The following is a 144179-nucleotide window of genomic DNA, read 5'->3' on the forward strand; positions in this document are numbered from 1 at the left end:
ACACTGGGAGCAGATGGACAGTGGGTGCAGATGGACACTGGGAGCAGATGGACACTGGGAGCAGATGGAGGGTGGGAGCAGATGGACGGTGGGAGCAGATGGACACTTGGAGCAGATGGATACTGGGAGCAGATGGAGGCTGGGAGCAGATGAACACTGGGAGGTGTACGGTGGGAGCAGAGGGTCACTGGGAGCAGATGGACGGTGGGTGCAGATGGACACTGGGAGCAGATGGACACTGGGAGCAGATGGACAGTGGGAGCAGATGGACAGTGGGAACAGATGGACGGTGGGAGCTGGTGGACTCTGGGTGCAGGTGGTAGATGGGTGCAGTTGGTGGACGGTGGGTGCAGGTGGTGGATGGTGGGTGCAGGTGGTCGGCGGATGCAGGTGGTGGACGGCGGGTGCAGATGAACGGCGGGCTTAGGTGGTGGATGGCGAATGCAGGTGATGCACGGCTGGTGCAGGTGGACTGCGGATGCCGTGAGTGGACGGTGGGTGCAGGTGGATGGCGGATGCAGGTGGACGGCGGATGCAGTTGGTGGACGGCGGGAGCAGATGGTGGACGGCGGGAGCAGGTGGTGGACGGCGGGTGCAGGTGGTTGGCGGATCCAGTTGGTGGACGGCGGGCGCAGGTGCACGGCGGGTGCAGCTGGTTGACGGCGGGTGCAGGTGGACGGCGGATGCAGGTGGACGGTGGATGCAGGTGGACGGTGGATGCAGGCGGTGGACGGTGGGAGCAGGTGGTGGACGGCGGGTGCAGGTGGTCGGCGGATCCAGTTGGTGGACGGCGGGCGCAGGTGCATGGCGGGTGCAGGTGGACGGTGGATGCAGGTGGATGGTGGATGCAGGTGGACGGTGGATGCAGTAGGACGGTGGATGCAGGTGGTGTACGATTGCAGGATGTGGACGGGTGCAGGAGGTGGACGGTTGCAGGTGGATGGTGGGTGCAGGTGGACTGTGGCTGCAGGTGGACGGCGGGTGTAGGCAGTGGACGGCGGGTGCAGGAGGTGGACGGGTGCAGGAGGTTGACGGGTGCTGGTGGATGGTGGGTGCAGGTGGACGGCGGGTGCAGGTGGTGGACAGGTAAGCAAAGATGTATCAGTCTTGTAGGCCATGGTACAGAACTTCCAGTTCCAACAGGGCAGAAGGGGCCGGGCCAGCAACCTTCCATCAGACTCGGTTTGACCTGGGGTTATGAATTTTAATTAGTTCCTCTGAATGCCATGGAAGCAAAATACATTGGATGCTGGAAACGTAAAATTACAGCAGAAAATGCTGGAAACCTCAGCCTGTCCGGAGAGAAATGAGTCCAAACTTTTGAGTCTAATATGACTCTTCCATCGGAGCTGGGAACTTCGGAACAGCTCTGAAGGATGTTCATACAGATGCAAAATGTTGGGCGCAATACTCCGGAAAGGTTTCTAAGTGTTGTAGCGAGTGGGAACTGCTGTGAGCTTCCCGGCGCTCGGCCCAGCGAGCCGGCAATGTTACTCAAAGTTAATTGGTCCACTTAACGAGGCCTCATGGGCCTCTCGCCGCAAATGAAGGCTCGCCTGCCGATTTACCGGCAACGGGCTCGTCAGCCCCCCCGCTAACAAGGTCGAGCAGCACTTAAGCTGCACTTGCCCAGCCAGCCCCAGTCAGCTCACAACAGTGGTGTCGAGAAGACCGGCCACAAGATTCGGCGATGCGGACCTGGGGAGACTCCTAGACGCGGTGGAGGCCTGGAGATGTCCTGTTCCCCCAAGGGTCCTGGAGGGTAAGCCAGTGCTGCCTGGGATGAGGTGGCGGTAGTTGCAAGCTCTGGGAGTGTGACCAGGAGGACTGGCCTCCAGTGCCCAAAAAAGGTCCACGGCCTACTTCGGGCAGCACAGGTATCTAGACACCAATGTCACCCCCCCCTCCCCCACACGACACCTTTCCTCCCCCACGCAAGTATCCACCCTCCCCAAATTCTCCATGCAGCCCCCAACCCTCCCTTCGCACCCCAGCCACTGTGAACCACACGTGTGGCTAATGGTGGCCTCCCTGTGTCTCCTCAGGATAAGCTCTCCCACAACCATCTGGAGAGGGCTCAGACTGGCAGAGGCGTGCCAGACTCTACTGCCTCCATCGTCTGGCCGCCCACCCGAGCAGCAGCACGACTAGGGAAAGTTCTGTTGGGTACAAAATCCCTGTTCAATATCCGTAAGGAGAGGGTGTTAGATTGACAAATGGTGGTGGCTCCTTCTCCGGGTCCCTCCATTGCTCCATTGACCCCCCCCCCGACCCCCACCCGGAACACCCTGCCCACACAGTCCCGGCAGCAGCGGGCTCCCCTCACTGGACCCCAGACATCGACTCATAACGTCATCTGGACCCCTCCCCGTGGCACCCAACTACCCTCCGGCCATGGACATGACCCAGGAGTTGTGTCCCATCCCCTGGGTGTTCGGATGTTGGCTGCTGCATGTGTCCAGGCATCACTGTCTGATTGGGAGGCTTGACAATGACTCCCACATGCCACATGGCCCACCCATCCACGAGAATCCCCTTGGGTTGTGTGAAGTGCTCACTTAACCGTAATTGCCAATTCCCTATTAGCAATAGCCTTCAGCCACACGGCCATAGGCCTCAGCAATCGTTGGGGGTTATGGGTGGCCGATATGACAGACAGGCAGGGAAAATGATTGCGTCCGGAACGGACACACATGGTCCAGGGGTTGCCATGGTGGTGCCGCGCGTGGTTGCCCCCCGGTTGCCCCCTCTAGTACCTCCCCCACTCCACACTCCCATGGCGGCCCACCCCTGAGAAGGGCCCCCCACCCCCAACCGAGCAATGTCTGTGAGTAAAGATGGCTACTCACCTCCCCACCACACAGAAGCCCTTCCGCCAGGTTCACATTTGTAAAAAGGAGTACTAATCGGCGCCAGCATGACCGCTTGCTGGGGAGGCGGCTGAATGACAGGGGGACTGTTGGATAAGGGGTGGCTCCTGTTAATTGTACGGAAATAGCACTCAAGTTGAGATACTTGGTTTATCAACAAGCTGCGGCGGGATCCCAATTGCACCGACGGGAGCGAGTCAGTTACATTGCAGACTGTTTGGCACCTGGTGCAGATCTCATTTTCGGCCTCTCCCGGCTTTTTGCTCGAGCGAGAGCGCAACAAGGCCAGAGAATTGGGTCCGTTCGCTCTGTATCTCTCTCTCCAGTTTCTCACAGACCTGCCACATTTTCTTTCCCAGTATATCCTGTTTTTATTTACCCCTGAACATCATGCAGATTATACATTAACAATTGCAGGTTCGATTCCGGCTTGGGTCACTGTCTGTGCGGAGTCTGCACATCCTCCCCCTGTGTGCGTGGGTTTCCTCCGGGTGCTCCGGTTTCCTCCCACAGTCCAAAGATGTGCGGGTTAGGTGGATTGGTCACGATAAATTGCCCTTAGTGTCCAAAATTGCCCTTAGTGTTGGGTGGGGTTACTGGGTTATGGGGATAGGGTGGAGGTGCTGAACTTGGGTAGGGTGCTCTTTCCAAGAGCCGGTGCAGACTCGATGGGGCGAATGGCCTCCTTCTGCACTGTAAATTCTATGATATGATAAATGGTGTGTGACAGCCGATGCTCGCATTCCGTTGTCATCCCTTGGAGACGAGAGTGGGACATTGCTCCTTTCCCAGCAATTGCGGATGTTAAACTTTAAGGCGTTGAGCAACTTGTTTCTAACTTTCCTTTCTGTTGTCATTGCAGCAATCGAGCAAGAAAAGAAGGACGTGGGAGAAAAAGCCTCCTGAGACAGGCAGCGGACAAGGCATCATTGCCCCAGTACCTTCCACAATGCCGACCATTCTCTTTTATATAAGCCTGACACATCAATAATCACAACATTGCGCTTTGAGGGGAGGGGCATTGCCCCACTGACCCCCCCTCAATATTCAAGGCACCCTCTTGCTTCTATTTGGTGATTTTATTTCTTCTGTTTGCTTCAGACACAGCTTCGTGCGTAGTAATGGGAGGAAGGTGGAGCGGGGAGGTCTACTGGTATGGGGGTGAGGGTGGGGGTTTGCTGAATAATTGAGCGATGAACCATGGCTGGGTTTATACCATGTAATGATGATGCATTTGGCAATTGTTTTTGTCCTCCTATTAAAGAAAAACTCCAAAAATGAAATAAAATATACATTTGAAATAAAATGGCCCTGTATCTTTTCTTGTTACCAGTTTGCGTGCCCATGCCAGGGTAGAGTCACATTAACAATTGCATTCAATTCTGCCCACTGAATGGTTGAGTGCAGCATCTAGTGCACTACTGAGGGAGTGCTGCACTGTCAGGGGTGCCATTTACCCAGGTGAAAGATTAAACAGAGGCCGTGCTTTGAGTCTTGGGTTGATATGAAAGGGGCGGGATTCTCAGAAAATGGGGCTATGTCCCCACACCGGTGGGGAAACCGGCAACGACTCTGGCGTCAACGGCCCCCCAAGGTGAGGAATTCTCCACTTACCTCAACTTTCTCGGGGGCTAGGTTGTCGCCGCAGCCGGTGGCGCCGCCTCATTCGATGGCAAACGGTCGCCGTGTGCTTGCACATGCGCGGAACGGCCGGCGTGATCTCGCGCATGCGTGGACCAGCCAGTGTATTTCCGCACATGCGCGGGGGTTCTCCTCTTCGCACCGGTGTCCGGGCAACATTGGAGCCCGACAGGGGCCCGGCGCGGAGGAAAGAAGTGCCCCCATGGAACAAGCTCGCCCGCAGATCGGTGGGCTCCGATCGCGGGCCAGGCCACCGTGGGGCACCCCTCCGGGGTCGGATCCCCCCGTTCCCCCCCCCCCCCCCCGAGGACCACCCCCACATACTCACCTGCCAGGTCCCGCAGTGTGGGACCTGAGTAACCAACGCGGCGGGACTGGCCAAAAATGGACGGCCGCTTGGCCCATCGGGACCTGGAGAATCGCTGAGGGGGGGCCGCTGTCAATGGCCCCCGACCAGCGTGGCATGAATCCCTCCCCCGCCCGAAAAACGATGGCAGAGCATAGGGCAGCCGGCGTCGGGGTGGCGGGGTGGGATTCGCGCCTCCCCGCAGGGATTCTCCTGCTTGGCACAGAGTCGGAGAATCCCGGCCATGGTACATTTCAAAGGACGGGAGTTCCGCAGTGTCCTGGCCAATATTGGAAAACATCGCCAAAAGATTCTGAGGAGATTGTGAGTTCTGATGGAAGATCAGAATTCCCCACATGTTCTGATTTTGTATCACTAAAACGTTATCTGGTCACTGTCTGGGTGAGGGGGCTCGCTATGCGCAAAGTGGCTGCCTTGTTTCCTACATTATAACAATCTATATTGTCACAAGTGGAGGGGAGGGGGGGGGGGGTGGGGGGAGTGCTCAATCTGCACATGACTGATTGCATGGACATGGGGAGGGCGGGGGTGCCTATCAGCAACCATCCCCCCTGCCCTTGCTGCCGATCTCAATGCTCTACCTGACCCTACAACCGCCATCCTATGGGACCCTCGCATCAGCATTTTGGCTTCATTTAGGACATTTCATGATCCTGAGACAGTGACAGGGGAGTGATCATGTTCGGGCAGCAGCCACGGACTCCTCTGTGGTGCTACCAATTGCAAGAGCTGCTGGCATCTGCTTAGCTGGCAGATCTCGGCGAGCATGTAGAAAGTGAGACTCTCGCTGGGGACAGAGGATTCTGCCCCATGTTTGAAGTCAATGACCCCTCCGGACCTCATTCTCTCCCCAGATGCTGTCTGACCTGCTGGGAATTTCCAATATTTTCTGATTTCCTTTTAGATTTGCAACAGTATTTTGCATCCCTTTTATTGGTTGCTAGCTGGCTGAGTAGGGCGACTGATTGGGAGATAGAAAGGGGGAGGCTACAGGACAAGATTACAGCCAATCAGATATGACTTTCTCACATCATTGCTTATGCATGAACCCAGAAGAGTTCAAAGATAAGTTGACTGTTAACTAAGGGCGTTAGTTGCAGGGTTTTTTATTTCATCTTGGACTAGAGAAGTAATCTGACCAAATAAACTGCCAAAACGTATCTTTGAACTCATCCACATACATGCTCATATACCAGATGACAGATATCTGCAAATTCAGATGTGGTAGACGACCTGGCTGGCATCTTCATTTAATGGGAAGAATTCTGGAAAAATCCAGGAGCATTTAAAGTCACTAATCTATGTTATGCAAAGAGTAGAAGGTCGGAAGTCACAAGGTGGAATATCATCGCAGTGTTTGGGCGGTGAATTGAGAAAATTCATCAGTGAACTGTTGCCGACCACTTCCCATACAGAGACTTTCTGAAGACCTTGTTTAGAGTCCACCTTTTCAATCTATCCGGGGGAAACTATTTTGTGGAGCAAGACAACTCAACAAAATAGTGTGACATCGGAATGTTTCAGTGATCGAGTAAGTTTAAAGAGATTTCACTCCGTTTGCAGCCAAATGAGAGAAAAATGTCATTATCTGCCCACACAGCCTGCAGTCAAGACATGCAGAAACATTACAGGAACATTCCGAGCTGATTATTCTGCTCTTTGCTGGAGGGAAGAGCTTTGGCAAGGAATTTTCTAAAGAGCTCCGATTACAGAGGGGATAATGATTGCAGAGAATGGCTAAAATGGACACCCAGGAGTGCAAACCAGTTACTGCAATCCAATCTCTCACATCAAGAAACACTGAAAAAGATAATAAAGAACTCCAAGAGAGAGGGACATAATCAAGGAGTGAGGGAGACTATCCAGGAGTGAGGGGAAAAGTCCAGGAGTGAGAGGCTCAATAAAGTAGTGAGGGACACATTCCAGTAATGTTGGATGCAGTCCAGGAATGAGGGACACAATCCATGAGTGAGGGTAGAAATCCAGAGGTGACGGACAGATAACAAGAGCGTTGGACACAATCCAGGAGTGAGGGAGAAAGTCCAGGAGTGAGGGACAAAGCCCAGGAGTGAGGGACACAAGCTAGAAGTGAGGGACACAGTCCAGGAGTGAGGGAGAAAGTCCAGGAGTGGGGGAGAAAGTCCAGGAGTGGGGGAGAAAGCCCAGGAGCTAGGGACACAGGCCAGGAGTGAGGGACACAGTCAGGTTTGAGGGACACAGCCAGGAGGGAGGGACACAGTTCAGGTTTGAGGGACACAGTCCAAGAGTGAGGGACACAATCCAGGAGTGAGGGACACAGTCCAGGAGTGAAGGACACAGTCCAGGAGTGAGGGACACAGTCCAGGAGTGAGGGACACAGTCCAGGAGTGAGGGACACAGTCCAGGTTTGAGGGACACAGTCCAGATTTGAGGGACACAGTTCAGGAGTGAGGGACACAGTCCAGGAGTGAGTGACACTGTCCAGGAGTGAGGGACACAGTCCAGGAGTGAGGGACACAGTCTAGGAGTGAGAGACACAGTCCAGGAGTGAGGGACACAGTCCAGGTTTGAGGGACACAATCCAGGAGTGAGGGACACAGTCCAGGTTTGAGGGACACAGTCCAGGAGTGAGGGACACAGTCCAAATTTGAGGGACACAGTCCAGGAGTGAGGGACACAGTCCAGGTTTGAGGGACACAGTCCAGGAGTGAGAGACAGAGTCCAGGAGTGAGGGACACAGTCCAGGAGTGAGGGACACTTCCAGGAGTGAGGGACACAGTCCAGGAGTGAGGGACACAGTCCAGATTTTAGGGACACAGTCCAGGTTTGAGGGACACAGTCCAGGTTTGAGGGACACAGTCCAGGAGTGAGGGACACAGACCAGATTTGAGGGACACAGTCCAGGTTTGAGGGACACAGTCCAGGAGTGAGGGACACAGTCCAGGAGTGAGGGACACAGTCCAGGATTGAGGGACACAGACCAGGAGTGAGTGGCACAGTCCAGGATTGTGTCCTGTGGCACGATGAACCAGTGGTTAGCAGTGCTGTCTCACAGCGACAGGGACCCGGCTTCAATCGCAGCCTTGGCTCACTGTCTGTGTTGAGTTGCACTTTCTGCCCTTGTCAGCGTGGGGTTCCTCCGTGAGCTCTTTTGCTCCCACTGTCCAAACGTGCAGGTTAGGTGGGTTGACCATGATAAATTGCCCCTTAGTGTCCAAAGATATGCAGGTTAGGTAATGGAGCTAATGGATAGGGCGGGGTAGACTGTTCATTTGAAGTGTCAGTGTAGATTCGATAGGCCGAATGGCCTCCTTCTGTACTGTAGTGATTCTATTCTATGATTTTATGAGGCGTGTTGGACACAGTCCAGGAGTGAAAGATGAAGTCCAGGAGTGAGGGGGACAGTCCAGTAGTGAAGGAGATAGTCCAGGAGTGAGGCACAGACTTCAGGAGGGATGGACACAGTCCAGGAATGAAGGCCACAACCCAGGAGTGAGAAACACAGTCCAGGCGTGAGGCACAATGTCCAGGATTGAGGGAGACAATCCAAGAGTAAGGGACACACTCCAGGAATGAGGGAGACAGTGAAGAAGTGAGGGACAGAATCCAGGAGTGTTGGACCAGTCCAGGAGTGAGGGTTAATCATAGGAATCATAGAATTTACAGTACAGAAGGAGGCCATTTGGCCCATCGAGTCAGCACCGGCCCTTGGAAAGATCGCCCCACCCTATCCCCACATCTCTACCCTATCCCCGTAACCTAACAACCCAGTAACCCCACCTACTCTTTTTGGACACTAAGGGCAATTTAGCATGGCCAATCCACCTAACCTGCACATCTTTGGACTGTGGGAGGAAACCGGAGCACCCGGAGGAAACCCACACACACGGGAAGAACGTGCACACACTGCACAGACAGTGACCCAGCGAGGAATTGAGTCTGGGAACCTGGAACTGTGAAGCAACTTTGCTAACCACTGTGCTACCATGCTGTCCAGGAATTAGGGACACAATCCATGGATGAGGGACACAGATAAAGAGTGAGGGACTGTATCCAGGAGGGTTGGACACAGTCCAGGAATGGGGACAAAGTCCAGGAGTAAGGGACAGAGTCCAGTAGTGAGGTCACAATATAGGAGTGATGGACACTGTCCAGGATGGACACAATCCAGGAGTGAAGGAGACATTCCAGGAGTGTGGGAAAGAGTCCAGGAGTGCGGGACACAATCCAGGATTGTGTCCTGGCGGCGGGGAGGCACAGTGGTTAGCACTGCTGCCTCACAGCGCCAGAGACCTGTATTCAAATCCGACTTGGCTCACTGTCTGTGTGGAGTTTATACTTTCTCCCCGTGTCTGCGTGGGTTTCCTCCGGGTGCTGCGGTTTCCTCCTACAGCCCAATGATGTGCAGGTTAGGTGGATTCACCATGCTGAATTTCCCCTTAGTGTCCAGGGATGTGCAGGTTATGTAATGGAGTTATGGGATAATGCGGGGTAGACAGGGAAGTGGACATGGGTAGAGTGCTCATTTGATGGGCCGGTGCAGGCGCGATAGGCCAAATGGCTTCCTTCTGCACTTTAGTGTTTTTATTCTATGAATCTATGAGGAGTGTTGAACACAATCGAGGAGTGAGGGAAACAGCCCAGGAGTGAGGTACACAATCCAGGAATGGGGTAGACAGTCCAGGAGTGAGGTACACAATCCAGGAATGGGGTAGACAGTCCAGGAGTGAGGTAAACAATCCAGGAATGGGGTAGACAGTCTAGGAGTGAGGGAAACAATCCAGGAATGGGGTAGACAGTCCAGGATGAGGTAAACAATCCAGGAATGGGGTAGACAGTCTAGGACTGAGGGAAACAATCCAGGAATGGGGTAGACAGTCTAGGAGTGAGGGACACAATCCAGGAATGGTGTAGACAGTCCAGGAGTCAGGTAAACAATCCAGGAATGGGGTAGACAGTCTAAGAGTGAGGGACACAGTCCAGGAATTGGGTAGACAGTCCAGGAGTGAGGTAAACAATCCAGGAATGGGGTAGACAGTCCAGTAGTGAGGTAAACAATCCAGGAATGGGGCAGACAGTCTAGGAGTGAGGGAAACAATCCAGGAGTGGGGTAGACTGTCTAGGAGTGAGGGAAACAATCCAGGAATGGGGTAGACAGTCCAGGAGTGAGGGACACAATCCAGGAATGGGGTAGACAGTCCAGGAGTGAGGGACACAGTCCAGGAATGGGGTAGACAGTCCAGGAATGGGGTAGACAGTCCAGGAGTGAGGTAAACAATCCAGGAATGGGGTAGACAGTCCAGGTGTGAGGTAAACAATCCAGGAGTGAGGCGAACAGCCCAGGAGTGAGGGACACAGTCTAGGAGTGAGGGAAACAGCACAGGAGTGAGGGACACAGTCCAGGAGTTTGGGACACAATGCAGGAATTAGGTAGACATGCCAGGAATGAGGGACACAGCCCAGGAATGGGGTAGACATGCCAGGAATGAGGGACACAGCCCAGGAATGGGGTAGACATGCCAGGAATGAGGGAAACAGTCCAGGGGTGAGGGACACAGTTGATAGAGAGGCTAGCTCCTCTGCTGTGGATGTCCAGACAAGGGGGAGGTAGCATTAAAACTGGAGCAAGAGTGACGTCAGGAAGCATTTCATCACATGAAGATTAGCGGAAATGTGGAAAATCCTCCCAAGAGAAGTTTTTTTTTGTTCACGGGCCGTAGACGTGCCAGCATTTATTGTCCATCCCTAATTGCCCTTGAGGGGGCAGTAAAGCGTGAACCGCATTGCTGTTGGTCTGGAATCACATGTAGGCCAAACCAGGTAAAGATGGCAGATTTCCTTCCCTAACGGGCATTAGTGAACCAGATGGGTTTTTACAACAATCAACAATGGTTTCATGGTCAATTCCAGATTTTTATTGAATTCAAATTTCACCAGCTGAAGTGGCGGGATTTGAACCTGGGTCCCCAGAGCAATACCTGTTTTACTAGTCCAGTGACAATACCACTACGCCACCACCTCCCCATAAGCTGCTGAGGTTGGTTGTCAATTGGAAATTGCAAAACAAAGATTGTTAAATTTCCGCGAGGTATGGGCATTAAGTGCTATGGAGAACCAAGGTGAGAAAGTCGAGACAAAGCTGAAGGTCACATTGGTCAGTGGAGTAGGTTTGACTGTATGATCTGTTCCTGCTCCTATTTCTTCTGTCCGAAAAGGTGAGTGGATGGCATTAGGAGATAGATCAGCCATGATCCTGTTGAATGATGGAAGTGCTGAATCATCTACCCCTGTTCCTAAACAGGCTCATCAGCGACACAGAATGATTTTCTAACGGCTTTGCTCCGATTTACCCAATCCCCTACCCCAGGGAGCAGGAGCCAGTGACTTGTTGTTGCAGAAACCTCAAGTTCTACTCCCACTCAGACCCGTTTTACGGCACCAGATGAGAATTTCCTCTCCCGTTGGTTTCATTAGAATATATAATGAGTCTCTATCAGTGTATCGACCCGGCATCCTTGCCGTGAGAACTTAATGAAACCACAGGCTGCAGAGTCGGAAGGGAATGGCTGTGTGAGGGCAGGCGGGGGGGGGGAAGCGATTGTGACATTATGTAGAATGTCTAGAATATAAAGGGTTAATGTGATATCATAATTGAACACTAGATGGAGCTAGATGCCGAACTATATAAAGCACTGAATCTCAGGCTTCTGTGAGATGGCTGGAGAGAGTGCAGAGGAGAGGTCTAGAGAGTGCAAAGTACAGTTACAGATGGGTGTAGAGATTAGTATTTGTAGAGTGTAGATTGTAGATTACTAGATTATTGATTGCTATAGGAGGAACAAAGAACAAAGAAATGTACAGCACAGGAACAGGCCCTTCGGCCCTCCAAGCCCGTGCCGACCATGCTGCCCGACTAAACTATAATCTTCTACACTTCCTGGTTCCGTATCCCTCTATTCCCATCCTATTCATATATTTGTCAAGATGCCCCTTAAATGTCCCTATCGTCCCTGCTTCCACTACCTCCTCCGGTAGCGAGTTCCAGGCACCCACTACCCTCTGCGTAAAAAACTTGCCTCGTACATCTACTCTAAACCTTGCCCCTCTCACCTTAAACCTATGCCCCCTAGTAATTGACCCCTCTACCCTGGGGAAAAGCCTCTGACTATCCACTCTGTCTATGCCCCTCATAATTTTGTATACCTCTATCAGGTCTCCCCTCAACCTCCTTCGTTCCAGTGAGAACAGAGTTTTAATAAGTAGTGTAATAAATGTTAGCTTTGGTATTGAACTTAGCTTCTGTGGTCTTAGTGAACACTAGGACATCCATCCTGATAATGAGAATCACAAAGAACACCACAGCGATGTTGCTGTATGTGAAGATTGATCAGAAATTGGTACACACAAAGTACTTGCAATGAAGGCAAACAAGGCTCTGGGCCAAGTGCTGGAAAATGGGATTAGAATGGTTAGGTGGTTGTTTTTGACTGGTGCTGGCGCGATGGATTAAAGGGCCTTTTCTGTGCTGTGGATCTCTATGACTCTATGACCCTAAGCTAGTCAGAGCAGAATGTGACCACTTGACAGCAATCATTTGGGGAGATAGACTTCACTCCTCTTGAGTCCACAACTCTGGACTCCGACACCTGGACACGTGTGCCAGTCACGAAGCAGAAAGCTGGTAGAAACAGTGTAGGAGGGGCACTGTGTGGAACACAGTCTTGTGATTCTATAGCACCTTTCATGACCTCAGTAAATTGCAACGTGTTTACAGCCAATCAAGTACGTTTTGCCACATTACTTACTGTTGTAATATAGGAAACACAACAGAGAATGTGTGCACAGCAAGATCCCATAAACAACAATGTGATAATAATCCGGACAATCGGTTTTAGTGATGCTGGTTGAACACACCACGGCCCTTGGGTCAGGACATCTTTTATGCCTGCCTGAGAAAGCAGACGTGCCTTAATTTAACACCTCATCTGAAAGGTGATACCTTCAACAGTGCAGCACTCCCTCAGCACAGGCCCACCCCTTCGAACCTCTCAGAAGGGCTAGCCATTAGCCATCTCAACATCCATTTCAAAGATGCTGCTCAAACCCTCACACTTTTTAACAAGTGAGTGTGAAAGGGGAAACTGAAGCATTGCAGCCAAGAGTACTGAGTGGATGATTCATCCCGGCCTCCTCCTGAGGTCCCCAGTATCACAGATTCCAGTCTTCAGCCAATTTCCTCCTCGCCACATGACATCACAAGAAAGTGAGTCGGTGAAACTGTGCCAGATGGATTTCAACCTAGTTAAATGTGAAGACATACATTTTGAATCATAAAAGGATAGTTCAGAGGAATACTATACAGCTAGGAACAACAGTTTAAGGCTTATCTATCCGATCACTGAAATGATGCAGTCTGGACCAAAAGTAAATATGCAAAGGCTTATGGAATGTTAGTCTTTATAACTAGAGGGCTAGCCGCCAATAGGGGGGATATTTTTCACAACAAACCAAACCACATCTGAAATACTGCGTGCAGTATTACAATGGATTTGATCTTGAAATGAGCACAGCACTCACTCACTAGAATGGTAACAGGGCTCCAAGAATTACATCATGAGGAGATACTTATATTCTCAAGGTCTGTAATCCCTGGTGTTTAGTAGGTCAGGGGTGATTAGATCGAAATGGTCACCTATCTAAAGGGTCAGGTATCAATCACCCTTTATGTTAGGAGAGAAAAAGAAAGAGAGAGCAAAAAAGAAATGAAGGGAGTGTGGCAGGAAGGAAGGAAGGTTTTGGTCTCCTTACTTGAGAAAGGACATACTGGCACTGGAGGGTGTGCAGAGGAGATTCACTAGGTTAATCCCAGAGCTGAAGGGGTTGGATTACGAGGAGAGGTTGAGTAGACTTGGACTGTACTCGTTGGAATTTAGAAGGATGAGGGGGGATCTTATAGAAACATATAAAATTATGAAGGGAATAGATAGGATAGATGCGGGCAGGTTGTTTCCACTGGCGGGTGAAAGCAGAACTAGGGGGCATAGCCTCAAAATAAGGGGAAGTAGATTTAGGACTGAGTTTAGGAGGTATTTCTTCACCCAAAGGGTTGTGAATCTATGGAATTCCTTGCCCAGTGAAGCAGTAGAGGCTCCTTCATTAAATGTTTTTAAGATAAAGATAGATCGTTTTTGAAGAATAAAGGAATTAAGGGTTATGGTGTTCAGGTCGGAAAGTGGAGCTGAGTCCACAAAAGATCAGCCATGATCTCATTGAATGGTGGAGCAGGCTCGAGGGGCCAGATAGCCTACTCCTGCTTCTAGTTCTTATAGATAGATAGATGTAAGAAGACTATTGCACTGAAGACAAATGCTCCAGAACTAACTGTGCCTCTGGCCAAGATGTTCCAGTACAGCTACACTGGCATCTACCCGGTAATGTGGAAAGTTTCTCAGATATGTCCTGTCCACAAAAGAAGTTCTGATCCAATTCAGGCAATTATTGCACCATCAGTCAACTCTCGGTCATCAGCTTAATAATGGAAGGTGTCACCAACGATGCTATCAGGTGGCACATACAAATCAATACCCTCTTCACCGAACAAGGAACCTGGGCAAAGCTGAAGTCAATACAAATCAGGGGAAATGCTGCTTTGAAGGTGTTGGTTCACTGGAGGCCAGAAGGAGGGAGATCCAGGTTCCCCAGTGTGGGGGAAATTGGTTGGGTCAATTGGCATTTGACCGGCTGATGCTGCTGGCAGATTTTTTTCACCGTATTGTCTGGAACTTTGTTTAGAAAATGCAGAGGCATGGGGTTAACATTGGATCACTGATAGGGTAGCCTCTGAATTGCCCGCTCCACCATTACCATGAGGACCTCCTCCACCATGAGGTCGCCGCTGTCCCGGGAGAGCAGGGAGCCCTGCAAGCCGTTTACGCTCCCCAACCCCCCCAGCGCCCCATGTACGACCCGCAGGCGCAGCCGCTCTGGGTCCCGACCACCGCGGTCCCGGGAGAACAGGGAGCCCTGCACGCCGCTTACGCTCCCCAACCGCCCCCCCCGCGCCCCATGTATGACCCGCCGGCATTACCACTTTGGGTCCCGACCACCGCTGTCCCCAGAGATGAGGGAGCCCCGCGCGGTCCTAACGCTCCCCAACCCCCCCAGCGCCCCATGTGCGACCCGCAGACGCCGCCATTATGGGTCCCGGCCACCACGAGGGGAGGAAGGGCGCCGCCATCTTGGATCACCCCAGACCTGTACGACGCGTGGGGGCAGCCATTTTGTCCACCCCCGCCGCCATCTTGTGACCCCCCAGCCATGTGCGATGGATGGGGGCAGCCATTTTGTTCATCCCCGACGCCATCTTGGACGGCAACAACGGACCCCATCCACTACTACAACCACGTCTCGCTTCAATTACGCTCGATCAAGCTCGGCCCCGGACACTCCAGACGACGACGACAACGGTGCTAATAAACGGCCACGAGACACCATGCCTAGTCGACTCCGGGAGCACGGAGAGCTTTATCCACCCCGACATGGTAAGACGCTGTTCCTTGATCACCTATCCCAGCGCACAAAAGATTTCCCTAGCTGCAGGATCCCACTCCGTACAGATCCAAGGTTTCTGCATAGTTACCCTAACGGTGCAGGGGAGGGAGTTCAAAAACTACAAACTACACGTCCTTCCCCAACTCTGCGCCCCCACTTTACTGGGATTAGATTTCCAGTGCAATCTACAGAGCCTTACGTTCAAATTCGGCGGCCCAATACCCCCACTCACTATCTGCGGCCTCGCAACCCTCAAGGTGCAACCCCCGTCCTTGTTTGCGAACCTCACCCCGGATTGCAAACCCGTCGCCACTAGGAGCAGACGGTACAGCGCCCAGGACCGGACCTTCATTCGGTCCGAAGTCCAGCGGCTACTAAAGGAAGGCATAATCCAGGCCAGCAATAGTCCCTGGAGAGCACAGGTGGTAGTAGTGAAGACAGGGGAGAAACAAAGGATGGTCATAGACTATAGCCAGACCATCAACAGGTACACACAACTAGACGCGTACCCTCTCCCCCGCATATCCGACATGGTCAATCGGATTGCCCAATATAAAATCTTCTCCACCGTGGACCTCAAGTCCGCCTACCATCAGCTCCCCATCCGCCCAAGTGACCGCAAGTACACAGCCTTCGAGGCAGACGGGCGATTATACCATTTCCTAAGGGTCCCATTTGGCGTCACAAACGGGGTCTCGGTCTTCCAACGGGAGATGGACCGAATGGTTGATCAACATGGGTTGCGGGCCACATTCCCGTATCTCGACAATGTAACCATCTGCGGCCACGACCAGCAGGACCACGACGCCAACCTCCAAAAATTCCTCCAGACCGCCAAAGCCTTGAACCTCACGTACAACGAGGACAAGTGCGTTTTTAGCACCAACCGGCTAGCCATTCTGGGCTACGTAGTGCGCAATGGGATAATAGGCCCCCACCCCGAACGTATGCGCGCCCTCATGGAATTTCCCAGTGGGTCCCCCAGTACGCGGACAAGGCCCGCCCCCTAATACAGACCACGACCTTCCCTCTGTCGACAGAGGCTTGCCAGGCCTTCAGCCGCATCAAAGCGGATATCGCAAAGGCCACGATGCGCGCCATCGACGAGTCCCTCCCCTTCCAGGTCGAGAGCGACGCCTCCGACGTAGCTCTAGCGGCCACCCTTAACCAAGCGGGCAGACCCGTGGCCTTTTTCTCTCGAACCCTCCACGCTTCAGAAATCCGCCACTCCTCAGTGGAAAAGGAAGCCCAAGCCATAGTGGAAGCTGTGCGACATTGGAGGCATTACCTGGCCGGAAGGAGATTCACTCTCCTCACCGACCAACGGTCGGTAGCCTTCATGTTCGATAATGCACTGCGGGGCAAAATCAAAAACGACAAGATCTTAAGGTGGAGGATCGAGCTCTCCACCTTCAACTACGAGATTTTGTATCGTCCCGGAAAGCTGAACGAGCCGTCCGATGCCCTATCCCGCGGCACATGTGCCAACGCACAAATTAACCGCCTCCAAACCCTCCACGAGGACCTCTGCCACCCGGGGGTCACTCGGTTTTTCCACTTTATCAAGTCCCGCAATCTCCCATACTCTTTAGAGGAGGTCCGTACAGTCACAAGGGACTGCCACATCTGCGCGGAATGCAAACCGCATTTTTTCAGGCCGGATGGTGCGCACCTGATTAAGGCTTCCCGCCCCTTTGAACGCCTTAGTCTCGATTTCAAAGGGCCCCTCCCCTCCACCGACCGCAACACATACTTTCTTAATGTGGTGGACGAATACTCCCGCTTCCCATTCGCCATTCCCTGCTCTGACATGACCGCGGCCACAGTCATTAAAGCCCTGAACACCATCTTCACACTGTTCGGTTGCCCCGCATACGTCCACAGCGACAGGGGGTCCTCTTTCATGAGTGACGAGCTGCGCCAGTTCCTGCTCAGCAAGGGCATAGCCTCAAGCAGGACGACCAGCTACAACCCCCGGGGGAACGGGCAAGTAGAGAGGGAGAACGGCACGGTCTGGAAGACCGTCCTACTGGCCCTACGGTCCAGGGACCTCCCAGTTTCACGGTGGCAGGAGGTCCTCCCGGACGCTCTCCACTCCATCCGGTCGCTATTATGTACGAGCACTAATCAAACGCCTCATGAGCGTCTCCTTCTCTTCCCTAGGAGGTGCTCCTCTGGAACGTCACTGCCGACCTGGCTGGCGGCCCCAGGATCCATCTTGCTCCGAAAGCATGTGCGGGCACACAAGGCGGACCCGTTGGTCGAAAGGGTTCACCTCCTCCACGCGAACCCGCAGTACGCTTACATGGAGTACGACGGCCGACAGGACACGGTCTCCCTGCGGGATCTGGCGCCCGCCGGCAACACACACACCCCCCCGACACCATTCACCCAACCTCCCTGCTTCCTGCCACCGCTGCACCCCGCGACTGCCCCCTTCCCAGGAGGATCGGTTCCCCTCCCCTCAGGCCCGACCAAGAATAAAGCCCAAGCTGAAACCGTAAGGCTCCCGGAGACGACAACACCGGTACAAGCACCACCACCACCACCGGGGCCGAGGCGATCGACACGGACGACCAGACCGCCCGACCGACTCGTGGCGTCGATCTAAATCAATATATGGACTTTTCACAAGAACATTTTGCTTTTCTCCCGATACCTTCTGTAAATAGTTGAAACAGGACAAAATTGTACATACTGTATTGCCATGTGAACGTTTTCCTCCCAGGACCAGCCCTGTAAACCCTTACCACCATGCGAAGCATCACCCCGCCAGATTCATTTTTGACAAGGGGTGATGCTTCGTTTTTGCCAGCTCCAGGTTGGTCCAGAAAATCCTATATTGTGTCTCTCCAGTTCCTTCTGTTACAGCACAACCTGTCACTGCAATACACAAGAACATAAGCTGTAGGATTCTCCACCGGCAGCACACCCACATCCGAATGTTTCCCAACAGCATGGGATGGCCCACAAATGGAAATCACATTGGCCGGCCATGGGAACGGACAATCCCGCTGCTGGCAGGGGTGCGCTGTGCCAGCTGGCGGGTCAGAGAATCCCACCCAAGAACTAGGCGCAGGACCAGACAATTCAGCCCCTCAATACCTTTCTGCCATTTCAATGCAATCATGTTGATCTCCCCTTAGCATCAACTCCACTTTCCAGCCCATTCTCCATAACCCTTTAACCCATTTTTAACTATCTGTCTATCTCCTCAAATTTACTCAATGTCCCAGCATCCACCACACACTGGGGTAGTGAATTCCACAGGTTCACAACCCTTTGAGAGTAGAACATAGAACAGTACAGTACAGGCACTTTGGCCCACGATGTTGTGCCGACCATTTATCCTAATCTAAGATCAACCTAATCTAAGATCAACTTTAATTTACTGCTGTCCATGTGCCTGTTCAAGAGTCTCTTAAATGTCTCTGATACCTGACACCACCACCTCCGCTGGCAGTGCATTCCACGCACCCACCACTCTGTGTAAAGAACCTACCTCTGACATCTCCCCTATACCTTCCTTCAATCACCTTAAAATTGTGTCCCCTCGTGACAGCCATTTCCGCCCTGGGGAAAAGTCTCTGGCTATCCATTCTATCCATGCCTTTCATCACCTTGTGCACCTCTATCAAGTCACCTCCCTTCCTTCTTTGCTCTGTTGAGAAAAGACCTAGCTCCCTCAACATCTCTAAATAAGATATGCGCTCAAGTCGCGGCAACATCATGGTGAATCCCTCTGCACCCTCTCCAAAGCATCCACATCCTTCCGATAATGAGGCGACCAGATCTGCACACAATATTCCAAGTGTGGTCTAACCAGGGTTTTATAAAGCTGCAGCAAAACCTTGCAGCTCTTAAACTCAATCACCCTGTTAATGAAAGCCAACACATCATACGTCTTCTTAACAACCCTCTCAACCTCGGTGGTAACTTTGAGGGATCTATGTACGTGGACCCCAAGACCCCTCTGTTCCTTCACACTTCCAAGAATGCTGCCTTTAACCGTGTATTCAGCATTCAAATTCAACCTTTCAAAATGAATCGCTTCACATTTATCTAGGTTGAACTCCATCTGCCACTTCTCAGCCCAGCTCTGCATCATGTCAATGTCCTGTTGTAACCTGCAATGGCCCTCGATACTTTCTACAACTCCACCAACATTCATGTCATCGGCAAACTTACTAACCCACCCTTCCACTTCCTCATCCAAGTCATTTATAAAAACCACAAATAGAAGAGGTCCCAGAACAGATCCCTGCGGGACACCAATGTTCGCCGACCTCCAGACAGAATACTTTCCATCCACTACCACTCGCTGTCTTCTTTCAGCCAGCCAATTCTGTAACCAGCCAGCCAAATATCCCGGTATCCCATGCCCCCTGACTTCCTGAAGGAGCCTACCATGGGGAACTTTATCAAATGCCTTACTGAAATCTATATACACCACATCCACTGCCCGACCTTCATCAATGCATCTCGTCACATCCTCAAAGAATTCAGTAAGGGTTGTGAGACATGACCTGCCCCTCACAAAGCCATGCTGACTATCTTCAATCAAACTGTGTTTTTCTAAATAATCATAAATCTTAGCTCTCAGAATCCTTTCCAGTATTTTGCTCACCACAGACGTAAGACTGACTGCTCTGTAATTCCCAGGGATTTCCCTATTCCCTTTCTTGAACAGGGGAACAACATTCGCCTCCCTCCAATCATCCGGTACTTCTCCAGTGGAGAGTGAGGACGCAAAGATCATCGCCAACGCAATCTCTTCTCTCACTTCCCATAGCAACCTTGGGTATATCTCATTTGGTCCAGGGGACTTATCTATCCTCATGCTTTTCAAAATCTCCAGCACATCCTCCTTCGTAGTAGTGGGGGGGGGGGGGGGGTGGGGTTAGTAGTGGGGCCTGCCGAAGCCTAAATGAGGATGGCCAGATGTGTAGCAACCACTGGCGACAGCAACTCCACTGAATTCTTGTCGCCAGTGTTAAATCCGTGGTTGGCAGAACACATAAACGGAAGTAGAAATTACAGAATAAGGTTGATTTTGATGCACTTACAATGCTCTTCCACCCAGGACACCCAGGGTCTCCTTCCTTAACCTGTAGCTAGGGGAAGCCACGCCCCCCCTTAGAGGAAGGCCTGTCTGTCTTCAAGGGGAAGTTCATATTCCAGGACATCACAGGAAATCATATAGTCCTGATCCCGGGACCTCTATTGGAGTTATAACAGCTATTATATCCCTCCTCAAATAAGGGGACCAAAACTGTACAATATATTCCAGGAGCGGCCTCACCAATGCCCTGTACAGCTGCAGCAACACTTCCCTACTTTTATACTCTCCCCCTTTAGAAATAAATGCCAAAATTCCATTTGCCTTCTTATTACCTGCTGTACTGCCATGCTATTTGCTATGATTCATTCACGAGGACACCCAGAACCCGCTGCACTGAAACACTCTGACGTTTCTCTCCAATAAGATGATAAGTTGCCTTTTTATTTTGCCGCCCAAAATTAATAAACTCACCCTTGTCTATGTAAACTCTATCTGCCAAATTTTGACCCACTCACCTAACCTCTCCATATCCATTTGTAAATTTCTTATTTCTTAATTGCAACTTATTGTCCCACCTGTTTTAGTGCAAATGTGGCTACAGTACCTTCTATCCCGACATCCAAGTCATGAGTATATATTGTAAATAGTGGAGCCCAAGTACCGAACCCTGTGGTACTCCACTAGTTACATCTTGCCAACCAGAAAAAGACCCATTTATCCCGACTCTCTGCCTTCTGTTGGTTAGCCAGTCTTCTATCCATTGCTCAATATCACCAATGTTATTCAGAGTGTACTGAATAAATCTTCAGCTTTTCAGCAGAGGAAGCGAAGCCTCAAGAACCAAGTCCCTCAGCTTGGGCTTCACCCAAAACCAACATCGCAGCTGAGCCTCACAAATAAAAATCGAGAGATAGAAACTTGTGAGAGCTCAGTCCGACTGAGGAGAGAATACATGATGATGCACAAAGGGCAAGTGATGAGGAGGAATTTGGACGGGAGATAAGGGAGTCACTATTCTTTAGAGGGAAAGGAAATGTTCCTCCTCAGCTGTGTTAACTCAGTGCCCAGATCTAAGCTGTCCATCAGTTAAAGGAGTGCCTGTTATCTTCAATCAGAGACTAGGTAGCTGGTCATTCATTTCATTGCTTGTTGAGGAACCTTAATGTTTTCAAATTAGCTGTCATAATCAGCTACATAACCAGTCATTATGCTTCACCAGTATTTTATTAGATGTGAAGTGTGTGGGGATGTCCTGGGAATGTGACAATGTGCTGCACAAATACAAGTTATTTTTGTCTGGCTCAAAACACCATGTAAAATGTTTTCTTTCAGAGATCAGTCTTTGAAATCTTTGTCCTTCAATGAGGAAGAGCGACAAAAGCTGAAGTCTGATTATGAAAGAGGTGGTGTGGAACAGGTTGCAAGATTGATACAGAACAAATTAGATGTCCCGGACAACACAGAGTTTAACATCGCAGTGACAGGTCAATGCTGCTCAGGGGTGTCCACCTTCATCAATGTGATGAGAGGACTTCAGGATAATGATGAGGGAGCAGCTACAACTGGAAGTGCACAAACCACAATAGAGCCAACCCCATATCCACATCCCCACTTGCCAAATGTTTATCTCTGGGACCTGCCAGGATGTGGAACTGCTCACTTACCAATGAATAAATACCTGAGTCCAATGAAATTTGAAAGATTTGATTTCTTCCTCATTATCAGCTCCATGCGATTCAAAGAAAGTTATGTAAAACTCGCCAAAGAGATTTAACGACTGGGGAAGAATTTCTACTTCATTCGATCTAAAATTGATTTTGTAATCTATTGCCAAAGAATGGCAGGGAGGGAATTCAATGAAGAAGAAGAACTGGAAAAGATCAGGAATTATTGTGTCAGGAACTTGAACGAGGCAGGGATCCCATCGCCCCGTGTTTTCCTGATATCAAACTTTGATCTGAATCGGTATGATTTTAAATGGTTAAATGACTCTCTTGAAGATGATCTTCTGAATATATACAAATGTGTGCACGTCCTGGCTCTTCCAAACCTAAACTTGAAAATCGTTGATAAGAAAAGGGAAGAGCTAAAGAAGCAAATCTGGATGCTGGCATCACTTTCAGGAGCATTAGGAGCTGTGCCAGTTCCTGGAGTTTCCCGTGGTTGTGACATTGGGATACTGATTGGAGGAATAATACATTTCCGGAAATGTCTGGGTCTGGAAGGCGCCTCACTTCAAAGACTGGCCAATAGGGCAGGGAAACCCGTGGAAGATCTGAAAGCCGCGGTGAACACGCCTCTGTTGGGTGAAATAACTCGCGATTTAATTGCAAGGTTACAGTGCGGTGTCGCTGGATCCATCTGTGGAGCGGAATCGTCATTTTCAGTGACCTACAAGGTGCCGAATGATGCAATTGATGATCTTGCAGAGAATGCAGAGCGAGTGGTGAAATCAATCCTGTGAGTCCATAACATATTAGAAGTGGTTTCACCCTTAACCCTGAATGTTGGAGGAATTATACTTTACAATGTTTTGTGGGTTCGTTAGGTTCTAACGCAAATAGCGTTATGGCCACAAAATCTCACAAGAGGACCAAGATTTGTGCTGACGAGATTTCAGAATGCAATCTTCCCCACCCCTGCCCTTAAACTATACATAGTTGAACATAAACTATAACGTCACTAAAGGGCTTGACACCATAGCATCCAGCACCATGGATTGACCCCCCCACTTCCTGCTGGCGTGACAACATGGGGGTAATGAGCAGGGGACTAATGTGGGGGGTGGGGGGGCAACCCTTCTCCAAAATTAACTAAGTAGTTGATAAAGACATATTAAGGACGGGCAATAAGTTATGGCTGCCTGTGGGAACTCTTGGATGCAGTTCCTGTGATCCATCCATGTCTGCAGCCAGTGTTTGTAATTCCAAGAAATTCAGCTGAGAGCTATTGAGTTGGAAGCTGAGCTGCAGATACTGCAGGGAGTTGGAAAGCCACCTTGATACTTTTTACAAGGAGGCTCTGGTAAATTTTAGGATGGGATCTTCTGATTTGGCCAGTGGTCATGGACGGATAGCGTGAGTGTGAGTGAGGTAGGTAAGGGGGTGCCGAGGGCAGGAGTACAGGAGCTTCAACCCTTGCTTTTGTCCAACATGTCTAAGGTTCTTTCAATGTGTCTGAATAGGAGTGAGGGCTGTTGGATGGGTGAACTGATCAAACATGGCACCCTGGTACAGGAAGCAATTCTGGAAGGAGAAATGTGGAATTAAGTTGTAGTAGGGGACAGTACAGTAAGGGGGACTGAGTCTGTTCTCTGTAGCCAAGATACAGGGCCAGAAGGCTGTGATGTCTGCCCATCTTCAGGAATTGGGACAAATTGCTGCACAAGGTTGGAGCGGAACTTGCAGTGGGAGAGGGAGGATCCAGTTATCGTTGTCCATGTAGGTGCCAACGAAATAGGTAGAACGAGGAAATATATTTTCCATAGTTAGTTTGAGGAGCTAAGAATCTAATTCGGGAGCAGAACCTCGAACAATTTCTGGATTATTACCTGAGCGATATGCAAATTGGCACAGGGCAAATAAGATTGGAGAAATGAATGTGGGATGAAGGCAGGAACAGAGTTGGATGATCAGTCATCATCATAATGACTGGTAGAGCAGGCTCGATGGGCCAAATGGTCTACTCCTGCTTCTATTTTCCATGTTTCTCGTACATGGCTCAAAGACTGGTGTGAGAGAATTAGGTCCTGGTTCGTGAGGCACCAGCACCATTATTGAGTTCTGCACTATTGGTGCGGCCTACACCAGAACCGTGCTGAGGCTGGTGTTCTAGAGAGCTGCATAACTAGGGAAGAGAGGATTGTAACCTGAATTGTGGGGCAAAAGATCAAATTTGCAAAGATATGGTCAAGGAAAGAATAGAGAAAAGGCGCTAGAGAAAATTATTAGTACGGGAAATGATAAATAGACTTCGACAGGAAAGAAGCAAGAGTGCAAATCTAAGAGTGCATCAGGCCAATAGTTACAATAATAACAAAAGGACAAAACTAAAGACTCTGGATGCAATTTACCCTATTGCCAACTAAGTGCTCACACCAGCAGAAAAACCAAGGTGATTCCTGCTGGCACTAGAAGCTATCCCAATGTGCGATTCCAATGGCATTTCAAAAAACTTTTACCCGCAAGTGGGTTTTCAGTGTCATTTAATGACACGGAGTTCCTGCTGGATCTGAGAGAGGCAGGATCTCTCTGATAGGCTGCACTTTGAGACCGGGGCACTCTTTTAAAGAGCATCCGGATGTCAAAATGCTCCTGCAGCCCACTCCCTGCCCGGATTGCTGGCAGGGCACTTACCCCACCCTATTCGCTGGCAAGGACACCCCCTCAGTACACCCTTTTAGCTCCCCTCCCCCCCCCCCCCCCCCCCCAGTCCCACCCTCAGCTCTTGTCAATCCTCACTCCCCCCATTCCTTCCTTCAGTCCCCTTCATTCACCCCTTCAGGCCCTGCCCCTTGACAGTGTTACCTTGGCACCTTGCAGTCCAAAAGGTGGCAAGGTGGTAAGTATCCTCACCACAATTGCCTCCATGGTGCTGAAGGGGTTCATGGCAGGCGGGGGTCAAGGGAGTTTGTGCTGTGCTGGAGAGGCTCAGCCTGTGTACCTTTCCTGGGATGGTGGTTGTTTGGCTGTTCTTCCCATCTGCAACCTTTAAACCCTTCAAACAGTGAGTCAGTATATAAAAATTATTGTTTTTTGACAATAAAGTCAAAGAACAATACAGCACAGGCCCTTCTGCCCTCCAAGCCTGTACTGGCCGTGATTCCAACCTTTGCCAAAACCCTCAGCACTTCCTTGTGCCGTATCCCTCTATACCCAGCCTATCCATGTGTTTGTCAAGATGCCTTTTGAACGCCGTTAATGTATCTGCTTCCACAACCTCTTCTGGCAACGTGTTCCACGCACACACCACCCACTGCGTAAAAACCTGCCTCGCACATCTCCTTTAAACTTTGTCCCACAGACCTTAACCTATGCCCCCCTGGTGATTGACCCCTCCACCCTGGGAAAGAGTGCTTGCCCATCCACTCTATCCATGCCCCTCAATCTTGTAGACCTCAATCAGGTCACCCCTCAACCTCCGTCTTTCTCATGAAAGTCTACCCATCTGCAGCCTTAACACATTAAATAGCCTGTCAGTATCTAAATATTAAATTTTGCTGATAATAAAGTGAAAGTTTTCCTATCAGTACCCCTAAACCCTTTAATAGGTCTGTCAGTACGCCAAGTTCAAAGATTTGTGAATTAAAAGAAAAGTTATCCATTTAATGTGGTGAAAATCATTGAAGTGGCTTTCTCACAGACAATTTCATTGCCCTTTAAAGTATAGGAGCCTATTTATATTCCTGGAAGACTAAAAGCATTTGTTTACATTCAATCTCTCACACCATTGCCTCTTAAAATCTTTTATATTGACAGGTCAAGGCAGTTTCAATGAGGAGATTAAGATTATTTATTTATATAGCTCTGTAGGGATCCATTTTTTAATGAGGCTTCCTCTTTGATCTCAAGTATTGCCTAGAAAGAAATGTGGGGGCAGATGTGAACACTTTCGCTTCATTATGAGAGAACTTTAGTTTTTAGATACTGAACCACTGTTGAACAGGTTTCAGATTTCAGATGGGGCGACTTTAACTTTGTTGCCAGGGAACATTAATTTTTAGGTACTGACTGAATATTTAATCGGTATGGGCCTAAACATAGAAGGGTACATGGCATCTCAGAAGGACGAGGAACAGATGAGGGTGACTAATATTTAAAGATGTTATTAACACAATACAGAGGGATAACCTACGTTCAGGAAACCAGCACATAGAAATGAGATGAGAAATGGTAAAGGCAAGAAGTCACTAATGGGAGTCGTGTCGCGACCCCAAACAGGAGCAACAGGGCAAGGCAGATTATAATGGATGAAATCACAGGGACTTGTCATGGCAATAATTGTGGAGGATTTTAATCTACATGCAGGGCTGAATTCCGGTTGTTCCGTGCTTGCCAACGGCGCACCCGGTCACAGGTTTCCCGGAGACGTGGGGAGGATGCAATGGAAAATGCCAATGACAGCAGTGGGACTGGAAGATCCTGCCGCCAGCCAATGGTGGCTGCTTCCCACTGCCGAGCAACATGCCGCAGGGAGGCCAGAGAATCTCGCCCAAAGACTGTAAAAATCAGATGGCCAAAGTTAGCCGAGATGAGGCGATCAGGGAATGCAATAAGGTGTTTCTCAGAACAGCATGTTCAGGCATGAACTGGAGAGCAGGCTATACTAGACCTAGTATTACGCAATGCGTTAGGATTAATTAATTACCACAATTACCCAGAGGTCCTAATATGATTGAAGCTTACATTCAGTTTGAGGGAGAGAACTTTACCAATGAAATCTTATCAAATAGTGTAGCAAGTTCAAGAGGATGAATGGATTACTTCAGCTCCTAATGTGGATCTGTTAATGGGATGAATCTATTGTCACATCTGGCTAATATCTATTAGTATTTCACCAGTAATTAATTAGATATGAAATGTATGGGAATGTGACAATGTGTTGTATAAATGCAAATTATTTTACCCTGGTGTGAAACAAAGTAATTTTCTTTTCCTTTCAGAGATTTATCTACATTCTTCAGTGAGGAAGAGCTCAAGCAACTGAAGTCAAATTAGGAAATGGATGGTTTGCTGGCAGTTACACCACTGATACAGAATAAACTAAATGATCTGGACAAGACAGAGTTGTACATCACAGTGACAGGGAAACAGGCCCTGAGAAATAAATCCATCTTCATCAATGCGATGAGAGGACTTCAGAGCGATGATTAGGGAGCAGCTAAAAGTGGAACCACAGATACCAGAATGGAATCAACCCCACACCCACATCCCAACCAGCCCAATGTTTGTTTCTGGGACCTGCCAGGAAATGGAACAACAAAATTCCCAGCGGATAAATACATGAGGGAAATAGAATTTGAAAGATACGGGGTGGGATTCTCTGTTTCAGAGATTAAGTGAAACCAGGAGTTGGTTTAGCACACTGGGCTAAATCGCTGGCTTTGAAGCAGACCAAGGCAGGCCGGCAGCACGGTTCAAATCCCGTACCAGCCTCCCCGAACAGACGCTGCAATGTGGCGACTAGGGGCTTTACACAGTAACTTCATTTGAAGCCGACTTGTGACAATAAGCGATTTTCATAGAACATAGAAAGATACAGCACAGAACAGGCCCTTCGGCCCACGATGTTGTGCCGAACCTTTGTCCTAGATTAATCATAGATTATCATTGAATTTACAGTGCAGAAGGAGGCCATTCGGCCCATTGAGTCTGCACCGGCTCTTGGAAAGAGCACCCTACCCAAAGTCAACACCACCACCCAACACTAAGGGCAATTTATCATGGCCAATCCACCTAACCTGCACATCTTTGGTCTGTGGGAGGCACCCGGAGGAAACCCACGCAGACACGGGGAGGATGTGCAGACTCCGCACAGTCAGTGACCCAAGCCGGAATCATTTCATTTCATCCGTAAGTGCTGGCGTCAGGACTGAATCGTAAGAGTTCCACGGTCCCCAAAGCGGTGCCCACCCTGCTTATCACCCTGCCCGCACCCAACGTACCCCTCCCCTCCCCCAACATGCCCACCGCATCCACAAACTCAACCTCGACTCCACCCCCGAACTCTAGACTCCGCCCCAGAATGCCCACAGACAGCAGCAGCAGAGACAGCGACTGTGACACAGACAGTAGCCACAGCACGCCTCCCTACTATCCCCATGCAACAGGACCCACACCCAGCGAATCTGAACACGATTCGAGTGATCCCTTCCTTTATTGAGGACAGTTAGAGGCACCGGTTCTTTTTTGTTGTAATGCATATCCCTGCTGTGACATAGCGCCACTTCGAATTGTTAGTTAAAAAATTTCTCATACATAGTTATGGTCAGTGTAGAGGCCATGGAAGAGAGCTCGCTGGGTCAGGAAGTGAAGACAACGCAGTTATGTGGTCCTTCACGCTTCACGTTAGGGATCACAAGGAGGCTGTGTAGCCACCTGGGTTGGCCACTTCCCGACTTAAAATGGAGAACCGCAAAGACTACAGTGAAATTCAGCCAACTAGGCAAAAAACTAGCAAGTGCAGAAATCCTGTGTATTAGAACTTGCAAAAGCCCAGACAGCACTGAAACTCACAGCCATCTGCATACTAATGAGCGATCCCCGGGAACAATCAAAACATTTAAGGTGAATAAGGCCAAGCCAGACTCCTTGGCGCCAGCTGGAGCCAAGACAAAGGAAGGCCAACTTAGGGACCGCCCAGCGATCAGGGAACGGCTCCAGTATTGGAGAAATCGATCCAAGTGATCGGAACGCAGTCCAATCACTTGGAACCAGGTACGGGGTCCGCCCAAAGGGGAGGGAAGCCCCTGGGGACAATAAAGTAGAGTCTCCAAGTTCAAATCGTTCTTCTTGGCAGGGTCACTCAGCAACTCGAATCAGCCCTTGGGAATGAACTGTCTAAGCTGCCACATCAACCAAGTAAGTCTCCAGTAACGCATGCTACAAGATAGGCTCTCCTAGCTACCAGGCCATACCAGCTTTTGAATCCTGCAGACTCAGATCGAAGAAAAGGCCATTTGTTCCCCTAACCTGGTGGGCGAATTCCAGAAGCTAATTATAGGCCTTTTAGTGATAGAGAATAGTCTAGAGAGTAGAGATTATGCATGAGTAATGATTTACTGTGTATAATAAATGTGTTTTGATTTGAATCTTACTAATTGGTGTGTTGAGTTATTGATGATTAATTGGACTTGAACCTCGTGGCGGTATCATAAAGATACCTGGCGACTCCAGAGCAAAGGTTACAGAAACAGAGTAAATTAAGTAAAGATACAACGGGTGACATTAAAGAGGCAACCAAAAGTTAGCAACATATTACTGGCGACATCCTGATGGGACCTGAATTAGCAGTGGCTTAACCACTCCTGGAGAACCCAAAATTTGAATTAGAATCCGATTGGGAACAGAAAAAACCACAAGTGTTCAAGCAGTTCTGACCAATCCTCGTAATTCGGAAATGTGTTAATGCATGCGTAACTAACAGGGCTATCAGGTAAAACTGATAGATTTTTGTTGCGAAAAACTGTCGGGAGTTTGTATTCCGGAAAATAGCGAAAGCCGTACCCGTAATTACAGCACCACCTTAGTACCCCTCGTTCCAAACTTTAAGAGAGTATTTAGAGAGGAAAGATGGCAATGCAGGCAATGCAATGCCTCATGAACCCTGAAGAATTGCTGCTTGAATTTATATTTTCTTTTCCATTTCTGAGCTGGAAAGCAACAAACATATGCAGATAAGTTAGCAAAGGAGCCGCACAACATATTTCTATGGCAACATGGTATGCTACGGGACGTTAGTGTTAGCTAATCATTTTACCATCCACAGCCTGCAAAATGAATAAAAAATCATAGAAAAGTCAAAAATAGGAGCAGGAGGAGGCTATTTGGACCTTCGAGTCTGCACCATCAATCATTATGATCGTAGCTGATCATCAAGCCCAATCGCCCGCTCTCCCCTTCCTCTTTGTCCTTTGATCTCCTTCGCCTCAAGTGCTTTTTCTAACTGCTTCTTGATGGCGAATAGTGTTTGGCCTCAACTGCTTTCTGTGGTAATGAATTCCACAGGCCAACCACATACTGGCTGAAAACAATCTCTTCTGATCCCAGTGCTAAATGGTCTACCCCTTATCCTTGGTTTGGGACCCCTGGTTCTGGACACCCCACCATTGGGAACATCTTGCATTTACCCTGTCTAGCACTGATAGAATTTTACAGGTTTCGCTAAATCAAAGATGCAAGACGATACTTTGAATGCGAGTCTTTGCAGGTAATTAAGTCTTTTCAGGTTCAGACAGAGCAACTGGAGAGATGGATAATCACAGGTTAAAGAGGTGTGAATTATCTCAAGCCAGGACAGTTGGTAGGATTTCGCAAGCCCAGGCCAAATGCTGGGGGGTGAATGTAATACGACATGAATCCAAGGTCCCGGTTGAGGCCGTCGTCATGTGTGCGGAACATGGCTATAAGTTTCTGCTTTTTGTCTATATGTATGTTTCTTGAACCCACCTCTACATTCACCTGAGGAAGGAGCTGTGCTCCGTAAGCTTGTGATTCGAAACAAACCTGTTGGACTTTAACCTGGTGTTGTAAGACTTATTACTGTGCTCACCCCAGTCCAACGCCGGCATCTCCATATCAAGATTCTATTGACTATGGAACAATTTCTACAGATTGGAGGGTAGCTAATGTATCCCCCACTATTTAAAAATGAAGGCATATACAAAACAGGGACTTATAGACAAATAAGCCTGACGTCGGTCATGAAAAAAGTTCCAGAATCCATTGTCAAAGATTGTATAACAGAGTACTTGGAAACAGTGGCAGAATTGGAAAGAGTCAGCATGGATTTATGAAAGGGATATCATACTTGAGAAATCTACTGTAATTCTTCCAGGATGTCCCTGGTAGAGTTGATGAAGGGGAACCAGTGGATGTGGTTTATTTGGACTTTCAAAAGGTTTTCGACAAAGTTCCACAAAGGGATTAGCGTGTACAAATAAAGCACATGTGATTAGGGGCAGTGTATTGAGATGGGTAGGGCACTTGTTGACAGACAGGAAACAAAGCACAGGAATTAATGAGTTTTTTTCCAAATGGCAGCCAGTGACCAGTGAGTACTGCAGGGATCGGTGATGGTACCCCAGCAATTTACAATATGTATTAATGAGTTAGATGAGGTAATGAAATGTAATATCTCCAAATTTGCAGATGTCACAAAGCTGGGTGGGAGGATCAGCTGTGAGTAGAATGCAGAGATCCTTCAGTGTGATTTGGACATGTTGAGTGAGTGGGCAAATGACTGACAGATGCAGTATAATTTGAAAAAAATGTGATGTTATCCACTTTCTGCTCGGCAATTCTGCGTTGTCACACGTCCTGAAGGCCGCCTTGGAGAACGCTTACCTGAAGATCAGAGGCTGAATGCCCTTGACTGCTGAAGTGTTCCCCGACTGGAAGGGAACATTCCTGCCTGGCGATAGTTGCGCGATGTCCGTTCTTCCGTTGTCGCAGCGTCTGCATGGTCTCGCCAATGTTCCATGCTTCAGGACATCCTTTCCTGCAGCGTATGAGGTGGACAACGTTGGCCGAGTCACACGAGTATGTACCAAATACCTGGTGGGTGGTGTTCTCACGTGTAATGGTGAGAACACCACCCATGTCGATGTTCTGGCACGTCTTGCAGAGATGTTTTGCGGTTGTTTGAAGGCAAGTAGTGGGGGTGTGGGCATGACCTTGGCAAGATGTTCATCTTCATCGATGAAGTGTTGGAGGCTGCGAAGAAGATTTCGTAGCTTCTCCGCTCCGGGGATGTCCTGGACGACAAAGGGTACTCTGTCGGTTGTGTCTCATGTCTGTCTTCTGAGGAGGTCGGTGCTTTTTTTTTGCTGTGGCGCGTTGGAACTGTCGATCAATGAGTCGAACACCATATCCCGTTCATACGGGGGCATTTTCCAACGCCTGTACATGTCTGTTACGCCCCTACCGTCTGAGCAGATCCTGTGTATATGGAGGGCTTGTCCAGAGGGGATGGCTTCGTTAATGTGTTTAAGGTGGAAACTGGAGAAGTGGAGCATCATGAGGTTATCCTTGGGCTTGCGATAAAGCAAAGTGCTGAAGTGACCATCCTTGATGGAGATGAGTGTGTCCAAGAATGCAACTGATTCTGAAGAGTAGTCCATGGTGAGTCTGATGGTGGGATGGAACTTATTGATGTCATCGTGTAGTCGTTTCAGTGATTCTTTGCTCTGGGTCCAAAAGAAAAAAATGTCAATAACGTCGGTTGAAGGTCCTGTGCGGTGAAGAGGTCTTGTTCAAACTTGTGCATAAAGATGTTGGCAGATTGAGGTGCAAATTGGGTCCCCATGGCTGTTCCGTGCGTCTGGATGAAGAACTTGTTGTCGAAGGTGAAGACGTTGTGATCAGGTTGTTCCAAATTGAACTATCAGAATGGCAGAATTACTGTCATACTTTGCAGCATTGCAAATGACCCATCTTACTGAGACCTTAAAATTCAGAATTTCTGGCCTAAATCTTACCACCTCTTGCTTTCACTTTTAAGACGCCCGTTAAGAATTGCATTTAATTGCATTTATCACTTTTCCTAATATATTCTAACGTGGATCTTTGTATATTATGTTTGACACGCTCTGAGACAGTTATTTTAATTACTTTAGTTTTGTTATAATAAATTTAGAGTGCCCAATTCATTTTTTCCAATTAAGGGGCAATTTAGCTTGGCCAATGCACCTACACTGCATATCTTTGGGATGTGGGGGCGAAACTCACGCAAACACGGGGAGGATGTGCAAACTCCACACGGACAGTGACCCAGAGCCGGATCGAACCTGGGACCTCGGCGCCGTGAGGCAGTAGGGCTAACCCACTGCGCCCCGTGCTACCCCTTTAATTATTTAAGTGCTCTAAAGTAAATGGGAATGATGTTTGCTGGTTGATGCTGTTGATCTTTCTTACTGCGGAATCAGAGAGGGTATGATCCAGTCACTGAGATTCTTTACAATGTGTGAAAACACGGCTGGATGGTGAGACCTGAACATTCGATCTATATTAATATGCTGGAGAAGTTGTTTTACATGACAGCTGGCGAGGTGGTGAAGTAAATCAACAGTGTCATCTTTGGAAACATGGACAACTCCAACCCAGATCAGTGCCGCAGGTTGAGTGAATGACAAAAGAATAAATATCTGAGAAATTGGCGAGTCTTTGATACTGGGACACATTCAAATGCAGACACGGAATCGTTTTGGACAGAATATGTCTCAATGAATTAATATTGGTGAAAATTCTAGAATGCCAAAGGTTTAATCACCAGACAAATGAAATATTTGGAGAGAGTGCCTGGAGATCATATCATCATTTCTAATCTTTCTTATTGTCACAACTAATCTTACATTAAGTCTGCAATGAAGATACTGTGAAAATCCCCTAGTCGCCACATTCCGGCGCCTGTTCGGGTACACAGAGGGAGAATAACAATTCACCTAACAGCACGTCTTTCGGGACTTGTGGGAGGAAACTGGAGCACCCGGAGGAAACACACGCAGACACGAGAAAAACGTGCAGACTACGCATAGACAGTGACCCAGTCGGGAATCGAACCGGGGACCCTGTAGCCGTGAAGCAACAGTGCTAACCACTGTGCTACTGTGCTGCCTGGCTTCTGCTGCTTCTCCTGGCTTCTGCTGTGTTTTGCCTCTGCAGCTGCTATTGTTCGCCATCGTTCTTTGTATTTCGATTGAAGAGGGTGCGGGAATACTTGTTTGTCTGTTCTGCTGGGCTATTTTAGACCAAACATGCATAATTTCAAATTCTTAGGAGGAAAGCCACTGTTCGTGAATCCGCTCAGCACATCCCCATCATCGGAAGTCGTTTATTATTATTTAGACTTATTTTCTGACTTCTACTGTGAATCAATGTACAAAATATGTGTCTCACTCTCTGCTGCTTCCCATTGTTAATTGCACATTATTATCCTCTAAGGAATCAATGTTGTATTTAGATACACACTGTGTGTTTGTATACTTGTAGATGATTTCACTGTTCTTATATTTTCTGAATACTGTAGTGATCTCTATATGTGCATGTACACAAGGGGTTAAAGTGTAATCGGTAGCACCACATGATCACTAGAGGGCCGGAACAACAGGGGTATAAAAGGCAACTACATTGGGTCTCTCACACTATCTTGGGTGCACTGTGACCAGGGCAATAGCAGACTAGTCCAGATGGCTGGTGGAGTTACGTATAGTTACTGCAGTTAGGTCTTGTAAACCTTATCACTGGTATCAAAGTTAAAGTAAAAAATTCATGCAATTATTGTTATAGTTACTCAATAAACCTTTTGTTACTACTGGACAAGTTCGAATCTTCTTCATCGAGATTCAGAACACCTCATCACTAACCAAGGATTGAGTAGCACATGTTACCTACCACACAGGTAACAAAACATGGTACCAGACATGTTGGCTTTAACAGAACTAGTTAGATAAGATTAGACAAAAAGAGAAGAAAATTCAGACTGGATATTTGACTGTGGAAGACTTCGCAGCAGATGGATCCTCGACGACTGGACGATTAGATGGACCACGCTCAGGCATCAATGCAGCAGAAAACTGATGGTAACTTAAGTAATAACTGGAAAATGTTTATACAAAAAGTCCAAGCATATATGGCAGCTAATAATTTAAACATTGTCTCTGAAGAAAGGAAAATAGCACTACTACTCAGCAGAGCAGGACGGGAGCTATAGAAATCTATAACTCCTTTAATTTCTTGGAAGGTGAAGACAAAACTAAATTTAAAGTGATTATTGCAAAATTTGAAGAACATTGTAAAAGTCAGTCTGGTGAGATGCTAAAAAATTTTTAAAGTCAGTCTGGTGAGATACGGGCCAGATTTGACTTTCATGATAGGTGCCAGAGAAGCGGAGAGTCAGTCACTGATTTTATTGCAGACCTCCAGGAACTAGCACAAGCCTGTAATTATGCTGATTTCAGAGATGCTGTGATACTGGATCAATTAATTTATGGACTATCTGAACAAAATTTGGGGGAAGAACTTTTACAAAAAACATATTTAACATTAGAAATCGCTATACAAAAATGCCTTGCTCATGAACAAAAACAAAATCAATACAGTGAGTCTTTACAAACACAGAATCAGTATCTAGAAAACAAAATCAGTAAAAATGGCACGAACACTCACCACGAGCAGAGGCAGGATCTCACTCGATGCAGCAGCACTTTTTGATAGGCAGCCATCTTGAGCGAGAGCGTTCCAACAGTACCCACATGCGCACTTTTCAAAAAGAAGGAAAATGGGAAAATACACTTGCGCGCATGCGCAGTTGCGAAGAGTGCACAGTAAAGGAAAGTTGAATTGCGCATGCACAATTGATTCCTACACATGACGTCACGAGCGTCATGATGTCAGAGGACCCAGACCACGCCCACTTAAAAGGGAAATGCAGGATAATGAAAAAAAAGAAATTCAAAGCTTCAAAACCCAATTTTCTTACCTCAAAAGACAGAACAATGCCTGAACTTACCCCAGCAGTTGAAAATAACTTTCACAACACCCTGGAACAAGCAGTCTGCACCAACCAAAGTGAAGAGCACAATGACAAATCCGAAACCAAAAAAGATGATTTGTTCATTGAACACGAAGAGAACGATAACAACTCCGAAACAAAAAGAGATGATTTGTCTATCGAACAATACTACTTAGAGTTATTCGGATATGCTAATCACAGCATCAGCAACATGGTTGCAAAGCTCAACACGACTCTACTCATGGTAGATGAATCCAATACCATGATGCCATGGCAGATCGTCGATACATTGGATGACAGCAACCTGTCAAATACCCAAGAAGAAGACGACGCCACACATAGAGCACAGAATGACTCCGTTGAGAGAGCACAGAGCGACTCCACAGCGAGAACACTGCATAACTCCACAGAGAGAGCGATGAAAGACTCCACAGAGAGAGCGATGAAAGACTGCACACAGAGAGCGATGAAAGACTCTACAGAGAGAGTGATGAAAGACTCCACAGAGAGAGCGATGAAAGACTGCACAGAGAGAGCGATGAAAGACTCCACAGAGAGAGCGATGAAAGACAACAGAGAGAGAGCGATGAAAGACTTCACAGAGAGCGCGATGAAAGACTGCACAGAGAGAGCGATGAAAGACTCTACAGAGAGCGCGATGCAAGCCTCCACAGACAGCTCGTTGACAGACTCAAAAATGGAAGCAAGCAAACACTCCATAGCGAATGCCATGCATGAATAAGACTATGAAGGTCTATCCACCTTATCTGAGCAACCAGCAGCAGACTATTAAAGTTTACCTAGCTCACGTGAACAACAAAAAGACTATGAAAGTCTGGCCTGCTTATTTAAGCCACCAGAAGAAGACTATGAAAGTCTACCCAGCTCATTTAACCAACAAGAAGACACTGAATGTCTATCCACTGCATGTGAGAATAGTGACAATGTGATCACAATCGGCATACAGGATGTGCAGGATCACAGCGAGACTGACAGATCTCAGCTTGTCTGTACAGAAGCACTCAACAATCAGAGGAGGGCTACCCATGAGTCCAGAGAGACCATGTCAATTGAAATCTTGAAGATTTTGACTCCAGAAGAGGAGCACCAAGAGTCCAGGGAGACCACGTCAATAGAAATCTTGAAGATTTTGACTCCAGGAGAAGCACCAAGACCCACAAGAGAATGAAATCGTGAAGAATGTGACTCCAGAAGAGGAACACCAAGAAACCAATGATGATTCAAGTGAACCAGAAATGGCTCTAGAAGAGGAGTACCAAGAAGCAAAGAAGAGGAATCAAATCCACCACAAATGACTGATGTCACCAACATCAATGCAACATCAGATCATTCTCACAATTCTCAAGACGCAACGCTCAATGTGACAGAAACCACAAAGGACACGGACACCAATAACTGTGACAATTACTCAAATCATCCACACGGAACACTCATTGAGCACAACAAGAACAACAAAACCCACAAGAAGCACAGCAGAAACAAGAACAACAACAGCAACAACAAAAACAACATGCAGCGCAACAAAAATGACAAAAGCAACAAGAAGCATCACAGGAACAACACGCAGGACAAGAAACACAACAAGAACAAAAGTGAAAACAACAAAAACAGAATCAACAAGCACGACAAAAACAACAACAAGAACGATAACAAAAACAACAAAGACAGAAATTACAGAAACAACAACAATGAAAAAACGACCTGTACAAAATGTATAACTCTGCACGTGAAGGACAATGCCACAGCACACTGCAATACAATGACAAGGCTACAAACATGCCATGGCATGACAAAGAATCTCACGAATTCACATCTGCTCCAGACCAAACAAGCAAACCAGCTTTCACGAAAGATGACATACAGAATCAATACCACGAACACAAGAAAATGTCCAGGTCAAACAACAAAGATGACATACAGAATCAATACCACAAGCATAGAAAAAAAGTGTAAATCAGACAATAAAGTGATTTGAGCATTCAAGCTCCTTATTGATGACTTCTTGCTTACTTAAACACAGGAACACTGATGATGTTCACAAAGAAATAACAACATCAACATCACCACTTCAACAACAGAAGAAGAAAGCAACTCGACCGAACAAGTTCATAAAGTATGGACGCACAATTTTTTATTTATTTATTAAGATTGGACTCATAAATATTGATTGGCTTTGTACAATCATCAAGATCATCACAACCTGTACATAACATCATTTGTGTACCTGTTTCACGCAAGCAAAAAACCTAAGAAACAAAAATGAAATGAAAATCGCTTTTTGTCACAAGTAAGCTTCAAGATGAAGTTACTGTGAAAATCACCTAGTCGCCACATTCCAGCGCCTGTTCGGGGAGGCTGGTACAGGAATTTCACCGTGCTGCTGGCCTGCCTTGGTCTGCTTTCAAAGCCAGCGATTTAGCCCTGTGCTAAACAGCCCCTAAATGAGACTAAATGTATTAACATTTGACGGATTAACTCATTAATTTTATGTTATGCATTTGCAAACTGCATCCATTATGTTTGTTCAATTTTCTTTTCAACAAACAGAAAATATGTAACATGAAAAAAAGGTGGATGTAGTGATCTCTATGTGTGCATGTACACAAGGGCTTAATGTGTAATCAGTAGCACCACATGATCAATAGAGGGCCAGACCAACAGGGGTATAAAAGGCAACCACATTGGGTCTCTCACCCTCTCTTGGGTGCACTGTGACCAGGGCAATAGCAGACTAGTCCAGATGGCTAGTGGAGTTACGTATAGTTACTGTAGTTAGATCTTGCTAACCTCATCACTAATATCAAAGTTAAAGTAAAGCACTCATACAATTATTGTTATAGTTACTCAATAAACCTTTTGTTACTACTGGATGAGTTTGAAACTTCTTCATCGAGATTCAGAATACCTCATCATTAACCAAGGATTGAGTAGCACATGTTACCTACCACACAGGTAACAAAACAAATATTACCTATATTAAAGCAACTAGAGGAAAGGGGTGTACTGATTAAAACACACAGCTCATCAAATCGCCCAGTTTGGCCTGTAAAAATGGCAAATGGCTCATGGCGCCTGACCGTTGACTACAGGAAGGTGAACCTGTGAATTGATAAGAAAGCCCCTTTGTTAGCTGACCCTTCCACCATTTTTAATGTTTTAACACCAGAACGCGAGTGGTTTTCAGCTATAGACATGGCCAATGGCTTTTGGCAGTACCACTGGCACAGGAGGTGCAACCAATCTTTGTCTTTACCATTCAACAGGCATCAGGGCCAGAAGCCCCCATGGTGCCAGCCAATCGACGGGGTCAGAGGTGCGGGGAAGTGGGGGGAGTGGGTAGGGACATGCGGGTCGGAGCCTGCAGTGTCAACCTGGGCCACCATGTAGCCTGGTTGACCTGGTTGGGCACGGTGGTATGCACCATGCTAACATGTCAGCCATTCACCCCTTGCAGACAATGAATATTGGAATTTAACCAGCAATGCTGGCCTTCCTCCTAGTCGCCGCAGCCCTGGGGGATGTCCTGCAACTGTACGAGCTGGAGCTGCTCGAGGAGGAGGAAGCTGTAGCAGTGGAGTGGGGAGCAGCGGAATAGAAAGCAGCCAGCCAGGCTGGAGAGCCGGCTGCCCAACAGGCCGAGGAGGAGGAGGTGTCAAGGAGGCGCCACATCAGGCCTCGTGTGTACTGGCAGCACCTGTCATTCGAGGACCTGCCGGACCGGGCATGCCGTCGAAGACTCTGGCTGAGCTGAAAAAGCCAGTGTGACGTATCAGCCGGATGATGGCACACCTGCCACCTGGCGGCATGGCGGAGGACACCTGCTCCCAGTGGCCGTCAAGGTGACGGTTGCCCTGAACTTCTATGCCACGAGCTCCTTCCAGGCATTGAGTGGGGATCTGTCTGAGATGCCACAGACCTTGGTGCACAGGTGCATCGGCGTAGTCATGGAGGCCCTATATGCCCAGGGGCCTCAATACATCCACTTTGATGTGGACCGAACCCACCAGGATGGCCGGCCAGCGGGGTTCGCCGCCATTGACGGGATTCCCCGGGTCCAGGGGGTGATCGACGAGATGCATGTCCCCCTACGAGCACCTGCACATGATAGGCCGCTGTACACAAACCGAAAGGGGTATCACTCAATGAATGTGCAGCTGATTTGTGATCATCAGCTGTGCACCATACACGTCTGTGCTCGATACCCGGGCAGTGTGCACGACTCTTTTATCCTGCCACACTCGACGATTCCTGACTTGTTCTAGGACCCTCCCCCGGCTGGGGGTTGGCTCCTGGGTGACTGGGATTATCAACTGCGGTCGTGGCTGATGACCCTTATCCCGAGACCACAGACCAACACGGAGACCCACCACAATGATGCCCATACAGCAACCAGGGGCGCGATCGAGCAGTCGGTCTCCTGAAGATGCGGTTCAGGTGCCTGGACACAGACTCCACATCCCAACCCCACACTCCCTCACTCCCCAACCACCCCGCTACCCTCCCCTCTGGCCACACTCTGCCTACAACTCCCTCCATGATACATACCTGTCCCACTACGGGCTGGGGGCCCTGGGTTGGCAGTAACAGCGGGTCTTGTCCATGGGATGGAGGATGATGACAACCCACTTTGCAATGAGCTCCGCATCATTTGACAACGTCTGACTCCTGCCCACGGGAGCCCTTTCTGCCCTCCACCAGGGTGACACATGCATGCGAGTTGCCCATTCCATCCACATGGTCCCATCGGATCCTTGGGGTAGCGGAGGTGGGGATCGTCAGGATGGGTAGAGGGGTAGGGAGCCTGGGGCACCCACAGGGTCTGCCCATTCCCCCCTCTCCCCCACAACATCCGCCCATCCCTCCCTCCTACTCCATCTAGCCCAGTCAAGCCCTTACCCCCATCTGGCAGAGCACCGATGCAGTGGTAACAGGTGTTTAATGTGAACAAATATATACAGATTTGTGCCCTAGCCCCTATAACCAAACTGTGCCCTGCACCCATGCCGACGTAATTGTTGTCTAGCTTTCTGGCCTTACAGGTCCTAACGCTACGTCTAGGTGGATCCCCAAATGGAACAGCAGGAGTGGAAGTGGCCTGCTGTGATTCCAGCCCTGTGACCTGGGTCCCCGTTGGGGGGGGCGTCTTCTGCGGCAACCGAGCCTGGATGGGCAAGGCAGCTGATCGGGTGTCCAGGTGGCATGGTGCCGCCCCATTCTGCCCACTGCTCACCAGATGCACCAGGGACAGGAGGGGCGAGTCCGGGTTGCTGCGGTGTTCCAACATCGTCTCTGTGGGTGTCACCTGTATGGGCCCCATCACCTCCTCCTCCCTCGGGGTGCCCGATGGACCCCGGGCTACTCCAGGGGATGAGGGTGCAGGGAGAGCTATCCCCTGAGGCTTCCCCACCATCTGACGCTGCCAGTCCTGCAGGCCCACTCTGGTCTCGACCAGGGTCCGCACGCTTGTGGCCATGGAGCACAGGGAGTGGACCATCTCCGTCTGGGACTGCGCCACATCATGCTGTGACTGTGCCACCACCTTCTGAGTTTGTGTCAAATCAGCCACCTTCCTCTGGTTCTGAGCCACCTCCCTCTGTGTCTGCACCACGTTGGCCAGCACCTGGGCAATACCGCTGATGATCATAGCCATGGCCCACTGTGACTGGGCCACGCTCAGGAGTACCGCTGCGATTTCCAGGTGGCTGTAGGATATGGTCGCCTGTGAGACGGCAACCCTGTCCTGCGCCTCGGCCAGCACCTCAGGCCGTAGACATGTTGATCCATAGGCCAAAACCGTCGCCCCCAATGCCTCCACCGCGGACGCCACCTTTGTGGTGTTAGCCTGGGTGGAACGCATTGTCGGCCGCACCTCCTGCTGCTGCATGGGGTTGGACCCCTCCAACTGCACCTGCAGGTACTGGATGCTCGCTGACAATCCCTCATGTAGCCCCTGGCTATGTTTGTTCCAGAAGCTCGAGACCCGAGGGAAGCGAGGGCGGTGATGCCGATCGCCAGCCAAGCCACAGACCGCCACTTTTGGGCATGGCTCCATTCTCACCCTCATGACCTTGGATGTTGTCTCACAGAAGGTCGTCCAGAACCCGACAAGCCTGGGACAGGCCCAGAACACGTGCGTGTAGAAGGCCAGGTCTTCCTGGCACCGTTTCAATTATTCCTGCACCTCCAGAAATAAACTACTCATTTGGGTTCTGGTTCGGTGCCTCTGTGGACCACCTTTAGCTGCGTTACGCTTAACCCTGTGCATGTGGAGGTGGAGATCGCCCTGTGCAGTGCTTCGATCTAGAATTCTCCCCCTACTCTATGCCTAGTTCCTCCTCTCATTTCCCCTTGTTTCATCCAGGGTTGCGTGTACCTCCCCCAGCAGTCGCCCGCACAAGTCCCCACAGTTTCCCTTCCCTAGGTCCCGTATCCAACAGTCCCTCAACCTGCAGATGTCTTGGTATCTGGGGTGTTTGTCGTTGTTTCTCGACGGAGGAAGTTTTAGATCTGTAGATGTCTCATTTCAGTTCCCTGTGGTAGCTGGAACCTTTCCGTGCGTTCCTCCAGGTTTGCTATTCTGTTGTCTGTATACATGGCCCTAACCATCAGTGTCCCCTCATCCTGCCTCCATCTTTCGAAGATGACATCCATTGTTGCGGGTGTGAACCTGTGGTTGTTACAGATGGAAGCCATAGTAGACATTTCGGTTCGAGCGAAGTGCTGTCTCATCTGGTACCACATTTGGAGCGTGGCTACTACCACTGGGCTTCTTGTGTACTTGGTCAGGGGGAATGGGAGTGCGGTTATGGCTAGGGCTTGGAGGGATGACCCTGTGCAGGAACTCTCCTCCATCCTCACCCATTCCACTCCTGGTTCCTTCACCCATCCCCTCACTCTTTCTGCTGTGGCTGTCCAGTGGTAGAACTGTAGGTTTGGGATGGCCAGGGCTCCCATACTTCTTCGATGTGGGATCCTCAAGTTCTCTCCCCCCCCCCCCCTCCCCCCCCCCCCCCCCCCCCCCCCCCACACTCAAACGGCATGATTACTTTATCCACTGTGTTGAAGAGGGCCTTGGGGATGTAGATTGGGAGGGATTTGACCTGGAAGAGAAACCTGGGCAGTACTTACATTTAGAACGCCCGCACTCTACCAACTAGCGAGAGTAAGAGTGAGCCCCGCCTCTACAGGTCCCTTTTAACTTTCTCCACCAGACTTGTCACGTTCCATTTGTGGATCCGTGTCCAGTCGTGGGTTAATTGGATCCCCAAGTGGCGGAATTTTGTTTGAGCTTGCCTGAATGGTAGGGGCAGCTCTGTCCCTCTCCCTCCCAGGTTCACCGGGAAGACTTCACCCTTGCTCAGATTGAGTTTGTAGCCCGAGAAGGCTCCAACTTCCTTTCAGAGCACCATGATTCCATGCCAGCCTGGGTAGTTTGAGATATAGAGGAGAAGGTCATCCACATAGAGTGAAACTCTGTCCCCCCTTTGGCTACCTCTCCAGCCTTTCGCCGTTCTGAGGCCAATCGCTTGTAGTTCGATTGCCAGAGCAAACAGCAGTGGAGACAGCGGGCATCCCTGCCTCATGCCTCTGTGCAGCTGAAAGTGTTTAGAGCCGGTGTTGTTTGTCCATACCCTCACCATGGGAGTGCAGTACAGTAGTTTCACCCAAGAGGCGAACCCTGACTCGAGCTCAAACTGCTTCAGTACCTCATTGAGATACTTTCATTCGACTTTGTTGAAAGCCTTTTCTGCATCTGAGGAGATGATTATTCTGGTGTTCTCCCCCCAGATGGGGTCATTATCATGTTCAGCAGCTGCCTGATGTTCGATTTTAGCTGCCTGCCCTTGACAAAGCCTGTCTGGTCATCTGCAACCACCTTTGGCATGCAGCTCTCCAGCTGCTTAGTCAGGGTTTTTGCCAGGATTTTTGTGTCCACACTGAGTAGCAAGATGGACCTATAGGACCTGCTCTCAGGTCCTTTTTGTGTATCAACGATATTGAAGTTTGTGTGGGTGTTGTTGGCAGGGAGCACTTTAAGATCTTGAAGGACTCGTTGACCCTTTCTGGCGAGGCGACTAGCTGTCCCAAACATGAACTATTTCCCTCATGGCTGCCTGCTTTCTCAGCTGCTGAGCCAACAGGTGGCTGGCCTTGTCTCCATGTTTGTAAAGGGGTCCCCCATGTCTGGCGGAGCTGGTGCACTGCTTTCCTCATGGTAGAACAAGTCAAAGTCCATTTGTAGCTTCTTTCTTCTGGCCAGTAGCTCTAAGGTCGGGACGTGGAAAATCGCCGGTCCACCTCCAGTACAGAGGCACCCAGCTGTTTCTAGCTGCCATCTCTTTCCTATCTTTGCATGCCTTATATGCAATATGTTCCCCCCTTATCACAGCCTTCATTGCTTCCCAGAACATGGAGGGTGAGACCTCCCCGTTCTGGTTGTTGGTATCGTACCCATCAATGGCCTGTGATATCCTTTAGCAGAATGCCTTATTGGCCATGAAGGCCGTGTCCACGCTCCATGAGAGGCGTTGGGCCCAGCTCATCTTCAATCTCACATCCATGTAGATAGAGCGTGGTCGGAGGTTATGATCGTGGAGTACACCGCTCCTACTACCACTGGAAGTACCACTTTCCCACTACAAAGACATTTAGGAAACAATTCTGAGAAACAGTACAAACTATCACTTAGAAAGGCAAAGATTAATCAGGGATAGTCAACAAGGCTTTGTTCAGGGAAGATCGTGTCTTAATAACTTATAAGACCATAAGACATAGGAGCAGAATTAGGCCACTCGGCCGATCGAGTCTTCTCCGCCATTCAATCATGGCTGATATTTTCTTATCCCCATTCTCCTACCTTCTCCCCATAACCCCTGATCCCCCTTATTAATCAAGAACCTATCTTTCTCTGTCTTAAAGACACTCAGTGATTTGGCCTCCATGGCATTCTGCGGCAAAGAGTTCCATAGATTCACCACCCCCTGGCTGAAGAAATTACTCCTCATCTCTGTTTTAAAGGATCATCCCTTTAGTCTGAGATGGTGTACTCTGGTTCTAGTTTTTCCTACAAGTGGAAACATGCTCTCCATGTCCACTCTATCCAGGCCTCATAGTATCCTGTAAGTTTCAATAAGATCCCCCCTCATCCTTCTAAACTCCAACGAGTACAGACCCAGAGTCCTCAACCGTTCCTCATACGACAAGTTCTTCATTCCAGTGATCATTCTTTTGAACCTCCTCTGGACCCTCGCCAAGGCCAGCACATCCTTCCTTAGATACAGAGCCCAAATTGCTCACAATACTCCAAATGGGGTCTGACTAGAGCCTTATACAGCCTCAGAAGTACATCCCTGCTCTTGTATTCTAGCCCTCTTGACATGAATGCTAACATTGCATTTGCCTTCTTAACTGCCGACTGAACCTGTACGTTAACCTTAAGAGAATTGTGAACAAGGACTCCCAAGTCCCATTGTGCTTCTGATTTCCGAAGCATTTTCCCATTTAGAAAATAGTCTGTGCCTAAATTTGTAGCGCACAAAGACTCCATGAGACGAATAGAGTGAAGTCGATGAGGCTTTATTAAGCGTGTCTGTTCCCCAGCAGCTCGATAGTAAACTGGCCTGCGGGGGAAGACTCCGGCTTCTTATACTCCGCCTTCAGGGCGGAGCTTGAGGTCAATGGCCAACCAGGACCTGGGATCTGTCAGCCAATGACATTAGGGCTTCCAGTCCCACATGACCCCCAATACATACTACCACATTCACTACTACCACAAAATTCCTCCTTCCAAAGTGCATAACCTCACACTTTCCCACATTGCATTTCATTTGCCACTTCATTGCCCACTCTCCTAGTTTGTCCAAATCCTTCTGCAGCCCCCTTGCTTCCTCAATACTACCTGTCCCTCTACAGATCTTTGTATCATCTGCAAACTTTGCAATAGTACCTTCAGTTCCTTCTTCCTGATCATTAATGTAGATTGTGAAAAGTTGTGGTCCCATCTTAATGACACTTTTTGAGAAAGTAACAAGGAGGATTGATAAGGGTAGTGTAGTGGATGTTGTCTACATGGATTTTAGCAAGGCACTTGACAATGTCCCACATGGCAGACTGTTTCTAAAACTAAGATCTTGTCGGATACAACGGAAGGTGACAAGTTGGATCCAAATTTGGTTCAGGGACAGGAAACAAAGTGTAAAGGTTCCACAAGGCTCCACAAGTGTTTGGGACCATGCTGTTTATTGTATAATGAATGATTTAGACATGAATCTGGGAGGCATGATAGGAAAACTTGCAGATGAAAGATGGAAAGATACAAAAACTGGTCGGGTAGTTAATGGTGAAGAGGATAGCTGCCGGCTCCGGAATTATATCAATGGTTTGGTTGAGTGGGCACAAAGCAGCAGATGGAATTCCATCTGTAAAAGTGTGAGTTAATGCAACAATGACGGAGGCCCATCAGCTGGGGCACTTAGAACCAACCCTTAAAAGCCGGCCTGGATTGGGACCGGCATGGTTAGTAGTCCCGGTTGGGACCCATGTGCTGTGTGCTGCAATTTTGGCCTTTTCTTCTGGTTATAAATAAAGCTCTGTTTGAATCACCTGCTCGGGTCTCCTCAGCTTGGATACTGGCAATGAGAAAGAACTACAGCTGCAATTCTGGACCTCCAGAGTGCATTTGAATTCCTCAGCACGAGAATAAAGTTGATGAGGATTTAAAAATACAGCTTTTTGGAAGACTAGAAGCCTTTGATGCAGGTGTGGAAGACTGGGCCCAGTATACCCAATGGATGCGGTATTTCTTCCTCTCTAATTGTGTTGCAGGAGTCGACCGGAAAATGGTAATATTCCAGACCACCTGCAGAGCCCCAGCTTTCAGTGTAATCAAAGGCCTCACCTACCCAGCAGCCCCAGATTTGAAGACCTTTAATGAACCTGGACTGTTGCGGTTTTTAGTATATATAATTGATGTGGGGAAAAATGTACCTGGTCTGATTAGGAAGTTTGCGGACGATACAAAGATTGGTGGAATTGTGGATAGCAATGAGGACTGTCAGAGGATCCGGCAGGATATAGATCATTTGGAGATTTGGACGGAGAGATAGCAGATGGAGGTTAATCTGGACAAATGTGAGGTAATATATTTTGGAAGGTCTAATACAGGTGAAAAATATACAGTAAATGGGAGAACCCTTCACAATATTGACAGGCAGAGGGATCTGGGTGCATAGGTCTACAGACATGCTTGGTAGGTGAATTGGACATTCTGAATTCTCCCTCAGTGTACCCGAACAGGCGCTGGAGTGTGGCGATTAGGGGATTTTCACAGTAACTTCATTGCAGTGTTAATGTAAGCCTACTTGCGACACTAATAAATATTATTATTGTAAGTGGCAATGCAGGTGAAGAAGGTAGTCAAGAAGGCATACGGCATGCTTGCCTTCATCGGCTGGGGCATTGAGTATAAAAATAGGCAAGTCATGCTGCAGCTGTATCGAACCTAAGTTAGGCCACACTTGGAATATAGTGTTCAATTCTGCACGCCACACTACCAGAAGGATGTGGAAGCTTTGGAGAGGATACAGGAGAGTTTTACCAGGATGTTGCCTGGTCTGGAGGGCATTAGCTATGAGGAGAGGTTGTTCTCACTGAAACGACCGAGGTTGTGGGATGATCTGATGGAAGTCTACAAAATTATGAGGGGCATGGACAGAGTGGATAGTCAGAAGCTATTTTCCAGGGTGTATGTATCAATTACGAGAGGACACAGGTTTAAGGTGCGAGGGGCAAAGTTTAGAGGAGATGTGCGAGGGAAGTTTTTTACACAGAAGGTAGTGGGTGCCTGGGACTCGCAGCCAGAGGAGTAGGTGGAAGCAGGTATGATAGTGACGTTTAAGGTGCATCTTGACAAATACATGAATAGGATCAAATAGAGGGTGACGGACCCTGGAAATGTAGAAGGGCAGTATGGTTAGGTCGGCAGCATGGTCGGCGCTGGTTTGGAGGGCCGAAGAGCCTGTTCCTGTGCTGTACATTTCTCTGTTCTTTGTAGAACTTGTCACAGACCATTACGACCCTAAACCTTCAGTGATCATGCAGAGATAGCGGTGCAATACGGCTGGGTGAACCCCGGAGCTGTTGCGAGACTGCCTCATGTGTGGCATTAATAACAACGGAAATTGTCGCAGGTGGTGATGTTCCCATGTGTCTGGTGCCTTTGTCCTTCTCGAAGGTGGTGGGTTTGGAAGATGCTGCTAAGGAGCCTTGGTGAGTTCCTGCAGTTTACCTTGTAGTTGGTACACACTGCCACTGTTGTGTACCACTGGAGGGAGTGAATGTTTGTAGATGTGATGCCAATCAAGCGAGCTACTTTGTCCTGGATGGTGTTGAGCTTCTTGAGTGTTATTGAAGCTCATCCAGGTAAGTAGAGGGTATTGCAACACATTCTGAACTTATGACGTGGAGATGATGGACATACTTTGGGGAGTCAGGAGGAGAGTTGCTCGCCACAGAATTCCTTGCCTCTTGTAGCCACAGTATTTATGTGGCTAGTCCAAGTCATTTTCTAGTCAATGGTAACTCCCAGGATGTTGATAGTGGGGGATTCAGCGAAGTTCATGCCTTTGAATGTCAAGAAAAGATGGTCATTGCCTGGCCCTTATGTGGCACAACTGTTCCTGGCCCAAGCCTGTATATTTTCCAGGTCTTGCTGCTTTTGGACATTAACCACTTCAGTAAAAGGAGTTGTGAATGGTGCTGAGCATTGTGCAATAATCAGTGAACATCCCCACCTCTGAACTTATAATAATAATCTTTATTGTCACAAGTAGGCTGACATTAACACTGCAATGATGTTACTGTGAAAAGCCCCTAGTCACCACATTCCGGCGTCTGTTTGGTTACACAGACGGAGAATTCAGAATGTCCAATTCACCTAACAGCACGTCTTTTGGGACTTGTGGGAGGAAACCGCAGCACCCGAAGGAAACCCACGTAGACACACGGAGAATGTGCAGACTCCACACAGACAGTGACCCAAGCCTGGAATCGAACCCGGGCCCATTGTGCTGTGAAGTAACAGTGCTAACCACTGTGCTACCGTGCCTCCCTTTTGATGGAAGGGAAGTCTTTGATAAAGCAACTGATGATGATTGGGCCTAGGACACCATCCTGAGGAACTCCTGCAGTGATGTCCTGGAGCTGACATGACTGACCTCCAACCATCACAACCATCTTCCTTTGTGCCAAGTATGACCGAACCAGAGGAGGGTTTTCCTCCGATTCCCATTGACTCCAGTTTTGCTTGGGCTCGTTGAAACCATACTCGGTCAAATGCTGCCTTGCTGTCAAGGGCTGTCACTCTCACCTCATCTCGGGCATTCATAAGTTCTCACAAATCTTAGAACTCCTTTAGATAATGTCCTGGTCTTACTGCAAACTGTTGCTTGCTGATCAGATCATGAAATTGATCAATCTGTGATGAACATCCACCTAAAACCAAGACATCGCAAGAAACCAAAGCCCAAGAGAAAGAAGATCAATATTTCAGCTCTAAAGCATCCCGACTGAAGTTCAGAATTCCAAGCACAGCTCACAGTCAATCTGGAAAATCTTCACACATCCAACGCAGTTTCAGATCATGGGGATCAGATCAAGTCAGCTGTGCTCGGCTTATCTGTCCAGACCAATGGATTCAAGCATGATAGTCACCAGGACTGATTCAATGTAATTGACGTTCAAAAATGTCACCTCCTGGAACAAAAACAAACAACCTTCATTGGCTGGCAAAACAACTCGAGGTCCATCTCGAGGTTATTCCTCTGTGCCCTGCTGTAGGATCAATGGGGGAACCACCATCGATTGAGAGCTGCAACAAGGAACAATATAGATGATTAAAAAAACTGTGGCCATGATGGGTTCCAGCTGAGATCTTCAAATCCAGTGAACTTTTGCTTACATCAAGATTCTATGAATTCATCCTACTGATTTGGAAAGAAAACAAAATCCCCAATTTCAACAGTGTAACTGTCTGCAGTGGGAGAGCTCAAATAGTAGCCCCATACTATTTACAATCTTCCTGACAGTGGCTGTTCACTTCATCAACGATCAATTGTCCTCTGGTGTCAGTATTTAATGCTGCCAAGGTGGAAAACTTTTTCATCTAATTTGCCTCTTTGCACAAACAATGTTGACCACATGATATACGGTCCGTGGATGGCTACGGTGTCACTGCCACTCTTGCAAACCAGTCTTGACTTCTTCAATTCCACATTCAAGAGAGCTGACCACACTCCTGCATTGCAAGGACTATATATCATCTTCATGAAAGTAGCAATGTCTCTGATTTAATAGGAGGATTTAATGGGAGAATCCTGGAACTAATCCCAGTGTCCTTCTTGAAGACAGATAATGAACAGAGACATAGAAAAGAGAAGCAGGGGAGGCATTCAGATCTTTGAGCCTGCCCCGCCATTCATTATGATCATGGCTGATCATATTCCATACCCTGATCCCGTCCTCATCCCATATCTCTTGATCCTTTCAGCCCCAAGATCTGTATCGAATTTGTTCTTGAAATCACACAACATTTTGTCCTCAACTACTTTCTGTGGTAATGAATTCCACAGATTTACCACTCTCAGGGTAAAGAACGTTGTCCTCATCTCAGTCAAAAAAGATTACCTCTTATCCTCAAACTATGACCCCTAGTTCTGGACTTTCCCGCCATCGGAAATATTCTTTCTGAATCTACCCTGTCCAATCCTGTTAGAATTTTATAAGTTTCTATGAGATCCCCTCTTACTCTTCTAAACTCCAATGAATATATTTCTAACCAATTTAGTCTCTCCTCATATGACAGTCCCAGCATCGCAGGAATCAGCCTGGTAAACCTTCACCGGGGCTGGTTTAGCACAGTGGGTTAAATAGCTGGCTTGCAATGCAGAAAAATGCCAGCAGCTCGGGTTCAGTTCCCGTACCGGCCCCCCCGAACAGGCGCCGGAATGTGACGACTAGGGGCTTTTCACAGTAACTTCATTGAAGCCTACTTGTGACAATAAGCGATTATCATTATCACTATCCCTGCAGTCCCTTCATAGCAAGAACATTCTTCCTCAGATAAGTGCACCAAAACTGCACACATGTCTCCGGGTGTGGCCCCAACAATGCTCTATACAATTGTAGGAAAACATCCCACTCCTGTACTCAATCCTCTCACTATGAAGGCCAACATACCATTTGCATTCCACAAGGATTCAGACAAAACTCCTACAAAATCAACTGTGATGGATTGATACTGTGCCTGGACGGTCCTTCCCCACCAGATTCTGTTCTCTCAGTTTTCCAAAAGGCAAACGTTCTGTGGATGGATAAATAAAACACTTCAAAGACACTCTGATGCTTTCCTTGAAGCACAGCAGTGTTGATTTTAATGGCTGGGAGGATCTTGCTACCAAGCATTCAGAATGGTGACTGTGGTATTATCATACATGAAGGTAATGGAAAGGTTAATGAAATGTGTACAGACAGCCAGTAGAGGGAGCTAATCGTTGAAATATATAAGGGATGATGCTGAACCTTGTGGGACAGGAGGTTGGAGTAGGTGGTAGGAGCAGGAACTGAGCTAGGAGTACTGCAGATTAGTGAGAGAGCATGAGTGTAGTTAATCAGTAAGTGAGTTAGATTTTAGATGAATATAGTTTATGTGTGTTTAATCAACTGTGAGTTCTTAGGGATAAATGTTGAATCCAATTGTAGTGTTAAATAAATAGGTTTTTTAGTTTACAAGACTCGTTCTCTGATCACCACTGCACATCAAAGCCATCTGGTTAGAGCAAGGCAGAGAACAATACATGGTACCACGATTTTGTCCATAAAAACTAAAATAGGTAGATTAGCAAAGACACCATAAAACAAGAAACAAGAACGATCAAGCCTCTACATCTAACAACACAGTGACCAAAGAACAAAGAACAAAGAAATGTACAGCACAGGAACAGGCACTTCGGCCCTCCAAGCCCGTGCCGACCATGCTGCCCGACTAAACTACAATCTTCTACACTTCCTGGGTCCGTATCCCTCTATTCCCATCCTATTCATGTATTTGTCAAGATGCCCCTTAAATGTCACTATCGTCCCTGCTTCCACCACCTCCTCCGGTAGCGAGTTCCAGGCATCCACTACCCTCTGCGTAAAAAACTTGCCTTGTACATCTACTCTAAACCTTGCTCCTCTCACCTTAAGCCTATGCCCCCTAGTAATTGACCCCTCTACCCCGGGGAAAAGCCTCTGACTATCCACTCTGTCTATGCACCTCATAATATTGTAGACCTCTATCAGGTCGCACCTCAACCTTCTTCGTTCCAGTGAGAACAAACCGAGTTTATTCAACCGCTCCTCATAGCTAATGCCCTCCATACCAGGCAACAGTCTCCAAACAATCTAAATCCTGCTGTATCCTCAGACAGTCCTCATCACGATCCGCAATTCCACCAACCTTCGTGTCGTCTGCAAACTTACTAATCAGACCAGTTACATTTTCCTCCAAATCATTTATATATACTACAAACAGCAAAGGTCCCAGCACTGATCCCTGTGGAACGCCACTGGTCACAGCCCTACAATTAGAAAAGCATCCTTCCATTGCTACTCTCTGCCTTCTATGACCTAACCAGTTCTGTATCCACCTTGCCAGCTCACCCCTGATCCCGTGTGACTTCACCTTTTGTACTAGTCTGCCATGAGGGACCTTGTCAAAGGCCTTACTGAAGTCCATATAGACAACATCCACTGACCTACCTGCATCAATCATCTTAGAGACAACCTTGAAAAACTCTATCAAATTAGTGAGACACGACCTCCCCTTCACAAACCCATGCTGCCTCTCACTAATACGTCCATTTGCTTCCAAATGGGAGTAGATCCTGTCTCGAAGAATTCTCTCCAGTAATTTCCCTACCACTGAAGTAAGGCTCACCGGCCTGTAGTTCCCTGGATTATCTTTGCTACCCTTCTTAAACAGAGGAACAACATTGGCTATTCTCCAGTCCTCCGGGCCATCCCCTGAAGACAGTGAGGATCCAAACATTTCTGTTAAGGCCTCACCAGTTTCCTCTCCAGCCTCCTTCAGTGTTCTGGGGTAGATCCCATCAGGCCCTGGGGACTTATCTACCTTAATATTTTTTAAGACACCCAACACCTCATCTTTTTGGACCTCAATGTGACCCAGGCTATCTACACACCCTTCTCCAGACTCAACATCTACCAATTTCTTCTCTTTGGTGAATACTGATGCAAAGTATTCATTTAGTACCTCGCCCATTTCCTCTGGCTCCACACATAGATTCCCTTTCCTATCCTTCAGTGGGCCAACCCTTTCCCTGGCTACCCTCTTGCTTTTTATGTACGTGTAAAAAGCCTTGGGATTTTCCTTAACCCTATTTGCCAATGACTTTTCGTGACCCCTTCTAGCCCTCCTGACTCCTTGCTTAAGTTCCTTCCTACTTTCCTTATATTCCACGCAGACTTCGTCTGTTCCCAGCCTTTTAGCCCTGACAAATGCCTCCTTTTTCTTTTTTGACGAGGCCTACAATATCTCTTGTTATCCAAGGTTCCCGAATATTGCCGTATTTATCCTTCTTCCTCACAGGAACATGCCGGTCCTGAATTCCTTTCAACTGATACTTGAAAGCCTCCCACATGTCAGATGTTGATTTGCCCTCAAACATCCGCCCCCAATCTATGTTCTTCAGTTCCCGCCTAATATTGTTATAATTAGCCTTCCCCCAATTTAGCACATTCATCCTAGGACCACTCTTATCCTTGTCCACCAGTACTTTAAAACTTACTGAATTGTGGTCACTGTTACCGAAATGCTCCCCTACTGAAACATCTACCACCTGGCCGGGCTCATTCCCCAATACCAGGTCCAGTACCATGGTCCTCATGGGGTTTACGCCCCCCCCCCACAAAGTCCAAAGTTCCCCTTCAGCCACCAATGGAGGCTGCCTTCTGCGCCGCTTCAACAGCAACTGCATTTCCACCTGTGGTGGCTCTGGGTTGCGTGAAGTGAATCGAGTATTAGAAAGCTGTTTCCTGGCAGACAGCTGAAGAGGTACTGCTGCGACATTGGTGCCGGACACATGTCATCCGCCAGCATGGCACTGCTGGGTCTACGTCAGAAACCGAGTCATCACCCTCTTGCATGTCCTGGCATGGCAACCCGGACGGCAAGGCCCTCAGACTGAGGGGCAGCTCTTGGTACAGCAAAATGGGTGCCACTGCCGGTCAGACGCCCTGACTTGTGGGCTCACACCTGGTTAATTGGTCCAAATGTTTTTTAGGATCTTCCCCTGACCCACACTTTATACAAGACCGGGCCCATCTGTTCCAGTAATACCCCTGGAAACCAGAATGCAAATATCATATCCCCAATGTGAAATGCCCACTCCGGCGGCCTCAAACCGTCGTGTCTTTTCTGTGATTCCTCTTGCTGCTCGACTTTGGCAATGAGGCTTGGAAAAGTCAAACTCAGCAGAGTCCTGAGATGTCGACCATCAATACCTCTGCAGTAACGATCCCTGTCATCACATGCGGCATCGTACGACAATTAAACAGGAAACTCACCAACTATGTGTCTATAGACACAATCTGTTGCTTCTTCAAGCCCCATTTGAAAGTCTGGACTGCCTGTTCTGCTACTCCATTGGATGAGGAATGATATATGGGACAGTCCGAATACACCAAATGTTGTTTCTCCACATAAACATAACAAACCCCTCACCAGTGAACTGCGTACCATTGTCCATCACGAGGACTACCGGGATCCCATGGGTGCAAAAAGCCCCCCGGTGCTTCTCAATCATGGCCCTGGATGTCGCGGAGATTAACCTGCACATTTCCAACCAATTCGAGTGGGCATCCATCACCACCAGGAACATGGACCCCATGAACGTCCCGTAAAATCCACATGGAGGCGAACCCATCGGCGTCCGAGCCATTACCAAGGGTCATTGATGGGAGTTCCTGGCACACCAGGCTGCTTTTCACAACTCTCTCAATGTCCCCATCTACACCAGGCCAACAATAAGTCCGGGCCAACATTTTCATTTTCCAAGTCCCCAGTGGCCATGTCCTGTAGTCGTGCTTCCTGACCCTGCGGGGGGATGACCACCCGAATGCCCCAAAATATAACGGCATCCTCCAAACTGAACTCGGAGAACATCTGGGTGAAAGACCGAAGAACCTCTGGGAGCTTCTCCTGTTGACCATGCACATACTGATGGAACTTCTCAATGCCAAAAATCACAGCCAAAGCCTCCTTCTTTATCTGCCTGGGACAGCAATCGCCATCCGCCAGGGTCCTTGAAATGAATGCAACGGGGCATTCCATGCCATTGTCCCATCCATGGGCTAGCCCCGTCCCGATGCTATAAGGGGAAGCATCACATGTTAAAATTGGAGGCCTAGCCAGATTACCATGTGTAAGAAGTTGCTTTGAAGACAGACGCATCTTAATGGCAATGAATGCCTCATCCTGAGAAGCACCCAAGCACCATTCCTGCTCCTTGCTCAACAGTACGTGGAGCATGTTACGATACCCTGGGCGAGTGCTCAGTCATTTCTTGCCAGTCCCACAGGCCTCAGAGTTCCAACATAAGTGAATGAACCATAAATTTGTATGAACCTTCTGAGGTCATAAAAACATTGCAGGCAGGACACTGCAGGTGAAGTGCCCACCGGACTTGCCCTCCGGCATTGGGTGTTAAGGCCATTAAAGCTGCAGATATTTTTCCTTTGATCTAGTGGAGGATGTTCTGATCTCCTTTCCCACAACCCCTAGCAGCCTTCAGTATCCTGCCTGCAGCGATTTAAAGCCCACACCAGGTTCCCATTGGACCCAGTGCCCAACGTGACCCTGCCCCTCCTGTTTCCCCCGGCCTATCTCAGGATGTGTTGCACGCTGGACGGCCCAACATGAAATCACTGGGACAATGCGCTCTCACCCTGGAGCAGATTGTACATGCACTTCTGGGCTCACTAACTCCCAACAATCACAAAATGCACGTCCATGATTCACTGATTCTGTATCCAGAGTAACTATCTAAATATAGACATCTGGGAATCAGAAACTGTAAAAATATAATCTCCCTGGCAACAAATGACCTTCCACTGTGCTTGATTCCCATTTGACAGTGTACAGGAGTCTGTCCACTGCTATAAAAGGCTGTGTTATTGGATCGGTTCCTCATTGCGGCTGGTGTGAGTGAGAGAGAGAAGCAGCAGTAACCAGTCACTCTGGATTAAGGTGTTGTCAGTGTGAGAACTTCACTGGTAAACTCTTCTCCATCAAGGAAGCAGTGCAGGTAAGTGGCAAGAAATCAAACTACAAACTGAATAAAGTTATCAAAATTATGAGAAAGAATCATATTCACAACTTTAAATTAAATTACAGCTCAGCTTCAATGATGTTTAAAGTGATTTTCTGAATGTCCGTTTCCCCTTCTAATCTGGGATCTGTTCAAAATATGAATTTATTTTCTTTAGTGTACAGTGTTCAGGAGTCTGTCCACCGCTATAAAAGGCTGTGTTATTGGATCGGTTCCTCATTGCGGCTGGTGTGAGTGAGAGAGAGAAGCAGCAGTAACCAGTCACTCTGGATTAAGGTGTTGTCAGTGTGAGAACTTCACTGGTAAACTCTTCTCCATCAAGGAAGCAGTGCAGGTAAGTGGCAAGAAATCAAACTACAAACTGAATAAAGTTATCAAAATTATGAGAAAGAACCATAGTCACAACTTTAAATTAAATTACAGCTCAGCTTTAATGATGTGTAAAGTGATTTGCTGAATGTCCTTTTCCCCTTCTAATCTGGGATCTATTCAAAATATGAATTTCTTTAAAAAAAATAAAAAATTTAGAGTACCCAAATCCTTTTTTTTTTCAATTAAGGGGCAATTTAGCGTGGCCAAACCAGCTACCCTGCACAACTTTTGGGTTGTGGGGGTGAAACCCATGCAAACACGGAGAGAATGTGCAAACTCCACAAAGACAGTAACCCAGAGACGGGATCAAACCTGGGACCTCGGCGCCGTGCGAGGAGACCTCTCCTGGGAGGAGAGACAGCCGGGACAGTGAAAACAGCGCGGGAGGAGAGACAGCCGGCACAGTGAAGACAGCGCGGGAGGAGAGACAGCCGGGACAGTGAAAACAGCGCGGGTGGAGAGACAGCCGGGACAGTGAAAACAGCGCGGGAGGAGAGACAGCCGGCACAGTGAAGACAGCGCGAGAGGAGAGACAGCCGGGACATTGAAAACAGCGCGAGAGGCGAGTGAGCCGGGACACTGAAAACAGCGCGGGAGGAGAGACAGCCGGGACATTGAAAACAGCGCGAGAGGAGAGACAGCCGGCACAGTGAAAACAGCGCGGGAGGAGAGACAGCCGGCACAGTGAAAACAGCGCAAGAGGAGAAACAGCCGGGAGAGCGAAAACAGAGCGGGAGGACAGACAGCCGGGACATTGAAAACAGCGCGGGAGGAGAGACAGCCGGCACAGTGAAAACAGCGCGGGAGGAGAGACAGCCGGGACAGTGAAAACAGCGCGGGAGGAGAGACAGCCAGGACATTGAAAACAGCGCGGGAGGAGAGACAGCCGGCACAGTGAAAACAGCGCGGGAGGAGAGACAGCCGGCACAGTGAAAACAGCGCGGGAGGAGAGACAGCCGGGACAGTGCAAACAGCGCGGGAGGAGAGACAGCCGGCACAGTGAAAACAGCACGGGAGGAGAGACAGCCGGGAGAGCGAAAACAGAGCGGGAGGAGAGACAGCCGGGACAGTGAAAACAGCGCGGGAGGAGAGACAGCCGGGACAGTGAAAACAGCGCGGGAGGAGAGACAGCCGGGACATTCAAAACAGCGCGGGAGGAGAGACAGCCGGGACAGTGAAAACAGCGCGGGAGGAGAGACAGCCGGCACAGTGAAAACAGCGCGGGAGGAGAGACAGCCGGGACATTGAAAACAGCGCGGGAGGAGAGACAGCCGGGACATTGAAAACAGCGCGAGAGGAGAGACAGCCGGGAGAGCGAAAACAGCGCGGGAGGAGAGACAGCCGGGACATTCAAAACAGCGCGAGAGGAGAGACAGCCGGGACAGTGAAAACAGCACGGGAGGAGAGACAGCCGGGAGAGCGAAAACAGCGCGGGAGGAGAGACAGCCGGGACAGTGAAAACAGCGCGGGAGGAGAGATAGTCGGGAAAGTGAAAACAGCGAGGGAGGAGAGACAGCCGGCACAGTGAAAACAGCGCGAGAGGAGAGACAGCCGGGACATTCAAAACAGCGCGAGAGGAGAGACAGCCGGCACAGTGAAAACAGCGCGGGAGGAGAGACAGCCGGCACAGTGAAAACAGCGCGAGAGGAGAGACAGCCGGGACATTCAAAACAGCGCGAGAGGAGAGACGGCCGGCACAGTGAAAACAGCGCGGGAGGAGAGACAGCTGGCAGAGAGAAAACAGCTCGGGAGGAGAGACAGCCGGCACAGTGAAAATAGCGCGGGAGGAGAGACAGCCGGCACAGTGAAAACAGCGCGGGAGGAGAGACAGTGAAACAGCGCGGGAGGAGAGACTGCCGGCACAGTGAAAACACAGTGAAAACAGCGCGGGAGGAGAGACAGCCGGGACATTGAAAACAGCGCGGGAGGAGAGACAGCCGGGACATTGAAAACAGCCCGGGAGGAGAGACAGCCGGGACATTGAAAACAGCGCGGGAGGAGAGACAGCCGGGACATTGAAAACAGCGCGAGAGGAGAGACAGCCGGGACATTGAAAACAGCGCGGGAAGAGAGTCAGTGAAACAGCACGGGAGGAGAGACAGCCGGCACAGTGAAAACAGCGCGGGAGGAGAGACAGCCGGCACATTGAAAACAGCGCGGGAGGAGAGACAGCCGGCACAGTGAAAACAGCGCGGGAGGAGAGACAGCCGGCACAGTGGAAACAGCGCGGGAGGAGAGACAGCCGGGACATTGAAAACAGCGCGGGAGGAGAGACAGCCGGGACAGTGAAAACAGCGCTAGAGGAGAGACAGCCGGCACAGTGAAAACAGCGCGAGAGGAGAGACAGCCGGGACAGTGAAAACAGCGCGAGAGGAGAGACAGCCGGCACAGTGAAAACAGCGCGGGAGGAGAGACAGCCGGGACATTGAAAACAGCGCGAGAGGAGAGAAAGCCGGGACATTGAAAACAGCGCGGGAGGAGAGACAGCCGGCACAGTGAAAACAGCCCGGGAGGAGAGACAGCCGGCACAGTGAAAACAGCGCGGGAGGAGAGACAGCCGGGACATTGAAAACAGCGGGGGAGGAGAGACAGCCGGGACATTGAAACCTGCGTGGGAGGAGAGACAGCCGGGACAGTGAAAACAGTGCGGGAGCAGAGACAGCCGGCACAGTGAAAACAGCGCGGGAGGAGAGACAGCCGGCACAGTGAAGACAGCACGGGAGGAGAGACAGCCGGCACAGCGAAAACAGCGCGGGAGGAGAGACAGCCGGCACAGTGAAGACAGCGCGGGAGGAGAGACAGCCGGCACAGTGAAAACAGCGCGGGAGGAGAGACAGCCGGGGCATTGAAAACAGCGTGGGAAATTCATAATGCTGAAGTGCAAAGGGACTTGGGAGTCCTAGTCCAGGAGTCAAGGTAAACCTGCAGGTTGAGTCCATAATTAAGAAAGCAAATGCAATGTTGTAATTTATCTCAAGAGACTTGGAATATAAAAGCAGGGATGTACTTCTGAAGCTTTATAAAGCACTAGTTAGGCCTCATTTAGAATACTGTGAGCAATTTTGGGCCCCACACCTCAGGAAGGACATATTGGCACTGGAGCAGGTCCAGCGGAGATTCACACGGATGATCCCAGGAATGGTAGGCCTAACATACTATGAACGTCTGAGGATCCTGGGATTATATTCATTGGACTTCAGAAGGTTGAGGGGAGACCTAATAGAAACTTACAAGATAATGAATGGCTTAGATAGGGTGGACGTAGGGAAGTTGTTTCCAATAGCAGGGGAGGCTAGGACCCGGGGGCACAGCCTTAGAATAAAAGGGAGTCACTTTAGAACAGAGATGAGGAGAAATTTCTTCAGCCAGAGAGTGGTGGGCCTGTGGAATTCATTGCCACAGAGCGCGGTGGAGGCCGGGACGTTGTGTCTTTAAGACAGAAGTTGATAAATTCTTGATTTCTCGAGGAATTAAGGGCTATGGAGAGAGAGCGGGTAAATGGATTTGAAATCAGCCATAATTGAATGGTGGAGCGGATTCGGTGGGCCGAATGGCCTTATTTCCGCTCCTATGTCTTATGGTCTTATTAGTGGCTATTCCTAATGGTGGTCTCATTATTCCCAGCATTTGTGCCCATGTCACAATACTTTGTGTCGTCCTGTGATGGGGATGGTCCTGCGTGATGCACATAAGGGACTACGTATCCCAAATAGCAGGAGCCTTCCCAATTTTCTGGTAACCAGAAACCTTATGGCCACAGATAAAATACGTGCTGTAATCTGCAGTCACGTTTCCTTTACTATCAGTCATCATTAGTCTAATCGGATACCCTTCCCAGGAGCCTCCACTAGTTTGATTTTCAACTCCTGACCAATCAAAGATGAATAATCCTTTAGCTGTAAGCTGGAACATAGGGGGTTGCCAATTCAAGGTCTGATCACACTGACTCGTGCCTACTGAGTGGGTCCCATATGTTTTATGATTCTTAAAGCATTTGCTTCCTTTTGGGACTCCAGTACAATCAGGGCTGTTGACTTGTTACATTAAACCTAGGCCCCCACCATTCCTCAAACCTATTCATATCGTATCCAGCTAATCTACAATCAAACATATTCTGTGTATCTTCTCCACGTCCTGTACTATTTTGTCTTAGAGCCCATTCTGCTACCTCTTTACTGGTCGCGCCATCATTCTCTTCTGGTCAGCGTTTCACCTTTTCATGTATTTTTTTTTTTCAGTGGTTTCACACATGGCCTGGGCATATTTTAGTGATGCCTCATCTGCCCATATTAAGGCTACTTCTGCTGGAGTCATTGGGGGTTTAGTTCCAGTTGTCATGGGACGTTCTATTAATATCTCATACGGGGTTAAACCCTTATTACTGATTTCTCAGGGCATACATTACTGTGGGTATGGCATCTGGCCATAGCAGCCCATTTTGTTGACACACTTTTGTAACTGCAGTTTTAATTATTCCATCCAATTCAACCATTCCTAGCATCACCTCTTTTGGTTGGAAAAGACTCTACCCACCGTGAAAACATGTCCACGATCACCAATTATTCCTTTGACAAATCATCCATGTGCGAGCTACTTTTTCAATTGTTACCGTAATACCTCGAGCATACCATTGTTGACATATGGCATGTGTCATTCCTCCTTTGTCCACATGAGCCTGCCCATGGGCAAGGCGACATAGTGGCAAAAACAGACTTCTGGGGCATGCTGCATGGGTATTTGGATGGATCCAGATTTGATGATTGTCTTGATAGCAACCCACTTTTAGCTAAGAGCGATGCTCCTGTAGCGAGGCTTGCTCCTGTGCCTGCTTTAACTTTGGTTCTGTTATGGTGGACGGAAGTTCAACTGCAGCAGCTTGTAGTTGTGGCTGCTCTTTGAGAGCCACTTCCTTCACTATTTTATCTGCAAATCTATTACCACTGGAGACTTCATCGTCTGCAGCAGTATGCGCTTCAAACTTTAAAACGGCTATCTTGCTGGGCAGCTGAACAGCACCTCGTAAATTTATAACCAATTTAGCATGTTTAATAGGTTGGTCGGAGGAAGTCATGAATCCCCTGTTTTTCCATAATTGGCCCAAATCATGTAGTACCCCAAAGCGGATCATGAATCAGTATAAATATTGACTGTTTTATTTTTAGCTAGAATACATGCTTTAGTAAGGGCAAACTATTCGGCCGCTTGAGCAGACGTTCCCGAAGGCAGAGCAAAAGCTTCCACTACCTTGAATGGAGTTACTATTGCATAACCGGCCAAGAGGGTCATATCATTTGGTCGGTTTGCTGACCCATCAGTGAAAAAGATGATGTCTGGATTGTCTAGTAGGTGACTCAATAAATCAGGTCGAGGGGTTATGGTGGCTTCAACCAATTGTAAACAGCCATGATCATACATATGTTCTGCTTCTGAGGGCGCAGGCAAGACTGTAGCAGGGTGACAGCTGGCGCTCGCTTGTAGGTAAAGTTGGTTTTAGAGAGGATTACTTCGTAACCAGTGCGTTAATGTTTCCTGCAGAACCTAAAGGGGCGGAGAACTTGGAATGATGCCATTTACGTCTTTTCACGTAATCTAAAAACTTATTCATGTTCAATTACTTTTATTCGGAAAGACATTTTCTTTCTTTTAAACTGATTTTAATTTCCAATGTTTCAGTGCATTAGAGAAATCTCAACACAAATCACTTAAGTTATAATCTCGGTCTCACAATGACAGACGATAAAAAAATACAGCCCACTTAGCACTTCATCCTTTGACTAAAATTAATTGGTTAAACAAAACACTACAGATTCTCACAGCTCACAAATATCACAGTTAACCGTTAACCTTATCTCACGGCTACAGACAAATCTGAATTCCCTTTCCAACTGGAACCCATCGGTTACGCTTTTACCTTCATCTTCTATTTCTTTTACTCCCCTGTTTTTTTGTTTTGAGAGGGGGGGTCAGCTTTATTAGATTCCTATGGGGGACATAAAGGTTTTCCTACCTCATTCCGTTGCTTTATGATTGTTTCTTTTCATTTTCTTACTCATTTTGACTCCCTTATCTGTCTTCTTTCAGGAGTTCACCTTCTTTCTCGCTCCGGATATCTTTACCGAGGCTTCGGGACCACCTGTGAGGGGGCATCGAGTTTAATGCTCATCGTTCCTTCTGAAAAATACTTTAGAGGATATACATATAACAACAAGGACCGCGGGAAATTATTAACAAATACTACAAGGAGCGCTCACTTGTATCAGTCCTTTTGCTGTTGATTGTTCAGTTTTTTTTAGTCTCTAAGGCACCTTTGTTCTTCTCATGCAGCTATAGTTAATTTATTAATTAGGATAACTCTCATTAGCATGAGTCACTGGCCAGTAATTAAGGCTGCCAAGCGGCGGACCCCCCTTTCAGCTGGGGTCACGCTATGGCTTTCTCCCTTTCAGCTGAGAGAGTCCTGTTTCGAGATTCATTTCAGGGTTCACTTCCCTTTAAATTTGGGAAACTGCACGACTACGTCAATTTGTTGAAGAAATTATACGTCAGCACTTTGAGTTTTCACCAAAGGTCCTTTAATTAAACACGAAGTTCGTGGGGAGTTGAAGGGACTACAGTAATTCCAAATGTTCCCACTTTACAGAGGTAAAGGCAGGCAATTTATATGATACAGTAAGCAATATCTAGGACAGAAAGCATTCTTTAGATTAGCAAGTGACAGAAAACCGAGCAGGCCGGAGTTAGATTTTAATAACAGGTCTTGGGTTCCTTGCCTAAGAAAAATAATAATTGTATGCTGTCACCTGAGGAAGGAGCAGCGCTCCGAAAGCTAGTGACATCGAAACAAACCTGTTGGACTTTAACCTGGTGTTGTAAGACTTCGTACTGTGCTCACCCCAGTCCAACGCCGGCATCTCCACATCAAGCAAACTAATGTGCAGCTGAACGCTTGTTTACATTGTATGACCTTCTGACTATTTCATACAGAACTTCTTGACTGAAATAAGGCTAAATATCCATCATGCTTTGCCAAGTGCCTATTTCCATGAAATATAGTCAAGCAGCTGGTTAAAATGAATGCAGGGTATTAACGTAACTAATCTGCCAACTAAAGTCCCTTCTACAATACCTAAAGGCATACGATTGAAACAAAATCTTCCAAAGGGCGTGTTAAATGTGCAGAGTTGTCTGCTCGAGTCGTCAAGTTGCATTTGACAAAATCCCTGTGATGCGTCTAACTTTTTAAAGATGCGTGCATTCGCCATCTCATTCGCCATCTCAGTTGTGACCTCCTCGTGCTTTGGTATGGGATAGCGTTCACTTCTTTTGTTCTTATTGAGGTCCTTGTAATCAATGCAGATGCGTAGATCACCGGACAGTTTTTAAACGCAAACCAGTGAACTGACCCGGTCAGTCGGTTTAGTGACTCATGAGATTATCCTTTGGTTCTGAAGTCGGTCTAGTTCTTGCTTCAATCTTTCTCACAAAGGAGTAGGAATTCTCCTAGGCGGATGTCCCACTGGCTTGGCATCCTTCCTTAATAGGATTTTATATTGGAATGGTAGTGTACCCATGCCTCTGAAAACATCAAGATATTGATTCAAAATGCATTGGATATCATCATCCAATAGTGGTGTAGATGCGGTCGCTAAATAAATATGCTGCACGAGACACGCAATTCTTTAAATGCTTGTGCACCTAGAAATGAAAATTTGTCACTCTTGACAATCTCAAATCTTAAGATCTTTTCCATTTGTTTATTGGAGATTTTTAAATGGCATGACCCTATTGAAGAAATCAAGTTGCCGTTATAGTCTTTCAGTCTGCAGGCTGCTGGAAGTATCTCAGGTCCATCTTGAAGCTTGTTGAGATCCAGCCTTGAGAGCAGGTTAACTGAAGCGCCAGTGTCCAATTTAAACAGAATTGGGCAGTTGTTAACTTGTACGACTGTGTTCCATTCATTATTAAAATTTACTTAATTAATTTGTTTAGGATCGTTTGTTGTTTCATTGGATTCTTCACACATCTCCATTATGCCAACAAAGAACATGTTTTCCAGTGAGTAATTGTCAGTATCGGATGATAAATTCTCTTCTTTTTCTTGTGATTTGATACTGGGGACATTAATCTGCCTGTAGTTTTGTTTAGCAGGTTCAAATGCGAGCGAAGAACTGCACTGTGCAGCAAAATGATTTAATTTGCCACATTTAGAGCATTGTTTACCATGTGCTGGACATTTCTTCTTTAAGTGGGAGGTTCCACATTAAGAACACGTCATGACGTTGACGTCATGACGCACAACACATCTTCGGGCATGCGCAGATCGGCTTTCGTCCGTCTCGCAATTTTTCACAAATGCGCATGTGCAGGGCTTTAGTGCACGTGTGCAAGGTGGTTGCCATCTGAAACATGCTTCTTCATCTTTTGCGACACCATTTTTACACACTAAACCTTGTGGTGGATTTTCGCGTCTTTTTCACGGATATAATACTCTTGGTACTGATTCTTACTTTGCTGATGTGCTCGGCATTTTTCAATCGCTATTTCTGACGTTAAATCTTGTTGTCTCAAAAGTCTTTCTCTGAGGGGCTCATCATTTATCCCAAATGCAACCTGGTCACGAATTAAAGAATCATGCAGTGCTGCAAAGTTACAGGATTGAGCTAGAAGTTTTAAGTCTGTCACAAAGTTCGTAAACGATTCCCCTGTTTTTGCAATCTCTTATGTAAAATGAAGTGTTCAAATGTCACCTTTGTTTGGATCTTGCAGTGATCGTCGAATTTACTTTTAATAACATCAAATTTAGCTTTGTCCTGACCAGCAGAGTACTGAAAGGAGTTGTCTTTTTCAATTGCACGCTGTCCTGCCATTGTTAAGAGCAATGCAATTTTACAAGCATCAGTTGCATTAGTTAAGTCTGCAGCTTCCACATATATTTGAAATTGCTGATTAAACAGTTCCAATTTGCATTCAAATTACCGATCATCCTTTGGTGATGTGGAGCTTGTGCGTGGTCCATCGAGGCGTATGTCTTCGAAGGATTCATTTGTTGCGATGCTTCTCCAGTTGAACAGCTGCTACGGTTTTCTTTTTCTGATCTAATTATATCACTCTAGCTAGTTTACTGAAGCCAAAACCTGGTACCATGTTATATTATGTGATCGTAATACGTCGTTACTGTTTGCTTTACTTCCAAAATGGTCTGATGGTTAGATATAAATGAAACTACCAATCTCCAATTTAAAGCAAATTACGTTGAATGAATAATGAATATAAATACTAATGAGTTTGTTCACTCTACAGAACAAAAACTGATGATAAAGTAAATCAAAAGAAATATTAACTATGTTTAACTACACGTGCCAACTAAGCTATATCTCTCTATATCTCAGCTATATCTCTGCTGTCTAGACACTCCTGGTTCAAAGAGAGGGAGGATCTTCCAGGTTCAGTTTATATACCTGAATCTAGTGCTACCATCTAGTGGCATCATCTAACACTATGATGCAGTTGTTAACCCTTCATACACCATCAGATATACAGATCACTACAGGTCCCTCACGGGCTGCTGGGTCCTCAGGGTGTGCTGCGAGTTCCGGCACATGAGCCGCTGCCTTGAGCATTTGCAGACGCTGCTGCTACCGCTGTCTCCGGTCTGGCTGCCCAGCCTAGCAGCAGCACCACTCGCGCCTGTTCTGTGGGGTCCAAAATACTGTCCATAGTGTTGAATATCTGTAAGGCATTGGGCTAGGCTGTTAGACAGAGAAACAGCAGTGGCTGCCACCCCAGGACTCTCCATTCCCCCATTGATTCCTCCTCCCCCACACCCGGAATGCCCTGCCCACACACTCCAGGCTGCAGCGGGCTGCCCTCAATGGACCCTAGACCCTGAATCTCAGACACCCGCTCATAACTTCACCTGAACTGGGAGCTGGTCCCCTACCCGTTGCACTCACCCACCCCCCGGCTGCGATCATGATCCAGAGCTGTGTACCATCCCCTGGGTGTATGGATGTTGGCTGCTGCATGTGTGGTCTTGTCTCCTGCACTGTTTAGACATCATGGTCTGATCAGAATGCTGGGCAATGACTCCCACATGCTACATGTTGCGCACACCCATGGAATCCACTTGGATTGTGCAAAATGCTCACTTAACCACGTTTGCTAATTCCCTATAAGCAATAGCCTTCACCCGCACTGCCAGATGCCTCGGCAGATGGTGGGGGTTATGAGTGGTCTGGGGGCAGACAGTCAGGGACAAGGGTTTCCCCCGGAATGGGTACACAGGATCCAGGGGTTGACATAGTGGTGCCGCACGCAGTTGCCCCCTAGTGCCTCCTTCCCAACCTCCCATCATGGCCCACCCTTGCGAAGGCAGCCCCAACCCCCACAGCCGAGCGACCCCCACCCCACCACCATGCAATGGGGAAGCAGCAAAGATGGCTACTCACCTTCTCGGCTCCCCGCAGCAACTCTTCGGCCAGGTTCATGTTTTTCAAAATGAGTACTAATCGGTGCCAACGTGACCACTTGCTGGGGAGGCCGATGAATCAGGTGAGGACACTGGATATGGGGTCCCCCTCGTTAATTGTGGAAATACGGCTCAAGTGGTGATAATTGGCTTTTTGCCATGCTACGGCGAGATCCCAATTTTGTCTAAAGGAGTACCGCAAACTGTTCGGTGCCTGGAACGATTCTCATTTTCAGCCTTCCCGTTATTCACCAACCTTGTTTTACTCAAGCGAGAGTGGAGCGAGGTCGGAGAATCGGACCCATCATTACCTTCTTTCCCTCTGTCCCTCACTTTCCCTGTTCTCCCATATCCTGCTGGTCTCCATTTCCCTCAATTAAATTCTCTTCAGTTCCACTCCTATTGGAACATGAAATCCAATTTAACAGTGTAATTGAGGTGGGAATTTTCTCCTCTCAGGAATTCCTGCCCCCATACTCTCCTCTCTTCTCCATTGCCTTGCTGCCTTCTCTCCCACCTTCAGATAATGGAACAACTCATTCATCCAGTTCACATCCCATGATTTGAAAACACTTGGGCGGGATTCTCTGTCGCCGACGTCGAAATCGAGATCGGCGATCGGGCGGAGAATGGATTCTGACGCAGGAATCAGGGCCGGCACAGGTTTGACACTGATCTGCCATGCTCCGCCCCCTCCAATCTGGTATCATACTGACACGCGCCGCGCACCAGCTCAACGGCGTTGGCGCGTCATCGGCCGGCTACGCCCCCCGATGGGCCGAGTTCTCGACGGCACGGTCCCAACCGTGCGGGAATCTGGCGTGCCAGCAGCGGACTATGTCCAGCGCTGCCACACTCAGCCGGGATCATTGCCGCAGGCAGGGTGGGCTTCTGCTAGGGCTGGGTGGACTGGTGGGGGGTTTCCAGGGGGTGGGCTGTGGGATCACGGTTGGCGGGCTGGGTCGCGCACAACCTGCTCATTGTTGTATGCCATGACCGGTTTAGGTTGCCAGCCGTGCTTATGCATGGCCCGGGACCCTGTCATTCTCTGTGCGTTTTTTGGCACGTGGAAGTTGCATTCGGCGCGAAAGTCCACATATGCTCCGCTGGCGTCAGCACTTGGTCTCCCAAATGGAGAATCCAGCCCTTTATCTTTCCATGATACTGTGAGACCTTTCTCTGCCTTTGACTTGAATTACAATACACAGTACCCTGTTTAAATTCCAGTTCCTGTTGTCCCTTTGACTTTAATCTTCCTGGAATCTTTCTCTTCAATCCCTGTTTCATAATCTTCATGGACCCAAGGGTATATTCCAATTGTTCAATCTGTGAAAGTCATGGAATATCAGCTCCCACACTAGTGAGGAGGAACTCGGGTAGACTGCAACATTCAAACTCGACACAGGTGCGAGGGCCAACCTCATCAATTTATCAGATTTAAAGGAGCTGAGAATTAAACTGCAGGGAGTAAACAAAACAATATTGTTAAGAGACTACAACGGAAATGAAATTGCGATGTTCGCAGCATGTGAACTCGATGTCAATTTGAAAAACAGAATTCACACGTTGAAATTTTCCATTGTAGCAGCGGAACATGAATCTCTGCTAGAAGTAGAATCATGTGAGGAACTTCAGCTAGTTAAATGTGTTTACAGTGCAGACAACGCTGCAACCAGATAACATGCATCGGTAGATTCTATCCTGAAGGAATTTCCTGAGATATTTCAAGGCTTTGGCACTTAATCTTACACGTACAAAATCCAACGCGAAGCCAGTGATTCACGCACTGAGACATGTATCAGCTCCATTGAGAGACAAATTAAAGGCTGAGATAGAGAGGATGGCAGCTTTAGGCATAATTAAACACATAGAAGAATCTACAGACTGGGTAAACTATGGTTTGTGTCAAGAAGCGCAATGGAGGCCTACAAATCTGTACGGGCCCTAAAGATCTGCACCTCAACATTAAAAGAGAGCATTATCCGATACCGAAAAGGGAAGAAATAACATGTGAGATGGTAGGAGCAACATGTTTCAGTAAGTTAGACGCGTCACAAGGCTTCTGGCAACTTAAATTAGATAAAGAAAGCATGAAGTTATGTATGTTCCAACACATCCTTTGGAAGATATTGCTTCTTAAGGATGCCATTTGGCATAATTTCTGCTTCAGAAACTTTTCATCATGCCATGGAGCACATAGTGGAAAGGATTCCAGGAGTCCGAGTTTATGTGGATGCCATAATCATATGGGGTCAACACAGGAAGAACCTGACAAAGGCTTCTCAGAGTCCTGAAGAGCATTAAAAAGAATGGCTTGAAGTTGAACAGTATGAAATGTCAAATCGGTATGGACAGCGTCACTTTCCTGGGAGACAAGCTCTCCGCACAAGGCGTTCAACCTGATCAAGATAAAATAAAGGTATATTACGAATGTTAGGGATGGTAAATTTTGTTGGGAAATTCATTCCCAATCTTGCAGCTAAAACTGCACACCTCACAGAAACTATCATGAAAGACGCAATATTTCAATGGTCTACTAGCCATGAACAGGAATGGCAAGCATTGCAAGTATCATTGACAACAGCGCCAATCCTGACGTTTATCGACACAGCGAAAAATACGAAAATTTTGACGAACAAATCAAAGGATGGCTTGGGAGCTGTCCTACTGCAGTTGGATGAGGACGTGCAGGTCTATGTGAACCTCGTCACTGAGTCTCTGCCAGTATCTGACAACAAATCAAAATCAGAAACCACCAAAGACACAGTCTTGCAAAAGATGAGAACATATCTCCATGAGGGATGGCCTAACGGTTCCTGCTCCAGTTTTTATAATGTAAGAGCAGAGTTAAGTGATGCAAATGGATTTTTGCTGCGAAAACAAAGAATTGTGATTCCACAATCATGAAGGTCAATGATCCTAACAAAACTCCATGAAGGGTGTGGTGTTGGGTGCTCTGGTGCACAGATGAGCCAACACAGTTGTATGTGGTACAACTCTATTTTATTATAACTCTTATAATACAGTTTGTTCTGGATACTCTGCACGTGCTGTCTCCCTGAGTGTCCCCGGCAATAGCTGTGTCCTGGTTCTCCTCTGCAGCTCTTACTGACCACCAGGGGTCGTGTCTGTGCTTTTATATCTTTCTGTCATTGGTTGTGGTGTTGTGTGTTCTGATTTGTCTGTTGGTGTGTCTATCATGATGTGTGTGTTTGAATATCATGACATCCCCCCTTTTTACAAAGACAAGTGCCTACGTGGTTATAAATATAATTGTGTCGTGAGTGCATCTAAGAGTGTGCGTTTGTGTTGTGTACAGCGTGTGTTTATGACGTAACTATTTACATGGGGCGATGTCGGGTGCGTCACACTAACAAGGTTGTACCATAACAAAACTTGGATGCGAGAGAAAAAAAAACTTGAACATTGGTCCGGTCAGACGATGTCTGGAACAATAAACAACAACAGGTTATAATACAGAAGTGTTTGACTTTTTGAACGTATAAACAGCGTTATAAGTCCAGTCTAATGGGTGACCGCCTCAAGAATGGGCTGGTCCTCAAGCCGGTTCAGCTGTGGAGATTTGGGGTCACACTGGTTCACCTTGGACTGTTGGAGGTGATGCTGTTGCCGAAGTCTCTACTTCACCATTTGTTGTACTTCATGCAGTGCTTGGTTTTTTTCATTCTTGCAAATATAACATTCAACATCTTTGTTAGTGGTGCCCTGGCTGTGGTTTGGTTCTGGTGGCGATGGAAGGGGCATGATCCGTGGCATCTCCACGAAGTCATCCTTGGGAACCAGTGGAGGATCCGGCGTGTGCGTACGGTGCAGTTGCGAGCGTGGAAGGCGGCACAAAGCTCGCTGATTGCGCCTACGCACCAATCCATCCGCCCTGCATGTCAGGAACAAGGTGGAGTCTGTTTTCTTTTTATGTTTGTGGTGGACGGCATCTTGTAGCCGATGGGTCGTTGCCATCGAAGTAGCACCATCACTAATATCATGCAAGGCGATGACTGTGCCAGATGTGGAAGTTGGCCAAGACCGTGTACGCTGGTTCCGGCCTTCTGCTGTGCCGGAAGGGCGACTCCGCAGAGAAACGTCGAAGCATGTCGCCTTGGAGAGAGAATTGTTGCTCGCATCAACGTCTGGCGATGGCGCGAATTGGTGTGTCCATCTTGGACCGCCGGTGCTGGTTGCCACTGCCGACCCAGTGGGACTGCCACGCGATCCATTCCCTGTCGCCGTGGCATCTGCCGTCACCCTGAGCGTGCCATCACCGAGGCCGCGACACCGCCCGTCCGGAGCAAGGTCTGGCGTGCGCAGATCAGATTCGGCGCTTGGCTGCTCCCCATCTGGAGTCCGGTCTGCCTTCCGTCGATGCCCCCCGTCCGGAGTCCCAACAGGTTCACTGGAGGCAGCCGAGATTCCCTGAAGCTGCACTTCTGGAGTCGGAACATGCAGGAATGCACCAACCAGTGGAGAGGCTCGAGCCATCGAGGGTGGAAGCGGTGCGCCGCCACCGCAGTCGTCAGTGGTCCCACCGTGATCGTTGAGTGCCTCGGTACGCACTAGGCGAGGTCTGTCACCTTGCACCTTTTGCATGGGAAGTGGGATGCTGTCGTCACTCGTCTCACATCCCGTGGATAGATCGTCATTAGCAGCTTGCTGTTCACTAGGGTTGGGTAAATTGTCAGAGTTTTCATCTGGTGGTGCACACCATGTCGGTGGACTGTCATTGTCTTGCCATTGTCCTTCATTTGGGCTTTTCTTCTTTGGAACTCTAAATCTTCCCCCAGACATTGCAGAACCTTGTTTATTACCCCCAAATTCTCCCATATGTATGGTCTCGAATATCGTATCCACTGTTTCTATCGACATTGTACCATTTTCCAAAGAACATTCCGTTTCACTTTTCTTCTCAGGTACCTCATATGTAACTTTGTTTGATGTACATGCCTTCATGGTCTCTGGGTCTGATTTTGCTGGGACTGGCATGGTCACAGTCTCTCTTTTACTGTTCTCAATTGCCCACATTATACTCCCCATACATAACTGCTTAATCACTGGGGTTAGTGTGGTACAATGGATAATCGGGTCGACCTTATCTGCATCTTCATCATTAGTGGAGAGCACACTTGGTTCACTTGAAACTGCTGTGGGTGTTAAATTCGTTATCTGGCTACTCGATGTCGGTGTCCTCAGGATTCTTGCTGCAATGTTCTGCTCAATAATCAGTGGAGTGTGTATAGGTTCAATGCAATTAATGTTCCCCTCCAGGTTTGAAGAGTCATTACTGACTAACTGCTGGTCTCCGAAGTTGGGATTTTGCGGCATTGTGTTGAAGGGAGACATTTGTCCCTGCTGTAGATATGATTCAGGTTGTGTTATTTCCATTACCTGAGGATCAATGTCTTGTCCATTTTTTCGATCCGTACTAAAACACTGGCAATTCTCAGTCTGCTCCTTGCAAGTTAAACATACAATTAATTTCGTTAGCAAATCCTCAGCATCCTTCTGTGGCCGTGCTGCATTATTAATCTCTGTTCGGCTACAATGATCCTGAAGGTCAGCGCATAAACCTTTTTTCTTCGGGCTTGGACGAGGCGATTCCTTTGGCTTGTCTTCAGTCGGGCTTGAACAGTCTTCAGCGCTGTGCCCTTTATTGTAGCATGAGAGACCGTCATGGTCATGCTGCTGTGTAGTGGAGCATGGTAGGCTGTTATAGTCTTCTTGCTGTTCACGGGAGCATGGCAGACTTGCATCGTCTGCCGCTGGTTGGTCAGGAGAGGTTGCTAGACCCTCATGGTCTTGTTCCTGCAAGGACTGCGCTCTGGAGTCTGGCGTTCCTTCCATCGTGGAGTCCGTCCACGAGCTCTCTGTGGAGGCTTGTGACATTGGAGTCACTTCTTGTTCGTGCAAGGACTGCGCTCTGGAGTCTTGCGTTGCTTCTATCGTGGAGGCTGCCCACGAGCTCTCTGTGGAGACTTGTGACACTGGAGTCACTTCTTGTTCGTGCAAGGACTGCGCTCTGGAGTCTTGCGTTGCTTCTATCGTGGAGGCTGTCCACGAGCTTGCTGTGGAAGCTTGTGACACTGGAGTCACTTCTGGTTCATGCGAGGACTGCACTCTGGAGTCTTGCATGTCTTCTTTCATAGAGTCGGGAACGTTGAGCGGGACGTGGATCACGCTCTGTGTGGCAGCAGGGCACTCTCCGTGTGCTTGCACCGCTCCCTGTCTGGTAATGTCAGGCTGCAGCATCATCCGGTACTGATAAGTTGGAACGTCATATCTGCTGGGTTGAAGATCCTCAAATCCGAAAAATGAATCCGCATCTGCGTCGGATTCAATATGGGGGCCGCCAATGTGCAACACGAAAGGTTCGTCCGAGTCATAGTCATATAGGACCACGGAGCTATCATTGGGCTCGCGAGGTCCGGAAACACTGTAAAAATCGTCATCGAAGTATTCAAGGTCGGAATCATCGGCTTGTGCGTAGGTAACTGCTTGTCGGAGGGTTCTTCGGAGGTTAAATTCATCTCCTGGGTCAATTTGCGGCACTGTGCTGTCATTCCAGGTGAAGGAAGGTTGTTTTACAGCTTTAACAGATTTTTGTATTTTCGATTTGGGACGTTTCCCTTTTAAATTGGATTTGGGACATTTCCTTTTTAAATTGATCCAGTCTTGGGCCTCTGACATCCTGACGCTCGGTATGTAGCACGTAGGAAGCGACTGCGTATGCTCAGATCGCTGTTCCTTTACCGATGGCCATTTTCTTAACTGCGCATGCGCACCATATTGCGCATGCGCAAACGAAACTTCCGGTTCTGCGCACTTCTCGTGCAACTGTGCTAGCGTTATACCTTTAGCAAGATGGCCGCCGACCTCGACCCAGCCTTTTCTCAGGCCCGGGATTTCGGGCTCCGGGATCCCAGCCACGAGGTGAGTACTGCAGCTTTTCTTACCTTTAAGTCCCCATTGGATTGCGTATTCTTCACAGTACTTGGCGAATTTGCCCATGACTGCCTGGTAATCGTGCCTTTGCTGCCTCCTGAAGAACCTGAACCTTCTGAACATTGCTCTTGCCCTTGCACCGGCGACGATGAGGAGAAATTCAATTTTTTCTTTATCATCCAGGTCTTGGAGTTCAGCTGCCGCCAGGAACAACTCGAACATTTGCCGGAATCGCCGCCAGTTTTCGTGGAGGTCGCCGTCGCACTGGAGCGCCTGCGGAACCGGGAGCTCGTGCATCATGCCTGGGCACTGCTGGTTGTCTGTGTACACTGAGGTATGCCGGCAGGTATCGATCCACTCCTGTACCATGTGGTGTTGGGTGCTCTGGTGCACAGATGAGCCAACACAGTTGTATGTGGTACAACTCTATTTTATTATAACTCTTATAATACAGTTCGTTCTGGATACTCTGCACGTGCTGTCTCCCTGAGTGTCCCCGGCAATTGCTGTGTCCTGGTTCTCCTCTGCAGCTCTTACTGACCACCAGGGGTCGTGTCTGTGCTTTTATATCTTTCTGTCATTGGTTGTGGTGTTGTGTGTTCTGATTTGTCTGTTGGTGTGTCTATCATGATGTGTGTGTTTGAATATCATGACAAAGGGCACTTGGGATTAGTAAAGTGCAAGCGTAGAGCCAGGGATGCCGTTTACTGGCCAGGGATAAACCACGACATTGCTATGACGGTAGATAACTGCAAAACCTGTCAAAACTTAAACGCAAACAAAGCAAAGAGCCGATGGGTGAGATTGTCACAACTCTGTGGCAGAAGGTCGGCATGGATCTCTTTTACTTGAATGGAAAGGAATACCTTCTGGTCATTAACTACCTTGCAATTATCCAGAAGGAGCACAGCTGGCGAATTCCATGGCCAGATGTGTCATGAAGAATGTTAAATGGAGTTTTGCGCACCAAGGGATAGCGAATATAGTAATGAGAGACAATGGTCCCTGTTCGACATTTATGAGTGGACAGAATTTGCATGACAGTATAACTTCAAACACGTTACCTTGAGTCCTCTGTACCCTCAGTCGAATGGGAAGGATAAGAAGGGCGTTCATACCATTAACCAGCTCCTGAAAAAAGCCTTAGATAGCCGAGATGACACTTATCTCACGCTCCTAAGATATCGTTCTGTACTATTAATCAATGGGCTTTTTCCAGCTCAGTTGCTGATGAACAGGCAACTGACAACGACCTTGCCCTGTATTCCTCGAGAACCAGTCAACCATAGAGAGGCAACTGATCTCACAAAAAGGAGGCAAAAGGGATTTTACGATAGATCAGTGAGAAGACTCCACCCATTGCAGCCAGATGACACAGTCAGATTGGAAGATTCCAAAGGGAATGGATGGTCTAAGTATATGAAGGTACAGCGACAAGCAGGTCCAAACTCGTATCTCATCATCATGAATGAAGGTGTTGTCTTTAGGAGAAACAGAAGAGCTCTGCTGAAGGTTCAGCAACCTTTTGTGATACAACCGCAAGAAGAAGTGGTTAGTAGTCCCAAGAAAACTGCAGAAGATACAGTCCAGCATACAGAGACACAGCAACAAGACACAGACACAACAATACAAGAAGAACAACAAGCAGCATCCACAACTACAAAGGAACATGAAGTAACTTCACAAGTTCAGCAGCCACTCAGAAGATAAACAAAAGATAAACAATGCTACAACCTAAACCTGAGAGACTGAATTTGTGACAGACTGTATATAATGGGGCAGCACGGTAGCATTGTGGATAGCACAATTGCTTCACAGCTCCAGGGTCCCAGGTTCGATTCCGGCTTGGGTCACTGTCTGTGCGGAGTCTGCACATCCTCCCCGTGTGTGCGTGGGTTTCCTCCGGGTGCTCCGGTTTCCTCCCACAGTCCAAAGATGTGAAGGTTAGGTGGATTGGCCATGATAAATTGCCCTCAGTGTTGGGTGGGGTTACTGGGTTATGGGGATAGGGTGCTCTTTCCAAGAGCCGGTGCAGACTCGATGGGCTGAATGGCCTCCTTCTGCACTGTAAATTCTATGATAATCTATGATAATTTAAAGATGTAAATATTTATGCATATCCTATTAAATTGTAAAAATTATCAAATGAATGTAAATAACTACATTTCCAATGGTGGTGATATGCATAAGCAATCCTGTGTATAATATTGTACCTGCCCTCCGACCACCAGGTGGTAGTGTAAATCGTGTTGGTGGATCGACGCATTTTGCAGTAGCTCTAGAATAATTAGTTAGTGTGACTAGTTTGTTTTATATTTATTCTAGTTATCTTTACCACACAGTTGTTTCATAATAAATTATTTTAACTAGTCAAGAACTAGATGTTCTGTAGTGCATCATTCATTTCAGCCAGTCTAAAGAACATGACAATCCCGACACCAAGTCAGGCACAACAAGGCCGCTGAATCATACCCCTAAACTCAGACGTGCTTTCGAACATAAAGGAAGCCCCAGTTGCTGAGCAACAGCTCATTCCATTTCTAATCTCTTTTTGCTTTTTAGGTCATAAACTCTCCAACACAATTTGAAATTAGATCAAAACACCCATACATGCAAACACCTTTCCTCAACATGAATCTAAGTAAAGTTTTAACATATTCTTACACAGAAACACTAAAGTGAACTCATTGAAATCTATACCTTATTTCTAAAACTCAACAATACAAACATAGATTATATGAAATTACAGATGCAATTCTCCTGATTTTATTCTAAGTGTTGCTACCAGTGGGAAAACTAAAATGTTTCCCATTTCCGCTGGGAGCACTGAATAAGCCCACATCATCCTATGGAAATGAGCCAGCTTTCCACACATATCACTCATGCTGAATTTCCAACTCCCAGGCACGTGATTCACTGGAGTTGGGGATCAGCTGTTAGCCCTTGACAAGCGAGTGCAGCATTTAAATGCCCCCTGCAGCACTGAGCCTCATTTCAGCCAAGAAGAAGCTTGGACGAAGATCGGCACCATGCTTCCTTGATCGGATATTGGGAAGATGTTGGATGCAGTGGGGGAGAGGAGGGCCAACCTACTCCCCAGGGTTGGCAGAAGACTTCCATCCCATGTGATGCATGAAGCCTGGGATGAGGTGGCAGAGGATGTAATTTTCCCAAGCCTGAGAAACCCAGCTATGTCGCTAACCCATACCCCCAATTTCGGGGGCTCCAAGTCCCTCCAGGGTAACAGGATCTGTCTCCGGGCTACCAAGGAGGCAAAGGCCAAAACATCAGCCTCTTTCGCCCCCTGGACTCCCGGGTCTTCTGACACTCTAAAAATCACCACCTCTGGACTCGGGGCCACCCTTGTTTTTAGCACTGTGGACATGACATCAGCAAATCCGTGCCAGAATCCCCTGAGCTTCGGACATGCCCAAAACATGTGGACATGGTTTGTGGGCCCTCCCGCACACCTCACACACCTGTCCTCTACCCCAAAAAACCTGCTCATCCGGGCCACTGTCATGCCCGGTGTACCACCTTGAATTGTATCAGGCTGAGCCTGGCACATGATGAGGACGTGTTGAATTGCTCAGAGCATCCTCCCACAGACCTGCCTCTAGCTCCTTACCCAGCTCATCTTCCCACTTGCGCTTTACCTCCCCGATCTGGGTTCCCTCCCACTCCATGAACTCTTTGTAAATATCCAAGACCTACCCTTCCCCCACTCCCGTTTTTGGAACTACTTTGACCTGTATCCCCTGGCACGGTAGAAGCGGAAAGGTCAAAAACTGCCTTCATACAAAGTCCCTCACCTGAAGATAGCAGAAACCATTCCCGCCCGGCAATTAAAACTCTTCCTCCAAATCCTCCAAACAAGGAAAACTCCCATCGATAAACAAATCCCCCAGCCTCTCAATCCCTGCTCTATGCCACTTCCGAAACCCTCCATCCAACCTCCCCGGCACAAAACGGTGATTACCACAAATTGGAGCCCATACCGAGGCTCCCTCCACTCCCATATGCTTCCGCCACTGCCCCCAGACTCTCAGATCTGCCACCACCACCGGGAGTACCGAGCTGGCGAGTACGGCAGAGGTACCATTACCAGTGCTCCTAAACTTGTGCCCCTACAAGACGCCGCCTCCACCCGCTCCACACTGACCCCTCCCCCACTACCCACTTCCTGATCATGGCTATATTTGCCAGCCAGTAGTAATTCCTAAAGTTCGATAAGGCGAACCCCCCCTCCTCGGCTCCGCTCCAACAGCACTTTCCTTACTCGCTGGGTTTTACCCACCCAGACAAACCCAGAAAGCATCGCATTAACCCACTTCAAAAAGGCCTTTGGGATAAAAATAGGGAGACACTGGAAGACAAACATAAATCTCGGCAGAACCATCATCTTTACAGTCTACACCCTCCCCACAGTGACAGCGGGAGCATGTCCCACCTCCGAAAGTCCTCCTTCATTTGCTCAACTAACCGAATCAGATTTAATTTATGTAACTGCTCCCATCTCCGTGCCACCTGAATTCCCAAGTATCAAAAACTCCCTCCCACCACTTTAAACGGCAGCTCCCCCGGCCACCTCTCCTGCCCCCTCGCCTGGATCACAAAAATCTCTCCCTTACCCATGTTCAATTTATACCCCGAGAACTGGCCAAATTCCCCCAAGATCCGCATAATCTCTCCCATCCCCCTAATGGGTCATAAATATACAAGATTAGGCCGTCTGCATACAACGATACCCTGTGTTTCATCCCCCACACTGGACTAGCCCCTTCCAGTCCTTTGACGCTCTCAGCGCCATCGGCAATGGCTCTATAGCCAAGGCAAACAACAGTGAGGAGAGTGGACATCTCTGCCTCGTCCCCGGCTAAGTTTAAAATATTCCAAGCTCACTCGGTTCGTCTGCACACTTGCCACCGGTGCAGCAACTGGACCCAGTCTACAAAACCCCGACCAAACCCAAACCGCCCCAGGTCCTCCCACAAATACTTCCACTCCACCCGGTCGAAGGCCTTCTCCACGTCCACAGCAACCACCACCTCCACCTCCTTCCCCTCGGAGAGCATCATGATGACATTCAAGAGCCTTCTATCGTTGGCCGTCAGCTGCCTTCCTGTGACAAATCCCGGCTGGTCCTCCCCTATCAGCCCCGGAACACAATCCTCTATTCTCATGGCCAAAATCTTGGCCAGCAATCAGGCATCTCCCTAGCCTCATTAAATGCACTCACCAGCAGCGGGCCCAACATCCCAGAAAACCACTTGTAAAATTCCACTGGGTATCCTTCCGGCCCCGGGCCTTGCCTGACTGAAAGGCCTCCAATCCCTCAACTACTTCCACAATCCCAATCAGGGCTACGGCCCCTCCACCAACCCTTCCTCCACCTTCGGAAACTCCAAACCCTCCACGAATTGCCTCATCCCCTCTATCCCAGCTGGGGGCTCCGACTCATACAGCCGACTGTAAAATTCCTTGAACACCCCGTTCACCCCGCTGGGTCCAAGACCATGTTCCCCCCCTCTAGCCTTCACTCTTCCTATCTCCCTGGCCGCCTCCCGTTTCCTGAGCTGCTATGCTAACATCCCACTGGCCTTCTCCCCATATTCACACAGTGCCCGACTCGCCTTCCTCAGCTGCCCCACCACCTTCCCCCTTCCCTGATGGACCAAACGCCATCTGAAGCTTCTGCCGTAACTTCAACAGCCCGCCTCCGGGTCTTCCGAGTACCTTCTGTCCACCAGAGTATCTCCCTAACCAGCCGATCCATCTCTGCCCGCTCCACCTTTTCCCTGTGAGCCCGCACCAAAATCAGTACCCCCTAACCACTGCCTTCAGTGCCTCCCATACCGTTGCTGCCAGAACCTCCCCTGTGTCATTTATCTCTGCATAATTCTGGATGGCCTCCCTCACCGCCCGCACACCTCCTCATCCTCTAACAGCCCGACATCTCATCTTCAGTGTGATCCCCCCCCCCCTCCTTGCTCACCCGTAAATCCACCCAGTGTAGGGCATGGTCCAACATACAATCGGCAAATACACGACATCGACCACCCCCACCAGGAAAGCCCTGTCCAAAACGTAAAAATCGATCCGGGAGTACACTTTGTGAACATGGGAGAAAAACGAAAACTCCTTCGATCTTGGCCGTCCAAACCTCCATGGATCTACCCCTCCCATCTGCTCCATAAACCCTTTTAGTTCCATCGCCACAGCTGGCACCCTCCCTGATCTCGAACTTGACCGTTCCAACTTCGGATCTATAACCGCATTAAAGCCCCCCCCCCATGATCAGCCTATGCGAGTCCAGGTCCAGGATCTTCTCTAACACCCATCTCATAAACTCCGTGTCATCCCAATTTGGTGCATAGTTATTCACCAATACCACCGGCATCCTCTCCAACTTCCCACTTACCATAACGTACCTACCCCCCGAGCCCGGCACTATGCTCCCGACCTCAAATTGAACAGAATCGCCACCAACCTAGTTTTAGAGTGTAGCCCCGCCGAATCCACCCCTTCCTCAGCCTAGTCTGATCCACCACCCTCAGGTGTGTCTCCTGTAGCATTGCCACGTCTGCCTTTAAGCTCTTCAAATGCGCAAACATGCGAGCCCTTTTGACCGGCCCATTCAACCCTCTAACGTGATCTCCATGTGATCAGCCCCATGTGGGCATCCCCCTGCCCCCCCCACCTGCCGATCAACCATAACTCTTCTTAGGCCAGCCTTCAGCCCGCGTCCCACGCCTCTTCAGTTCCGCCCTCGGGCGCCCACCGTCATCGACCCCCAGTCTGTCTCCAAGCACCAGCCCCACTCCTGTCAGAAGATCAATGCCCCCTCCCACCCCCATAACAAAATAACAATCCCAACCCCCCTCAACAAGATTATCACCTGCTCGCCCCCCCCCACTGCGCTTCCGTGAGCAAGTCCGCCCAGCTAGCCTGGTAACCCCCGCCCATGGCGCTAAGCAAGCTACCCTCCACTGATCTCCCTCCCCTCCGCTCGAACATACATATGCAAACATCACAGTCCCCAGCAAAATCAAAAAAGAAAATTCCACCCACTATCCCCCATTAAGAACAAATGTAACCCGCAAACAATACGGAGCAACGGTCCCAAACTTACTACAAAACAATACATACAAAACCAGAAGAAAAAAAGAGAAATTTAGCAGCAGATCAAAAACACATCTACTCGCCCCCAAGTTCAATGTCCTCCATCACCTGCCAGTTCCCTGTTTTTTATAAAGTTCATCGCCTCATCTGGTGATCCGATGTAAAGTTCCTGGCCCTCATAAGTGACCCACAGACGTGCTGGGTACAGCACACCAAACCACCCCTGTCTTAAAGAGGGCCGATTTCACCCTGTTAAAACTCGCCCTTCATTTGGCCAGTTCCGCACCCAAGTCCTGGTAGATACGCAGATTGTCGCCTTCCCATAAACAGCTCCTCGTCTGCCTGGCCCACCTCAAGATCTGTTCCTTGTCCAGGAACCGGTGCATTCGTAACACCATTGCCCTCGGTGGCTCATTCCTCAGCGGCTTCTTCATAAGCGTCCTGTGTGTCTTGTCCACCTCCAAGGGCTGAGCAAACGCACCTTCCCCCAGCAGCTTCTCGAACATACGTGCCACATATGCACCTGTGTCCGATCCCTCGCTGCCCTCTGGCAGGCCAACAATCATCAGGTTCTGCCTTTGCGATCTGTTCTCCAAATACTCCACTTTCTCTTGCAGCCTCTTCTGGTGGTCCTTCATCAGCCCTATCTCCACCGCCATCGCAGCTAGCTGGTCCTCGTGCTCAGCCACCGCCTCTTCCACCTTCTGGATCACCTGGCCCTGGGATTCCAGTCTCTGTTCCACATGATTAATCCCCATCATAATTGGGTCCAGGTATTCCATTCTTTGCTGAGCGAATTTCTCCTGACGAAAGACCACCAGCTGCTCCATTGACCACTGGGCCGGCAGTTTTGGTCCCTGACCCTCCGCCATATTCTCCTGTGCTGCAGACTCCAATCCCGTCTTCGACCAACGTTCTCTCCTTTTCAGACCACTTCTGATCCATGAATCCATACACTGGTGGGGAATCCTTCTCCTCTACTTCACCAGTCTCCTGTTTTAACCATCAAATACACCGTAAATCGGGGAAAAAGGTCCAAAAAATCCACCACGGTGGGATCTACCAAATATACGACCACTCACTCCATGGCCACCACCAGAACCAGAGAAATAGCTTTTACTAGGCTATAATTGACAGCTTCGTGGCAGCCAGGCGTCTGGATTGTTTAATTGCATTTCTATTCGCGCTTTACTGGACCTCAAGTATCCTGGGTTGAACCTGATCACAATTTATAAACATTGTGGAGTTAAGTCCCTCTTTTTCTCAGCAGAAAGCACTTAACTGCTTTTCACGTGGCCATCAGCTGTCAATCATCGCGGATATTTATCAACAATATAGTTAGTTTCTCTCCCTTCTTGTTCTGCCTCTTCTCCCTGAGCCATACTTGAATGTTGAGCCTGGGGTATAGCTGGTTTATCAATGATGATGGGAGGTTGATAGGAGGCTCAAGGCATGTGAGAGGGCACAGGTGCTCTCAGAGGGGCAGAAGGATGCTAGGTAGATGATCAGGCTTGAACAACATGTTGCCTTCTTCCTGGCAAGTAGCCACACTCCAAGAGCAGGACGGTCACTGAAAGACCTGATACTTTAAAGAAGAATTGCAGCAAATGGGGACCCAGAGGATCAGAGGCCCCCAGCTGCATGCCCTTTGGACATGGTGGTGTCCTGGTACTGCTGGTGCCACCTGGGAGACTGGCAGTGCCAGCCTGGCATTCTGGAAGTGGCACCTGGGTGCCAGCCTGGCACTGCCAAGGTGTGTATGTGGCATTGCCAGCTGGCATGGGGGCACTGCCAGGGTGACAGGATGGCACTGTCAATTTGCCATTTTTTGCACATGCACGACAGGGTCAGGGGTGCCCTGTGTGGGTCGGGGGGAGGGGGGGCGGGGGGAGGGTAGGGTCCCTCCCACCCTCCCAGAGTGAGTTTGTACTGGGGGGGTCGGGGATCGCTTCGGGGGCCACGGAGCTAAGGACGGCATTAAAAATGACGTCCCAATCTCTCACTATACTGGGGCATTCTGGCGAGTGGAGCTCCTCAGTGTACAAAACGGGAGTATGTGCAGCCTCGGCGTTGAGTAGCCATGTGTTTCTCGACGCTGCAACGCCGGGAAACACGCAGCTAAACGAGCTCGCTGTGGAACTTTGTTCCTATTTAGTTGAATCAAGTCGTATAGTTTTCTCTGCTAAATTCTGTCCCAAACTCAGCGTATTTATGCTGAAACCCTCCAAGTTTTATTTCTATTAATTTAGAGTACCCAGTTATTTTTTTTCCAATTAAGGGGCAATTTAGCTTGGCCAATCCACCTAACATGCCCATCTTTGGGTTGTGGGGGTGGAACCCACCAGACACGGGAGAATGTGCAAACTCCACACAGTGACCCAGAGCCGGGATCGAACCCGGGTCCTCAGAGCCGTAGTCCCAGGGCTAACAACTGCTACCCTGCCGCACCAAAGTTTTTGTTATTTCTAAACCTGACTCCCAATGTTCTTCTGACCTCCACCTTCCATGAACGTAAATTCATCCAAAGACCTGCTGCCTGTAAGCTAACTCACACTAAGTCCTGTTAACTAATCCTGTCCTTGATGATCTACAAAAATACAAAAACATCCATTTCCCCTTCCGTTCTTCTCCTTTGACACGAGTTTGCTCCTTTCCTCTTCTATTTATTGCCATCATTTTCTCAAGCTCAATATCAATCCATTATCTCCTTTCCTTCTGTCCTTCCCCGATTTTCCAGTACCATGAGGCAGGATCTATATCCCACAATTAACTTTGGGTTCAGTCTATTGAAACATGATCCCGAATTGAGTTTTTTATTTTTCGTGTGTACATTAACCTCTCAAGAATTCCTGTCTACATTCTCTACTTTTGTCACCACAGCCTGCACATGTTGTCACCCATTTTCAGATACAGGGCGGGATTCTCCGGCCACATCCACCGAATCCCGCACAAGGTGAATGGAGTTCTCCATTGTACGCGGCTCATCCGTGGCATTCTTGCAGCAGGCGGGGTGGGAGAATCCAGCACATAATCTATTTTCCATCCTCTGACATGACAACACTGCTAATCTATTTACTCCTCCAGGACAGTGAGAGTAATTGTTACCCGATTGAGAAAAACAACATCAAATAAGCACACTGATTCCAATCTCCGTCAATATAAATCCACAATGTAGGTGCACATTCTGTTTCATTCCAAAATGAACATAAGTTACTCAAACATCAGGAGTATCTTTACAACACATGTCCTGGAAGCATTGAGAACAGGAATAAAGGATGAGGATAGAGAGATCATCAATTTTACAGAGTGACAACTCCCTTTGTTTTTCAGCTCAATTAATCTTCAAGTAGCTATGAATGAATTGTTCTGTTTGAAATCAATATATACTGTTATAGTGTTCCTTGAATCTTTAAGTAAGGACACAGTGGGAAATGATACACTATGAAATATTCATTCTCTTTCAGAGATCACTCAATCTTCAATATCAATATTCTTCACTTTGAAAGAGATGAATGAATTCAAGGCCATTTGTGAAAAGGATGGGCTGGGGGCTGCTGTGTCTCTGGTGCAGGAGAAGGAAAAGGAGCTGCACAATACAGAGCTGCACATCGCAGTGACAGGGGAGTCAGGCGCAGGGAAATCCAGCTTCATCAATGCTATGAGAGGACTCCAGAGCATTGATAAGGGAGCAGCTAAATCTGGTACCACAGAAACCACAATGGAACCAGCTTCATACTCACATCCCAACCTGCCAAGTGTTTGCTTCTGGGACTTGCCAGGACTAGGGACTTCGAACTTCCAAACAGATATGTACCTGCAGAGAATGAACTTTAATAAGTATGATTTCTTCATCATTATCTCAGACTGTCGCTTCAGAAAAAATGATGCAAAACTGGCCAAAGAGATTAAACAGCTGGGGAAGAAATTCTACTTTGTTCGAACTAAAATTGATAATGATCTCCGATCTCTTAAACAGGAAGGTAGAAAGTTTAACACATGTGAAGAACTGGACAAGATCAGGAATTACTGTGTGAGCAACTTGGAAAAGGCAGGGATTCCAACATCTGCTATTTTCCTGATATCAAACTTTAAAAATAATAAGTTTGATTTTCCAGCATTAAAGAACGCCCTCGAAAATGATCTTGATGACATAAAAAAACATGTCTTCTTGCTGTCGCTTCAAAACACAACAATGGAGATTATAGGGAAGAAAAGAAATGAGCTAAAGAAACAAATCTGGATGTGGGCCATACTTTCCGGAGCAGTGGGAGCGGTGCCAGTTCCTGGCCTGTCATTTGCTTGTGATCTTGGAATACTGGCTAAAACAATCATCGATTTCCGTAAACATATGGGTCTGGATGATGCCTCTCTTCAAAGACTGTCTGTCACAACAGGGATACATATGGAAAATCTGAAAGGCGTGGCGAAAACTCCCTTGTTGGGTGAAATAGGCAAGGAATTTGTGAAAACAGCATTGCTGAGTTCCAGATATGCTGCCATTTCAGCATCTGAAATAGCTCTCGATTGGATACCAGTCATTGGTAGCATCTTTGGAGCAGTATCATCTTTTGCTGTGACCTACACATTTCTGAATGATGCACTGGATGATCTTACAGAGAACGCAAAGAGAGTGATGAAAGCTGCATTTGGGACTGATTAAAATGGTCAGCACTAAAACATCGGAACACTGAGCACAGATAAATCATCATAAATTCAAGAAAGAAAGATGTTGATTTGACATCTACCACATCCTGAGGACAATGCTAATTAGCCTACAACAAATGAATGACATTTGAAGTATCCTGTTGTAATGTAGGTGAACAGTGCACTATTTTTGTACCGCAAAAGTGCTTCGAAAGGTTAGTCATGGCACGAATCAACTCCAGTCTCCCCGATTGCCTTGGTCCACTACAGTTCGCCGACCGCTGCAACAGGTCCACAGCCGGCACCATCTCCATGGCCCTGCACTCTACCCTGGAACACCTAGATAACAAAGAGGCCTATGCCCGACTCCTATTTATCGACTACAGCTCAGCCTTCAACACCATCATTCCTATGAAACTCATCTCCAAAATCCGTGGCCTTGGCCTCGGCTCCTCCCTCTGCGACTAGATCCTGAACTTTCTAATCCACAGGCCACAATCAGTAAAGATCGGCAACAACACCTCCTCCACGATTATCCTCAATACTGGTGCCCCACAAGGCTGTGTCCTCAGCCCCCTACTATACTTCTTATACACCTATGACTGTGTGGCCAAATTTCCCATCAACTCGATTTTCAAATTTGCTGATGACACCACTGTAGTGGATCGGATTTCAACCAATAACGAGACAGAGTATATGAATGAGATAGAGAATCTGGTGAACTGGTGCGACGACAATAATCTCTCCCTCAATGTCAACAAAACAAAGGAGATTGTCATCGACTTCAGGAAGCGTAGTGGAGAACATGTCCCTGTCTACATCAATGGGAACAAAGTAGAAATGGTCGAAAGCTTCAAGTATTTAGGTATACAGATCACCAACAGCCTGTCCTGGTCCCCCCATGCCGACACTATAGTTAAGAAAGGCCACCAACGACTCTACTTTCTCAGAAGACTAAGGAAATTTGGCATGTCAGCTACGACCCTCACCAACTTCAGATGCACCGTAGACAGCACTCTTTCTGGTTGTGTGACAGCTTGGTGTGGAGCCTGCTCTTCCCAAGACCGCAGGAAACTATAAAAGGTTGTGAATGTAGCCCAGTCCATCATGCAAACCAGCCTCCCATCCATTGACTCTATCCATAATTCCCGCTGCCTCAGAAAGGCAGCCAGCATAATTAAGGACTCCACGCACCCCGGATCCGCATGCTCTCTTCCACCTTCTCCCGTCAGGAAAAGACACAAGTCTGAGGTCACATACTAACCGACTCAAGAACAGCTTCTTCCCCACTGCCATCAGACTTCTGAATGGACCTACCTCGTATTAAGTTGATCTTTTCTCTACACCTTGCTATAACTGTAACATTATATTCTGCAGTCTCTCCTTCCTTCCCTATGAACGGTATGCATCGTTTGTACAGCATGCAAGAAACAATACTTTTCACTGTATGCTAATACATGTGACAATAATAAATCAAATTAAATCAAATCAAGGTCCCAAAAACAGCAAGCATGAGAGATTATTTTTTATTGCTGTTAGTTGAGGGATACGTGTTGGCCTGGAGACTGGGAGAATTCACATGATCTTCAAATAATGCCAGGGGATCTTTTATATCTACAGGGACAGACAGCAGGACCTTGGCTTATACCTCATTGGAATGGCACCATTTCCAATATTGCAGCAGTCAGCACTGCACTAAAGTAGCAGCTAGACAATGTGCTCAGGTCTCTGATATAAATGTGAATAAATTAGAGAATGGCCACAATTAAGTTCTGAACTCACTGAGCTTTTTCCTCTATTCCACACCCTGAATATGAATAAATTAGCAAAGAATAATTAATGAATAAGTTTAATTAATGAATAAAAACATTTGGAATTGTGACACCTCTCAGTTACATTGACCATGAAACATAGAACATACAGTGCAGAAGGAGGCCATTCGGCCCATCGAGACTGCACCAACCCACTTAAGCCCCCACTTCCACCCTTTCCCCACAACCCAATAACCCCTCCTAACCTTTTTGGTCACTCAGGGCAATTTATCATAGCCAATCCATCTAACCTGCATGTCTTTTGACTGTGGGAGGAAACTGGAGCACCCGGAGGAAACCCATGCAGACAAGGGGAGAACGTGCAGACTCCGCACAGATAGTGACCCAGCGGGGAATCGAACCTGGGACCCTGGTGCTGTGAAGCCACAGTGCTATCCACTTGTGCTACCGTGCTGCCCTATCAGTGATTATCAGTGATTGTCTCAAAACCCACCTGGTTCACTCATGCCATAACACTACCTGCCCCTTCAGTTTGAAACTTCCCCTTAAGCAAACACCCCCAGTATGGACATAGTTTCAAAAACAACACATATGCACACGTATAAAGAGAATTTGTCGGGCAGCACAATGGCGCAGTGGTTAGCACTGGGACTACGGCGCTGAGGACCCGGGTTCGAAACCCGGCCCTGGGTCACTGTCTGTGTGGAGTTGGCACATTCGCCCCGTGTCTGCGTGGATTTCACCCCACAACCCAAAGATGTGCAGGTTAGGTGGATTAGCCATATCTTTTTATTAAAACAGTAAAAAATATATACAAGGCCAAACGGTAAAAACACTCATTTTGTGTTGGAGAAATAGGGTACCCTCCCCTCAGTACCAACGTACAGGGAGGGAGGGTGGGATACTCTGATCATTAAAACAGTTCACAACACAGTTGCACCAAAAAAATGGTATAAGCGCTAAACTTTGCGCTGGAGAGATCGGATACCCTCGCCTCTGTACCAACAGAAGGGAAAGGAAAGAGGCCGGGGGGGGGGGGGGGGGGGGGGGGGGGGGAAGAGCGGAAAGGAGGGTAGTGGGAGGGGCAGAGTCGGTGTGTTGGCGGAGGGGGTTTGCCCAATAGAACACTGCCTGAACTATCTACGGAGGCAGAAAAATAAAAGAACCTTCAATTATGATGTGCCAGATTCCGGGAGTCCCCCCAGAGGGTGTGAGGGGCGACACAGTGTCAGGCACGAGTGAGCCCTGCACCCCACTGCAGAGAGCCTCATGTGCACCCTCCGCTCCCGAGACTGGGCGGCTGACAGCCTTCGGACAGTCACTCTCCAGCCCTGAATCCTCCACCACACTGAATGCGGCGGGCGACACGGGCCCACCAACCAACCCAGTGCCTGCCTTGATCACGCCACCGGGATCATCGACGGGCGGGATCTCCTCAGGCTCCTCCCGGGGTCCCGGGCCAGTGGGAGGCGGTGGTGCAGATGCCTGCTCCACCCCGCCGCCTGGTCACCGGAAGGCTCCGAATATAACTCTGGAAACAGCTCCGGAATGGTGGCGCCCGAAGACAGCGGTTGGGACAGAGGGAACTTTAGAAGCAGGGGGTTATCGCTGACCCCCTCCCCAGAGAAATTTAACAAATCCGGGGTGCTAAATTGTACTGGGTGGAACGGGCCCTGTTTGGGGGACAGCGGCAGCTGCTGGGATTTCCTCACTATCTCCCTGCCTCTTTTCTTTCGGGAACTGGGCGTGACATCTATGGAAAAGAGCCTGGAGTGACGCCGTTTGTAGGGGAGAGGGTCACACACCGGGGAGACCTCTATCTCTGGGGGACCCTCCAGGCTGACTCCTTGTTCCTCAATGCATGCTAAATTGCCCCTTAATTGGGAAAAAAAATAATTGGGTACTCTAAAATTATTTTTTTAAAAAGAGAATTTGTCCGAAGGGTGCCTATTTTGCACCGGCTGTCCCCTTACTTCTGGTATAGGATTATTCCCCACCTTCGGGATACTGAGGACCCCAAATGAACAGGGTTCATTCCTAGGGGTGTACAGTTAGTCTGTTCCACAGGGGCAGTATGCATACTGATTACGGTGGTTTGATCCAGAGACGGTGTGCTGTCTTCAAGTAGTAAGGCCGAGGCCCCTTTATGAGGCCCCTTTATGAGGCCCTGTAAAGATGGGTGGTTCCAACATTTGGGGTGTGCCACGAACAGCATCCAATTATTGTTTAATCGCATTGAGTCAATTGCAATATAATCCAATGCAATAGAGTCAATTGCAGCGCAATCCAATGGTATAGAGTCAATTGCAGTGTAATCCAATGGTATAGAGTCAATTGCAGTGTAATCCAATAGTATAGAGTCAATTGCAGTGTAATCCAATAGTATAGAGTCAATTGCAGTGTAATCCAATGGTATAGAGTCAATTGCAGTGTAATCCAATAGTATAGAGTCAATTGCAGTGTAATCCAATAGGATAGCGTCAACTGCAGTGCAATCCAATGGTATAGAGTCAATTGCAGCGTAATCCAATGGTATAGAGTCAATTGCAGTGTAATCCAATAGTATAGAGTCAATTGCAGTGTAATCCAATGGTATAGAGTCAATTGCAGTGTAATCCAATGGTATAGAGTCAATTGCAGCGTAATCCAATGGTATAGAGTCAACTGCAGTGTAATCCAATAGTACAGAGTCAACTGCAGCGTAATCCAATCGTATAGAGTCAACTGCAGTGTGATCCAATGGTATAGAGCCAATTGCAGTGTGATCCAATAGGATAGAGTCAAGTGCAGTATAATCCAATACAATAGAGTCAATTGCAGCATAATCCAATCGTATAGAGTCAAGTGCAGTATAATCCAATACAATAGAGTCAATTGCAGCATAATCCAATCGTATAGTCAATTGCAGTGTAATCCAATAGTATAGTCAATTGCAGTGTAATTCAATATTATAGAGTTAATTGTAGTGTAATCCAATAGTATAGTCAATTGCAGTGTAATTCAATATTATAGAGTTAATTGCAAAATAATCTCATACTTTGAAACCAAATAGAATGCAGCCAAATCTGTCTGACTGCAATTTCCATTTCTTGTCATGTTTTAAATGATTGTTTTAACAATTTTGATTTTTGATTTGGAGAAGCAATTAAATAAAGGAATCTGCACCATCACCTTTAATTATCTCTTGTCCAGTTAAAGAGCGACTTGCAATTATAAGGCACAGTTCATGATCTTCGCAAGTTCCAAACGCTTTAAGCCGATGAGATGCTTTTGAAATGTTGCCACTGTTGAAATGTTGGAAATATGGCAGCAATTTTGCACACAGGAATCTTACACAAACACAAACAGCAGTGAGATAATGAAAGCTAATTGTTTTTGAGTGAAGTGAAGCATTAACTATTGGCTCAGAGAGGGGATAACTCCCCTGGTCTTCTTTAAGAGAATTCCATGGAATCAGTTACATACATCAGTAATTGAAGACAGAGCTCTCCCTCAGTGCTGCGCTGGAGTGTTAGCTGAGATGTTTGTGATCAATCACCAAGTAGTCCACAAACTACCTTCTGACTCACAGGCATGAGTACTGTTGGTCACGTGGACGCTGGGATGACACAGGTACAAAAGGGGTCGCTTGTCGGGAGTGCGGGAGTTCTTCCCTTGGCGCGGGGCAATCAGTCACCGCCAGCTTGAAGATTAAAGTCTCTGGTTTACAGCCTGTAATGATCTTCTTTGCAGATTTGTTCATTCAGAGTCCCTATAGGTTATAAAATATAGTAATCACAGGCAGCTTGCTGGGGAGAGTTATATGGCTCACAGCAGCTTTCTCGGGAGACACTTTATTTCACATCAACCTTGCTTTCAGCACATGGTTTGTCTTCAGACCTCTGTACTAGTCTCCAGAGAATAGTACCAAGTTGCTTGCGGGAGAGAGTGAGACAGCCACCACAGTGGCTTTCTGGAGACAATTAGCTGGATATTTTTGGAGAGTTTGCAGAGCCTCTCCTTCATCTTCCTGCCAGAACCAAAACCGTAACTAAACTTAGCCCTTGAAACTGAAAAACATTCCAGTGGGGCCAGATTCAATCATCAGCTGTTGCCAGGCAGAGTACAGCCTTTTGGGCCAATTCATTGACCAACATCCAATAAACCAAACCAAGTCTTTACTGATCTTTCTGTCAGTGATCAATCTCAGTTTAAACCAGCATAGCCTTCCGGTTTCTTCTGTTTGAATGAAAGGTACGGCCTTCTTACAAGCTGCTTGCCTTAAAGTCACAGGTCCATTAATCATCCATGGGTCAAAAATGTAACAGCAAAATAAAAGAAATGGGAAATTAAGGAATAAAGACGGAACAACAGGAATGACCCTTACAATGTAAAACAGTGAATCCAAAGCCTGTTTTACATCTCCCCAGATTTTAATTCCCATTGGGATCAATGGGAAAAGGTGACAGTGAATCAGTAGCTTCCTGATTTCACACCTTTTTTAAAATAGAGTAGCCAATTCATTTTCCCAATTAAGGGACAATTTAGCGTGGCCAATTCACCTACCCTGCACATCTTTGGGATGTGGGGTGAGACCCACGCAAACCGTGGGTCATATATAAATGAATTTGCAAACTCCACACGGACAGTGACCCAGAGCTGGGATCGAACCTGGGACCTTGGCTGATTGATGGAGTCTCAGAGGGATGTGTAAACACTTTAGAACAGGTCGTTATTATGAGGGAGGAAGTGTTAGGTGTATTAAAAAGTATTAAGATTGAAAAATCCCCAGGGCCAGATGACATCTATCCCAGATTACTGAGGGAGGCAAGAGATGAAATCGCTGGGCCTCTGACAGAAATCTTTGTGTCCTCATTGGCCACGGGTGAGATCCCAGGAGATTGGAGGATAGCCAATGTTGTACCGTTATTTAAGAAGGGTTGCAAGGATAATCCGGGTAATTATAGGCCAGTGAACCTGATGTCAGTGATAGTGAAATTGTTGGAAAAGATTCTCAGAGATTGGATCTATGCACATTTAGAAGTGAATGGTCTTATTAGTGACACACAGCATGGTTTTGTACGAGGAAGGTCATGTCTCACTAATTTGATTGGATTTTTTGAGGAGGTGACAAAAATGATTGACGAGGGAAAGGCTGTGGATGTTATCTAAGAGCACCCCACTTAAGCCCACCCCATCCCCATAACTCAGTAACCCACCTGGCCTTTTGTTTTGGACACTAAGGACAATTTATCATGGCCAATCCAGCTAACCTGCACATCTAAAGTAGGATACAGGCGGTTGGTAGGTCTAGATAGGACCCGTGACAGGCGCAATCTTGGGAGGACAGCACGATAGCGTAGTGGTTAGCACAGTTGCTTCACAGCTCCAGCTTCCCAGGTTCGATTCCCGGCTTGGGGCACTGTCTGTGCGGAGTCTGCACGTCCACCCGATGTCTGCGTGGGTTTCCTCCGGGTGCTCCGGTTTCCTCCCACAGTCCAAAGATGTGCGGGTTAGGTGGATTGGCCATGCTAAATTGCCCTTAGTGTCCAAAAAATGTTAAGTGGGGGTTACTGGGTTACGGGGATAGGGTAGCTACGTGGGCTTCAGTAGGGTGCTCTTTGTAAGGCCGGTGCAGGCTCAATGGGCCGAATGGACTCCTTCTGCACCGTGCTGCCCATTACATCTGGCTGCTGTTGTTTTCCCTTGAGAGGTTATTCCCCCCCCCCCCCCAACACTATCCAAAACGGTATACTTGTTAGAGAGGGGGACAGCCACAGAGGATTCCTGCACTGACTGCCTGCACTTTCTAGCTGTCACCCACCTCTCTGCCTGCACCTTGGGTGTGACCATGTCTCTGTAACTCCTATCTATGGCGCTTTCTGCCACCGGCATGCTCCTAAGTGCATCCAACTGCTGCTCCAACCGAACCATGCCGTCTGTGAGGAGCTGCCATTGGTTACACTTGCTGCAGATGTAGTCAACCGGAACACTGGAAGCGTCACAGATCTGCCACATCTCACAGTTAGAGATGAATATACTTATTTACTTGTTCATAGAACATAGAACAATACAGCGCAGTACAGGCCCATCGGCCCACGATGTTGCACCGAAACAAAAGCCATCTAACCTACACTATGCCATTATCATCCATATGTTTATCCAATAAACTTTTAAATGCCCTCAATGTTGGCGAGTTCACTACTGTAGCAGGTAGGGCATTCCACGGCCTCACTACTCTTTGCGTAAAGAACCTACCTCTGACCTCTGTCCTATATCTATTACCCCTCAGTTTAAAGCTATGTCCCCTCGTGCCAGCCATTTCCATCCGCGGGAGAAGGCTCTCACTGTCCACCCTATCCAACCCCCTGATCATTTTGTATGCCTCTATTAAGTCTCCTCTTAACCTTCTTCTCTCCAACGAAAACAACCTCAAGTCCATCAGCCTTTCCTCATAAGAGTTTCCCTCCATACCAGGCAACATCCTGGTAAATCTCTTCTGCACCCGCTCCAAAGCCTCCACGTCCTTCCTATAATGCGGTGACCAGAACTGTACGCAATACTCCAAATGCGGCCGTACCAGAGTTCTGTACAGCTGCAACATGACCTCCTGACTCCGGAACTCAATCCATCTACCAATAAAGACCAACACTCCATAGGCCTTCTTCACAACCCTATCAACCTGGGTGGCAACTTTCAGGGATCTATGTACATGGACACCTAGATCCCTCTGCTCATCCACACTTTCAAGAGCTTTACCATTAGCCAAATATTCCGCATTCCTGTTATTCCTTCCAAAGTGAATCACCTCACACTTCTCTACATTAAACTCCATTTGCCACCTCTCAGCCCAGCTCTGCAGCTTATCTATATCCCTCTGTAACCTGCTACATCCTTCCACACTATCGACAACACCAGCGACTTTACTATCATCTGCAAATTTACTCACCCACCCTTCTGCGCCTTCCTCTAGGTCATTGATAAAAATGACAAACAGCAACGGCCCCAGAACAGATCCTTGTGGTACTCCACTTGTAACTGAACTCCATTCTGAACATTTCCCATCAACCACCACCCTCTGTCTTCTTTCAGCTAGCCAATTTCTGATCCACATCTCTAAATCTAAATCTAAAATCTAAATGTTCAGTTTTCTTATTCTGCACGGTTTCCCTGTGGAGAATTGAATGCTCCTGACACATTCATACCTTGATCTAGTAATGAGGCTGTTTCAGAATCTCTGAATCAATGTCGGGAGGACTGAGGGAAACAGTCACACGGTTTAATATCTGATATAACATCCCTGTTAAAGAATCGGATTCCCAGCGGCTGGCCAATAAGACCCAACTGTTGCACTGATCACTTGTTGTCAGGTAGAATCTTGACAAACAAGTAAACTTTCCAGTTAAAATGAATGATCAATAACTTAAGATGATTTCCTTGTTCCAATGTACTACACGAGTCGCTCTCATTCATTGAGCATTAGGTGCACTCAGTATTGTAGCTGCATTGCTGTCATCAACAGAAAGCAGGTAACAAACTATTACGAATCAACTTCCTAACGGGCAAAGTTCTGTTCTGTTGGGAAGAACAGAGTTACAAAGTAATGGCAAGATTTTACCTGCCCCATGGTGGTGGATCAGCGACAAGGGGACTAGTAAAATGGTGTGGGGCTCTGTCAGGCCAGCGCCCAATACCATCCTGCCATTGACAAACTTCCCTGTGCTGAGAGCTCAGTGGCAGGTGAGTGATGGTGGGAAGTGCAGCCAGGGGGTGGGATTTTCTGGTCGCCGATGCCGAAATCACGCTTGGCAATCGGCTGGAGAATACCAGCTTCCGACGAAATCGGGAGTAGCACCGCTTTCGCGATGCTTCGCACCCTCCAATGCGGCGTACTCTAGGAGTACACTGCACGCCGTATCGCCGACCTCAGGACGTTGCCTGAGGCCCAGCCCCTCTGATGCTCCACCCCAGGCCAGCCGAATTCCCGACGGCGTGGGTCTCTCATGGTATTACCTGTCGGGAACTCGGCGTGGCGACTGCGGACTCAGTCCAGGGCCGCCACAGACGGAGGAGGGCCGATCTGCGGGCAGTGGGGATTCTGGTAAGGGCTGGGGGCATTGTTGGGAGGTGGTCCAGGGCTCACGAGCTCACCAAAGTGGGGGCACTATTTTGCAGGCCGGGTCCGTGCTCGACCGGCGCCATGTTGCACGGCACGGCCGCTAACGTGGCGCAAGCACGGCCACGGACCCGGCAATTCTCCGGGCCGTGTCAGCAGCTAGAGCCGGGGACTCTATGCTGCTTGGCTGCTAACCCCCAGCCAAACGGAGGTTAGGTGGCCGTTTTGCGCGGCATTTTCGGTCGTAAAACACCACCATTCCCATGTCGGCTTCAGGACATAGCCTTAAAATCAGAGAATCCAGCACATTATTTGCAGCTCTGTGGTGGAAGAGGCATGTTGTGTGGTAAACAAAGGCTAGTACGTTTGGGCACAGTGAAAAGAGTGGGGCTGTTAGTGACGTTTCGATCCCAGTTGATGTTACTGCTGAATGGGAATGTCCTAGAATGGAACCCTGTCTCAAAAAAACAAATGTTAACTTTGTTTTTAGAAAATATGGATATATAGAGTCACAGGACTGTCGATTAGCTTTTGACAACAAAATAACCATTTATTAACATGAAGGGAACGATTCAGCGGACAAAAGTTGAAGTCCGGTTTTGGCCGCGTTTGGCGGGGAGTTTCACGCTAGCCGCATTGGTGAGATTGCGGCCTGTATTCAACGGCACTTAGTTCCAAAGATTAGCTTGCACGAAATCTCAACATTACCACTCACTCCCAACAACACACAAGCATGGGAGCGCGCAGATCTGCTCTTCGCTTTGGGGATGCCGACCTCACAAGGCTTCTCGACGCTGCGGATGAGAGGTGGGCCTCCTGTTCTCTCGAGGAGGTTGGAGGACTAGCAACAGGGTTAGCAATGCTGCCTGGGACAGCGGCTGTGAGTGTGTACAGCATGACCAGGAGGACTGCCATCTAATGTTGGAAGAACACAAATGACCTCCAACAAGCTGCAAGGGTAAGTTACCACCTCTCTTCGGGCATCAGTTCTACTTGCCATCCCTCAAATTCCCAAACAGACCCCCCTCCCCTCAATCCACTGGCTGACACCTCACACCCTCCCCACATCCGATCTTTAAGCTTGTTACTCAGAACCCCCTGGCACTCACCAGCACAACCCCTTCATATCTAGGTATCGTGGCCACAGATGCCACCTGCTATAGACACCCCCTGACCCATCAAGTGTGCGGCTCACATGGCCTATTCTGTCCCTGCAGGGGAGGATAGCCAATCATAAGCAGAAAAGTGCCAAGATGGGGGTGGGGGAGGAATACCTGAGATGCGAGTCCTCACCCACTATAAGGAATGGGTCCTGGAAATCGAGGGTTTGCCCGAGGAGAGAGCAGGCACCAACACCAAGATTGGCCTGCGTCAGAGAGGTAAGGAACCAGTGCCCCTTCATCCGAATGACCTGTCTCAAGTGAGTTGATCATGCCTGACAAATGATCCTTCCCTCTCACTGACCACATGTCCATTGTCTCGCAGGGTCTCCAACTGATGCGGTCAAGTCAGTCGGAGTTGTGTCCACTCCCCCCCCCTCCCCCCCCCACTCTGAGGATATCACCAGCGATGAGTCACAGCTACACCCCCAACTTTCACTAGCGTAGAGACACACACCTCGGTGGGTGACATCAGTGGACAGGCTTCGGGGGACAATCTGGTGATCACCACACAGCTGCTGATGCACGCCAGGTGGAGGCAGGAACATCCAAACGAGACAGCAGTCGGAGGTCGCCTGGATCCCAGGACACAGCTGGGTCCCAGCCAGATGCTGATCCTCTAGATACGGTTCAACCAGAGCTATTGCAGAAGATAGGACAGAGCAATGAGATTCAGGAGGGAGTGTCAATGACATTCCAATGACTGCAAGGGTGATTGGAAGAGTCCCAAAGGCTTCAGGGACAGGAGACATGCCGACAATGCATGGCACTGAGGCCAACACTACCTAGGGTGACGAGCGCAGTGGAAAACCTGGAGCACAATGTCCGAGCCATGTATTCTGATGTACAAGGCATAACTCAGTCTGTGATAACGATGGCTGAGGGCCTCAACACCATGTCTCAGTCACCGAGGGATGTGTCCCAGATGCAGGTGGACATTGCCGAGTCACTCCATCACCATGCCCGAGCAGAGGACCCTGAACGTGGCTGGTGGCCCAGAGGAAAGGAACGTTGCCGGGGGGAGTGCAGTCAAGGGCGGGCAAGTGAGACCCAGCAGAGTTGCGGTTGCCCATGACACATATGCTAATCATATGCCTCCTGTACTTTCAGCCCGTGCGGCGAGCGATGCATTTGTGCCATTTTCGGGGTGCCAGAGCATCATGATTTGGTGTCAAACCGGCGCCCACCGCAATTTTGGCATTGGAGGCTATTCTCCACCCATCACATTTCGCCGCCTGCAAACGGAGAATCCCACCCCTGGTCTCTATCAGCCAGGAATTCGAGGTGGGATTCTGATTGGGCGGAGAATCATTTCTGACGCCGAATTCGTGGCGGGCGCTTGGTTCACGCCAAATCCCAATTCTCCTGTGCCTCGATAGCGGCGTCAATGCGTCCACTCCGCACATACAGTAAACGCCATTGGTGTATTATTAGTGGGCCTGACCCGGTCTTCTCCAGGGCCTCCACGCTCCTCCGCCTCCATCGATGACGAGGTTGAAACAGCCGTCGTGTTGGATGAGGGGGAACGTCTCCAACTTCGCATAGTTTGCTGGCACTTGTGCGAATGGCCGGGGGCTTCTGCCAGGACGGGGAGGAGTAGGAGGGTGGCAAGAAGGTGGGCTGTGGGGCCCACCCAACACTAAGGACAATTTTTGCACAGTGAGGGATATTTATCATGGCCAATCCACCTAACCTGCACATCTTTGGACTGTGGGAGGAAACCAGAGCACCGGGAGGAAATTCACGCAGACACGGGGAGAACGTGCAGACTCCGCACAGACAGTGTCCCAAGCCGGGAATCGAACCTGGTACCCTGGAGCTGTGAAGTCACAGTGCTAACCACTATGCTACCGTGCTGCACTAACTATGCTACCGTGCTGCCCCAATATGCTACCGTGCTGTCGTTATAGCGGGTCTCCTTGTCGGTCTGTTGCCGCCGGATAAGGGTCATCAGCCAAGGCCGCAGCGGGTAACCCCTGTCGCCCAGGAGCCAACCCCTCAGCCGGGGGGTGGGTGCTCCTCGAACATGTCAGGAATCACCGTGTGCCAGGATGAAAGAGTTGTGCAATCTGCCCGGGTGTCAGGCGCAGAGCTGCAAGATGCACAATTCATGGTCATAGGCCAGCTGGATGCTCATCGAGTGGTATCCCCTTTGGTTAGTGGAGAGCGGCCTGTGATCTGCAGGTGCCTGTAGGGTGACATGTATCCAGTCTATCGCCCCTGGACCCGGGGCATCCCGACGATGGCAGCGAACCCTGCTGCCCGGACATCCTGGTGGGTTCGGTCCACATGGAAATGGATATATTGCACTGCCTGGCATATAGGGTCTCAGTGATGGTGCGGGTGCACCTGTGCGCTGCGGTCTGTGAGATCCCGGACAGGTCCCCACTCGGCGACTGGAAGGACCCCGTATCATAGACGTTCAGGGCGACCGTCCGCTTGAAGGTCAGCGGGAGCGGCTGTCCTCTGCCATGCCCTGGCGGTGCCAGGTATGCCATCATCTGATAGATGTGTTGCACTGTCTCTCTGTTCAGCCGCAGTCTTTGATGCCATGTCTGGTCCAGCAGGTCCACAAATGACAGACGGCGCCGGTACACACGAGGCCTCATGCGACGCCTCCTTCCCATCGGCCTGATGGGCAGCCGGCCCTCCAGCCTGTGCGGCCACCACCTGTCCCTCTGCAGCCCATTCATCTGCAGCCCGGTCCTCTGCAGCCTGTTCCTCGACTTGCCGCTCTGCTGCTGCAACTTCCCCCTCTTCTCCGAGCTGCCCCCTCTAACGCGGCCGCAAGGCATCTCGCAGAGCTGCGACCATCGCCACGGCGGCCAGCATTGCTATTGTCTGCTGGGGTTCAAAGTTCAATATGTTAGCATGGCGCATACTCCCGCGCCCAGCCAGGTTCCATGGGCTATACAGTGGTCCCGGTTGGCACTGTGGGCTCTGCCCACGCATGTCCCTTCCCCACCCCCGCACCCCTGCCCTGTTGGTATCCGGCACCGTCAGCTCATCCCTGCTGCCAGGGGTACCGTTGGCTGGCACTACCCTCACTGGCGGCTACCGTGGGTGTTGCCCAGGGTGGTCCCCCTGTTGGGCGGCCGGTTGGATGGGGTGTTAGGCGGCGGGGTGCACACTGTGGCGGGAGGTGGGGTGCGGAGGTGGGTGCACCCATCTGGCCGCTGTCACTGTATAGAGCCAGGTGCCGAGGTGGATGGTAGCAGGATGGCTGCCATAATGGCGACCGGCACCTGGGTAACGCCCCAATCCTGTGGGGAGGGGGGGGCACCCAGGCTGCTCAGCCTGCCCCTCCTTTCCCCTGGCCCTGGCAGGGGGACCCCACCCCAGCCAGCAGGGGTGTCCGGGCCAGCAGCCCGCAGTCACTCCACGTCATTTCCTACCTCCTCTTTCTCTGGCTCAGCCGGCTCGTCGTCAGGTTCAGAACTTTTGAGACCACAAGTGAACCACGGCGTCAGGAACTCAGCCCATCGGAGGCGGTGAATCTGGGAGGCCTCGGAGAATAGGGTGACAGGCCCGCTTATGATATGCCTATTGTACTTTAACCCCGTGTGACGAGCGACGCATTTACGCCATTTTGGGGGTGCCGGAGCATCCCAATTTGGCGTCAAACCGGTGCCTACCCCGATTTTGGCGTTGGTAACTATTCTCCAATCGCGTTTCGCGATTTTGGCGTCGGCAAATGGAGAATCCCGCCCAAAGTCTCATGAACGGAGAATCCCGCCGTCTGTCTTTAAATCTAGCCAGATGAAGAAAACGACAGTTGCCCTCCAGCTCTCTGCTTTAAGTCAACCAAGAGACCAAAGGTCTATACATTCCCTGAATGATAGTCACAATTCCAAGCCCACACTCATCTCTATTCACACCTGGAACACTGGTCAGATGGCCAGAGGAAAAGATCTAATTTTTGACATGTTGGCCAACATCTGGCTGTGCAGTGAGGAAGAAAGCAAGTTACAGCTCCCCCATACCCATCTGAACATGTTTTCAGTACCTGTGGTAATCAGGGATCGGCTACTCACTGAATGGTCAGCTCAGCAAGTGGTCAAGGGTGATGCCATCTCTGAGTGATAGCGTTCCCCATGAACTGTTTCAAAATGCCCTTATTGACTGTTAGAAAGAGGTCGAGCATCCCATTCTTGATAAGCATCTCTGTTTTGAGGTTTCTCAGTGCTTGAACTGGAATGATCACTCGTGAATGCAGAAGAAGTTAGAAGGCTCTTTTAATCAGCTCTATCCTGTTAGAGTTTTGATAAGTATTGGCACCATTAAAATGACTGTAAAAAGAAACCAGAATATTGACATATTCTAATTAAAGGCGTTTGGTCATTTCATTGCCCATATGCTGCCTTCGGATGCAAAACTCAGAACATTTCATGCTGATGTTTACTGACCAGGTTTTCATTCTTCTGTTTTCACTCCTTAACCCTTGTGTTCCCACACAGACAAACCGAGCAAATTCAACAGCGGCCAATCCGATTTAATCCCATACTGTGTTATGTCCATTCTTATAGAGTCACAGGCATAACTATAGTTATAGTATGCAGCTGAAAATTGACCAGTTACATCACTTCAATTCTTTTCAGTCCATAATTACAGGATATCCAGGGATCTGGAGTAATGTTGACGAACTGAAGCCATGTTATAACCGCTCTGAGACTGAACCAGATCTGTACTGAAGCACCTATTTCACTGAATTATCTGTTAAACTGGGTGAGAAACAATGGGGTAATTCTGAATTCAGAATTTCTAGTCAGGGTCTGTGTTATGTTCTGGTGCTTGGCCAGTTGGAATAAATGCACTAAAGAACGTCTAGTTCTCGATTAGTTAAAGTTTTATTGTTCAACAATAGTGTGGGTTAGATAACCATAAGACTATTATCAATAACTACTAACTATTATAAATTAACTAAGAGCTACTACAAATTGTGACTATCCACTATGAAGATTATCCTCAGACTCCCCAAGGTAACAGTGTCACGTGGTTGTTATCTACTGCCATCTGTTGGTTGGAGGTCATCTCTATCACTATTCACATGACTGCTTATACATATCATCATATCCCCTTTCCTTTGTAAATGTATGGTTTTGCATACATTATTTCAATTTCCGATACAATATACATGATATGCATATTGTGTTCATTATTTACATATTTACAGTTCACCACAAGTTCAATCTGTCCGGTTTTCTTCTGTGTTTTGTCGACCTTCTAAGCACCGGTTGAACCTGTGAGTTTGCTTGATGTTCATGTGTTGTTAAAGATGATTCTTGCTGTTTTTCTTGGTTTTGTCCATTTTCATCTTGCTCTGGTTCTGTATGCTGAGGTATCTCTTGTTCAGTTGTCCTTGGATTGCTTACAACATCATCTTGTGGTTCCATAACAAAAGGTTGCTGAACCTTCATCAAGGCTCTCCTGTTTCGTCTCAGAACTTACTCGTCATCGGTGATGATGATATATGATTGAGGACCTGATGATTCTAGTACTTTAGCATACTTCAACTATCCATTTCCATCAGGATCTTCTACCCTGACTGTGTCATCTTTTTCTAATGTTGGAGCCTTCTTGTCGTTTTGTCATAATACCTCTTCTGCCTCCTTTTTTGAAATGTGAGCTTCCTCACAAGATTTTGATTTGTTTGTTCCAATAAAATGTATGGTAAGGTTGTTCTGAGCTGTCTGTTCATCAATAACTGCGAAGGAGATAATTTATTTATCAATGGTGCTGCTCTATAGCTCAGTAACTTGAGATATCGATCTTCACAGCTGTCCATAGCTTTTCTGAGGAGCTGCTTCACAATGTGAACATCTTTTGCAGCCTTCCCGTTGGATTGTGGATACAGAGGGCTAGACGTTGTATGCTGAAAATCACAGATCTGTGCAAACGCTGTCCATCATGACTGGTAAAACATGGGCCATTGTCGCTCATGACAATTTGAGGTATTCACTATTCCATAGCGAGCAACAATGTGTTTGGTGAGGTTGATGACACACCTGGCTGATGAGTTTCCTTGTTGTACCACTTCTGGAAACTTAGAGAAATAGTCAATTACCAAACAGCTATTCTTTTCCTGCCAGATAACAGATCCATCCCTACTTTCTGCCATGCACTCGTAATGATGTTGCCAATTTGCATTGGTCCTTTTCACTCTTTGCACTGAACATTTTGACAGGTTGCACATTTTCCAATCATGATTTGAATATCTTGATTGATACCCGCCCACTATACCGTCTCTCTGGCTCGTCATGAATCTTTTTCAGCTTCATTGATCGTAACGGTTGTGGAATGACTATTCTATTTTGCCTTAGCAAAAGCCCATTGGCTGCACATAGCTCTGCTCTGATATTATAATAATTGTAGCAGGATCCTTTCGGCCATCCCTCTGTGAGATATCTTATTATCTTCTGTAAGATTTCATCTTTAGTGGTTTTATCTCTTATTAGTTTTGACTTCTCATCTGAGACTGGAAGGGATTCCGTCACAAGATTCACTTGTGCTTGTACATCCTCATCCAAGTGTTGCTCTTCTTTCATGTCCGTAGCACGTGATAGTGCATCCAATACAACAAGATGTTTACCTGGCGTACAGATGAGATCAAAATCGTATCTTTGCAACTTCCTCATCATACGGTTGTATCCTTGGTGAGATCTCATGGAGATTTTTTTTTACTATCGCCACAAGTGGTCAATGGTCAGTTTCCACTAAGAACGTCGGTAGGCCATACACATAGTCATGGAATTTGTTTCATCTATTTATCAAGCCCAAGCATTCTTTTCCTATTTGAGTATATCTCCGCTCTGTGTCAGTCATTGACCTTGGAGCATAGGCAATTGGAAGCCAATTCTCGTTATTGTCTTGCTGCAATAACACTGCTCCCAGTCCATCTTTCGACCCATCTGTCGATACTTTTATATTCTTCGTAGGGTCAAAGAATGTTAACACAGGGGCTGTCGTCAATGCTTCCTGTAACATTAGCCACTCATGCTCATGTTTGTCCGACTACTGGAAAATGGTGTCCTTCTTGATGGTTTCTCTTAAGCATGTTGTTTTCACTGAAAAATTAGGAATAAATTTTCAGACAAAATTTATCGAGCCAAGCATCCTGAAGACTCCTTTTTTGTCTGTTGGACGTGGCACGTTAAAATCACCTTGATCTTTTCTTGGTCAGGATGTATACCTTTATCAGAAAGGTACTGGTATTTTTTTATTCAGTTTAAACCATGCTTTTTGATGCTTCTCAGCACTTTGCTAAGTCTTTTGACGTGCTCTTCTCTTGTTGAGCCCCATACAATCATGGCGTCTATGTATACGCTGACGCCTGGAATTCCTTCTCCGACGTGTTCCATTGCCCGATGGAAATTTCAGATGCTAAGATAATACCAAATGGCATTCTGAGAAAACAGTATCGCCCAAAAGGAGTGTTAAAGGTGCACAGCTTTGTGCTTTCCTCATCCAACTTGAGTTGCCAAAAACCATGTGATGCATCTAATTTGCTAAAACATGTTGCCCTGACATCTCACACGTGATTGCTTCTCTTTTTGGAATAGGATAGCGCTCTCCTTTTATGTTTGAATTGAGATCCTTGTGATCCATATAGATTATGAGGTCATTATTCCGTTTCTTCACGCAAACCATGGAGTTCACACAAACCATTGGTTCTTCAATGCATTTTATCACCCCCAGTTTCATCATTCTCTCCAGTTCATTCTTAAGCCGTTCCTTTGGTGTGTGTATTTTCTTTTCACTGCATACGGTAGGTGAACGGTAACACTCCAGATCCTTGAAAGAATTCAGGAAGTTCTTTCAGGATTGCATCCATTGATATATTTTGTGTAGTGTAGACTCTTTTCATTAATTTGAGTGCTTCACTCCCAATAAAGATTCACGCTCAGCGTCTACAATTGAAAGCTTCACTGTCTGCACTTTGTTCTTGACACGGTGCATTAATTATTTTGCCATTGTAATCTTTTAATGGTGTTGTAGTATTTAAAATGTGCGGTTTAGTCTTCATTTCTTGCAAATCGGATAAACTGATTAAATTGTCTCTCGATCCTCTCGATGTAGTTTAGTCGGGCAGCATGGTCGGCACGGGCTTGGAGGGCCGAAGGGCCTGTTCCTGTGCTGTACATTTCTTTGTTCTTTGTTTGTTCTTGATCCAATGTCGAGTTTAACATCAATTAATGTTCTATTAATCATCAGATGAACTGTCCAGTTATCTCTTTGAACACTTGCATCTGCATTGCTATTACTACAAATTTGCTTTTGACGCCTGTTTAACTTGAATGCTGTGACAATGCTTATCTTCACTAGATATTATATCTATTAAAAATGTGTCTTCGAGATTTATTTCATCAATCACGTTGATTGACTTTGGTATTTCTGATTTTTTTATGAGAAAAATACTGTTTAGCAAAGTGATTTTTGCCTTTGCATTTGGAACAGATTTTTCTAAATGCTGGACTTTGCCTTTGTAATTACTTGTTGCCCCATCATTTGCATAAAATGGTGATTTTGATTACTTGCTTAAAATGGCCACCGCTGCTGGGACCACATTTTATGCTAGGGTACGTCACAACACTAATGGTGTTGCTTGCATCTTCGAGCTTTGTTCCAAAATTCTTCAGGTTTAGAGTGCAATTCTGCTGCACAGCTAGCTCGCTGGCATGGTAAATCTTAATGGCATCATGGAGCTGGAGTTCTTTCTCCCTCAACAATCGCTCCCAGACCTTGTCATTACTAATGCCAAACATAATTTGATCGCAGATCATCAATGCTTGTAGGGTTGCAAAATTACAGGTCTGCGCCTTCAACCTCAAGCCCATTAGAAACCAATCAAATGGTTCACCTGCCTGCTGTGTACGCATGCGAAAAACATAGCACTCAAATGTTTTGTTTTTCTTTGGTATGCAGTGCTGGTCACATTTTTTCACAACTTCATCAGCTATTTTTATCCTCTTTGTTCTCAAATGCGAGGGTGTTAAAGACGTGTATCGCTTGTGGACCTGTTACAATGAGCAACAACACTATTCTCTGTTCAAGGGGCTGTGCCTGCAGACCTAGAGCCGCTGCCTAGAGTGTGAATTGCTGTTTAAAAATGTGCCAATTTGTAGCTACATTACCAGTGACTCAAAGTTGGTGTGGTATCTTCAGACCTTCCATCAAGGACTTCAATGCCTTGCAGTGCATTGAGTGAGATTTGTCAGTCCTCTACGTGGTTAGTCAAAATTATTTTTCTTTCTTCTCAAGTTATAATGTCTCTGGTCTTCTTCGATCACAGAGCCACACCTGTGATTCGAGATTTATTTCATCAATCACGTTGATTGACTTTGGTATTTCTGATTTTTTATGAGAAAAATACTGTTTAGCAAAGTGATTTTTGCCTTTGCATTTGGAACAGATTTTTCTAAATGCTGGACTTTGCCTTTGTAATTACTTGTTGCCCCATCATTTGCATAAAATGGTGATTTTGATTACTCGCTTAAAATGGCCACCGCTGCTGGGACCACATTTTATGCTAGGGTACGTCTGTTACATTCTGGTGCTTCGCTGATTGGAATAAATACACTAAAGAATGTCTAATTCTAGACTAGTTAAAGTTTTATTGTTCAACAATAGTGTGGGTTAGATAACCATAAGAATATTATTAAAAACTACAAACTATTTTAAATTAACTAAGAGCTACTATAAATTGTGACTATCCACTACAAAGATTATCCCCAGACTCCCCGAGGTAAAGTGTCAGTTGTTTTGTTATCTACTGCCACCTGCTGGTTGAGGTCTTCTCTATCACTATTTACATGACTGCTTACACATGTCAATGAGGGTTGGCTGTGCAAGTGGCTTTGTGAATAGCGAATTACTGAATGGTGAATTAAAATAATGATAAAATAGTAAATTTATGAATAGCGCGACATGAACACTGATCCATTGTACTCCGATGAAACAGATTCCCACCCCCTTGTCCTGCGCGAGATGCTGGTCCCAAGTAACATGAGACACAATTTCCCCTTAGACATAACTGTAAGCAATGGTTTCAGTGCAAAGAATTGTCCCATGCTGAGTTGGGCTGACCTGGAATTGGCCTTTAATAAACACTGAATACTTTTAATGAATGGACTAACTTTAGCAAGCACAGTTTTACACGGGAATAACATTGAATAGCAGTCAAAATGGTTATCAGCTTGACCATCTACTGACTTAATCTATGTTATGAATATGAAAGAAAAATACTGCAGATGCTTGAAAACTGAAATAAAAACAGTTCATGCTGGATTCACTCAGTGGGTCTGGTAGTATCGTTGGAGAAAGAAATAGAGTTAATGTTTCAGGTTGATGACCTTTCATCAGAGTGATCTTTTTGTTAAATTTTACGATGCACAGTAACATGGGACTAGATAATATCCTCCTAAAGATCTGAATATTCTCAAATATTCTTGAACTCATGCCTAACACTTGTATATTTATGTCATTTTCAGAGATCAAATGGCCCAGTCTGCTCTCTCCAAGTTCTTCTGTGCTCAGGATAGCAGGAACCTGCAATCTCTGTACAACACGGGGGAATTGGAAACAATGATTCTTCAGATGAAGATTAAATCAGACCATTTAGACAATGTGCAGCTTAACATTGCAGTGATGGGTGATGTGGGTTCAGGGAAATCCACCTTCATCAACGCTATGAGAGATCTTCGGAGAGATGACCAAGGAGCTGCTCCAACTGGGAATGAAGAAACCTGGATGGAGCCGACCAGGTATCCTTATCAATCTCTGCCTAATGTCCAACTCTGGGACCTTCCAGGAACAAATTCCTTTGGTTTTGAACTAAATAATTACCTAAAGCAGGTGAAGTTTGAAAGTTTTGACTTTTTCATCATTGTGTCCCAGGCCCGATTCAGAGAGAACGATGCAGAAATTGCCAAAAAGATTCAGGAACAGGGTAAAGAGTTCTGCTATATCCGATCCAAAATAGACAATGATATTCGCTCACTGAAGATGCAAGGTGCTGACCTGAATGAAGGCTGGAGCATAATCTGCAGGGACTGTATCATTAACTTCCAAAGTGTTGGGGTGACGCCACCAGACATTTTTCTGATCTCTAGTTTTGAGCGGGAGGAACATGACTTCCCGAGATTTAAGTCCACCCTCGCCAGGGATCTCCCGAACATTAAATCAAATGTTTTCTCTCTCGCAATCCCAAAGATGATGCTGGAAATCACAGAGCCCAAAAGAAGCACATTGATGACCAGAGTCCTGTTATTGGCCATTCTCTCCGGAACAGTGGGTGCAGTGCCAGTGTTAGCACCATTTCCAGAGCCAATGTTAGTGCCAGTGTGGTATTTATTTACCACCATCGTGATCACAGTTTCTGGGTGGATATACCTCCGGAAGCAGCTGGGATTCAGTGACAGGTTGGTGCAAAGTCTGGCCAACAAAGTCACTAAGCTCAGTTCAGTTTTTAAAGCTGAAACGAATCATCGATTTCCAAGGAAGATATCACCGGCAGTTACCAACGTGCTGTTAGGAATCACCACCGTCACCTGTATGATAACTGGGATCAAACACGGCTTCAGTCCAATGGCTGTCTCTATCTTTGGGGCTGCGTCGTCCTTTGCTTTTACCTACAAGTCACTGAAGGATTCACTGAACAACCTTTTGGAAACTGGACAACGGCTGGTCCAGGCTGCACTGAGCAGAGATTGACATGAACCTCGCACATTACACCGACCAACATTACTGCTCAGTTTTTACAGACTGAAGTAATGTTTGATCTACAATGCGGCAGATTAACCTGCATTATTTCAGGGTTTCAAACTCATTTACTGTTCTGACAATATCCTGTTCATTATGATTAAATGTTATTAAAATAGGAATAGATACACCTGCTGAGTATTTCCATCTGGTTTTGTTTCAAGTTTTCAGCATCCGTAATATTTTGCTTTTATTTTTCCCTGTGTAAAAAGGTTTTAATCATTGCTCAAAATCTCTGCATTAAATTTTGTGGGGCAAATATTTAGTTTTATAATTGATATGTTGGAATTGGAGTTTGTTAATGTTGAAGGATGGAAACACTTTATTAAAAACTAGCAAATAAAACCCTCATGTAAATGGAAGTCAAACAAGCCTGGGTTAATGACAATTAAAAGGTAACAATTGTTTGTTGATGAAAATCAGAGTTGAAAGTGAGAAACTTATCAATAGTTAACAAGGGCTGGATTCTCCGTTTCTGAGACTAAGAGTTGACGTCGTCATGAAAACTATGGAGTTCCACGACGGCAAAAACGGCGCCCCAGGTGAAGATATTCAGGCACTCCAAAGGGGCTAGCACGGGCGTCACGTGAAATGCCGCATTCTGGAAGCAGAAAGGCGGTGGATTCACCAGTTCCGTGATTGCCGCACAGCTGCAGCTGCACTTAAGGGATTCTCCCCCTCCCACACACAAGCGGCGCAGCCAACATGGCCGCAAAGAGAGCAGTGCCGCCCTTCCGCGATGCAGAACTGGAGGCCCTCCTTGACTCGGTGGACGGGAAATGGCTGGTGCTGTACCCCAGCCTGGGAGGGAGGTCCTCAGGCGCCACCATTCGCCATGCCTAGGCGGAGGTGGAAGCCGACGTCAGCGTCGTCAGCGAAGTCTCCCACACTGGCAACCAGTGCAGAAAAAAACTGCACAACCTCCACAGGGCAGCCAGGGTGAGTAGTCAACGCTGTGCCCCTGGCACTAACCTCCCTACCCCCCACATACATGTAACCCAGACCCACCGTCCGGAGGATGGCCGGACCCCCACCCTGCCCCACATACCAGTACCCATGCCAACCGCAATGGCCGGGTACCCTGGCCGCTGATGCCATCATCTACCCAACCCTTGGGCTGCATGCGCAGACTGTTTAACAGTGCCATTGTTTGCATTCCTGCCCCAGGACAAGGCCGCGCACAAAGGCCGGGAGCGGGAGAAGACCAGCGGGGGACCACCAGACCTGCATCCCCTCACCGTGCCCGGGTAGAGGGCACTGGACGTGGTCGGCGGCCCCCAGGAGAGGGAGGTCGCAGATGGGCAGGCCGGCGGCGGGCGATGAAGTGAGGCCCTTGTTTTGTTGGGCCCTCTGGATCCGTGGAACACATACAGGTCACCAACACTTGAAATAGTGCAACACTATTTTATTGAGTCATTAACAGTTTAACATACTCTCACTGTGGGTTAACACGATACTAGCTTTAACTAAAGACCTTTGCCTTGTCCTAACCAGTCGATGCACTCAGCACATGGTGAATGTCTGTGCTGCAGGCTGTGAGCTCTGTCCGACTAGGAAGCTGCAGCTCGAATGAGCAGGAACTCTGATGCCCCCTGTCTTTATAGTGCGTGTGCTCTCACTGATGATTGGCTGCGGTGTTGGCTGCACACAACCACAGTGTGTTGATTGGTCCCACTGTGTGTCCATCAGTGTGTGTGTCTGCACCATGATATACTGGTGTATATTATGACAACCCTCTGCCTTGTTGAGGATCCTCATGACACATATCCCCAACCACCCTCTCCCCACCCCGACCCCCTCACCCCACTCACGCCATCCCTCATCCCCTCACCTCAACCCTCACCACATCACGACTCGGCCCCGTCTGGCTGTCTAACCGTACATGCCGTCTTGTGTCTTACAGGACCTGCCGGAGATGGGCCCATCCCATTCGGGTGCCCCCGGCCCCAGCCAGTGCCAGAGCCAGTGCCCCCCGGACGGTGGAGCATTGATGGGAAGAGCAGCCAGAACACCAGCCCTCTGCACGTGACCCAGCATACCCCGGAGTTCGGGTCAGAGGAGGACATTGATTTTCCGTCACTGCTGTCTCCAACACCCTCCACCATCTCAGAGACTATCACCACATTTGGGCAGACTAGTGAAGAGGCTTCTGGGACACACTCTGGTGCGCACGACACAGTCGGTCCGGTACAGCAGTTAGAGGTAGGAGCAGCCGAGGGGTCGGAGGGCAGCCTGGGCCCAGGAACCAGCTGCCACCCAGATGGGTCCCGGGCTCCAGGAACATCCAGTCCCACCCATAGTGCAGGTGCAGTCAGAGACCCAGGGACTACAGGAGGGGATGACGGCCGGCTTCCAGCACCTGCAGGGGCAGGTGGAGGAGTCTATCTGCGTGTAGGGGCAGAGGGTTGTGCCGGTCAAGCGTGTCACCCAGGCCGAAACTGCACAGGTGGCGTCTGCGGTGGAGGCAATGGGGGCGACGGTGTCAGACATGGGTTAACTTATGCAAGGCCTGGGGCATTCTGTACAGACTCCCAGGTAATCTTGTGCTGGGGCCAGCTGGAGATTGCAGCGGCACTCCTCAGCATGGCCCTGTCACGACAGGCCATTACTGAGAACATCGGCGGCATTGCCCAGGTGCGGCCGGCATGGCGCAGACACATTGGGAGGTGATCCTGTCCCAGAGGGATGTGGCCCACTCACTGGCTGATGTGGCCCACACCCTGAGGGACATTGGCCACACCATGAGTGGTGCGGCCAACTCACTGGCTGATGTGGCCTACACCCTGAGGGACACGGCTCACTCACTGGCGGATGTGGCACAGACCCCCGGATGGTGGCACTGTCGCAGAGTGATGTGTTGCAGTCCCAGATGGAGATGGCCCATTCCCTGTGCTCCATGGCCGCTAACGTTCAGACCCCTGTCGATACCAGAGCGGGCCTCCAGGACTGGCAGCGCCAGGTGGCGGGGGGGGGGGGGGGGGGGGGGCCTCGGGGGGATGGTTCCGCTCGCACCCGCATTCCATGGAGATGCCCGGGGGCCCTTGGGCACGCTGAGGAGGAGTCGGTGATGGGGCCCATGCTGTTGGCTCCCGCTGGAACACCGCAGCACCTCGGACTCCCCCCCTTCCTGTGCCTGGTGAATCTGGTGGGCAGTGGGCAGAACAGTGCAGCACCACACCACTGGGGCCGCCCAAGGAGAATCCCGGGCCTATTCAGGCCGGGCCACCGCAGGAGAGGTGCGCCAACGGGGACCCTCGCTGCAGAGCAGGAGTCACAGCAGGCCGCCTCCACTCCTGCTGTGCCGTCTGGGGAACCACAAAGGCGTAGTGGTAGGGCCCGTAAGGCCAGAAAATTAGACACCAGTTAAATTGGCATGAGTGCAGGGCACAGCTTAGTTATAGGGACTAGGGCACAGACTGTATATATTTGTTCACAATAAACACATATTCACACTGTTCAAACCTGTCTCTGTGCTCTGGATGATGGGTGTGGGGGTGGGGTAGTGAGTGCTGGCCACTGGGAGTGGGGGGTGGGGGACGACTGAGGCCCAATGGGTGCACCGTGTAACCCCACCCCCCCACCTCCCTCCAACCATCCTCAGCACCCCCTCCCCAGCTATTCGACAGGGCTGTGTGATGGACTGGCCAGCTCGCATGCAGGGATCACCCAGGTGGGAGGTGCTACTGTGGGCATGAGTCAGACATTGTCTAACGATGCGGAGCTCACCACTGAGTGGGCTGTCATTATCCTCCATCCCATGGACCAGACCCGCTGTCACTGCCAACCCAGTGCTCCCACGGGTGTATATTAGGGCAGCAACGTAGCATAGAAGGCAGCACAGTAACACAGTGGTTAGCACAGTTGCTTCACAGCTCCAGGGTCCCAAGTTCGATTCCTGGCTCCGGTCACTTTCTGTGCGGAGTCTGCACGTTCTCCCCGTGTGTGCGTGGGTTTGCTCCGGTTTCCTCCCACAGTCCAAAGATTAGGTGGTTTGGCCATGCTAAATTGCCCTTAGTGCCTAAAAAGTTGGGGTGGGGTTACTGGGTTATGGTGATGGGGTGGAGGTATGGGCTTGGATAGAGTGCTCTTTCCAAGGGCTGGTGCAGACTTGATGGGCTGAATGGCCTCCTTCTGCACTGTAAATTCTATGATTCTATAACAGAGCATGCGGTTGGTTTGGTGGTATGGGAGATGAGGGTGTTCGGTGGTGTGGAAGGTAGTGTTGGAGGTGAGGGTGTTCGGTGGTGTAGGAGGTGAGCGGGTGTGGTATTGGATTGGATTGGATTGAATTTGTTTATTGTCACGTGTACCGAGGTACAGTGAAAAGTATTTTTCTGCGAGCAGCTCAACAGATCATTAAGTACATGAGAAGAAAAGGGAATAAAAGAAAATACATAATAGGGCAACACCGCACAATATAACTACATAAGCACTGGCATCGGATGAAGCATACAGGGTGTAGTGTTAATGAGCTCAGTCCATAAGAGGGTCATTTAGGAGTCTGGTGACAGTGGGGAAGAAGCTGTTTTTGAGTCTGTTCGTGCGTGTTCTCAGACTTCTGTATCTCCTGCCCGATGGAAGAAGTTGGAAGAGTGAGTAAGCTGGGTGGGAGGGATCTTTGATTATGCTGCCCGCTTTCCCCAGGCAGCGGGAGGTGTAGATGGAGTCAATGGATGGGAGGCAGGTTCGTGTGATGGACTGGGCGGTGTTCACGATTCTCTGAAGTTTCTTGCGGTCCTGGGTCGAGCAGTTGCCATACCAGGCTGTGATGCAGCCCGATAGGATGCTTTCTATGGTGCATCTGTAAAAGTTGGTAAGGGTTAATGTGGACATGCCAAATTTCCTTAGTTTCCTGAGGAAGTATAGGTGCTGTTGTGCTTTCTTGGTGGTAGCGTCGACGTGGGTGGACCAGGACAGATTTTTGGAGATGTGCACTCCATGGAATTTGAAACTGCTAGCCATCTCCACCTCGGCCCCCTTGATGCTGACAGGGGTGTGGACAGTACTTTGCTTCCTGAAGTCAATTACCAACTCTTTAGTTTTGCTGGAATTGAGGGAGAGATTGTTGTCGCTACACCACTCCACTAGGTTCTCTATCTCCCTCCTGTATTCGGACTCGTCGTTATTCGAGATCCGGCCCACTATGGTCGTATCGTCAGCAAACTTGTAGATGGAGTTGGAACCAATCCGTGCCCCTGGCCAGCGTCCCCTTTCCCTCCAGTCTGTGAAAGGTGTTTCGATGAGTGTGTCCCGTGTGCGCTGGCCCTGGTGATGGCGTTGTGCAGCCTCCCGTGCCTGACCAGGCCCATGTGCCGCTCATTGTCCCCCTCCCCACCATCCTCCTTATCTGACGAGCCCTGCCCTTCCTCCTCAGCCTCCTCCACCACATCGCCTCTCTGCTGGGCTATATTGTGGAGGATGCAGCAGACCACAACGATGCGTGTGACGCTCCCGGCCTCGTACTGGAGGGCCCCACCAGAGCGGTCCAGGCGCCGGAAGTGTATTTTCAGGACCCTGAAGCACCACTCAACCACACCCCTGGTCGTACAATGGACACCACTGTAGCGTTTCTCCGCCCGCATCGGTCTGTGGTCTCCATCTCGGCGTCATCAGCCACAACCGCAACAGGTAACCCCTGTCACCCAGCAACTAGCACCGCAGCCGGGGGTGGGGGGGGCGGGGGGGGTGCTCCCTAGGCATGTCGGGGATCACTGAGTGCGTCAAGATGAAAGAGTCATGTACACTGCCCGGGAATTGGGCGCAGATGTGCAGGATCTACATCTAATGGTCTCAGGCCACCTGAATATTCATCGAATGGTACCCCTTTCGGTTGGTGAACAGCGGCCTGTTATCCGCCGGTGGTCGTAGGGTGACATGCACCCCATCGATGACCCCCTGGACCCGGGGCATCCCGGCGATGGCATGTCGGACATGGGGGCTGTTAGGACTTGGGGAGGGAATGGATATGGGGGGGTTTGTCAGTCACGTTGTGAGCATGTCATTTTTGTCGGGGGGTCATTCAGGTTGGTGGGCAGGTTGGGTTGGGGTTGGGGAGTGACGCTGTGTTAGCAGGGCTTAGTTTGAAGTCCACTCAATCATGCCCATGATTTATTAGGGCAAGTCATTGAGATAAATTGGCTGTCAAGGTATTGTCTGACTCCAGAATAACAATATTCTTGGCATCAGCATTCACAGCATCGCCAAGTCATTCATAACTGCTTTCTAAAACAACAGTTCCACACAATTCGTTTGGATCTTAGTTAATTGTTTGATAATTAAGTACCAATGTTATGATCTGTCTGTTAAAGCCAAAATCAAACATTGAACAGAACATATCCCTTGAACTTTTTACCCTTTACCAAGTTGGACAAAAGGCCCTGCCAACCTGTGTGTGAATGTAGTTTGCTGGCAAATTACTCAGTTACTGGACACTGATTTGATTAGCACGTTGAAGATATCATGACTAATGGTTCTTTTATTGAATGCCTTTATCAGGAATCAAACGTTAGCTTTGCAGGTATTGCCCATAACTTCCATCAAAGTTGAATCCAGTTGAATCCAGTCATGTTTGCAGTAATGTGGCATTACAGCACGTTCTTGGAGCAGACCCAGTCAGGAGTCTGAAACACTGCCACCACACAGCAGGAAAGTGACAACTGCACTGTGCATAAGTCAGTCAGTGAACACAATACACCTGACTTTGTCCCATATACCTTGATACTGTTGGTTGATAAAAATCCTTCAATCTCTGATTAAATATTAACAACTGATTCAACGTTAACTGCCACAGGCAGAAGAGACTCCAAATTTCTCCCAATATTTCTGAGTACTAACTTCACCGCTGAATGGTCTGGTTCTAATTTTTAGGCGGTGCTCCAAGTCTGAGATTCCCCAACCAGCAGAAATAATTTATTTCATCCACCCGATTAGTTCCCCTTAATATCTTGAAAATGTCAATCAAATGATCCCTTAATCTTCTAAATTCCAGGGAATATAATTCCAAGGAATTAGTGTAATAAATGTGGAGATACTTATTAGGTCAGGCAACATCAGTGAGGAGAGGAACAGAATTATTGTGTTAGGCCGATGACCCTTCATCATAACTGGGAACATTTAGAACTGTAATAGGTTTTGAGAAAGTGAAAGGGGGGCAGACTGGGGAAAAGGACAACAGGGAAGGTTTAGGATTGGGTGGAAGACAGGGGAGGTTAAATGACAAAGGAGTTGGTGATCAGAACTGGAGAAAGTGGTAATGGGACAAATAAAGAAACAAAATAATGTGTCCAGGGGAGGTGTGAATGGTAGAATACTGAACAGTTGCTGTGCAGAAGCAAAAACAAGAGGAAAGGAAGGGTAAAACCAAAATCTGCAAAGAAAATGGAAACAAAATGAAGGCAGAGATTATGGTTGGAAATTGTTGAACTGAAATTTAATCTGGAAGTTTGTTGAGTGCAGAGTTGAAAGGTGAGGTGCTGTTGCTCAAGTTTACATTCAGTTTCAATTAAAAAATGCAGAGAGGTCACCAGGAAAGCAAGGTGAAGAATTAGGAGCTCGGGGTCATGCTGGCAGAGGGAGTTGTGCCACAAAGTGCTCACCCAATCTGCATTGGTCTTCTAAATGTAGAGCAGATTGTATTGTGAGTGGCAAATATAGTAAACCAATTTGAAATATATAAACAGCTGCTTTACCTGGAAGGAATGTATGGGGCCCTGGACAATAGAAGAGAGGATGTAAAAGACACTTATACCAGAAGACATAGGAGCAGAATTAGGCCATTCAGCCCATCACATCTGCTCCACCATTCAATAATGGCTGATTTGTTTCTCGTCTCCAATCTCCTGCCTTCTCCCCACAACAGGGTTTATCTTCTGCATTTCGATGAAAAGGTTGTGTGGCAAAGAGAGGGATTGTTGGGGGTAATTGACGAGTGATCCAGGATGTCACAGAGGGAATGGTCCCTTCCCAATTCTGGAAGGGCGGAAAAGTGGAAAGTGTGTTTGATGGTGGCATTTTGTTGGAGGTGACAGAAATAATGGAGGATAATCCATTAAATATTGAGGCTGGTGAATTTGTTTTTATTCGTTCATGGGAATGTGGGTTTCTCTGGCTAGGCCAACTTTTATTGCCCATTCCTGAAGATATTTCAGAGTCAACCACATTGCTGTGGGTCTGGAGTCACATGTAGGTCAGACCGGGTAAGGATGGCAGATTTCCTTCCCTAAAGAGCATTAGTGAACCAGATGGGTTTTAACGACAATCGCCGATGGTTTTATGGTCATCATTAAACTTTTAATTCCAGATTTTTACTAAATTAAAATTCCACCATCTGCCATGGTGGGATTCGAACCCAGGTCCCCAAAGCATTACCCTGAAACTCTGGATTACTAGTCCAGTGACAATACCACAATGCCGTTGCCTCCCAATGTTTTGGAAATGGAAGATGAGGAAAAGGGAAAACCCTGTCATGATTCTTGGATGGAGGGGGAAAGGGTAGAGCAGAATTGCCAGAAATGGGGAAGACAAGATCAAGGGTCCTGCTAACCATAGAGGGGGTAATCCTTGGTCAAGGAGAAAGGAGAATATTTCTAAAGTGTTAGCTTGGTAAGTTGCATCTTCGGAACAGATTAAAAATTATTGAGAAACTGGAAGAATACTTAGATAATGTCCCCTGGTTTTAGATTGGCACTGATAGTCTATGTCCTGAAATAAAGACAGAGAATTTCAGGAAGAGTAAAAGATGGATCACGTAAATGTGAAAGGAGGGTGGAAGTTGGAAGAAAAGTTGATGATATTTTCCAGTTCAGGGTGAACTGAAGAGACTTCACTGATACTGTCATCGATGTACCAGAAAAAGAAGTGAGGGGAGGGGCTTGGGTCGGACTGGAACAAGGAATGTTCCACATATCCCACAAAAAGACAGGCAAAGCGAAGGCAATCTTTTATTTCCAAATGTATTTGGAAAAAGTGAGTGGAGTTCAATGGCTAGCCGCTCAGTGTGAGAACAGGTTCAGCCAGGTGAAGGAGGATGGTGGTGGCTGGGAACTGGTAGGGTGTGTGTTTATGGAATACAAGGGGAGCTCTCAGGTTGTCCTGATGGGGGATGAAGGTGTAGACGGACTGGACATCATGATGAAGGTGAGACAGTGAAAATTGTAAATTGTTAAGGTGAAGGAGGGGATCAGCAGAGTCACAGATGTGTGGGAAAAGATGAGACAAGAGGAAAAAAAGTAGAATTGAGATATGAAGACATCAGTTCAGTGGGGTAGGAGGAAGCTGAAAGGCGATTTCTACCGAGAAAGCCCAGTTTGAGTAATCTTGCATCGTAACTTAACATTTGGAGTTCCTGCATCCAGGCTGGATATGAACATCTAAACTCAATTACCACAGAACTTAATATGATTTCTACAGAAGGCAGGAAAAAGAAAAACTGCCTCCTCGTTAATCAAGTGGGATGCATTACACCGCACATTAACACGTCAACTTTCTTTTTTTTAATAAATATTTTTATTCTCCTTTTTCACATTTTCTCCCAAATTTACACTCACCAACAATAAACAATAAGCAGCAACGAATACAATGTCAATTCGCATTACAACAACAACATTCCCATCTTCCCACCAAACCCCCAAGCAGCAGCCTGCATGTTAACAGAAACAAATAACAAAAAGGAATCGGGAATCACCCATAGTCACCATTAACACATACAGTCCCCCTCCCCCCAACCCTCCCAACCCCTACCCCCTAATGTTCGATGTTATCCAATGCTTGAAAGTGCATAACGAATAATAGCAATGAATTGTAGAACCCCTCCATCCTTCACCTCAGTTCAAACTTAACCTTCTCAAGCGTTAAGAATTCCAACAGGTCCCCCCGCCACGCCAGGGCACAGGGTGGAGAGGTTGATCTCCATCCCAACAGGATCCGCCTTTGGGCGATCAATGAGGCGAAGGCCACAACAATTGCCTCCGCACCCCAACCCCAATTGTTTCAAATCTCGGCTGGCCCGACACCCCAAATATGGCCTCCCGAGGGCCCGGGTCCAGTTTCACGTGCACCATTTTAGAGATTACCTTAAAAACGTCCTTCCAGTAATCCTCTAGCTTTGGACAGGACCAAAACTTATGAACGTGATTCGCGACCGCCCCCCCGCAATGTTCACACACATCTTCTACACCCTCAAACAACCTGCTCATCCTCGCCCTTGTAAGGTGTGCTCTATATACCACCTTCAGCTGTATCAGCACCAACCTCGTGCACAAGGTGGAGGAGTTCACTCTCTGGAGCACTTCACACCAGAACACCTCTTCCATACTCACTCCCAACTCTTCTTCCCACTTTGCCTTGATCCCTTCCAGCGGTACTATCTCCTCTTCCAAAATAGCCCCGTAAACTGCCGGAACTACCCCCTTCTCCAGCACCCCTGTCGTCAGCACCTCCAGCAATGTGGAGGCCGGCTCCATCAGGAAGCTCTGTCTCTCCATCCTGGCAAAATCACAAACCTGCTTGTATCTAAACATTTCCCCCTGCTCCAGCCCATACTTTGCTCCCAGCTCCTTCAATCCTGCAAACCGACCCCTAAGAAACAAATATTTTAGTGTTCCTCCCATCTCCGAAAATTTCCGTCCCACTTTCTTGACTCAAATCTGTGGTTCCCCTGAATTGGCATTTCCCTTGACCCTGCCCCCAACCCGAAGTGTTGGCGAAACTGCCTCCAAATTGTCAATGAAGCTATTATTACCGGACTCCCTGAGTATTTCCCCAGGGCCATCGGGAGCGGCACTGTTGCTGCCGCCTTCAATCCCGACCCCCTACACAAACTCTCCTGCATTCTGACCCAGCTCCGTACCTTCTTCACATTCCTCGCCCAGTAATAATACATTAGGTTTGGAAGACCCAAACCCCTGCCTTCCTTCCCCTCTGCAGCAGCATCTTTCTTACTCTGTGTTTATTTATGAGTGTGTTTATGTTTGTGGGCATTAAAGGAAATTTGTGTAAAAATAAGCATTTTCGTCATGCTGTTTAGTCTCTCCTTTTTTCCATAGTATTTTTATAACCGGTGTTTGTGTGTGATAGTTTGAATTGTGGAGAACCTAACTCACTTGAATAAATTATTTAATTTTAAATCTACCATTGTTGTAGTCTCACCTTCCTTTCACTGTCTGCTCAGGTTGAGTCACAATAATTGCCAGGACATAATTCCATAGTCGTGCAACGAGCGCATCGAACACGCTCACTCAAGAGAGGCTACTGGTTAGGGATAAACAGTGGTCCCTCGTTATCTCTTTCTTGTGAAGTTGCACTAGTGTGGCGCTTCCAGGTGACATTTCACCATCACAGGAGAGAGACTCACACAGGTGTAGGTGGCAGTCAGGGCAACTGAACAAAGAACAAAGAACAAAGAAATGTACAGCACAGGAACAGGCCCTTCGGCCCTCCAAGCCCGTGCCGACCATGCTGCCCGACTAGACTACAATCTTCTACACTTCCTGGGTCCGTATCCCTCTATTCCCATCCTATTCATGTATTTGTCAAGATGCCCCGTCAATGCCACTATCGTCCCTGCTTCCACCACCTCCTCTAGTAGCGAGTTCAAGGCACCATTACCCTCTGCGTAAAGAACTTGCCTCGTACATCTACTCTAAACCTTGCCCCTCTCACCTTAAACCTATGCCCCCTAGTAATTGACCCCTCTACCCTGGGGAAAAGCCTCTGACTATCCACTCTGTCTATGCCACTCATAATTTTGTAGACCTCTATCAGGTCGCCCCTCAACCTCCGTCGATCTAGTGAGAACAAACTGAGTTTATTCAACCGCTCCTCATAGCTAATGCCCCCCATACCAGGCAACATTCTGGTAAATCTCTTCTGCACCCTCTCTAAAGCCTCCACATCCTTCTGGTAGTGTGGCGACCAGAATTGAACACTATACTCCATGTGTGGCCTAACTAAGGTTCTATACAGCTGCAACATGACTTGCCAATTCTTATACTCAATGCCCCGGCCAATGAAGGCAAGCATGCTGTATGCCTTCTTGACTACCTTCTCCACCTGTGTTGCCCCTTTCAGTGACCTGTACACCTAGATCTCTCTGACTTTCAATACTCTTGAGGGTTCTTCCATTCACTGTATATTCCCTACCTGCATTAAACCTTCCAAAATGCATTACCTCACATTTGTCCGGATTAAACTCCATCTGCCATCTCTCCGCCCAAGTCTCCAAACAAGTCTCCAAACTTACTAATCAGACCAGTTACATTTTCCTCCAAATCATTTATATATACTACAAACAGCAAAGGTCCCAGCACTGATCCCTGTGGAACACCACTGGTCACAGCCCTCCAATTAGAAAAGCATCCTTCCATTGCTACTCTCTGCCTTCTATGACCTTGCCACCTAGCCAGCTCACCCCTGATCCCGTGTGACTTCACCTTTTGTACTAATCTACCATGAGGGACCTTGTCAAAAGCCTTACTGAAGTCCATAGAGACAACATCCACTGCCCTACCTGCATCAATCATCTTTGTGACCTCCTCGAAAAACTCTATCAACTTAGTGAGACACGACCTCCCCTTCACAAAACCATGCTGCCTCTCACTAATACGCCCATTTGCTTCCAAATGGGAGTAGATCCTGTCTTGAAGAATTCTCTCCAGTAATTTCCCTACCACTGAAGTAAGGTTCACCGGCCTGTAGTTCCCTGGATTAACCTTGCTACCCTTCTTAAACAGAGGAACAACATTGGCTATTCTCCAGTCCTCCGGGACATCACCTGAAGACAGTGAGGATCCAAAGATTTCTGTCAAGGCCTCAGCAATTTCCTCGCCAGCCTCCTTCAGTATTCTGGGGTAGATCCCATCAGGCCCTGGGGACTTATCTACCTTAATATTTTTAAAGACGCCCAACATCTCGTCTTTTTGGATCTCAATGTGACCCAGGTTATCTACACACACTTCTCCAGACTCAAAATCTACCAATTCCTTCTCTTTGGTGAATACTGATGCAAAGTGTTCATTTAGTACCTCGCCCATTTCCTCTGGCTCCACACATAGATTCCCTTACCTATCCTTCAGTGGACCAACCCTTTCCCTGGCTACCCTCTTGCTCCTTGCTTAAGGTCCTTCCTACTTTCCTTATATTCCACGCAGGCTTTGTCTGTTCCCAGCCTTTTAGCCCTGACAAATGCCTCCTTTTACTTTTTGACGAGGCCTACAATATCTCTCGTTATCCAAGGTTCCCGAAAATTGCCGTATTTATCCTTCTTCCTCACAGGAACATGCCGGTCCTGAATTCCTTTCAACTGACATTTGAAAGCCTCCCACATGTCAGATGTTGATTTGCCCTCAAGCATCCGCCCCCAATCTAGGTTCTTCAGTTCCCGCCTAATATTGTTATAATTAGCCTTCCCCCAATTTAGCACATTCATCCTAGGACCACTCTTATCCTTGTCCACCAGCACTTTAAAACTTACTGAATTGTGGTCACTGTTCCCGAAATGCTCCCCTACTAAAACTTCTACCACCTGGCCGGGCTCATTCCCCAATACCAGGTCCAGTACCGCCCCTTCCCTAGTTGGACTGGCTACATATTGTTTTAAGAAGCCCTCCTGGATGCTCCTTACAAACTCTGCCCCGTCTATGCCCCTGGCACTGAGTGAGTCCCAGTCAATATTGGGGAAGTTGAAGTCTCCCATCACCACAACCCTGTTGTTTTTACTCTTTTCCAAAATCTGTCTACCTATCTGCTCCTCTATCTCCCGCTGGCTGTTGGGAGGCCTGTAGTATACCCCCAACATTGTGACTGCACCCTTCTTATTCCTGATCTCTACCCATATAGCCTCACTGCCCTCTGAGGTGTCCTCCCGTAGTACAGCTGTGACATCCTCACGAACCAATAGCGCAACTCCGCCACCTCTTTTACATCCCCCTCTATCCTGCCTGAAACATCTAAATCCTGGAACGTTTAGCTGCCAATCCTGCCCTTCCCTCAACCAGGCCTCTGTAATGGCAACAACATCATAGTTCCAAGTACTAATCCAAGCTCTAAGTTCATCTGCCTCACCCATAATACTTCTTGCATTAAAACATATGCACTTCAGGCCACCAGACCTGCTGTGTTCAGCAACTTCTCCCTGTCTGCTCTGCCTCAGAGCCACACTGTCCCTATTCCCTAGTTCTCCCTCAATGCTCTCACTTTCTGACCTATTGCTCCCGTGCCCGCCCCCCTAGAATACTAGTTTAAACCCTCCCATGTGACACTCGCAAACCTCGCGGCCAGGATATTTATGCCTCTCCAGTTTAGATGCAACCCGTCCTTCTTATATAGGTCACACCTGCCCCGGAAGAGCTCCCAGTGGTCCAGATAACGGAAACCCTCCCTCCTACACCAGCTGTTTAGCCACTTGTTTAGCTGCTCTATCTTCCTCACTGGCACGTGGCGCAGGGAATAATCCCGAGATTACAACCCTAGAGGTCCTGTCTTTTAACTTTCTGCCTAGCTCCCTGAACTCCTGCTGCAGGACCTCATGCCCCTTCCTGCCTATGTCGTTAGTACCAATATGTACAACGACCTCTGCCTGTTTGCGCTCCCCCTTCAGGATGCCCTCTACCCGTTCGGAGACATCCTGGACCCTGGCACCAAAGGGGTATGCCTGTTCGAGAGGGGGACAACCACAGGGGATTCCTGCACTGACTGCCTGCCCTTTCTGGTGGTCACCCATTTCTCTGCGTGCACCTTGAGTGCGACCACATTTCTATCACTGCTATCTATGACGCTTTCCGCCACCTGCATGCTCCTAAGTGCATACAATTGCTGCTCCAACCGAATCATGCGGTCTGTGAGGAGCTCCAGTTGGGTGCACTTTCTGCAGATGAAGCCATCCAGGACTCTGGAAGCCACCCGGACCTGCCACATCTCACAGTCAGAGCACTGCACCCCTCTAACTGACATTGCGTCAATTAATTAGTAAATTAGAGTTAAAAGTTTTTTTTTAATTTTTTAAGTTACTGTTAACTATCTGTTTCCTTGCACTAAATTTCTACTATAAATGTGAAAGCTAAATATAGTACTCTCCGATCTCTGGCTTAGATACCCCTCTAAATTATAATTAAGTAATTATGTTTAATTAGTTACCAATGCTTAATTTTTTAATTTTAGTGTAGATTCTCAACCAGCCACTCAGGTCACAGCTTTTCTGTGATGTCACTTCAGTCCCCACCCCCCCCCCCCCCCCCCCCCACACACACACACACACAATTTGAAAAGGTAATAAAAGTAAAAATGAGTAAACATCATTTACTTACCTTCTGAGTCTCAGATGTTCTCAGGTTCTCTCCCTGCTGATTAAAAGTTACAGGCCAGAAGAAAGAGAGAGAACAAAATAGTAGGGAAAAAGCACCTTCTCCCACTCTTCACCGAATTACCTCACTGCACCAAATTACCAAGTTTCACTCTGTCTGTGTCTCACTCACTCAGGCTGTGTCTCCTTGACCAGCGCAACGCTTACTAAGTGCGCTTTCTGCCTGTCTTTTATACAGACTTTAGGATGACTCAACTACTTAAACTTCAAAGAGAAGAATACAATGTGTACCTTTGTGCCCCTAAACAGGCCTCAGGTGACTGTCAGATAACTGCCTCTCTGGTTTATACCTAACTGGTTTGGCATTAGGGCAATCCAACTGGTTCGGTATAAACAATGAGACTTGTTCCCTCTCTCTTACGAAGCTGTCCCATTGCGACACTGCGGGGTTGTGGTTTCAACATCTGCAGGAGAGAGACACTCACAGTTATCTGTGACACCCAATATCAGCCTGTTGTGGAGTAAAAGAAACCCTGTTACAGTGGTTAGCATTGTTGCTTCACAGTGCCAAGGACCTGGGTTCGATTCCCGGCTTGCGTCACTGTCTGTGCGGAGTCTGCATGTTCTTCCCGTTTCTGGGTGGGTTTCCTGTGGGTACTCCGGTTTTCTTCCACTGTCCAAAGATGTGCAGGTTAGGTGGATTGGCCATTTTAAAAGTCCTTAGTGTCCAAAATGGTTAGGTGGGGTTACTGGGATATGGTGGGGGATATGGTGGAGGGGTGGGCTTAGGTAAGGTGCTCTTTCCAAGGACTGGTGCAGACCTGATGGGCCAAATGACCTCGTTCTGCACTGTAAATTCTATGATCCGTGACTTCACGGATGCACTTGTGGGCTGTAGCTTGTGGGATGCCACAAAGTCCCCGCTGGAGCCCTGGAATAATCCTGAGGCGTAGAAGCACAGGGATGTAGTGAACTTGATGGCCACCGGAAGTGGGCACCCTCTCCTCCAAGTGGTGCCAAGTCTGCAAGGACATGGCACAAGTGCCACACTATCTCCTTGTTGAGGCGGAGCCTCCAGCGGCACATCTGTTCGAAAGACCTGCCAGGGAAGGACCCAGAGGGAGAAGCCCACGATGGCCCAATATATACAGGGCCATCGCGGGATTCTCCCTCTGGGTCTTCCCTGGCGTGATGGGCAGCTGGGTACACAGGGTACGGTGCAGGGCACTGCCCTTACGTTTTCAACATGGGTAGTGTCATTTAACGTCTGGGATTTGTCATGTGGGAGTACCTTTAAGAAATGGATGTTTAAACAATGTACCTTTAAGAAATGGAGCTTATCATATTACTGAAGTGATGTCAGAGGATGGGGGAAGCATCTGCTTTTTGAGTTTCAGTTTGAAAATGCAGCTGGGAGTGTCTGGTTTTTTTGCTGTGAGCTGCAGGAAGAAACACAGAGCTGGCCTGTTGATTTCTGCAATCCAAAGACTATAAATATATTGAATGTAACCTAATGTCCTCCTATTTTTGAAGGTTTGATGTCTTTTGGATGTTTAAAGGAACAGTTTGAAGGATTATTTAGCGTTGTAATCTTTTGGGGTTATCTTTGAAGTAATGGGTGTTAAGATATTCAATGTTTGTTTTAAAAGGTTAACTTGAGTTCATAGAATAAACATTGTTTTGTTTCAAAAACCACTTGTCCATTTCTGCTGTATCACACATAGAGAGTACGCCGTGTGCTTCCCACACCATAATCTATTGAAAGTTGTGGGTCGGTTGAACTCCATGAAACACTTTGGGGTTCTGTAAACCCGGATCCATAACAATTGGGGGCTCGAGGGGGATAAAAGTCTATCGATTGAATTGGCTTAACGAACTTGGACAGTGACGGGTGAGCATATTGTGGTTGCTTTTCAGGTGTGGTATTTTAGTTTAAGTGGGGAGTGTATTGTGGACAATGGCTCTTTCAAAGGCTCTGGGGTTTTTGGGGGTGGACACGGTAACACGCAATACCTTACGGACAGAGACTTAAAGCAGACTGTTAGATTTGGCAAAAGCATTGCAGTTAACATTGCCTGGCAAAATGCGAAAAGATGAGGTACTTACTGAGGTAGATGAGGTACTTGAGATACATTCTGACTCATTAGAAATGGCAAAGCTCCATTTGCAGATTCAGCAATTTGAACATGAAAAAGAATTAAAGCAGCTTGAATATGCAATGAGAGAAAAAGAAAAGGCGAGAGAAGAAAGAAACAAAGAAAGAGATAGAGAGGAAAAAGAAAAGGAGAGAGACGAAAGAAACAAAGAAAGAGATAGAGAGGAAAGGGAAAAAGAGAGAGTTTGAACTTCATAAAATGGCTTTGAAACATGAAAGTCAGTTAAAATTGGCAGTCGCAAAGGGAAACATACAGTTGGATGAGATTGATGAGGATAGTGAGACAGAGCGTCATAGTCGAAGATGTGGTGGGGATCTATTTAAATATGTCCAAGCATTGCCAAGGTTTGATGAGGAGGAGGTAGAAGTCTTTTTCATTTCATTTGAGAAGGTAGCTAAACAAATGAAATGGCCGCAGGACATGTGGGTATTACTGATTCAAACAAAGTTAGTAGTGCGAGTGAAGTGTTTGCACCACTACCGGTGGAGGTATCTTGAACTTATGAGGAGGTGAAAAAAATTCATCTTAGGTGGATATGAGCTAGTGCCTGAAGCTTATAGACAAAGGTTTAGCAATTTAAGGAAAGAATTTGGTCAAACATACATGGAGTTTGAAAGGCTCAATCAGAGTAATTTTGATAGGTGGATAAGGGCTTTGAAAATAGACCAAACGTATGAAGCTCTCAGAGAAATTATACTTTTGGAGGAGTTTAAGAATTCAATTCCTGATGTAGTGAGGACTCATGTGGAAGAGCAGAGGGTTAAAACTACGAGATTAGCAGCGGAAATGGCAGATGATTATGAATTAGTTCATGAATCAAGGCTTGGTTTCCGACATCATTTTCAGCCAGTGAGGGGTAGAAACTGGGGACATGAGAAATACTCAAGTGGTAAAGGTAAAGGTGATCTGATGGGAGATAATAAAGAGAGTGTACCTCAGATTAAAAAAGAAATCCAGGAGGGTAGAAGAAAAATGCAAAGTTTCAAATGTTTTCACTGTAATAAACTAGGCCATGTAAAGTCACAGTGTTGGTGGTTGAAGAAAAGCACTGGGAAGGTTAATGTGGTAAAACAGGATAAGACAGTGGGGTTTGTTAGAGTGGTCAAGGAAAGCCCAAGGGAAGCGAAGGAGGTGCAAACGATTGTACAGCCTGTTCAAAAAGTAATTGATAAGAAGGTGCCAGATGTCTTTCAAGAATTTACTTGTGTGGGTAATGTTTACTCATGTGTATCAGGAGGAGCAGATAAAGAAGTCACAATTTTAAGAGATACAGGAGCTAGTTAATCTTTAATAGTAAAAGATGAGGAATTATGTACGTTGGGAAGAATGTTGCCAGAAAAGTTGGTAATATGTGGAATTCAGGGTGAGAGGAATAGTTCCATTATATAAGGTAAGGTTGGAAAGTCCAGTGAAGAGTGGTGAAGTGGTAGTAGGAGTGGTGAAGTGGTAGTAGGAGTAATAGAGAGACTATCTTGTCCAGGGATACAGTTTATCTTGGGTAATGATATAGCTGGATCGCTACTGTGGTTGATAAGCCAGTGTAAAATTAGACAACTGAAGTGTTGAAGGATGAATATCATGGGATTTTTCCGGATTGTGTAGTAACAAGGTCGCAAAGTCACAGGTTAAGGCAAGAGGAGAAATCAAAGAGTGAAGATGAAGTGGAAGTGCAATTATCTGAAACGGTTTTTGATCAAATAATTGAAAAAGAACAAGATCAGGTGGAGCAGGAGACGGGTATTTTTTGTTCAGTAAAATTGGCGGAGTTACAACACAGAAATAAAACAGATATGTCAGAAAGCATATACGGAAGAGGAATCTGAGAGTATACCAGAGTGTTATTACCGTAAAAGTGATGTCTTGATGAGAAAATGGAGACCTGTACGTATGCAGGCGGATGAAAAGTGGGTAGAAGTTCATCAAGTAGTATTGCCGATAGGATATAGAAAGGAGGTATTGCGAATGGCACATGAGGTACCAGTGGGAGGTCATTTGGGGATAAGGAAAACTCAAGCTAAAATCCAGAAACATTTTTATTGGCCTTGGAATACATAAAGATGTAGTTAAATTTTGTCAATCATGTCACACATGTCAAGTGATAGGGAAACCTCAAGCAGTGATAAAAGCAGTGCCCTAATACCCATTCCAGCATTTGAGGAACCTTTTACAAGGGTTCTAATTGATTGTGTAGGGCTACTTCCTAAAACAAAAAGTGGGAATCAATATCTTTTGACTATAATGGATGTGTCTACTAGGTTTCCAGAGGCCATTCCAGTACGTAATATTACAGCTAAAAAGACAGTGGAGGAGTTACTTAAATTCTTTACTAGATATCGACGACCCACAGAAATTCATTCGGATCAAGGATCAAATTTTACCTCAAAGTTATTCAAATAAGTTATGGATAACTTAGGAGTAAAACAATTTAAATCAACTGCGTACCATCCAGAATCGCAGTGAGTGTTACAAAGGTGGCATCAGACATTAAAGACATTGTTGAGGGTTTATTGTTACGATTATCCAGAGGATTGGGATAAAGGAATTCCATTCATACTGTTTGCAATTAGGGATGCACCTAATGAGTCAACCAAATTTAGTCCTTTTGAACTAATTTTTGGTCATGAGGTAAGAGGGCCACTTAAATTGATTAAAGAAAAATTGGTGGGTGAGAAATCAGAAATTACACTATTGGATTATGTGTCAAATTTTAGGGAACGATTAAATCGAGCAGGTGAACTGGCTAGACAACATTTGAAAGTTGCACAAAATGTGATGAAACGGGTAGCGGACAAGAAATCCAAAGTTCGAAGTTTTGTCAGTGGAGATAAAGTTTTAGTGTTGTTACTAGTGGTAGGGGAGCCTTTAAAAGCTAGGTTTTGTGGACAGTATTAGATTGAATGGAAATTAAGTGAGGTGAATTATGTGGTAAAAACACCAGAAAGAAGGAAGACTCACCGAGTGTGTCATGTGAATATGCTTAAAAAGTACTTTGAAAGGGAAGGAGAGAAAAAGGAGGTTTTAATGATTCTAACTCAAAGTGACAAACCAAATACAGATGACTGTGAATTTTACATACCTCAAATTAAATTGGAAAATGAGGATGTTCTTAAAACTTGGGATGAATTGTTAAGTTACCTTCCAGAGGAAAAACAAACTGACATCAAAGAGTTATTGATATCACATGGGCAAGTTTGTAGAGATAAATTGGGAAGTACTAAAATGGCTATACATGATGTAGATGTGGGAAATGCTGTTCCTATCAAACAACATCCATCTCGACTTCTCCTTTAAAATTGGCACAGGTTAACGAAGAGATTGAGAGTATGCTTAAAAATGGCATAATTGAAGTGGGTTGCGGCCAATGGAACTCACCTATAGTGATGGTACCTAAACCAGATGGTACCCAACGGTTATGTGTGGACTATAGAAAGGTGAATGCAGTTACAAGAACGGACTCTTATCCTAGCCCACGTTTGGAGGATTGCATTGAGAAAGTGGGACAATTCGCTTTTATTTCCAAATTGGATTTACTGAAAGGTTACTGGCAGGTACCTTTATCCGAAAGGGCGAAGGAGATTTCAGCTTTTGTGACTCCATATGGGATAAACCAATTCAAAGTTATGCCATTTGGCATGAAAAACGCCTGAGCCACATTTCATATTTCAACGGTTAACTAATACAGTTGTTTTGGGATTACCCAATTGTGCGATATATATCACCGATATGTTAGTTTTCAGCCAGACATGGAAAGAACATTTAAAGCATCTTATGGAGTTATTCAATTGACTTCAGGAGGCGGGTTTGGTGATAAACCTAGCCAAAAGTGAATTTGGAAAAGCCCAAGTCACTTTCCTTGGCCATAAAATCGGACAGGGTCGAATGGTCACACGGGATGTGAAAACAAAAGTTATTGGGGAGTTTCCGATACCCTCGCCACGACGGGAAATAATGCGATTTCTTGGTATGAGTGGATTTTACCGGAAATCTGTACCAAATTTTAGCAGTGTGGTCGCTCCACTGACGGACTTGCTCAAGAAGCGTAACAATTCCAGTGGACAGCGGAGTGTCAACAGGCATTTGACGGCCCGAAGGTGGTGTTAACCACTGCTCCTGTGTTAGTCATCCCAAATTATACCAAACCATTCAAAGTGGCTGTGGATGCGAGCGATTTGGGCGTAGGTGTGGTGCTTCTACAAGACGATGATGAAGGGCTAGAGCGGCCTGTTGATTATTTTTCAAAGAAATTGAATTCTCACCAGAAAAACTATTCCACGATTGAGAAGGAGACTTTGTGTTTGGTGCTGGCTTTGCAACATTTTCACATTTATATGACCAGCAATCCGTCTGACACCATTATATGTACTGATCATAATCCATTGACGTTTTTGGAGTGATTCCGGAATAACAATGCCAGACTGTTTCGCTGGAGTTTATTGTTACAGCCATTTCATTTAAAAATAGTACATGTGGCAGGATGGGAAAACGTGATAGCTGATGCTTTGTCACGAATGTGATGAACGGAAGGATTTTGGTTGGATGAAGAATAACAGGAAAACAAAATGGACTATATTATTATACCTATTTGCGTGTGTTGTTTTATTTTGAACCTGTAAAGTGCTTTTACTGTGTGCATTTCTCAATTGATGGTGCAAAGGTGAAAAATGAAACCATCTTGAAGTTGATGTTTTATTTTTTGTTTCTTGGGGGGAGGTGTCATGTGAGAGTACCTTTAAGAAATGGATGTTCAAGCAATGTGGCTTTAAGAAATGGAGCTGATCATATTACTGAAGTGATGTCAGAGGGTGAGGGGAGCTGAGCTAATTTATGCTTTTTGAGTTTCAGTTTGAGAACGCAGCTGGGAGTGTCTGTTTTTTTTGATGTGAGCTGCAGGAAGAAACACAGAGCTGGTCTGTTGATTTCTGCAATCCAAAGACTATAAATATACTGAATGTAACCTAATTTGCTCCTATTTGTGAAGGTTTGAAGTCTTTTGGATGTTTAAAGGAACAGTTTGAAGGATTATTTAGTGTTGTAGTCTTTTCGGGTTATCTTAGAAGTAATGGGTATAAAGATATTCAATGTTTGTTTTAAAAGGTTAACTTGAGTTCATAGAATAAACATTGTTTTGTTTTAAAAACCACTTGTCCATTTCTGCTGTATCACACCTGAGAGTACGCCGTGTGCTTCTCACACCACAATCTATTGAAAGTTGTGGGTCGGTTGAACTCCACTTTGGGATTCTGTAAACCCGGACCCATAACAGATTTTAGACGTATCTCATTGTAAACATACACTGTTTATAGTTTGTCGTGGAGTTTTATTATAAACATTTCAGAGTATAAGAACAAAGTTACAGAGTTTTTACAATATAAATCTGCTAACAGTCCTTTTTTATCTGTCAACATTGTCTCCATTAAAATAAAGAAACATGGAATTCCAAAAGGATCTCTAAATGGGTGTTTCTCTGGTTGGCAATCAATAGCTAGTGGTGTCCCTCAGGGATCAGTGTTGGGCCTACAATTGTTCACAATTTACATAGATGATTTGGAGTTGGGGACCAAGGGCAATGTGTCAAGTTTGAAGATGACACTAAGATGAGTGGTAAAGCAAAAAGTGCAGAGGGTACCGGATGTCTGCAGAGGGATGTGGATAGGTTAAGTGAATGGGCTAGGGTCTGGCAGATGGAATACAATGTTGACAAATGTGAGGTTATCCATTTTTGTAGGAATAACAGCAAAAGGGATCATTATTTAAATGATAAAATATTAAAACATGCTGCTGTGCAGAGAGACCTGGGTGTGCTAGTGCATGAGTCACAAAAAGTTGGTTTTCAGGTGCAACAGGTGATTAAGAAGGCAAATGGAATTTTGTCCTTCATTGCTAGAGGGATGGAGTTTAAGACTAGGGAGGTTATGCTGTATATATGAATAGAAAGTTACTATTGAGATTGTCTATTCTATTTAATTTTTGTGCCTCAAGAAGTTATATGGTTGGACAGAAAGTTACTTAATTGGTTCTATTCTGTTATCTTGTTTATGTCCTCTTAGGTTCGGCTATATGTACAGTTGAAATTAAGTAATTAAAAGGGTTTATGATCTGTCAAATCAAGGATTCCTTAATTTAGGCTCTTTGCATGTTCGTGGCAAATACATTAGTCTAAGGTCTTTTTCCAAGTGTCCAATGAATTCTAGAAAGATACTCGCAGTGATTTTACTCTACTTGGGTTGAACACACTGTGCATTAATTTTAAATTCCTGATTCTTATAAGCTTCTTTATTTTAACCTGAATTAATCCTGTGGTCAGTTTGATATTCACCACACAATTATTCGGTTACACTACAATTGACTCTATACTATTGGATTACACTGCATTGAATCTATATTATTGGATTACATGGCATTGAACCCATACTATTGGATGACACTGCAATTGACTCTATATTGGATTACACTGCAATTGACTGTATAATATTGAATTACACTGCAGTTGACTCTATACTATTTGATTACACTCCAATTAACTTTACACTGTTGGGTTACACGGCGATTGGCTCTATACTATTGGATTACATTGCAATTAACTCTGCACTATTGGATTACACTGCGATTAGCTCGATATTATTAGATTATTCTGCAATTGACACTATATTATTGGATTACACTGATTAGCTCTGTACTATTGGATTACACTGCAATTGATGAGACACATTGGATGAGACTGAGACTGCAATTGAGTCTATACTATTTGATTACACCGCAATTAACTCTATATTATTTTATTACACTGTAATTAACATTATACTGTTGGGTTACACTGCAATTAGGTCTATACTATTGGATTACATTGCAATTAACTCTATACTATTTGATTATACTGCAATTAACATTATACTGTTGGGTTACACTACGATTAGGTCTATTCTATTGGATTATACTGCAATTAACTCTATACTATTGAACTATTCTACAATTATCACCACACCATTGGATTACACTGGAATTGACTATATATTATTGGATTACACTTCAATTAACTCAATACTATTGGATTAACCCTTGGACCTAACCTTCACACCTTTGGACACTACGGGGCAATTTAGCATAGCCAATCCACCTAAACTGCACATCTTTGAACTATGGTAGAACACTGGAGGACAGGTGGAGAATGTGCAAACTCCACACAGCCAGTCACACAAGGCTGGAATTTAACCCAGGTCGCTGACGCTGTAAGGTAGCAGTCCAACCACTGTGCCACCATGCCACCCCTGATACAAATGCAGATAAATGTACAACAATACAATGATTATTTATGATTGTTTCATGGTCTTTTTGGCAGGCTTGTAGTTTATTAGATGACCTGATGTTTTAGTTGAAGTGAAGGTTTTGTAAAGCAACAAATTATCAGTTCACAGTGAGGCTTCTTGTAGTTGCATTTCTAACAGCTTGGTTCCCAGATGAACCTGTAGTTGGAGTAGGTTTAGGGGGTGCAGGAGAGTGGGTGGAGTCCTTCTTCCACTTTCAAGATTTTGCTGGTTACTACCTCATCTGCTCAGGTGAAATGCAGTTCGTTCAAAGGCTTTCTAATGGAACACCATCTCTGCAGTACAGATTCTTGCTGTTATTTTAAAAGGAGATAAAATGGCATTCTTGTCAAGTGATTTATACAAGTTCAGTGACCTTTTTCCAAAAATAGGTAGGGTGTTGATTACACATCCTGTGTTGTCATTTGACACTTCGAGGTGTACCCAACCAACATTTCGATGAAGGAAATGATCATAATATAATCCATGATTGATGACATTCATTAACATTTATTTAACACACATTGAGTTTTGATGTTTCTTTTTTCAATCATAGAACAGAATTACAAGTTTGCTGGAATGTTTGGTTCTTTTGTTGCTGGTCAATCCATAAACAAAGGGACATGTGAAATTGCTGCAATTCTTAAATTTAGCCCCTTTTCTTCCAGCGACTTGAGCACAGACAATAGATCGATACACAGCACACAGCTACAATATTGGAAATGCTGTTCTTTGAGTGAAGAGTTAAACTGAGATCTGTTAATTTCTTCATCTAGATATAAAATATCCACAGAAGAGTAGAAGAGTTTCTGCAATGACCTGGGCAACATGTTTCATTTGTCATGTGAGAGTACCTTTAAGACATGGATGTTAAGCAATGTACCTTTAAGAAAAAAGTGATGTCAGAGAGTGGGTGGAGCTGAGGTCAGGTCAGCCATTTTGCAGTTTAGTTTTGCAGTTGGGAGGAAAAGAGCTGGGTGTGTGACCGTGTTTTGCAGTGAGCTGGATCTCTGCCATGAAATACTATCTATGGATCATTTGGGTGATTTAAACTTATAATAGTGAAGCCTTTAACCTGATGTGATTTTGTTTAAAGGTGTTAAGTCTCTTGGAAGTTTGAAGGAACATTTTAAGGAATTATTTACTGTTGCAATACTATCTGAGTTATCGTTGAAGCAAGGGATGTTAAGAGATCCAATGTTTATTTAAGATGTTAAGTTGTGTTCATGGAATAAACATTGTTTTGTGTTTAAAAACCCACGTGTCTGTGGTGGTATGTATTAGGGGTATTAAGGTACCCTGTGATGCCGAGAGGCTATTGGTGGATAGAAGCTGGGTCCCGATTGGATCAGCCGCCTGCTGGCTCCACCCAGTAAGGCGGAGTATAAGAGCCCGGGTTCTCCCAGCAGCCGCATTCTGTAACTGTGCTGCTGGGGAACAAGTCTGCTTAATAAAGCCATCGTTCAACTCCTTCTCATCCCGTCTCATGAGTGATTGATTATGCTACAGTGTCCATAATTGTAATCCCACACCTAGGGGACAAGCAGTGTGCTAGGAAAAGCAACAAATACATTAAAGGGAGAGGTTGGTTGAACTCCATGATACATTTTGGGGTTCTGAAAACACCTCACCCATAACACATTCAATTAACATCAGTATAATGGCAGCACGGCAGCACACGTGGCTAGCACTGTGGCTTCACAGCGCCAGGGTCCCAGGTTCGATTCCCCGCTGGGTCACTGTCTGTGCGGAGTCTGCACGTTCTCCCCGTGTGTGCGTGGGTTTCCTTCGGGTGCTCCGGTTTCCTCCCACAGTCCAAAGACGTGCAGGTTAGGTGGATTGGCCATGCTAAATTGCCCTTAGTGTCCAAAAAGGTTAGGAGGGATTATTGGGTTATGCGGATAGGGTGGAAGTGAGGGTTTAAGTGGGTCAGTGCGACTCGATGGGCCGAATGGCCTCTTTCTGCACTGTATGTTCTATGTATCTATGTATAACAAAAATAATTAACAGATTACTCATCTCAGTTGTTTTGTGGAATCTTGCTCTGCACAAATTGGTTGCCATGGTAATCTACAACAGTACAATTTCTTCAAATATTATTCATTAGTTGTGGACCTACTTGCATTGTTTGGGGGATGCAGAAGATACCAGCACAACACAAGATTTGTTTTCTTTCTTCGCTTTTTTATTTATTATAGGAGTTCAATGTCCGGATGTATAACTGCCGACCATTTTAGTGAGACCCAAATGCAACCTGCACCACTCTCTTTGCATTCTCTGTAAGATCATTCAGTGCATCTTTCAGAAAATTGATAATTGTAGGAGCTGATGATATTGCTCCAATGATGGACCCAATGATTGGGATACAACGGATCACGTCAGTAAATATCGTATAGGAAGTGGCTTTCACCATCATTCTTTCCACAGTTTGTTCATTTATTTCACCCATAAATGTAGATTTCGCCACAGCTTTCAGATTTCCCATAGGCTTTCCTACTGTGTCGGCCAGTCTTTGAAGAGAGGCATCATCCAGACCCAGATGATTACGGAAATGTATTATTGCATCTGTCAGCAGCTTGACATCACAAGAAAATGACAAACCAGGAACTGGCACTGCTCCCACTATTCCAGAAATTATGGCAATTATCCCGATTAGAGCCAAGAGATGGACTCTTTTCTTCTCTACAATCTCCATTGTTGTGTTTTGAAGCGACAGCAAAAAAATGTGTTTCTTTAGATCATCAAGACCATCTTCGAGGGCTTCCTTTAATGCTGGAAAATCATACTCATTCAGTTTAAAGTTTGATATGAGGAAAACATCAGCTGATGAAATCCCTGCCTTTTCCAAATTATCCACACAGTCATTTCTGATCTTGCCCAGTTCTTCATCTGTGTTAAACTCTTCATCTTCCATTTGAAGAGCACGGAGATCATTATCAATTTTAGATCGAACAAAGTAGAATTTCTTCCCCAGTTCTTTCATCGCTTCGGCGAGGCTTGCATCATTTTCTCTGAATCGACAGTCTGAGATAACGATGAAGAAATCATATTTATTCAAGTTCATTTCCTGAAGATACGCACCTGCTGGGAAGTTGGTTGTCCCTATTCCTGGCAGGTCCCAGAAGCAAACAGTCGGCATGTTGGGATGTGGGTACGGGGTTGGTTTCATTGTGGTTTCTGTGGTACCAGTTTTAGCTGCTCCCTTATCCTTTCTCCGGAGTCCTCTCATAGTATTGATGAAGGTCGATTTCCCTCCACCTGACTCCCCTGTCACTGCAATGTGCAGCTCTGTATTCTGCAGCTCTTGTAACTTCTTCCGTATCAGAGACACAACAGCCTCCAGCCCACCCACTTCATAAGTGGACTTTAAGTTATTGAGCTCTTCCTGAGTGAAGAATTGAGGGTTTGAAGACTGAGCCATTGGATCACTGTGGAAGAGAATTAATATTTAACACACAATTTCCACAATCTGTGTCTGCCTTTATTCAAAGATGTTACAATCTATATTTACTGATTTCAAACAGAAATTACAGGGGCTGAACCAATTCACTCACAGCTACTTAAAGACTCATTGAGCTGAAAAACAAGGGCAGTTGTCACTATGTAACTTGATGATCTCTCTATCCCCACCTTTTATTCTTGTTTTCAGTACTTCTGGGGCAAGTATTGCAAAGAAACTACAGATATTTGAATTATTACATTGAGTTATTTGTATTGAGTTATTGAGAGGTTGAATAAACTTGGTTTGTTCTCACTGGAACAAAGGAGGTTGGCAGAAAGTTAAAAAAAAACAGCACCTCTAGGGATTACTCCCTGTGCCACGTGGCAGTGTGGCGAGAAATGGGAAGATATAGCAGCTAAACACGTGGCTAAACAGCTGGTGTAGGAGGGAGGGTTTCAGTTATCTGGACCATGGGAGCTCCTGTATAAGAAGGACGCGTTGCATCTAAACTGGAGAGGCATAAATAACCTGACTGCGAGGTTTGCTAGTGTCACACGGGAGGGTTTAAACTAGTGTGGCAGGGGGTTGGGTACCGGAGCAATAGGTCAGAAGGTGAAAAAATTGAGGGAGAACTAGGGAACAGGGCCAGTATGGCTCTGAGGAAGAGCAGACAGGGAGATGTTGCTGAAAACAGTGGGACTAGTGGCTATGTTTTGATGCAAGATGTATAACAGGTAAGGCAGATGAACTGAAGAGATTGGAATGGTGCTTGGAACTATGATATTGTTGCATTACAAAGACCTGGTTGAGGGAAGGACAGGATTGGAAGCTAAACGTTCCAGGATTTAGATGTTTCAGGTGGGATAGAGGGGGGTATAAAAGAGTTGGAGGAGCTGCGCGACTGGTTAGGGAGAATATCACAGCTGTACTGCAGGAAGAGACCTCCGAGGGCAGCGAGGCTATATGGGTAGAGATCAGGAATAAGAAGGGTGCAGTCACAATGTTGGGGGTTTACTACAGGCCACCCTGTACAGCCAGCGGGAGACAGAGGAGCAGATGGGTAGACAGATTTTGGAAAGGAGTAAAAGCAACAGGGTTGTGATGGGAGGCTAACTTCCCCAATATTGACTGGGACTCACTTAGCGCTAGGGGCTTGGACGGGGCAGAATTTGTATGGAGCATCCAGGAGGGCTTCTTACAACAATATGTAGATAGTCCAACTAGGGAAGCTGTACTGGGCCTGGTATTGGGGAATGAGCCTGGCCAGGTGGTAGAAGTTTCAGGAGGGGAGCATTTCGGCAGGAATCTGTAATTGATGGGATCTTAACCTGTCGAACTACGCCAAGTTTGGGGGAAGCTTAGTTGATGAATCAAAGTCCTGGCGCAATACGACAAGTTGTAAGATTTGTAATATTTCTGGACTATGCCAAGTTGTTCGATTCCTTGTATTATTCGACTGTGTATAGTTGAAGGAATTTATATCATCTCTGCTATTTGGTTATCAGTAGCACTTTGCGAATACTGGAACTCAGCAGAAATTTCAGTTAAAATTTCTCAGGTGCCAAAAATAATTGTTTTATTTGTAGTCGCTTGATTACAATTTGAAAGTCATTTAAAAGGCAATTCGTAGACAATTCGAAGCTTTCAGAGAATTACAGACATTATCTTTTTTTGCTTCGGCAGACAGCTCGAAAGTAACTTTTAAAAGGTCAAAGTCTGGCAATGAAACATGAAGTGAGAGAGAAAGCTAATCTTCAGCAAAACTAAAACTCAAAGTCAAAAGTGGACTAATATCACTGACACAGACTGGTAGACTGCCAGAACCCCCAAAAGACATCTCTAAAATGGAGATTATTAAGGACAAAACTGACTAAATTAACAGAAAGACAACACAAAGACAACACACACACAACACACGAGACAACACTAAAATGGCGGGCGGAAACTTTTCAGTTATACACTTTCATATCTGTCTTAAGTCATCTAATCACACCCCAGTATAATCCTAATTGGTTTGGGTTAGACTCAAACACATTTGATTTGATGGCAAGCCGTCCATCTTCAATGTGCAACATCAGCTTTTTAATTGTTTCATGTCTACATGTTATGGAATGTGATATTCTGCTAATCTTTAAGCTGGCTTGGCTAATGTAACAATTGAGACTTCATATCGAGAAACATTGAGTAATATATATATGATTCAATGCTCTTACAAACTGCATTGGACTCTTGCCACCTTGTTGCCTTGGAACTCAGTCCTTCGCCTTGACAATTAGCACAAGCAGTGTCAAATTGTTTTGCAACTGTGCTGTTTTAATGTCACACTGTCTTTGAAAATATGCATTTGCCAGAACAACGGACTTCAGTAAAAGTGAATTATGCTGTATAAATGGGTATTTAAAACTGGGGCCTAATATTTATGCTTAAACAGCTATCTTTTACCTATACTAGTTGTATTCGAAATACAGCCTGGTATTGGGGAATGAGCCTGGCCAGGTGGTAGAAGTTTCAGGAGGGGAGCATTTCGGCAACAGTGACCACAATTCAGTAAGTTTTAAAGTGCTGCTGGACAAGGATAAGAGTGGTCCAAGGATGAATGTGCTAAATTGGGGGAAGGCTAATTATAACAATATTAGGCAGGACCTGAGGAATCTAGATTGGGGTTGGATGTTTGAGGGTAAATCAACATCTGACATGTGGGAGGCTTTCAAATGTCAGTTGAAAGGACTTCTGGACCGGCATGTTCCTGTGAGGATGAAGGATAAATACGGCAAATTTCGGGAACCTTGAATAACGAGACATATTGTAGGCCTCGTCAAAAAGTAAAAGGAGGCATTTGTCAGGGCTAGAAGGCTGGGAACAGACGAAGTCTGTGTGGAATATAAGGAAATGTGAGGTAATGCATTTTGGAAGGTCTAATGCAGGTGGGGAATATACGGTGAATGGTAGAACCCTCAAGAGTATTGACAGTCAGAGAGATCTAGGTGTACAGGTCCACAGGTCACTGAAAGGGGCAACAGAGGTGGAGAAGGTAGTAAAGAAGGCATACGGCATGATTGCCTTCAATGGCCGGGGCATTGAGTATAAGAATTGGCAAGTCATGTTGCAGCTGTATAGAACCGTAGTTAGGCCACACTTGGAGTATAGTGTTCAATTCAGGTCGCCACACTATCAGAAGGATGTGGAGGCTTTAGAGAGGGTGCAGAAGAGATTTACTAGGATGTTGCCTGGTATGGAGTGCATTAGCTATGAGCAGAGGTTGAATAAACTTGGTTTATTCTCACTGGAACGACGGAGGTTGAGGGGCGACCTGATAGAGATCTACAAATGAGGGGCATAGACAGGGTGGATAGTCAGAGACTTTTTCCCAGAGTACAGGGGTCAATTACTAGGGGGCATAGGTTTAAGCTGTGAGGGACAAGGTTTAGAGGAGATGCACGAGGCAAGTTTTTTTACACAGGGTAGTGGGTGCCTGGAACTCGCTGCCAGAGGAGGTAGTGGAAGCAGGGACGATAGTGAGGTTTAAGGGGCATCTTGACAAATACATGAATACGATGGAAATAGTGGGATACAGACCCTGAAAGTGCAGAAGATGTTAGTTTAGACGGGCAGCATGGTCGGTGCAGGCTTGGAAGGCTGAAGGACCTGTTCATGTGCTGTACTTTTCTTTGTTCTTTGAATTAAAACAGAATGTGCACCTCCATTGGTCAGAATCCTTCATTTTGGAGATTAAGGGCTGGATCTCCACTTTTGAGGCTATGTCTGGAGCATGTGTCTAGTCTTACAGCCAAAATGTCGGGGCCGCTCCCGCACTGATGCTCCGCCCGGTGGGGGGGCTAGCAGCTGCATCACGTCAAGCCCCCGGCTTTACCTGCAGATACGGACAGAATTGCCGGGCCTGTGGTCACGCATGCGCACGGCGGAAACCTGCAGCGGTCGCGCCATACAACATGGCGAGGGCCGCACATGGACATGGACCCGTCCTGCCAGATTATAGTGGCCCCCCCTCTAACCCCCCTCACCACCCCCACCAGTCCCCCCCCCAGCGCCCGCCGAAGCCCCCCCGGCCAGCGGAATGGCTTCCCCCCCTGACTGGCAGCGCTGGACACAGTCCGCAGGCGCTATGCGAGATCCGTGAAAACTGAGGACCCGCGACCGATGCCGTCGGGAAGTCGGCCCATCGGGGGCGGAGCATCGAGGAGGTGACGTCCTGAGGTCGCCCCAGTGGCGTGCGGCGTACTCAGTGATACCACCATTTTTCAGGAGGCGGAGCCCACGATTTAAGCATAAAAACGGATTCTCCTGCCAATTGCCGAACGTGATTTTGCCGTCGGCACTCGAGAATGCAGCCCTAAATGTTGACGCCGGGACTGAATTGCATGTGTTTCGCGTTCCCGTTGGGAGCACTATGTGTGGATCAATTCAGGACATGCTAATGGGCCACCACTCTGCTCATGTGAATCTTGAGCAATTCTCATTTGCACTGGCGTCAGATTCGCTGGAACCAGAATTGGCACTAGAGAGCTTGACAAGCTGGAGTTGTGTATAAGCACTCCACTCCCCACACACACACATTCCAGCCAAGAAGATGACTCCAAGGGAAGCAGCAGCACATCTCACCGATTTGGAGCTTGATACCATGTTGGACGCGGTGGAGGAGAGTCGGGACAACCTCTTCCCCAAGGTGGGCAGGAGTCTCCCACCCAAGGTGGCCAACCGGGCCTTGGTGGAGGTGGACGAGGTGGCTAGTGCTGTGAACCTCACCATGTAGTCTGGTACGCAATGTCGCAAGGAGATGAACAACCCCTCAGGTGAGCCACCACCCCTGGCATCACTCCTGTCCCTCACATCACACCCCACTCCCCTAGAGGCCAATCAAAACCCACCTGCATGTCCCTCACATCCCACCCCACACCAAATCCCAACATCTATACTGTCCTCTTTGGCCAGGTGCCTTGCGCACACATTCCACTACAGGTGACCACCCCCGATTATAACTCGCCTCCATGCATCGTGTCCTTTTTTTACCCGCAGGACAAGGCGGCCCATTATAGAAGGGAGTGGGAGAAGACTGGAGGGGGGAGTACCAGACCTCAGGTCTCTCACCCCTGCTGAGCAGAGGGCGATGGAATTATCCAGGGAGGTGCAAGAGAGGGCTATCTCCGAGGCGGAGGTTCACATGCGACAACTGAGTCCCGAATGCAAAATGATGCCCCGATAGCAAACGAGTCACCCCTCTCACCTCATCACTCCGTCCAAAGATCTCAACATATATCTTGTCTTTTGTCTTACAGGATCAGCATCATGCCAGTCTGTCTTGGGTGCCTTGCCTCCAGCTACAACCCCAACATACCCAAATACCGGTCCACATGGACATTGCTGCAATACTCCAGAGCTTGGCCCAGTTCCAAAAGGTCATGGCTGAGGGCGCCAAGAGCATTGGCCGGGTGCTGACTGATCTGGGCCAGTCACACAGGGACATGATCACGTCAGTGAGGGGCATGACTCACTTGCTGAAGGCCGTGCCCAGTCTCAGTGCCCCATGATTGAGGGCAGCAGCCCTCCAGGATTAGCAATACCAGGGTTAAAATGGAGCCTCCGGAGCTCAATCTGTCTTCACTTCTGTCCCATGGAGTAGCCCAGGGCCATCGAGCATCCTGAGGGTGGAGGAAATGATGGGGCCCATGCTGGTGCCACCCACAGCGCGTCTGAACCCCCTCCACCTGACAATGGGGCATCTGACGGGCAGTGGGCAGAACAGGGTGGCACCTCATCACCTGTTGCACCAGAAAGTCAGCTGGGCCCATCCAGGTCCACGCCGTCCAGAGGACGTCCGCCAAAGACATCTCAGGTCAGCGGGCGAGATATGCAGCAGGCAGCCTCCACATCTCACGTGCTGTCTGGGGTCACACCTCGAAGAAGAAGTAGGCCACGTAAAATAACGAAGACAGTAGTTAAGTTGGCACGGGTGCAGCACATAGGTTAGTGGTAGGGGTCAAGGCACAACAATTATATATAGTCACGATTAAACACCAATTTACCAACATTCTGACCTGTTTCAATCCTCTGTATGAAGGGTGTGAGGGATGGGCTGAGTTTGGTCGAGAGGGTGTTGCGGTTGGGGTTGTGGGAGGTTGGTTGTGTGGGTGTTGGAGGATGAAACGAGGCAGGGTCCACAGGACAACTGAACGTTCCACTTGGGATCATCCCTCAGAGCATCAGGGAACGAGGCCAGAAATGTGTAGCCATCTTAGGACAGCTTACCCAGTGGGTGACCCATCACCGCTCACTGTCTCCACAACTGCGGCAGTGCCTCCAACCAACCCCCCCCCCACCCACCCCCACCCCTTCCCCCCAACCCCACCCAATGCCTACCACCACCCGGATGAATAGAAGAATATAAGGGTTCATAGAACATAGAACATACAGTGAAAAAGGAGGCCATTCGGCCTATCGAGTCTGCACAGATCCACTTCCACCCTATCCCCGTAACCCAATAACCCCTCCTAACATTTTTGGTCACTAAGGGCAATTTATCATGGCCAATCTACCTAATCTGCGCGTCTTTAGACTGTGGGAGGAAACCGGAGCACCCGGAGGAAACCCACGCAGACACGGGGAGAACGTGCAGACTCCGCACAGTGACCCAGCGGGGAATCGAACCTGGGACCCTGGAACTGTGAAGCCACAGTGCTATCAACTGTGGTTCATGAGATGGATTGGTCAACAATGATGAGGAGCACCAGAGCTCATCTCACATCGAGTCATCATTATCCTCTATCCTGTGAAAAAGACCCAATGATACTGCCTACCCAGGTCCAACAAACCTTGGGAGACTGGGGTGGTGGGATGGAGTGAAGAAAGGAGGGAGAGAGAATGATGCGAGTGGCTATGGGGAAGGGGGAACCACTTGGAAGGGAGTGTGGAGGTGGGGGGAGGGGGGAAAGAACATGGGGTGGTGGAGCAGCTGCTGATCAGGTTTTCCAGTCAGCAAATCTGGAGGTGATGAGGTTGCCCGTGTGTGGCGGTCCTGGAGCACACGTTAGGTGGCCTGTCATGCCAGCCGAGGCTCAATGCCCAGCTTTTCCTGGCCATCCTCCTCATCAGAGGAGGACTGGCATTCTTCCCCGTCCTCCAGCATGTTCGCCCCCTCCTGCTTCGCCCCCTACTGTGCAATGTTGTGGAGGACACAGCATGCCAGCATGATGTTAGAGATCTTTCTGGGGATTCATTGAAGTGCGCCAACAGAGTGATCCAGGCATTGGAAGCGCATCTTGAGGTTGCCAATGCACCACTCAATGACGCTCGTGTTTGCTGCATGGGTGTCATTATAGCGATTCACCGTGTCAGCCTGGGCCTCCAGACAGGCGTCATGAGCCAAGACCTTAGCAGGTAACCCTTGTCGCCCAAGAGCCAACCCCTTGCCTGCGGGAGCCCCTCCAAGCTGACGGGAACCGACGTGTGTGCCAGGGTGCATGCATTGTGCACACTGCCTGAGTATCAGGCACAGACGTGCATGATGTGCAGCTAGTGGT

General features: G+C 47.5%; 2 protein-coding genes and 1 pseudogene across 7 annotated transcripts; 2 read left to right on the forward strand and 1 right to left on the reverse strand.

The window, feature by feature from the left end:
- Window positions 1-21788: 21788 nt before the first annotated feature.
- Window positions 21789-22934, forward strand: LOC140418098 (interferon-inducible GTPase 5-like; annotated as a pseudogene).
- A 32959-nt stretch (window positions 22935-55893) lies between these two features.
- On the forward strand, window positions 55894-108821 carry LOC140420879 (interferon-inducible GTPase 5-like). Of its 6 annotated transcripts, none has more exons than XM_072504985.1 (4): window positions 55894-56082; window positions 56271-56440; window positions 64468-64533; window positions 84487-88415. In XM_072504985.1, the coding sequence occupies exons 3-4, from the start codon at window positions 64509-64511 to the stop codon at window positions 85680-85682; spliced, it is 1221 nt and encodes a 406-aa protein (XP_072361086.1). In that variant the 5' UTR covers window positions 55894-56082; window positions 56271-56440; window positions 64468-64508; the 3' UTR covers window positions 85683-88415. The 6 variants fall into 6 exon arrangements, 4 of the variants coding, with proteins under 4 accessions (XP_072361086.1, XP_072361085.1, XP_072361088.1 ...); XM_072504984.1 differs by having other exon boundaries at window positions 55895-56082; window positions 56264-56440; XM_072504987.1 differs by lacking the exon at window positions 64468-64533 and having other exon boundaries at window positions 55895-56082; window positions 56264-56440.
- A 25455-nt stretch (window positions 108822-134276) lies between these two features.
- On the reverse strand, window positions 134277-136627 carry LOC140420880 (interferon-inducible GTPase 5-like). Its single transcript, XM_072504989.1, has one exon. It carries the CDS (start codon window positions 136621-136623, stop codon window positions 135436-135438), a length of 1188 nt encoding a protein of 395 aa, XP_072361090.1. The 5' UTR covers window positions 136624-136627; the 3' UTR covers window positions 134277-135435.
- Window positions 136628-144179: the final 7552 nt, after the last annotated feature.

Source organism: Scyliorhinus torazame, chromosome 5 (genome assembly GCF_047496885.1).
Source record: "Scyliorhinus torazame isolate Kashiwa2021f chromosome 5, sScyTor2.1, whole genome shotgun sequence".
Lineage (NCBI taxonomy): Eukaryota > Metazoa > Chordata > Chondrichthyes > Carcharhiniformes > Scyliorhinidae > Scyliorhinus > Scyliorhinus torazame.

What these genes read in the sequence shown, in the direction of transcription:
- LOC140420879 (XM_072504985.1), top strand. Translation starts at nt 64,509, where the DNA reads ATGCCAACAAAGAACATGTTTTCCA. An exon ending in AACAAAGAACATGTTTTCCA is followed by an intron (nt 64,534 to 84,486) that starts GTGAGTAATTGT and finishes ATTCTCTTTCAG; the next exon opens with AGATCACTCAATCTTCAATA.
- LOC140420880 (XM_072504989.1), bottom strand. Translation starts at nt 136,623, where the DNA reads ATGGCTCAGTCTTCAAACCCTCAATTCTTCACTCAGGAAGAGCTCAAT.